The sequence below is a fragment of the Polyodon spathula genome, chromosome 3 (genome assembly GCF_017654505.1).
Source record: "Polyodon spathula isolate WHYD16114869_AA chromosome 3, ASM1765450v1, whole genome shotgun sequence".
Lineage (NCBI taxonomy): Eukaryota > Metazoa > Chordata > Actinopteri > Acipenseriformes > Polyodontidae > Polyodon > Polyodon spathula.
Genome location: NC_054536.1, coordinates 76,665,873 through 76,810,051, shown reverse-complemented (window position 1 = coordinate 76,810,051; position 144,179 = coordinate 76,665,873). Strand labels below are relative to the sequence as shown.

Genomic DNA, 144,179 nt, shown 5'->3' with positions numbered 1-144,179 from the left:
GAAAGAGAATATTGATTCACACCAGAATGATTAATTTGCAGACTGCATATTTTCAGTAAATTGTGTGGCTTCCATTCATTTCATATCCTTCCTTTTCAAACCAGTTTAACGCATTCAGTTAGTCAGAAATATATTATTGTGTTTGCTATTTATTTATTTATTTACTTATGTTTACATGTAATGCATGTCAGAATCCACAGTATCTTAACTAAATGTAACGCACAATAAGGACGTTTATTAAAATACATTCTCATCGTAGGGGATAGCGTGCAGCCACAGTCCATTGTTATTCACAGTCTTTTAAGCAGTTACACATAAGCAGATTTGTGTTCTCCAAAAATTGACTTCTACAGTTGCTGAAGGAAGCTTTGTGAAGAATAATCTGTTATGTGTGTGATTGTTAATTTTATAAATATAACCAACCCATAGAACACATGACCCTGTTTCCCCTAATACACAGGAAACACATGAATGATAAGGTTTTTTTTTATGACAGTATCATTTATTTTACAGTCTACAAAATCAATTTTGTTATTCATATGTACCAGTATATAGTCTAATTTTACATCATCCAGAAATAGTTTTAAAATACCATCCAGATGCTGCTGTGCTGCTTTCTGCAGTGTAATGGCTGTGCTTAGTTAAAAAAATTGCTAGCTCAACATTAAATTTATGGTACCAGTACAGTATATTCCAGTTTATATAATTTCAGAAGGCTCATGCAAAATTAAATCAGTGAACAAGAGTCTAAATTGTCACTGTAGCTGACTTAATTATCAATTCATGATAAGCTTACATTTTACCTATTTTACCATCTAATGTAAGCAATGAGTAATATTTAGTTCTGCGTGACCAGTTACCATCCCACACACACAGAATGACCACTAGCTTTGTTAGCTGTGATCTTGACTTCCAGACAAACCCCTTTCTTTGAGAGAGAACCAGCCACCAATAAAACGTATCATGAAGCAGAATTAACTGAGTGAAATCAGCTGTCTCTGGGCAGGCGGCGCAAGAGAGTGTGTCATTAAGGAAGAATTGGCCCAGTCAAGTCTGTGAGTTAAAGGGTGACGGCGGCAGGCCAAGGGCTGAGCCGATGAGGATAGAGCAGCAGTGTTTGTGCAGTGAGGGCGGACAGGCCAGCGATTAGGGGGAGCTGGGAGACTGTAACTCATTGTGGCTGGACTCGACTGGCCTGGGTGGCGTGGATCGTGAAGCCCTGCACATTCATCAACCTGCCGAGCGGGGCCGCCAGGCTGGAGCCAGGGCCTTTTTTTCCCCCCCTCCTTCTTTTTTACCGTGTCAATGTGATCCAGTCCAACTGTGCTGAGGCAACAGCCCCGAGGAGACAGACTCTGGTCAGTGCAAATAATCACAGCTCAGACGCCTAGGCTTGTTACTTGCAGCTAAATAGACTGCAGAGCTCCGAAATCCCACAGGAAGTCGAGGGCAGAGCATTCCCTATTTGCCTTGTCAAGTTTAATAAGATTAAGTGAAGATGTGGCCTTTTAGTTTAAAAAACTAAGGCCCACATGGATCCATTTAGGGGGTCTGGTGCCAACCCTCAAACCCTAAACTACCTACAATATAAACCTAACCTTAACTCTCACTTTACTTAAACTTAACCAAGTTACCACAGGAACTTAAAGGAATAGACAACCAGATGTTTTTAAGAAGGCTCAGTTAAAAGAAGTTTAATATCTTGCACTCTGTATAAAGCGTTTAATACATCATACATACACACGCACACACACACACACACACACACACACACATTTGCATTCCTATATTTGTGGGGATTTCTCATTGACTCTCACCATATTTGTATTTACTATTTTTAACTCCAGTCAGACAAAATTCCACACAGGATGCAAGTCGACAAAAAACTAAATATTTTGGAACTTTTTTTTTTTTTTTTTTTTTAGGGTCTATTTAGTTCTTTAAAAAGTGTTTTACAAAGTGGGGACGTCCCCACAACATCATTTTTTTCAGGAGTTACTATTTTTGTTGGGACATTTGCTCAAATTTTGTCCGCCCATTGATAGTAATACCTGCCCCCCTCCCTCCACACACACACACACACACACACACACACACGTACATATCTTTGCTTAACCTCAATTCTAACTGTAATGTCCCCACAGACCCAAGCCCTTACCTACTCCAAGCACAAAAAAAAGTTCTGATAAACTGCCTCTTTTATCCTCTTTTGATCTAAATCACAGCACCATTAAGCCCAGAATCCGAAGGGTTTGGCCTAAATTCAAGGATACGGGAAATGTTTTGTTGATACGTACAACTTTATTTAAATGCCATCAGTTCAAAAAAATAATCAGTTTGCCACTTTTTAGAGAGTGTACATTTCCTTCTTAATCATCTTTGGCACCCTTTGTTTAACAACAGTCTGTAGAAAATAAAATACTGTTTGTTTTTCAGATTTGTTATTTCGTCAGATTTAGCATAACAGAGAAAAAAGCGTCTATACCCTTATCTGACATGAATTGCATGGCATTTCTGAGCTCTAGAAACAGAATCACAGTTTCCTGAAATGTAACGTAAGCTTATATATACTTCCTGGGGTAATAGGGAAGCAGTATCATTTCTAAACATATTTCTTTGTAGATTTAATAATTTAGGATTTTCTATCAGAAATACAAGGTTATGAAGTCTAATGAAGTAACACATATATAATCATTTAAACTCTAATTGGTAATTATATATTAATGAAGCATGCATTTTTAAAATGTAGTTATTTAAAATGTATAAAATTGTGAACTCTATGGGGTACAGAAGTTATTCTGCCAATTGTTATTATATTTATACAGACACAAACACTATCTATCTGCTGGTTATTATATCTAGTGTTATATCACACTTGTTCTGTAGTAAATGTTAACAACTGCTAAATCTACAGAATTTTATCATTAAATATCAAAAATCCACTTTTGTTTCAATAAAATGTAACGTAATATTTGAATTGGCTGTTGTCACCAGCATATGCAACTCTGAATGCCTCTAGAAAAGCAAGAGCAACCCATTCAAAGTCTATTATTTCTTAATTTCCCCTTAAATGGAAAATTAAAAACAGTACAGCAAGATATTAATTTTGTAGGACACAGTGGTAGACGCACTGGAGCAGATTTTACACCAAAAAAAAAAAAAAAAAAACGTTAAAGGTATAATTAATAACAAACAATGAAGGCACACTTTTCAAACACTAATTTGACCTTACAAGTATATGTGTTACTTGTTTTGCAAGATTAGCTGTTTTATTCTGCTTAAACCAAAAATATAGAAAACTGTATGATATAAAGATATATGATTAGCCAAGTATAACCTTTAGAGTAAGTTATAATCAAATATATGTAATACACAATAATATATCAGTACAATGTGGAGAAAGTCTGCAGTATACGTATAGGGTCTGACTTCGTGTGGAATCAAGGGTATTGAGGGGGTCCCTCTAGTGGCTGATGCAATGTCCAGGTGCATCAAACATAAGCTGGTATGGCTTCATGTCTTCACCTCAGTAGATTAAGCTCTATTTATTGATGTTGTGGTGGTTTAACCTGGTGGATTCAGTTGCTTGCAACCTCTCACTGCTTTGCCCAGGTTTCAACAGCTACGAAATGAACGTATTATACACAATTGTAGAATCATATTGAATAAAAACTAAAGGAAAACGCAAGGTGCACTGAGGAAAAAGTATGCACGTCTGTGTTACTCGTTTTATGCAAATAGTGTTCTCGATTACCCTAGTACCTTCTTTTTATTTTATTGTTTTCACTGCATAAACTAAAAGCACTTGTTTACATTATTTTGACAAAAGGTATTTAGTGTGTGTCATGTTACATGAAGTGGTTGAAAACCAGAACTTTTTAAAGATTTTAAGCAAATTGTCAGGACAGCGGGATCTTTGATGGAAAACCGGGACTATCCCAGCTAAACCGTGATGTCACCCTAACTGTATATATCCATGACCTCCATTTGCCAGCCAAATAAGTCAGAGGTCAATTTAAAGGTCACCAGCACATATAGCATGCAGTAATTGTAAAACCTTGCAAATATGAAGCCACTACCTCATATGGGGTCTGAGATATGACACTTCTGTCTTATAGCTATGTTTACCCACACCATTTTCTAATAGCTGTTAGCTGTAACTGTGTCTTGTTAACTCAGAGAGGCTATGATGAAGAGAAATATTCAGAAGGAAAACATCACTTGATCTCTAACCCCAGTACTGAGTCACAGTAGAAATTCATTCCTCTGACTGTACAAAACCTCAGTACAGTGATTGGTGCTCATTTTTTTGAAAGCACATTTTATTAAAATAAGAACTTGCGGGTTTTCTACATGGGTAACGGTTTTAAGGGGATTATTATTGCAAATTATTGCACTGAAGTATTGTGATTATTATAAGATCTATGATGCAATATCCATAAAGATAGAGAATGGTAACATTAATTTGGAATATATTGTGAATTATTTGTGGTGAGAAGCTTAGTTAACACTAGAGGAGTGCTTTAAACAGATTAAACATCAATACAGTGTTTAGAACTGCCTAAACATTAACCATCTTTGCATGTCAAATATAGATATTAGCCTTTATGTTTATTCAGAAGGGAGCGCAGGGCAAGGGTACTTATTTCATATTCAATTTAAAGTTGCTGTTTTTTCATATGCACATTAGCAGTAGTTCAATTTAATATATGTTACAAATATGTTAAAACTTTTCAACATGTTTATTCTTAGACATTTTGGAAATTAAATGCTATCTAACAACACCTGTAATTAAGCATTTGAACGTGTTTTTCACATGTTTCATTGTTTGACTCTTCCCTATGTGAAGTGTAGTAAGTAGGGTATTAATACTGCTTGTCTTGTACTAAACTGAGGGGACATTTGATACTTAATATTTTTTCACTGGCGTATACAAGGTATGAATTAGATGTTGTAATACCTACAGAAAATATTGTTTTGTGGTAGATTAATTCTTGGTTGTTTGCAAGTTATAGCAATTGAATTTGGTTGAAACCACCAGCCTGGAGAGCAGTGGAGTGAGCAGGTGTGTAAGTAATAGTTTATGGCTGCCTGTATTAGAAAGACTGGAGCCTGTAGGTTCAAGGGTTGAATTTCTACACCATAAAATGTGATGGATGGGAAAACAGACAGGGTATAAAATTATGCAGTGCTTTCTAATAAATTTTGTATTCTTTTTTTTGGCATGGAATTGGGTACCTCTTTAAACATTATTAAGTGGCCCATTCAAAATACCAGTAAAGAATTTAAAAGGGATAAAAGAAATATAAAGCATCCTAAAGCAGCACTTTCACTCAGACAGGTTATACACATTTGAACACCTTAAAACCCTGGCACGAAATGCCTGAAAAAAACCTGCTAATCTGCCCTTTATAAGGTTATTTGTGACACAGTACCAGTTTAAATGTTATTTAGCAGGTTTCAGTTTTCTTAATTGAATATACTTCTGTCACTTGCAGGTGAAGAATACTAAACCCCACTTTATACCACACAAGGTGGGTAGCTCCCCACAAGGGCACATTAACAGTGATGTGTTGGAATGCTTGCTCTCCCTTTATCCAGTTGTACAGGGTACAATAGAGGATGAATAGAGGACTATTGAACACCTACACATGCACCTTTAATAAAAAAAGAAAAGAAAACGTTTGCAAAAATAAGATCAAACAAAACATGTTAATTCCTAGACAGAAAGTGGTTAACCATACACAGACTGCAACGTGTCTGGTTCTGCATACTTCTCTGATGGGTAACGTTAACAAAGTTTTTTGTATTAGTCATGTAATGCAGAACCTTGTCCTGAGTCTGTGAGAAAGGTTAAACAGCTACATATTTTTGTGAATGTGCGTGCTTACAGTGTCCAGGTTTAAGTGCTTTAAATGAGCTCATTTTTTCCCAGCAAGAGGAAGAGGTCCTGGCAGAAGGAGTAATTGATGCTGTGGTATGATGACTGTTATCTTTAGTTGTCTTGAGTTCTGAGTAAAAGTCCAGCTTAGATCACAGAAAAAGTTCATATGGTAACTCCCTCCAAACAATAAAGAAAGATACAGTAAACCAGCCACATCTATGAACTTAATTTTGAGTAGGATGTGAACTGGAACATTGCTTTGTAGAAGTTTCACTGGCTACTACTTGAACTGTCTTTAGAGAAGACATCTCTTCTTCCTTCTGAACAGCATATGCTGTACATGTCTGTGTGAAAGAAATCCTTCTTATTTAACAGTTTTGTTTGAAAGAGCAATGTGTTGATTTCAAATTGTTTAGCTATTGAAAATTGTATTCACTGGAAAAGCCAATAAGCCACAAACAACTTATTTATAAAGGCATCCCAAACAGAAGGCAGGAGCTAGTTAGTTACATACAAGCACACAGTAAGCACACAGCTTCACAATTCTGTATTATTGTATTCATCACATGCAATCACAAGGCTGGTGCAAGTGACCAAGCAACAATCTCTTAAAAAGAGACACTGCAGATCTGAGTATGGGTAGTTTATTCCAGTCAAAGAGGACAGCAAAAGAAAAAAAAACCTTTCCTTCCAATAGTACTTTGTAAAATATTTAGAGCCACCAATATTTCTTCAGGAAACTCCTTCTGGAAACTCCTTCTATTCTCAGGTGACAAAACGTTTAACTTGAGGAACAAAGTGCAATGGTGTTCTAATGGAGCACATTGAAGAATATATCTACAAATCCAGCTGAACATTGTATCACTTTACTTGTATTCATGTATATCACGTCCCATAATCCAGAGTAGGAAACAGGATTTGTTTAGACAGTCTAAGTCTTGTATTCAAACTTAAACAACAATGCTGACCATGCATCAAGTTTTGCTTCAATTGTGCTACAGCCTTAATGTGTTTTTCAAATTTAAGAAATGTATCAAAATGAACACCATGCTAATTTACACATAAATGTGTAATAAACACCAAGAATGAAAAATAGAGATATTTCTCTAGGAAGGAAAATATCTGCAAGCTGGTTAATGATAAAAATCTACATTGACTTTACAAATAAATGTGCCACAATACTTAGGAAGTAGCACCAGTACGTAGTGGGAGTTAGGGGTTGTTCACTAACACAGAAAGTTACAGCAAGTCTGGAATGTCTTGCATTTATTTTTGCTATAATTGGAGGTAGAAATCTTAGAACCGAGAAATGTCTTTCCAAGTTTGTGTTGACATCAATTATATTCTAAAATAAAAAGAATGATCTATGTTTATTCACCATTTGAAATTATCTTGTCTGGTTATCAGCCTTGAATTACTTCATTCATTTGCATAAATGTTAATCAAGCATTGTGGCAGGCTGGCTTGTGCAGTGACATCAGACTTGGAAGAGAATGGACACTCTCAGACAGCACTGGGGTAAATGAATGCACGACAATGGTTTATTTCAAAGGAACACAAATAAAAAAGTAGAACAAACGAAAACACTTTTACAAAAACAAAAACAGCACGGTGGCCTAAAATAAATAGACAGACAAGAAATAAATAAACAGGTATTGTCCTAGTTTAAACTACCACGTGTAGCAATTGTTTTCTTTCAGTATCTGTTTCTAACTTGTTTATTTTCTCCACTGGACAACCCACCCCGATCAGCCAAAGCTGCAGGTTCATATAGTGGTCACATTCTACATGGGTTTAATAATTCTGCGTGACTGTCAGTTAATTCAGTAGTTACTAGCTGACAGTCGCGCATTCTCACAAGGTATTAAAATAGAAAACAATAACAAACAATGGCGGACGGCACCTCGCTCATCCTGCCAATCTTAATGCCTAATAAAACAACAAATACAAAATACATAATTTGCATTACATAATCAAAAATCCGTTTAGTCTGGGTACTGTAAAAAAAAATAAAAAATGTAAACCAGATGTACTAAACTACACTGTGAGTAGCTTATAATGTATAAAAACAAATACATGATTACATAAAAATAAGATTTATAATTTAAAAGGACATACACTATTGTAAATTAGTACTGTGGTATATATTTCTGCCAAGTACACAAACATTTCACAAAAGAGACTAAACCATGGTAAGGAGCCAGGCATTTGATGATGAGTTCAAAATCCAAAACTGCATGCAGAGCACTCGAGAGGTACTGGTACATGCAGTAGGTTTGAGGCAGTTTGGCCTCCCTTTGCAAATATTGTTTATATCCAAATTAGAGGTGTCTATGCTTCTGGATTAGACATACGAATCTGTTTCAAGGCTGTATTTCTTGTTTGTTTTATTTTGCATATAATTTCATCATAATCTTAAAAATACTAAAACAATTCAGAGGCCCGAAATCATCAGTATGAAACAATAGTACTGTGAACATTTAAATAGATTGTGGTTTCCACTTGAGGTTTTCAGTTTAATATCATGGAGACATGCTATATATTTAACTCTTCAAAGGGATGCCCCCTGTAGACAGATTCTTCTGAAAACTGGAAGGAAGTTACACGCTGTGCCTGTGTTTACCCTTTCTTTCGACTGAGAAACGGATTCAGCGTCCAGAATTACTGGTTCCTCACCTACAATTAATTAACACAAAGCAGGGAATACCCCCATGAAACAGTGGAGGTTAATTTCAGCACAAGTATACTGAAATGGAAGAAATGAAAACAGAGTAGTTAGAAGGTTGTTTAAGAAGAAATCTTGAAATCACACAGACGCTTCTGGAAGAATTGTGGATTTATTAACAACCCTCAATTTTTTGCTTAAATTACCTGAAATGTTTTTACTGTATTGAAGTAGTTGGACTCTGGAACCTGGTCTTGGACCATCCAACAGATGTGTTTAGGCATGTGCTGAGAATTGTGCCTGTACGTCAGTGCTAGCAATAGAATAAACACTGAATGCTTGTGCAACCCATACAAGCTTACAGTGAGCCCTTGTTAGAAGGTGTCTCTTTATTGCGCAAAAGTTAAAAGACAGTGTGGTCTTGGCTCTCATTTTCCCTGTAATGCCATTCAACTTGCATGTGCATTCATGCTTTTAGGCTAAGACAAATAGCACTATGGCACCTGATTGCAGCATTATAAAGCCAGAGGTGGGATCACTGTACTTTATTGTAAGACTGTCCACGTGATTTTTCAAAGAACTAAATGGTAAAAGTTATTTCTGGAAACTGTACAGGGTGGTAAATGGTTCTCATGCCATCACAAAAAAATCAAAAAAGGTTATTGAAGAACCGCAAGTTTTGAGAGTTTATTTATGTTAAGCTACAATCACATTGTAATTATAGTGATCTAAACTTGCAGTTACAATGTAATTTTTTTTTTTTTTGGTTCAGTTAAATAGTAGTCATTTTTCCAATGGGAGAAAACAAAATATATCATAAATGTAGTGTATCTGGGCACTTCACTCAACCTGCTTCTAGAGTTACTTGGTTGTGTTTTGTTAGACATACACTTGTGGCTGTTAAAATAAAGGCTGCATGATGACTTTCCTTTAGTTTCATTTACAGAGCAACTACCCACAAAAGATTATTTCAGGCAATAAGTATGTACTGTGCCTTAAAGTCCTGATATTTTAAGTCATAAGCCATGTAATTTTCTCAGTACTATTCCTGAAGACTTTTGAGTTCTGAAGCTACAGGGATATGCAGAGAAATCTCTACATAGATAACAAAGTATGTTACTTTAACCCAGGCTCTCTGGCTCCAGGGCTTCCTGCCACATGAATTACTGTACTAACGAATGCACATAAAACAAGATTTACATGGGGGAGCGCAAACAGTTTGACTCCAAACAACTGCGGTTGGAAGGGGGTCCATCTCTGTACCTAGTATAGGATGTGTGAAACACACCTGAGAGACAAAAGATAATAGTGCCTTTAAAACAGGTTGCTGGCTGTGCTGGGTACAAATTATAGGCTAGCAAGAGAATCTTAACCTAAATTTTTTTTTTTTTTTTAATGAAAAGCCTGAAAACAGCAAAATTACATTCTAAACCTCTCAGTGGGTTCTAAGTGGCTCAAATTCACAAGCAGGCCATTTCTTTGAAAATAACAAAACCTCCAAAACCGTATAACTACCAAAGAACTGGTATACACATAAAATGAATGGCTTAGATCCATATGGTTGGGGTAATGTCAAAATATGTACATTTCTTCATCTTTTATTGAACATGTATCTCAGATCTCAACAGCTCACAAACAGATCCCCCTATTTGTTTTTAACACCTTTTAATTAATCAATTTAAGTAAGATAAGCACGCCAAGACTGTAAAAAAAAAAAAAAATTGTTTGTAGGCATGAGCCATGTGTTTCCTGATTAAAATTTGTAGAAAATATATGACTGTGTGTTTTCAAATTTTGATAACCTGTTTAATGTGGTTTGCCCATAAATACCAATACAAGTGATCATTTGTAAGAAGGTCAAACTAAGGAAATACCATTTTTACTAGCAAAAAAAAGTTTTTACACTGAAAACATTAAACAGTTCTCCTGTTAGTGTGTTACATGAGCATGCAGACTACTAGCACAGGAGAACCCGAATGACATGAAATAACAAGCGCTATTCACAAAGCTTAGGCTGTTAAAAAATGGTTATTCAACCTCTGTGTTAATGAATTAAATAAAGTTAGATATTAATGGTACAATTGTTAATGGAAGTCCTTCCCATTTTCATAAATATCAAATTGTATTTTATAGATTTAAAGAATTTTGTGAATGAGGGCCAACATATGACCCACTACTATATATATATATTCATTTCATGAATTGTGGAATAACTCTTGGAGTATAAATGGACAATGACATTTACAGTTTTTGGACTGAGATCATGGAGCGATGTGAATGACTGTCTATTTCCAAATGGCATGTTTACTGTCTCAAGCACCCTGGAGTACTGATTTAATCCACCTGCTCATGGAATTAGCTCCATTTAAATGGACACTGCATGCAGAAGAAACTTTGATCTGTTTGAGCACTGGAGGGAGCTGGCCAAAAAGTGAACGTTTCTTCATATGAGGAATCCAGATTTCCGCCAGAAAGGCTAGTAAGACTAATGGTATACTTGAATAAATCCATGTCTTAGTTTACAAAATAGCAGGAGTAGTGATTGAAATCCTAAAGTAGTCTTACACAACCAACACTCAGTAGACACCTGCTTTGGCTGGGGCTGAGCAACATCAACGTTTCCACAAATGGTGAGTGAGGCATTGCTGCTTGACTCTTAACAGTAACAGGTAGCATTATGTCAAAAAAATGGAAAAAAACCTGTAGTATCTTGCAATGGCTCTTTGTAATGTAAAGACTGCTGTGATAAAAAAAAAAAAAGGAAGATGTATTGGTATCTTCATGAGTTTCAGGTTCATTCAGAGAAGACTGGGGTTAGAAAACAGATCAGAAGATTTTTATGCTAGGACTGAAACTCTCAGAGAAAGAAAAGGGAGAAATCACAGAAGGGGAACTCTTTAAGTTTTAGGTAGGCATGTTTTTTTTTAAACAGTATTATTACTTTTATTGTATATTTATATTGTTCTGTAACTGATTTATTAATTGGTAGAGATCATTCCACTGGAATGCACTGAAAAGATCCTCCCTTGAGAAGTGAAACAGAAACAGTAGATAATTCAGAATTTTTTAATAATCAATTTTCTTAAATAATCGATTTTTTCTTTAAGAAATAATACCTTTTCAGGCTCTTAAGGATTTTATTTGAAGACTTACCAGCTGGATAGGAACCGTGGTGTTAGTGAATCAGTTTCACACTTGTAGTCAAAATGGATTCAATCTGCTGCATAACTGCATCAACCAAGCACTAGCATCTGGGAAATGCGTCTACTGAACACAGTTCAGATACCAGGTCAGAAAGAAAGTTCCTGTCACTAGAATTACTAACTCATTTATAAAAGAAGGAATAGTGTTTAGGCTACTGCACATACAATTTCAGTTTAGCTTTAGATTAAAGCAATATGTTACCTTTTCTGTTCCAATGACTGACACAGACGCCTGTAAATCTGTCATGGATGATGCCCATATAATCATTCGATAAATAACATGCAACCTTATTTTATTTTATTTTATTGTTTGTTTGTTTGTTTATTTATCTATGCCAAGACAAACACACACCCCATTTCCATTACTACAAATAGTGGGACACACGTATTGTATAGTTGACAAGAAAAAACTACTTATCATTGCTGTTGTTAAGCATGAATTGATGGTAAAGTTAAACAAAATTATTTTTGTCATAAACATGTTAAAAATGCTTTTAACAGCTATACAAATGTTGTTAATCAAAACTCCTGATCTCTTTGGAGCCAATTGGGTGAGTGACCCATGATTTTTTTGGCAAGCGTGAACCCTGTATAATGTTACAGACACTTCTTTAATTATTCTGTCTTGCCAGCCATCACATACAGTCCCAGTCTCCCCTTTGATCATGATCCAGTTTTTTAACACTTTCTACCAAACTGATTTTAGTGCTCAGATTCGCCCCCCCCCCCAAAAGAGTATAAAAAACAACAAGAACAACCAAAAAATATTAATAATATAAATACTGGGCCATGAATTGAATTACCATATAAGGTGTTATAGAAGCTTTGAGTCCTGCCCAGTCAAGTGGTCAGCACCTGTTGAAAGACTCAGACAGGAGGCTGCCCTCTCTCCCCCAGCTCCCTGGAGAAATTACTAATCTTCTGAGCAGCTCTGCAGGCCTGTGGAGGGTCGGCTCCACCGATCAGCTGGAGACGGTGTTTAGAAGACCACTTCCTGCTGTTTGTGTTGCGTCAGGCCCAGCTCACCAAAGACCTTATACTGTCACCTTTTTGTTTATATACCTCCATGGTATGTGGTAGTGAAGCTCCTGGGAACCAAATCCATTAGAAATTCCTCTGTCCGGTTGCAGCAGCACACAGGCACCACAGTTTTCTGAAATCTGTGAAATATACAGCTGGCTTTTAAAACCAATATGAAGAGATGGGTTTATTTCCATATACAGTATGGTTCAACTCTATGCCTGTGTTTGTTTGTCTTTTTTTATTGGTTTGTTTATTTTGCCTTTTTATGCTGGTCACTGTATTGAAATGCTGTTTAAATCACAAAATCACGGGGGGGGGGGGGGGGGGGGGGGGGGGGGGGGTCTTATATTTATCTAATTATTTAATATTAGTATTAACAATTGTTAGTTCATAAGTAAGCAGTCACATCCTGCTACATAATTAATACGTGAAAATATCAGCACCGCAAATATTTTGTTGCCTTGGTAACTAGTGGCTCTCTATTTTATATATTATTTGTATTTGTTGTTAAAACAATATAAATAATATTTAATTTAATTATATCTGAAATAAATACATTTTTGTGACAGAACATGTGGCACACATCAAGGAGACAGTACTTGTGTTAATTCTGCCCTTTGAACTTTGACCTCCTGATGTAAGCAAAGTCAGTCTGGGTCAGACTGGCTGACTGTGTTTTGGTTCTGGTTCTGATTAAGAACTTGAGGCTTTTATATAGATATTTGCCAGTGTATAGATGTGCCAAAAAGAAAATTGCCATGTTGATACAAATTAGGATTTAATTTCAGGAAGTAAGAAATGTATGACCTAATCAAGCTGATTCAAGGTTTTAACTGCATTTAAAATTAATCCCACCCAACTCATAACATAATTTTGCTGTCAAATACATGTACTTTGATGTTTTGCTTTTGCGACATTGTTGTTTCTGATTGTGCCTCTTAATTATATAATGCCTCTGCAAGGGTTTAAGCAAGATGACACCAATATTATAATAAAAACACATGATTCAAACCTTGGTTTCACATTGAATACCTGTGAAGTAAGCATCTTGCCATAAATCACACAGCTATACATATTAAAACCCTATCTACATTAATTGAACATATATGTAGACACTAATGCTAAATTTGCATGACTAGTTGGTTTCATATAATGGTGGAAATACCTATCCTATGGAAAGCATTCATTTTAAGAGATGTTGGCAAGGACGCTAGAATAGGTGTTTATTTTAACCCCAAAAATAAATTAGATTTAAAAGGCATGTACAGTTATACTGTAGTTGCACTTTTTTATTTAATACATCTTTAGAAGAAGTAAAAATGGTGTGGTTGAAAGGATAACTACATTATGAAACTACATTTGTAAATACAGTGTAGGTACCTACACCTGTCACAGGGTGACATGCTTAACAAATCCCCATAGAGACCCTTAAACAGCGCTATGTAGTTTTGCACATTTGTAGTATGTTTATTCAATTATTTTTGCACATTATTTGATGATATATATATATATATATATATATATATATATATATATATATATATATATATATATATATATCAGATTTGTTTTAATTATTTTACTTACCTTGCACCAAGTTTTGTTTGTAGATAGCATATGGGCCTAATGAGGTCATCAACACACGACAGGAATATTTTTTAATTATTAATTTTCCCCTGATTTTCTCCCAATTTGGAATGCCCAATCACTTTTGTCCTCACCACATGTTCCCCACATGACTCAGGAGACCCAAAGATTCCGTGGGCATCCTCCGAATCCACAACCAAGCCAGCTTCCTTTTTCTACCCTGGAACTCTAAAGCGGATGTCAGCGAGCTTCTGACCTCTGGAGGTTTTCCTCTCTGAGCTCACTGGTTGCCTGGCCAGCATGCTTCGGTGCAGAGTGATGAGGATAAACAGTCCCTGCTGGTTTTCCATCCCTAACACATGGGAGCGCCTGGGCCAATGCAACGCTCCCTTCGGAGTCCCCAGCAAAGACTGGCCTACTTCACACAGCCAGGTCGCAAATTGGGTTATTTTGTGTTGTTTTAAGTGTGAAAGAATACGGTACACCACTTAACCCTGCTGCAACATCCCTGTGATGGTTTTTATCCGAGATTGTGTCTTTGTAGCTGTGGTGGGGTGGCCCACCCCTGTGCATAGTTTTAAGTTTTATGCTGTGTGTATGTATTGGTGCACAGAGTGTGGGTTATATAGCACAGGTGATTTAAAATGTATATTTGTATTTAGGCTCAGGGATTTCACAATCACTTCATGTGCAGATTAAAGTGAGTATTTCTATGGGGGCACGGGGGAGCACAATTAGTTCACGTGCAGACTGTGCCAAGATTCAAGTGAATGACTGATTAGCAATCGAGTCTCGGCACAGCTGCATAAAAGAGTGAGTGCTTCATGCACACAGGGTTGGGTGTTCATATTGTAGAACGGGAGAGAGAGAAGGAGAAAAATAATTAAAACAACAACAATTGCTACTCGTGCTGAAACAGTTCAGTGCGATACTTGTTTGCAGTTTATCCACTGTTTTGTCTGTCTATTTACTTTGGCCCACATGCCGTTTGTTTTGTGTATAAGCGTTTTGTTTTGTTTGTTTAAACCTTTTATTTTGTTCATTTATTAAAAAACGCAAGCAGAGCTTTCATTCACTCACAGTGCTGTGTGTTTCTTCCAGGTCAAGTACTTTTATGTTTTTTTTTTTAATGAAGAGTGCTTAAATATTAGGTTTTAATAAAGTTTTTTCCAAAACTTTTTTGACACTTTTTGGCTGGTAGGAATAATGTTGGAGGTAGAGAGGGAACTCAAAGAATTGTTTTAATTGTTTTTTATTTTGTTTTATTGTGGTCTTAGTTGGACACATGGGGAGAGCCACGGGAGAGGTGCTGGACCAGTCCTGAGACAAAGTGTTGCAGAGGGAGGGGGACGATTGCCCTCCTGTGAACCAGTTGGGATGGTCCTATAAGAAGCAGACTGTTCCACCTTCCCTCTTTTCTCCATACATTTGTAATGTCCACATTAACACAAAGAAATGTACCTACAGACCCTGTCCTACAAAACATTCTTAGAATAACATTTATTTTTTAATTAAAACTGTATTTTTATTTAGTGGTAGTCAGACACTATGGCTTATAACATTTGTAACAAAATACAAATGAAAAAATCAAATGACCCACACATATAGTGCCATCTATTTATATTAATGATTATTTAACCAATAATTATGTAGAAATATTAGGATATATTCAGTGCTACACATTAAATGTTAAGTCTGGCATTTTTGTTTTAAAGATGTATATGATTTAAATCATGTAGGCCTATTTCTTTAAATAAAAATGACTCTTTCTTAGAAAGACGCCTGGAACACCTGTCAGGGGCATGCTCTGGATGTAAAAGCTGGACGTTGTGAAGCATGTCAAAATCACAAGGCCTTTGAAGAGTTGTTGTTTCACAGTCAGATCCACTTCACCTGTCAGCAGCTGCTTTCAAATTACATTGAGAGAGGGACAACAGAAGCCCAGTGCATTGAGAACTAAGAGTGTTTTGGTCTTAGTTTTGGTGAGATATTTTCTTTCATCACCATTTAACAATGTGGAAGCATTTTATGAAGCTTGCACACCCACTTAACTAAAAATGCAGCTTCCAAAATCATAATGATAACCTCCTTGTAAGAGAAATAAGCAAGTCTATTCTTCTTAAAGTTTTTAATAAGTTGTCTTTTTTCCATGTCGGTAGCCTGTTATTACTTATCAACAGTTGTACTAATAATTTAATTCTGAAACTTGTTTTGCCATGACCAATGAGGAAAAGTAGTGTACACATTACAGACCACATTCCAGAGATTCATCAGTCGCATACAGAATGGTCCATTTACACAAAGTGTTTATTGGATTATAATATTTCGATGTGAAAAATTGGAAGCACCTTCAATATGTAGCAGCTTTATATAAACGGACTGTCCCTCATATGAATCATTTAAAGAGTAACAGCATTAGAGGCCAAGTATTATTGCAAATTAGAAGCTCATTTGAACTGTCCTGATGGAAAAGAGTATCGTATGTACTAGTGGTAGATTTTATAATCAAGTGTTCTACATCATATGCAAAGTATCTGGGAATAGTCACTTATTGTCATTTTAAAACCAGCCAACCTGCCACTGGTGCCCCATGCACTCTGTTGACGGTATTATGGTGTTTATAACTTTTTGTCCAACTCCTTTATTTTGTGCATATGTAATGTAACCTTTTAAAAAAGAGATCTATAAAAACAATTCTAATCCTTGGACCCTCTCTCTTGGCACCTGTAAGAAACAAGCCCAAATAAAAGTATGCTTTTTTGGAATCAAAAGTTGTTATGTGGGGCTCCCGAGTGGCGCATCCAGAAAAGGTAAGTGGAGTGCAGGATGTGCCCTATAGCCTGGAGATCGCAGGTTCAAATCCAAACTATGTCATTGCCAACTGTGACATGGGGGTTCCTAGGAGGCGGCGCACAAGGGCCACCTTGGTAGGGAGGGCTTAAGTCAGCAGGGACCACTGTGTCTGATAGGTCTGCAGTGGAGCCATTCAGATCTGTATTGTTCTCTGGCACTACAGGTCTTGTAGCTTCACTGTGGATCCGCATTGAAAAAAATGATGGATTGACAGGAACCCGTTTTGGAGGACATATGTTTCAGCCTCTGTTTCCCAGTCATCGGGGGGTTGCAGCAGTGAACTGGGATAAAAATAATAATTTGGCATTCCAAATTGGGGAGAAAACCAGTGTAAAAACCATTGGCAACGACTAAATAAAATAAAAAAAAACACCTTTTAAGTAAGTGCTACAAGGAGGATTCCATTCCCAGCCTGCAGTGCCAAAAAAAGCAGGGTAATGTTTTTCAAATCAAGCAAGTTTATTTTTGCATAGAAAACAACAATAGAGTCACAGTCTTTCTTTCACAACCAGTGTCATCTTTATGGCATGTAACTGAAATCTTAATTTTCTTAAAGTTTTTTCCATGAGACTAACTAACAGGTCAATTTCATCTTTATGGAAATTTGTTTTCCTTTTCTTTTTGGCCAGTGCCATAGCCATCAAAGTCTGCAGAAGCCACAGCTTGATGCTATATGTGTCTACTACTTCTTTCTGTTCACTATACCTACCACTTATTTATCTTTGCCAGATGGATCTCGACTTTCGCCATTGCGAATATATTTCTAATGTGATGCAAATTCTGATCTTTCCTGTACAATGAGAAGTAATTTATGCTGTTCATAAATTCTTGGTGATAAATAGAGCTGTTTAGTATATCGCACGTAAATATTCTATGAAGGACAGAGGCTACGAATTTGCATTATATACGAATACGTAAGTAATGTACATAGAGCCCAATATGTCCAATTCATCTTGTGACTTTGGTATTTGTGAAGCTTTTCTAGACTATTCTTGGACAAGATCAATCAGTATCAGACTTTATTTAATTAATCATAACAACATACAAATACATTTATGAATAACAGCATATGATTTGCAATTTCTTCCCATTTAAATATGCTTTTGCTCCTTTAAAGCTTGTTTATTTATAAAATGTCAGCAGAAAAAAAAGCCTAATGAGACTTTGCATGAAGAAGGTTAAAAAACAAAGTTTAATGACCATCAGATGATGTGTTGCATAATAACAAATAAAATTACAGAATCAAATCAATTTACTGTAATTGAAAATGGCATGATCATGAGGGCTGTTAATGTAGTCAAAAACAATTATTACAACATGCTCACGAGTCCTTTATTGACTTCAGACTCTGCGGAAGTACTTGTATTCGTCTCTTGTCACCATACAGTTTGCTTCAGGTTGAGTCACATGAAAGTTAATGTATAGTCTTGTGGTTGCAAAGTAAGGTGAAAATAAAGTCTAGAACCTTTTTTCTGGAAAACGTATAGCCTCAGCCACATGCCCTTGCAGCATGCAAAAACATATTGTGGGGGTTAACATGAATTACAGATGTCCCATCCAGGCATTCTGCATTTGTAGTACATTTTAAAACATTTGGGGTACCATTGCATTTGTCGTACATTGTCTAATATTTGCGTTACCACTGCATTTGTGGGCCAGACTTCCCATTAAAAATATTTTGCATGTAATTGAAGAAGGGGTAAATATAAAATACATATTGGGGAATGCCAATGAGCAAGGGTTCTCAATTGGGTAAATTGTACAATACTACCCCAATCAGTCTTTCTGCATGTATTCATTTGTCCCAATACTTGTTGAAAGGTATTGACTATAACAATGTTACTCTCATACAGCCACAAATTCCTGACTTGGTAAATTGGCAGTTAAAAACAACCACTTAAAATATGCAAACATGTTAATATAACTGTGCAGTAGCGGTAGGAAAGCCCTGCTGTTGAATCATTTTGTTTGTTTATTTTTAGAACGAGGCCTCCCCCTCCGCCCCTGTGTTGTTATTTTGTATTTGTTTATTATTTTGTATGACAGCACAGCCGTGCATTTTTGTGTTATTATTTAAAAAATGTATTTGACGGCGAACCGCCGTGCGTTTTTGCTTTGCAGCGTGGATGACGCCCATCCATGCTAATAATTAAAACCCGTGCAGAAGGTGGCCATCTCCCGAATTAATTTATTGCTAATCGGGAGATGGTCACCTGTATAAATACCTGCAGCTCTCTCCATGTTAAGGGGGGTGTTCAGAAGTGGAGAACGGGAGAGCGAGCGGCGAGAAAGATATTTAAAAAAGAAAATAAGGATCAGTGAAGGCAGTTGCTCAGCCTGACCTTAGGGTTTATTTTTTGTGTTCGAGATTTGTTTTATTTCAAACCTTTTATTTTGCTCTGTGAGCAAGTGCTATTTTTTGTTCAAATATTTTGTTTATTTTTGTTCTTTAATAAAACGGCGCACGTGCCACTGCATCGTACCTTCTGTTTTGGTTGTGCTTCTTCTGGTCTGGGTCCCCGCAATGCCATTTTCTGCCACAATAACATTGGGATTTTCCATTTTCTGCTTGCACAATCCTAAGGCTTGTAAGCAGAAACAGTGCAAGTTTGCTGCCAATTAAGAAATTCTTCTGTGCAGATACTTGCATGCTGGGAGTGATTAGGCTGCAACTTCAGTCTGTTTTTTTTTTTTGTTGTTGTTGTTGTGTTTTTTTGCTTGCTTCTAGGTATGCTCAATCAAAGCCCAGGTGGAAACTTTTTCAATGGTATTCAATTCTCTTCTGTTCAGAACTTGAAAAAGACAGTTGTTAAATTTAACATTAAAATAAAGTTTAAAGACTGACTGATTCACACAGTTTAAAATAACTATTTGCAGTCATCATGATTTTTAACAGTACCAACTTAGACAACAATATACACAAACCTTTTCCATTCTACAGTTACAAGTTAGCAACCAGGTAAAACACATATAATGTGTTAATAAAAAAAAATACCACCACTCTGTTTTAAAGGACCTGTTTTAAACAAATCTTGTTAAGAATCCTTGTGTGATACCAAAAACTACAAGTGGCTGAAACTGGATGAGAACTATTGTACAAGCACTAATAAAATCCAGATGTTAAACTAGTGTCATAGAATTCTGTTGAATGAATGGCCCTATTGGGAAACTCAGCAGTCTCGAGGGGCATTCCATTGAAGGCCAAGATGATTGGCTCATATTGAAACAACATGTCCAAGATAAACTGAGATTTGAAAAGAGGGGTCCTGGTTGCTTGGGCCTTAAATAAATCATTAAAGTTAAGAAGGCAGCTTAGCTCATCCTCTAAGGAAAACAGTGGATTTGGTAAGTGACTGACAAACTTGATGACTGAGGCGCCAGGCAACCTACTCGACTGTTGCACAGATGACTGTTGCATAGGAAGTTCACAGTGATGCCTTCGGCTTGCTGTCATCACCAGGTTGCAGTTTGTTTCCCTTTTTTCCCTTCAGTTCATTACAACATTACTTTTCCTCAAGGGTTCACCCTGACTCCAACAAAGCAGCGATGGCCAAATGGTTCATTAACTGAGTCTTAGAGACACTGCTGAAACCAATCACAGATAAGCCTCCCAGTGGTGCAATAGTCTATTGACTTATGTCCCAGTAAACAACAACCTAAGCCTGTGAAAGTAATCTTGTAAACTATGACATTTTCCTCCTCAGTAAAATAAGATTGGATTGTTTTTGTGTTTTAGTTTTTTCTGTTCTTCATAAAAATGTGAACAAATGATCCACAGTAACAGTCACATTTGCTGGCCACACTTTAAAATAAGAGCACGTTCATGAAGCATTAATCATTAACACTTTAAATAGATGTGTTATGAATATATATATACTTTTTTTAATGTACAAGTTCTTTGGTGCTAGCAGCCATCAGTGGTGAAATGTTATTTTGTACATGTAAAATCAGTTAAATTTTAACGGTAACCAGGGCTCCACCTCCTCCTATCCTCTTTTCAAACAATCTAGACTTCCTATTTAAACTCCTCACGGCCTATGCTTTCTCTCTTGTATTTGCTTTTTCTTCCTCCTCTCTCAACCTCCTCTGTTCTTCATATACCACGTGCCTCTGTGTATGTCCCCTCAGGGGGGAGAGTAAGTCTCATTTCACTGACCTGGAGTTGGTAATACGCAAATTCTTTGAATGGTCTTAGAGGAACACCAGCCAAACTATTCTTTCACAGCTCATGTGCTATATCTTGCCTTAAGACAAGAAAGCTCTTTCTCTATCCTCCTGGGACGTGTCCCTCTTACCTTAGTGCTCGAGTCCCACAACTAACAGTCTTCTATGTTTTCAGACTCTTTTCTCTTTTCTTTTAAGGTTCCGAAACCGTTCCATCCTCCGAGGGAAATCCAGTTGCGGGGCAATGCCTATTAACAGCTCTCGAGTACCAAGTTGCGGGGCAAAGCTCATTAACAGCTCTCTCAAGTACCCAGCTGCGGGGCAACGGCTATTATCAGCTCTCGAGAGTCAGACTTTCTGTCATTTCAGGGCCCCAGTAGACCGACGTGTCTGGCCTCAAACCCTTCAAGAAGGCTCTTCGGGTGGGTCCGGGCCCGTCCTTTTCCCTCCTCTTCAGCATCTCTCCCCTACATGTTCCTAAGCACTTTTATCCCTGAAGCCATGCCTCAACCTCAATGCACCAAGCCTCTACCTAACCCTTATGCAGCCCTGGCTACCATCCCATGAATATTTCACAAAATCCTTAGACTGACATAGCAAAATGAATAAAAGAAAAAAAAAACACAATGCAGTCACACTTCCTTTGATGCAGGCACGTTCTTTCTGCATAATCCAGGAATATTAAAAAGGGACATTTTATTGGCTCCACATGTGCTCTCTGTTTTCACACCTACAGGTATGAAAAGCAATTGCAGCTAAATTTCTCTATAAAAATATCCCATTACAGGTCAAACAATGGGATTAGAGAATTAAAAAGTAGATCACCAAAAAGTGGATAACCATGACCTATATCCATTCTATGCATATGAAAACATTAAATGAAATACAAACAGACACCCCCCATATACTCCAGATTATTACATTAAGTAATGGTGTGCCGCTAAATAACATTTAAGAAATGCATTCATGCCAATACATCTCTATTTATTTCATATCTAAATAATAAATCATATATTTTAAAATGTTATATTCTTAAATATAATCAGCAACTAAAATAGCTGTTCGTTGGAACCCATAACATGGGTTTCATACTGTACTTTATCGCCAACAAGAAAAGCTCTGTAATCAGATTCCCTCACACAATTCAGCAGTCCCTCTGCTATTAACCCCTTGAGTAGTAATACTGTTATCTCCTGATAGCATGATATTGTAACACTAGGTTTCTGTAACACATTTTATTGGTCTCTCATGTACCCTCTGCAAGATATTGACTGAATTATGTACAATAAACTGTGTGAGAGACATATGTGAAGAATACTATATTTACCATCAACATCAAGTGACAGACATTTTTTGTTAGAATGTGTTGTTATTGTTGTTCCACCCTATTGTTTATTGTTTATTGTCTATCTGTTATTTTTTAGCCAAAACCTTTCCATATGACAAAATAAAAATATATATTTATTTGTTTTGTTTATTTACGGTAAACAATTATTTGTCTGTATTTTGTCAGTATTCATTACATACATACAAACATATAGCTTCCAGCATGTTTGTATGCTGTACTCGTAATAATCAAGTGCATGCAGAAGACAGAAAAAAACACTCACTCCCGGAGGACCGTCAGTGCATTTAGAACTCACTACTCAAAGGGGTAAAACTGCTATCCAGAACTGGTCATGTTACAAATGATGCAAGCAGTTTCCCAAATGAAAAATACAGCTTATGATAAATCTATCATTTTCTAACCCAAATCATCATGTACAGAAATAAAAAAAATCACTTACCTTGCTTTTTTAAAAAATGTGTTTGGTTGTAGTTCCAATGCCTTTACCAGATTTTCAGCGAATATTTTTTATTTTTTTATTTTTTTTTTATGGATGAACCAGTTCCAAAAGGCATAACACTCATACACTCCAATCTAGAACATGCAAAATGCATACCTGAGTACCAGGCATGTGTGAGTGTGCACTTACATTCATTTCATAACACTTGGATAAGCTGTTCTCCAGCTATATGAAAAAATGTAAGTGTGACTGTGGCAGAGCAAAGCTCTGCCCTTTTAAATTGGCAGGGATGGGGTTAACTTCCCCTGCCTGCCTGGGTTTATTATGTTCAGGTGGCTGGGGTTGATTAGTTGATTAGGTTGATTAACGATCAATCAGCGCCCAGCCACCTGATATAAAAGGAGGCCTCAGCTTCTCATTTGGGGAGAGGGAGCTGAGGAAGCAGGTTGGTTTTTTTGGTTGTGTAGAAAACTTGAATCCAGTGAAGGCATTGCCCAGCCTGGAAACTGTTATTTTTGTGAGTTTTGTTTTTGCTTTATTTGTGTTTGAGTATTTGTTATTTTGCCCGTGTGCACTTTATTTTTTTATTTATAATAAAATAGTTATTTTTTTGAACTGCAGTCTGTCTCTGGGCCTCTATCCACTCGCCAGCCTGCCACAGTGACACTAAGGTGAATGGATGTAGGGACAAACTGTATGGACCTACAACCACCTCCACTATATCCCCCCTTAATATCCCTGCTGGGATATTAAGAAACCTAAGGCTACTTACAAGCTACTAAATTACATTTCTGAACTGTTCTGTTTTTTGATAATATCATGCAGTTGATGATCTGGTGTAAATAACTTTGAGAATCTAGTCCTTCTTTAATACATTAATTTATTAAAGGTGATCTTTTAGATTTAAAATGTGTTTTATGAAACACAATCATAACAAATTATTCTCTAATGCATCAGGCATGTGCACATTCAATAGATTTGGATGCTGACTAGATGACAACAATGTACCCTGAACCTCGGAACTGAGTAACAGCACCTTCCTTCCCTTTCAGCCTTTTTCTTTAAGCATTTGGGGTCAGGCTACAGTAATTAAAGCTTGGCAGACACCCCGCAGCTGTCCCCGTGGCAGAGCATTGTGCCTGGTGCCAGTCTGCGCTGTCACGGCAGCGGCCACAGAGTATGAGATGGGCCCTGCAGGATGCAGGACAATACTGGGAAGGAAGAGGAGGGAATCCTGGACCTTGAGCCGGGGCCCGCCGGCACGCCGTTTAACCTTGTGTCTTGACAAGTCCCAAGAAGTAAATTCTTGGAAGCCCTAGAGGTTACAAGTGAAAATTTTATTTTTTTTATGAAAAAAATGAGGAATGCAGTCAAATCGGAAACACAAACATGGTAGCTTGCAACTTCAACTGAGGATAATAAATATGTGTACACTTGCTTTCTTTTTGGTACGGTACTTGCTGAGTCGTTCATCTTAATTTAGAGGGTACAAGTATCTCAGTGGTTACAGTACTGGGTTTTACTGCCCAGGCTAAATCAGCTCATTACCCTCAGTCACAGCGGCTGTGAATCAAAAGAAACTGTCAACACAAGCATTCTCATCCCGTTAGGCTATAAAGAAAAGCTATAAAGTTATGAAGGGATACATCACAATTGTATCTGTGAGCAGTATAAATCCAGATTCACCAGTTGTTTTAAGTGGTGCTTATTTCCAGCTCCTAGATAATTCTTATAAATCTACTGGTGTTCCCTGAAAGAATCCAAGAGTCTTCATTCTTGTAGCTTTGAAACATAAGTATGAATGTCAATGTGGCCTGTTGCATTCCGTAACAATAACCATGTGTAAATGCTCCATTGCCTTAATATTGTAATTTAATGAAAAATATTGTATATTTAATTCATTTTCATTTGGTTTTGTTCTACAAATTTGTGTAGTCTCTAAATTAAAGGTTTCATGTTATGTGTGGGCTACTTCCTGGAGATTTAGTGGACCAGATTCTAAAAGCCTAATTGTAATTAAATTACAATTCTAGAACTAACAAGAAACAACTGAGGACTATCTTCAAGCTCCTAAATTAAACATACAAATTGTTTATCTCTGCTTTCGTAGCTTTATTGGGTTTTCTTTGTTAAAAAAAAAAAAAAATTAAAAAGTTGTTAGTGAAAGTTTTTTAAGAATCTAGTCCAGTGTTTATAATTACATTTTTTTTTTTTTCCTCTTTAGTGTATGAAATATAGGTGGGGCATCATTACACATCAGAAATGTTTGAAGGTTTGTTTTTTAAATGAATCCAGTTTTCATGCTGGAAATGACATCATATAGGATGTCTGTTAGTGAGATAGCATTTCCTCTTCTGCAACAATAGATTTTTACACATTTAACCCTAACACAAAAAATACTGTTTATTTCAGCTTTGTATGTTAGTATTGTCTTCCGATACAGTGTACTATACTTGCTCTCATCAGTTTCAAATCCTAATACAGGTAAGTCTATATCTTGGGAACTGCTTGTCTAATTTTGATTAAGCTATGTACAGGCCTTTGATATGAAATGTAATAGTTAGCTAAGCTATTAACTGCCACATGTGACCTGCTCCCACAAAATCAGTCGCATGTCGCTAACGTTCCTTTTGCTACAGAAGCGAAAATAGAAAAAATGGCGTCCCCAAACAATTTTTGGTTTTCGTGTTATTTTAATAGTCTGAAGTCTAAAGTATAACTTGGTAACAGCTATTTATGTTAAACAGCTTTAAAATCTTTATTTTTAAGCGTTTTTATAACAAATAGACATTTCAGTCAAGTGCTTTACGTGTGAGAACTCTTTTAATTATGCCTAATTTAAAATGAAGCAGGCATTCAATCAAAGCTGCGTACCACCTCAAGTTATACATCAACTGAAAGATGAGAGTCTGCTCTTTCAACACAGCTCCATCTGCAGGTCAGATTCCACATTACCCACCGACCAGATGACGTTAAGCACACCTTGCTGACGTTCACACTTTCATCCTTCTAACAAACTCAGTGGGGTTAAAAAACATTGAGGAATTCTATTCATGGTAGTTTTATACTTTCGATTTTCATAGTTTTTTATATAGTATTATTATTATTATTATTAATATTATTATTATTATTATTATTATTATTATTATTATTATTATTATTAATCATATTCAGTGATTAGGCTACATTAAATAAGAATATTCTTGCAATCGTGGTCACTAGTTTTTATATTTTCAATGTGTTGTTATTATTATACCATTATCTAGCTACGTAGATATAGTTATTTTTATTTCTTAGCTGACACCCTTACTCAGGGTGACATACACAGTTATTATTTAAGGTGAAGTATTCATTTATAGTTAAAATAATCATATTACTTAAATTTGAATTAAATGAGACTGTCAAATCAGGAGAGTGAAGTTGCTAGCAGTGCGCTTAAATCTTGGAAAGTTACATTTATCTGAAGCTTCATGGAAGTGGTGAGTTGCATTCTCTGAATCTGACTGAGGATAATTTTGTGTCCAAAATTACAATTCGGAGGACACCGTTACCGATTCATTTGTGGTTAGATGAGTCTGATTCAACAGAGGAAGAAAAGGTAATGAAAGGAGTAAACCGAGGGAGAGGTTGTAAACACAGATGAAGTAAGGGAAGTGCTCCAGTCAGTATTAATTTAGAAAAAAAAAGATAATTTAGAAAACTAGGCTCTGGAATACATTATGTAGGCTTATTAATTTCATTTTTTTAAGCAACTTGTTTTATTAAAAAATAGTGTTTTAGTTTTAGTAAACTGTTTAACAAGAAGCTAAAATAAATAAATCTAATGTAGCCCCATATGTGTTTATTGCCTGATTATTTACCCCCCTGACATGGCTTACTCAGTAAAATATTGGGTAATGTATATTCTGAAACACAATTGCTTTGTCAATAAGACCCATGTGAGATATTACATGAGCAAGCCTTATCACACTTGCACCAACAGCCAAACAGCTGCCCTGACCAAATCCCATATAATCCAATCCTATTCTCAACTTCTTTTTTTAAAGGGCCTGTAGGTTGCAAGGTAATAAAATAAAAAAAAATACATAAGTGTCTCACTCTCCAAATTAATGTATTAGACTAGACCAATCTCTTAAAACCTGAATATGCATTGCTAAAGACATAGCAAATGTACTTTGTTGAAAATTGTTGCTTGAAATTCATGAATTTCTCAGAATTAGGATTGCTCTTATGCAAGACTTTAAAATGTTGTAACTTTTCATTTTAAAAGATATTTGAATACATTTGGTGTCATTTGAAATAGTTGAATTTGTACTGTTTTGTGGAATATATAACTCATTTTTTGTCATGGGGTCATATGTGACTGATTTTATGGGAGCAGGTCGCATATCTTAGTGCTATTACTTTGTTGCAAATGTATTGCGTTGTATTACTTTCTATTTATGTCTTAGTGGCAAGCAGGTTTTTAGAGAGCTGTTCTCTACAGACGGAACCACCTTTGATAATATAAACAAACTGAGTTGTCACCAAAGTATGCTGTCTGATAAAGTAGAGTGTACAGGAGAACAAAACAATGTAAGATTGTAATAATGAGAAATTGCAAATTTCCATTGAACCTTAGAGGACTGACTGGAAAATTGAAGACCAATAGCAGAGTGACAGCAGCTTCAATGGGTTACAGTTGAGCTTGTATTGCACTTACATGCTTTATGGTTTTTTATAGGAAAGACATGTGCTTTATTATGGACAGCTGTAAGATTTCAGAAATTTCAATTATATACTGTCATCTAAGTTCTATTCTGACATATATGTTTGTTTGTTTTTTCCTACCAGGTGTCCTGTTTTTCCAAAATGTAGTAATCTGTTCCTTGAAAATATGTTATAAACAGTGTATTACAAAATATACATACACTTGTGATAAAGACATGTACTTATTTCTGTAATAATCCTGTATATACAGGCATTTGCCAAATATTGAAAGTGAAACACTGGAGACATTACCAAACATTAAAAATACCAAGACTCCATTGATACTGCTCTGAGCCTATATATGCCTGACTGTACCCTACAGGACACATTAAACACCCAGAAGCCATCAGTGGCCACCTGGGAGCCTAAATGAACACTATTTGTTCCTTATGTTTTATCAGCATTAGGGTCAGATCAGATAATAAACCTTAAAAAAACATTAATGACTAAAATACTGTATGTTTCTGTAAACCTGTAAAACAAGGAGACACTCATCCAAATTTGTATTACTTAAACATGTAAGTACTGTAGGGGAAATTCACAAAGCCATAATCCAATGTGTTATTGTTTTCTGAAAAAGAAAAGCACCTGTTAATGTAAAGTCATAACAACTCTGGATACCTAAATTCAATGGGTATTCTTCTCCTTTGAGAAGAATAGTGAAAACAATACATTGGAGTAAAGGGCTTTTAATTAATTCCCCCTTTTACATTCTGAACACAAATCCTTTGATTATCCTTTGAATAATAATGAATCTTTTATCCATTTAGTTACAAAGGAGTTCTAAAGATAAAAAAAAAAAAAAAAACTTGCACATTAACCACATGTAGCTGTGGGTTTTAACCAAAACTTATGATGCTCTTGATTACATTTAAGAAGAAAAAAAAGGCATGCACAAAAATTTCCATGTCTCCTGTGGCCTTCTGCTTGCATTGTTCTGGCATGAGCTCATGCGTGTGGCTAGTTTGTGCTTTCTCAGCAGCGTTCCCAGCCTTGCGATGCCGACGTCAATGCTATCCAAACCATCTTCCCAGCTCTCTGCTGTGGCTCTCTCTCTTAACCTTTAAACAGCACTATTTTTAAAGGGGGGGCATGGCATTTCTCAAGACTGTGTGTCTCCAAAATGTTTAGATAATTTCAAGCTCCCATTATAAAAAGGCCTTCATCCACAGCCACAAGGCTCAGTGTGACAGAGTTTCAAGTAATGTTTTACTTCTATTATGCAGTTGGAAAGTAACAAGGGCTAGGGGAAATATTTTACAGTTGTGTCATGTATTCTTATGCAAGGAAAATAAAGTGTTTTTTGACTGCCCTGCAGGCAGCATATACAGTACAGTACAGTTTAGAGCACTGTGTACATCAGCCCCAATAGTTATTAATAGCATAGTTTGATTGCTATTTTCTAAATTAATTTAAGTTAATATACTACCCCATTCTGCCATTTTTAATTACAATTACATTTTTCACAAAAAGTTTAAAAACAATATTTCTCAATATATATATAACGCAAAAAACACAGATTTTAATTTTTTTTCAAACTATCTGGATCTCAGAATCTGCATATCCTAGCAGAATGAAATGGTTCCGGAATGTATGCACACCTCCCAAAAATCCAGTTGTTTGTTTCCTTAACAAATGACCTGATGCACTTGACAAGCGCTGAATAAATGGACCGCTATGGGTTAAGCATCTGTGGCTTACTTATTTTCTGTTGCGATGCAAACCTCTGCTACCCCATTCCCTCCTCTTCTGCAATTCCACTCCATCCATGCATATCACACAATAACACTGCTATTCTCAATATGTATTCAATGAATGTGTATTCACTTTATTGAAACACATTTTCACTAGCAGAGAACACAAAAAACATACCTACACAATGCAGTGGTGCACTCACTGTCTGATTACAAACAACACAGTGTTTCCTGCATCATTGCTCGATCTATGCTGCGTACGTGCCTAATCACGCAAGATGTTTACAAATTCAAAAAGAGCACATTGCACTTGATACAGTACCATAATACATTGTCAGTTTGCCCCAAAATGATTCTTATAAGCGGATTGCTTGATTCTTACAAGCGGATTATTTTAGCATGGTTAGTATAGGAATGATTTGCGGGTGTTTGATCCAAATATGTGGGCTGATATACTTTATCAAGGAATAGTCAAAAAAAACACACACACACACCACCACACACACACACACACATATATATATATATATATAAATATATATATATATATATATATATATATATTGGGAATGTTGGAATACTTGAAACTTTCATGGCTCTTGTGTACTGTATAAGAAGAAGACGTCAGCTACTAAAACAGCACCAGCACTGTGCACCTTGGCCAAGGGTATTTTCTTATCTAGAATAAGCACTTTTGATTTCCCAGAGAATGAAATAACAGCTAACTGCAGACTAACAGAGAATTGATTTTAGATATATTTCAAGAATTACAGAGGATTTACAATGCCAAACTAAAAAAAGCCATGCTGTGTCAGTGGAAACCAAAGTGGCAGCAGCACTCTGATTCTATGCAGCTGGTAACTTGTAAATGGATAGTGGGCAATTTCCTGGTGTGTGTGTGTGTGTATATATATATATATATATATATATATATATATATATATATATATATATATATATATATATATATGTATATATAGTGGTTTGCAGAAGTATTCACCTCTACCAATAATGTCACATTTTGTATAATTACAAATAATCTATGCAGTTTTTCCACCAACCTTTTTTTATTCAAAGCTCTAGTCGTTAAACTGAACACTGTTATATGAGGAGGAGGTTAAATGTCAGCAAAACCTGCAAAGAAAATGTACAAAATGAATTTTGCTGGTTGCATAAGTATTCAGCCCATTAAGTCAATACTTGGTAGAAGCAACTTCTGCAGCAATTTACTGCTGTTAGTCCTTCGGGATAGGTTTACTTTACTAGCTTTGCACAGTAGGATGGTGACATTTTTGCCCATTCTTCATGGGAAAATTGCTCCAGTTCTGATTAGTTTGTTGGGAATCGTCGATGGACTGCAATCTTCAAGTCTCGCCATAATTTTGATTGGATTCAAGTCAGGACTTTGGCTTGGCCACTCAAGAACATTAATTCTCTTCTTGTTCAACCACTGCAATGTGGCTTTGACTTTGTGGTTCAGGTCATTGTCCTGCTGAAATGTGAATTTCCTTCCCAGTTTAGGAGTCTTGGGTTTTCCTCAAGGATTTGCCTATACTTTGCATCATCCATTCTCCCCTCTATCCTGACAAGCTTTCCAGTCCCTGCTGAAGAGACCCATCCCCATAACATGATGCTGCCATCACCATGCTTGACAGTTGGGATGGTGTTGACTGGGGGATGTGCAGTGTTGGGCTTGCCCCAGACATAACATTTGGAATTTAGATCAAAAAGTTCAATTTTTATCTCGTCTGACCACAAAACTTTTTTCCACTTGTCTGCAGTATCATCTACATGCTTTTTCGCAAACTTCATACATGCTTTAAGATGAGGCTGTTTGAGTAATGGCTTCTTTCTTGCCACCCGTCCATACAGGGCAGCTTTGTATAGGGACCGGCTTATTGTTGATGTGTGAACACTGACTCCCACCTCAGACACAGAACTTTGCAGACTGCTCAGTTTGGGATGCTGACCTAATCTGGGTAGTGCCTGGGTGGTATGATACATCTTCCACTTCTTAATGATGGACTTCACTGTACTGAGAGGGATAATCAGTGCTTTTGAAATTTTCTTGTACCCTTCTCTTGCTCTGTGCCTTTCTACCACTTTATCCCTGATGTGTTTCAAAAGCTCCTTGGTCTTCATGGTTGCTTTGTTGGATCACTATGTGAGTTGCAGCTTGAAAGTATTTATCTACAAGTTAAACGACTTTGAGTACACACAGGCTGAAACCATTTCACTAATTTTGTGACCTTTCAAACAAATAATTTGCACCTGAGCTTATTTAGGGTTGCAGTAGCAAAGGGCTTGAATACTTATGCAACTTATGAGATGAATCTGTTTTTCTCTGTAAATCTTAAGAACATAAGAAAGTTTACAAACGAGAGGAGGCCATTCGGCCCATCTTGCTCGTTTGGTTGTTAGTAGCTTATTGATCCCAAAATCTCATCAAGCAGCTTCTGGAAGGATCCCAGGGTGTCAGCTTCAATAACATTACTGGGGAGTTGATTCCAGACCCTCACAATTCTCTGTGTAAAAAAGTGTCTCCTATTTTCTGTTCTGAATGCCCCTTTTTCTAAACTCCATTTGTGACCCCTGGTCCTTGTTTCTTTTTTCAGGCTGAAAAAGTCCCTAAAAATACCTTTTAGAATTTTGAATGCTTGAATTAGGTCGCCACGTAGTCTTCTTTGTTCAAGACTGAACAGATTCAATTCTTTTAGCCTGTCTGCATATGACATGCCTTTTAAGCCCGGAATAATTCTGGTCGCTCTTCTTTGCACTCTTTCTAGAGCAGCAATATCTTTTTTATAGCGAGGTGACCAGAACTGCACACAATATTCAAGATGAGGTCTTACTAGTGCATTGTACAGTTTTAACATTACTTCCCTTGATTTAAATTCAACACTTTTCACAATGTATCCAAGCATCTTGTTAGCCTTTTTTATAGCTTCCCCACATTGTCTAGATGAAGACATTTCTGAGTCAACAAAAACTCCTAGGTCTTTTTCATAGATTCCTTCTCCAATTTCAATATCTCCCATATGATATTTATAATGTACATTTTTATTTCCTGCGTGCAGTACCTTACACTTTTCTCTATTAAATGTCATTTGCCATGTGTCTGCCCAAAATCTTACTTATTTATATTCTATATGCATTTTTTGACTTTATCAATGTGGAGTAGTTTGTGTAGATTCTACATGTAAAGTCTAATTATGCACAAAAATAAAGGAATCTGGGATATGTAGCATTTTGCATTAAAAAGAAAAATATATATTTGTTTTTACTTTTTGAGGTAGATTTGAAATGTTTACATGTTTGTTTTATTGTTCTTACTCACATAACATTAAAAATGAAACAAGCAACAATGCTTGTTTCTAAATATCTAATATATACAGCTCTGGAAAAAATTAAGAGACCACTGCAAAATTATCAGTTTCTCTGGTTTTACTATTTATAGGTATGTGTTTGGGTAAAATGAACATTTTTGTTTTATTCTATAAACTGTGTTGTCAGACCTCAAATAATGCAAAGAAAATAAGTTCAGATTCATTTTTAAACAACACAATACTAATGTTTTAACTTAGGAAGAGTTCAGAAATCAATATTTGGTGGAATAACCCTGATTTTCAAGTACAGCTTTCATACATCTTGGCATGCTCGCCACCAGTCTTTCACATTGATGTTGGGTGACTTTATGCCACTCCTGGCGCAAAAATTCAAGCAGCTCAGCTTTGTTTGATGGCTTGTGACCATCCATCTTCCTCTTGATCACATTCCAGAGGTTTTCATTGGGGTTCAGGTCTGGAGATTGGGTTGGCCATGACAGGGTCTTGATCTGGTGGTCCTCCATCCATACCTTGATTGACCTGGCTGTGTGGCATGGAGCATTGTCCTGCTGGAAAAACCAATCCTCAGAGTTGGGGAACATTGTCCAGAGCAGAAGGAAGCAAGTTTTCTTCCTGGACAACCTTGTACTTGGCTTGATTCATGCGCCCTTAACAAAGACAAATCTGCCCGATTCCAGCCTTGCTGAAGCACCCCCAGATGAGTCCAATTTTCAGCTTTGCCCAACACCTGGTCGTCTAATGGTTAGACAGAGACCTGGAGAGGCCTACAAGCCACAGTGTCTCACACCCACTGTGAAATGTGGTGGAGGATCGGTGATGATCTGGGGGTGCTTCAGCAAGGCTGGAATCGGGCAGCTTTGGCATGAATCAAGCCAAGTACAAGGTTGTCCTGGAAGAAAACTTGCTTCCTTCTGCTCTGACAATGTACAATATATATATATATATATATATAATTAATATATATATATATATAGATATATATATATATTGTTGATTGTTTTATAAATGCATATATTATTTATACTTGGAAACTCAGCACCAAGGTGATTCTTACCTTAAAAAAAGTGATCCATCGACACATTTTTCCAAAGATGTGTCTAACTCATTAACAAACAGTGTTCCAGACTTCCTACAGAAAAATTATATTGGGGACCAACATAAGTCTGATTTTATAATAATTAGCAAACCTTTAAACAACACACCAAAAGCAAACACAGCTATTCAGTTTATAAGGTCAGTTTCAATTGCTCACAACTGTGTCCTTTAAAAATAGTAGCTTCATTAAAAGTAATCAGTATCAAAATGTTGGCTGCATGTTATACATCCAGTTTTCAACTGCTCTGATAATAGGAGGCTACTATAAAATTCCAGCTATATTAGGTACAAATACAAATAATCACCCTAATTAAGCATGCTCCTCACTAGCAGTGCACAAATGGCTTGTTTTAATGAGAGTGGATTGTATAAGCTGTCTGAATAGTTCAACTTGCAAATCGGCACTAAGCCACAAGAACGAATAATTTGATAAATAAATAGCTGAACAAAACTCTGTAGGAAAGTGTCTCCATGCTGCTTGCTAAGGTGCCTAGAAATTAAATTCTAATAATGCAAACATTAGGGACAGAGAAGCCAGAAATAGCTCTTTCCTGCAAGATGTGGAAGAGATTACAGCCGAAAGGGGGAGGAGAAGGTGGGGGTGGGGGTGGGGGCTCAGTGAAAAGGAACTCATAAAAGTCACATTTGTTGGGGATGCATTAGGAAGTGAAGCCAGCTTTGGCACACGTGTCTGCTGTGCTAAATTAGCTGTTAACACAAATAATCAAAGTGCAGGGCCCATTGAGCACTGGCGCCAGTGAAATGAGGGAGAGGCTGGGTCAGAGCTGCCTCCAGAGCCGGCCTAGCAGGTGGAGACCAACCAGGGACTTTCACAGGATGGAAGTGCTTACAAAATACGTTGACCCACTGACAGAGGGAAGCACCACTGCACTCCTGTTTTCCAGCTATTGTGTACGGGTACAGGGGTCGCTCTTTTTATAACTTGCACAAGTCCCAGTCATGAAAGTCTACAGGATGGATGAATTCCTGCATTGCCCTTATTTGGCTTTGGAGGGGAATTAAAAGGCTACTGAACAAAATAATCAATACAGTAATCATACTCATTGTCAGCCTGGGAGAGCAGCCCAGCAGGCTAATTTCAAAAGGGAAAAGGTAGCAGAAAAAAATAGGAAAGGTTGGATGACAAGCTGTGGCTACAGAGCTGTTTCCTGTGTTGAAAAAGCCCTCCAGTTAGTTTGTTAGCAGTCTGTCCAAGAAGGCTCCAAAAACATAGAGATGCAGACAATTTAAACAACACCCTGGCCCTCATAAAGTTAGCAGATACTATTCAAACTCCCAGAGGAGTCTTATTCCAACACAAATGCAATGGATACTTGAGTCAGCCTATTCTTAACCACTCTAGTGGGTGAAATTATCTGCGTAACCCTTGCACTTTATGTACACAAGTTCACTGGATACAATCCCAGTGGATGCAGACATTCCAGCAGGACTGTAACATGTATCTGAAGTTACCCGTTCTTGGCCATACTGGCAACCAAGGATATTGTAGCCTAGGGCAAAGTGAAGCCTTTAGCCCATCACTTGACTCAACTTTTATTAAAGTGGCACCATGCCAGCCCTTACACTGCGGCAGCAGGGACTTCTCTCCGAATCAACACCATATTTGGTGCTGTGTTTTAAAGAAAATATCGAAAGCAGTAGCTAGCTAATGAAGCTAGCTAATGATTTGTTTCACATCGTGTTTCAAGCGATTTAGTACCATTCTGGCTATCAAACTTAACAAGGGACTTTGATGGAGTGTTTTGAGGGTTAGTCATGGGAGCATGCAAGTCAGCAATCTTTCAAAAAGAATCTAGTTGTTAATCAAGCTGGTAATCTTTATACTGAAATTGGTTCTTTCCTTCACAAACAGCCAGCAACCCAAATTAAATGAGAACTTAGCTGTATACTGTCCATGCTCAAACTAGTTGTGTGATTTCATAGTTTTTTCCAGCCTGGTAATATTATACACATTGTGGGGTTTTGCAGAGCCATACAAAACGGAAATTGGATCAAATGAGTACATATACAAAGCCAAACTGACCAAAGTGGTATTAGATGTACTTAAATGGTAATTACATGGTACTTACTGTATCGTAATAAAATTTACCCACCGATTTAGCCATCAGTATATTTTTTTCGCCTAGAAGATATTTCAGTGTATTAAAATACTTGTATATGTGATTTACCCACTAAAGGTCTAGTAGCCTGTGGACTTTTAGGTCATGGGTTTCCTCTCCAGCTGGTATTCAATTAGCTATGCTTAGATGTAGGTCTGCAGTTTCTACTGAGCCCAGAAGTTCACAATGGGGGGGTGGGGGGGGGGGGGTCTAAAGTTAGCTCCTCCCTCCCAGAGCTGTCCTGACTGACACTGCTAGCACTCAGCATGTGGCTTTTCCTTAGGCAGGAAAGGTTGGATGGAGAGTCCCTAGGCTAGGGAAGACAAATACACCTTTGTAGCACAGGAGGACAAATACATCTGTAAACAAGCTTACTGCTCGAATTGAGCCAGCATCAGACAAGGTCAACAGTGGCTTGATTTGTCAAACCACAACTTTAGCTGTACCATGTACCCTGAAACAGCCTGCATATAGCACTGACCCTTATGGAATGAATGTGCATCTATTTTTATTATATGTGTATTATGCTTTCACAATTTATCAAGTTATTCAATTGAAATCTTAATAGAAAAATCATGAGCTAACCAGTACGCAATAACAATCTGCAGTATTTTTCCATGAGATGGAAATACTATAAAATTATGAATTTCATGAGATGTGGCAGTTTGACAGCGAGGTTGCAATATATACTTTGCATACTGTATTACTTATTTGTTTTTACACATGGAGAGTTGGGACCCCTAGATTGATTAAAATAGTCTAACCAGTTACAGTGTAAATCATTTTTACTTTTCTCAGTGAGACTGCTCCATGCTTAGATTTAATAGTGCAGGGATTAAACCCAGAACTGAGCCATGTTTGTATCCCACACACCCACCTTTATAAAAATATATTTAAAAAATAGCGTTGAGTTTCTCATTTTCTGGACCATGAAAAACGAGCCACTTTGAACAGTGACAGAAACATTACATACACTGTCACTCACTGATTGTTCCCTTACATTCAGAATTTACACAGAGCCCTTTGGAACATTAATAATAATATTGCACATTGCACTGCTAAAAGAGGATGGATTAGTCCTGGGTACAATTTGTGGTTTTGGCGGGTATACATATGGGATTTTATTTTATTTATTTTTTTAATTTTTTTTTTTTTAAGAAAGGAGAACCTAAAATCTTTTTCATTTCAGAGCAATTAACTCAGTCCCAGAATCACTGGCTCCAGCAAGCTTCTATGCTTTTTGTTTTATTACCCATTTCCTTTCCCTTGCGCCAGCCCTAGGAATGCATCCTAACACTTTTTACAAAAAAAAGAAAGAAAGAAAGAAACCCACAGCTATGATGCCAGACTTATATAGTAAGCAAGTGCCAGCCAGTGCTTTCTGAACATGCAAAGCTTATAAAAGAAACCCTTGCACTTATAATTGTGTTGTGTTCAAACGTTTATGTGTGTGTAATTAAAAACATCCAGTGGTAATTTAATAGTTCCCGCTAAGCAGAGACATGAAGTCTAGTGACTTTTCACTCTGTGTACATAACCCAAAATGGTCTGAGTACACAGATTATTTGTTCTTTTCTTTTCTTTTTTTTCTGAGTGTTTTTTCAGTCTATGTGTGCCCCCTTTCACACAACACACGTTAGAATTTTTACATTTATTTGTTTCACCTTGTTTAATCTGCTTGAGACTGGTCCAATCCTGTTTGCATTCAAGACAGTTCCTATTGTACACATGCATCAAGCCAAAATAAGAATACCTCATTACAGTAAAAATGTTCTGTATATCTGTAAGGAACCCAGTGCAGAGCATCATATGGTTTCAATCAGTCGCAATATCATGTACATAAATTTGTGTAGTTTATATACTCAAAAGACAACCACTGTCAGTAGTTTTCTAAAAACATGCCACCCACAAACATATACTCATACAGTATATGGGGTAGTAAACACAGAGACCATTTATTAAATATCATTCAATACAATGCCAAGGGTTAATATCTCCATTGAATCTGTAAAGGTTATTTTTGTGCAACCAGCATGACTTTGCTTTGCATTGTGGAAATAAGGCAGTGTACACTGCTTTATTTCCAATAGGGCTTTGGGCCACCACGTGTGGCCAGTAGGGCCTGTATGCGCCATGGCATAGAGTCTACCAGCCTCGAATTCTGCAGGAGGGATGCGGCACCATTCTTCCACAAGAAAGTCAATCATCTCAGACGTCATTCCAGAATATCCCATAAATGCTCAATTGGGGTCAGATCTGGTGACTGAGAAGGCCATGACATATGGATAACATCAGTGTCATGCTCATCAAACCACTGGGCGACCACATGTACTCTGTGGATGGGGGCATTGGCATCCTGGAAGACACCCCCCCTCCCCCCAGCAGGAAAGAAATGCTGCAACATGGGTTGAAGATGATCACTCAGTACCATTAAGTAGCAATTGACCTTGCCTTCTAAGGGAAAGAGTGCACCCAAACCATGCCAGAAAAAAGTGCCCCACAACATTACAGAACCACAAGAACCCTTCACTGTTGGAACCAAGCACTCAGGGTTGGCACCACACGTGCACTCGTCCATTTGTTGAGAACATGGTGAAGGACGATTCATCTGACCATATCACATTTCTCCACTGCTCGGTAGTCCATTGCCCGTGCTCTTTGCACCACTGGACTCGCAAATGTGGATTGCCAGGTGTGATGTAATGCACGGATATCACGATCCTGGAGTATGCGCTTCCTTCCACTGTTGCCCTTTACTGATGATGTCTTTCCCTCTGAGTTCCATGCCGACATCACCTTAGACACCATTGCTCGTGAAACATCAGCAAGTTGAGCTATCTTGGTCACTGAAGCTTCTGCCAAGCGCGCCCCAACAAATACCCTTCTTTCAAAGTCACTGAGGTCTCCTCTTGCAGCCATGCTAGCCATAAGCCCTTGCTTTTAATATACTTGGTGTCCCTCATTTACCCAGGTGTTTCCATTTTTTTGTCTACTACCTGTATGTTATACAGTACTAAGAGTCACCTGAATATTTTTATGAGGCACAAATATGTTTAGAAACATTGCTAAATGTAAAATGGTCTTTATAAAGAAGTCTGTATGGCTTAGTTAATAATGGCTGTATTTAAAAAATATATTACCTTTTTTCAGTGTTTCAACAAAACATTAATTATTATGAAGAATATAATAATAATTATTACAGAGGTAGGCTGTGAACTATGCATTATATGCAGAGTCACTTACAATAGGACATTGATTTAACATCTCATCCACAGGATGGAGCACAAGGAGTTGCTCAGGGTCACACAGAGGTGGGATTTGAACTGGTGACCTTCTAGTTATAAGCCCCTAGACTTTAACCACTGGACCACACTGCCTCCTATGTAAATGTATTTTATTTTACAAGCAAGGACCAGGATTATCCTCTAGAAAGCCAGAAAAATAGCAATAGTTTGATTTTAGGTAGGTTGTTTTACCTCGAAATAACAACCTGCATGGTTACTGTTGGTTTATAAGTGGCAATATAATTACACTGTAATTACGCATGCAGTTATATAGTTACTTTCATTTGCTACAATATATAATTACAATGTAATTTCATTGTAATCAGTGCCGCTTAAAACAAAGTGTTACCCACACCCACATGGTTCTACTAGTGATATGACTATGTGTGTAGGTGCTAGTATTAATATCAAAACTAAGAGCTTGAAGAGCCTTACTTTGATAAGAAAGAATTGAAAATGCCCCAAACTTAGCCAGTTAAAACTGGCTACTGTATGTTTTCTGCTTGGGAAGGTACCTTACTGTTCATGTCTTACTGAAAGTTTGAGGTGCTATGTGTGTGTAGTGTTAATAAACAATGAATTTGTTTATTTACAGCACACCCTGTAAGCAGAAGGCTCTGGCCTGTCACAGACATTCCCTTAAATTCATATTTTGTTTTTTACAGTACGTGTAGAAGGAATACTAGCCCCCATGACCTTCGGGTTCAAAGGTGAACACTCTGTCAGTTTACAAAAAGAGCCGGCTCCACTAGCCAGCCACCAGACTTGCCACATATGTTGTTTGTCACATTCTTTCCCCACTTAGAACACACCCCATCCCAGGCTGTACACAGCCAAGCAGCCATAAAGCACCTGGTGTTAAGAAACCATTTTAAACCCTACACACTATTTTATTACACATTTTACACTGGGCATCACTTTCAGGAGAGTGCCTTCAGGCCTGGCACATGCAGCCCATTTGCTTAATAACGTGTTACTATAAGGGCTGAAGGAAGATTCAAAACACTCTGTGTCTTCTCCATTACCGAATTTGGCATCAAGTAATGTTCACAGCTGTTAGTTAATATTACAAATTACATTTTCAACTCATACTTTCTTAGTATTAGTATGGTGGTAGTTATACAATGGCTCTTGTCTAGCCATTTCTATAGTATTCAACCTTTGATTAAGTAAACAGCTGTTGTTTGAGCCTTTCTAAAGCTGTGCTCTAAAGTTGAATCATTTACCTTTTTTTTTTTTTTAACGTAGGTGTGTTGTACCATGCTTGTTTATGTTTTACTATACCTTGCTATGGTTTTACCCTGGATCTGCTATAAAGTCCATATTCTACATGTCAAACACCACTGAACTACAGAAAGATATTATTTTTACATTCATACGGGTGAATAAAGTTATATACCACCAATATAGTAATGAACCCCTACCTATATCTGCAAATATATTGTAAAATGATGATAAGAATTATGGTGGTTATTAGGACATGAGTTTCTTATGGCAGTCAAATTTAGGCCAAAGCCAGGATTGCAGATTTCACACAGGTAAACATTTCCATTAAATAGAGTTTTATCAGTAGCCAACCCAACTCCAGATTTCATCAGGGAGAGTTTGATAAAAATTTGTATCTTCACCACATCCACACATTTTCCTTTTCATCTAGGACTGTGGAATCTGAATTTTCAACAGGCTTTAAGCACAGTCACAGGCATTGTAATCAGTTACTGTTTTATCTCCTTTCACTGATATGATCGACTTTGAGCTGACAATCAGGGGGTCTGCACAACTGATCACTGTGAACAAGAAATCTAAAGTGTCGGTTTCATGCTATGTGTCTCATCAAGCACTTAGCTTTGGAAAATCAATGGCCCACTCAAGAATTCTTGTGCCTAATAAAATAAGATACTTGTATTTCAGTGTTTACACAAGTAGGACTATTGGCAATATTGCACATTTGTATAAGCGTTATGCGTTTGTCGTAAAAAAAAAAATAACAAAAAAAATAAAGTGGTATGTATTGTTTTAACTTCTGATTGCAGTGCCGAGAAAATTAATGAGAGAAATCAAACTAAATTAATAACGTAATCGAAATTTAATAGTATACATCTCTTTGTGAATCAATGCATGTAACCTATAAACATGTCAAAAAAATGTCTTGGTTCATAAATTAGAGACTGGTAACTGTCAAAGCATATCAAGGAAAGCACAAATGGATTGTGTTCACTTTGCACTAAACGTTTAAATACATTCCCCAGTATGTATCGCAGATAGCCATGTCAGTGCAGTTTAAATAAAGACGCACATGAAGGTGACTTTTATTTGGTTTGTCTTAATCTTTAGCTACTTCATTAACTTTTATTGTCAGCACATTACAAAAAGAAACTTCAGACAATAAATAATTACTTCCAAGTGTCCAAAACGTTGTCTCAGGAAAGCTATGATATGCTAATAAAAAGGGGGGAAACAATTATTGCCCTGGTAGAATGCAACCAGGATTTCCTAGGAAAACTAAATGAACCGTGTCATTCCTTTTCAACTTATAACATAATTATGTTCAGATGGAGCCACAAAGGTAACCAGATCAGCTTTTGTTTTGTGCATATGGTATTCGTATTAAAATAAGTTGCATGAGTAGTGCAATGGCTCTGGAAAATATCAGCAGAACAAAATCTCTATAGACTGCTGCTAAAGTATGGGTACAGTGACATCTAGAGGACACCACCTCAGACCTAATACTGTGGCACCCATCATAATTGCACAGGTAGGCCATTGCTAACCAAATTCCCTTCTTATGAAATTATTATGTAATGAATAATGTACACCCAACTGTGTATAATGACTTAAAAACATATCCTGGGCCTAAAAAAATTTCTGTGGGCGGCTCTGATTAATACTGAACATGGTGACATAACAAATTGTTGAAACGGCAGTGTTTATTTTGAACAACTGAAGAAGTGTTGCGAATAACATTGGAAAAAAAAAAAAAATGTAAAGCAAGTTTCATTTTTAACAATTCATTTTAGTTTTTTTATTAGCTTTTTTTGGGCGAAGGGCACAAGAATTATTAAGAATCAGAGTAGAAAATTTGCTTGGCTTTTTTGGAAGGTGGAATTGGATGATTTCCTCGTCAATCAAGAACCTCTGCTTTTTGAGGGCCATCAGTCTACATTGCCTAACGTCCCATGGAGGACATGTGACTAAAGTAATTTCCTTCTAAATTTATGTCCTTAATTATTTTCTGAGTATTTGCATTATTTTGCTCTTCCACAAATATCTCCCTGTATTCTGTAAAATAAAACCTTAAATCTTCAGGCAATTATTTGTTTTGGTATTGTCAAGTGTTTTGTTGTGTTCATGTACTGGTGGCAGTTTGTTTTTTTAAAACTGAGGTTGGCAATTTTATAATAAACGTTTATATGACAACTATTGTTCACCATGTATTATATAAATATTATATTAACAAATTGATTTAATTTAGCATTGGCTCTGGCAGGGAACTTTTTCTTCTAGATTAAAATCCACTCCTATTTCCAGGACATCATCAGTTAAATGGCTTGTATTTCATTCATCCCCTGATAAACAACACGTCCAATGACAAGCTAGAAAGGGCTTTATATCTTCCCTCAATCCATTCGTTCCCCGCTGTGCACCAGAGTTCGCCTCCTCCTCCCCAGTCTACACCTGTTTTTGTTTTTTGGCCTTGTCTAAGGGGGAGGGCAGCTATCCTGCCCCTCTGCCCATGGCTTCCCTACAGTCAGCCTCTCCAGCATCCGCAAATTCAATTATGGACAGGGGTATCTTAAAGGCCAAGGCCAAAGGCCAAAGATGTAATGAAAATATGCATAACATTGTATTTGTTGTGTAAGCTTTAATAAATATTGGTCTCTGTCGCATGAGTTTTCCTAACTGAATTATTGCACTTTGCACACCAAGGACTTGGTAACTAGTTGAGTAAATGTCTGCTAAGAAATTTCTGGAAAAAAAAAAGCTACATCACATTTTTACATACTTGAACAATACATAAACACAATATAACTTTACTGAGCAACACAGAACATTTATTTCTGTTGAAATACAAATGAAAACCAGACAGATAAAAGCAAGTAAATGTACTCAAAATCCACTTATCGACTAAGTAATTATGGCACAAGAGTCACATGTAGATTGTATAATCAAAATGATTTAAATTTCATGATAATAATCCATGGCATTTATTGTAGACACCTGACCTTGATGCAATAGTAAAGTTGATGAAAGCAGTAATCTCTGTGCAGAATATGAGTATGAAACCTATCTGGTGTGCAGTACATTTATGTATGATATTCACAGATTATGGATAATGAATGACAGAATAAATATATGTGCAAAGGACTTAATTTTTTCATGTCCATTAAAATGTATATTACAGTTAGATTCAAGCCGTAGCCATTTGCATTAAGTGCTACTACTTTTTTGCCAGCTGCAGCATGAATGAAATTGACCTTAAAAACAGTTTGATAGACTTTTCAATTCACAATTAGTTTATCTTTTTTGCTTTTACACCAGTTATAAACTGAATCATTTTTCTAAAAGCCATATGTAAACTTTTATTTCATATGTTTATTTATTTCTATCTTAAATATTGGCCAAATATTTAAGAGTTCAAGTTCCGTAAAAACTTTGTTTTTCTACACCACCTAATTGTGGTGCCCATGAAGACTGACACTTTATTGGTGTCACTGTTATTCCAGTTAATTTCAGTTAAGCACCATGTATGGCAGTATTTCCGGTACAAGAGCTGTTGTAGACCAGGTACATTTCACTTCATGTGTATTGTGTTAATTCAGAGCAAACAAAAGGTGTTGCCGTGGAGTCATGAAGAAAATGTGATTCAACTGAAATATTGTACTGTATTATACACTGCCTTACCACTTCATTAAAAAAAAAAAAAACACTTTAACCATTTCAAGATTATTTTTCTTTACTAAAAACTAAAGCTAATTACTCACAATAGTTTCAGAACAATAGCTTTCTCCTACAATTGTTACAGCTTGAATAATTTAACAGTACTTCTCAGGATTCATTCCTTCCCATGATACAGTGCATGTCTTAGTTTTTATATGACTAAAATACCTAACATATTGGATGCGCTATGACAAACAGATGCGCTATGACAAACAGACGCACTATGACAAACACTTTGGAGGTATATTTAATACGCAGATGGACAGGCACATATACAAAAGTATGACCTCGCTTTTGGTTTATAGACAAGGTTGAGCCAAGATCTAACTGAAACAATAACTGATCTAACACCTTGGTGATATTTAGTTAATCTGGAATGTATTCAAGTCAACAGATTTGGTTTTAAGAAAGTCTTTTGTTGAGGTTTTTTTCTGTTGGCTGTGCTTCACATTTGCTGTGTTTATACAACGAAACAAAAAAATAGGAATATTGCTTACTTTGTGCCTTATTTGTTGAAAAAAATAGCAGCTTGGAAAGGCAATGTTTATGTAAATCTGTGCCGCTGAAAAGTCACCATAAACAAGTGAGGGAAATATAATAAACACATTGTTCCCGAAGGAAATGTTTGTATTTAGTATTGGCCCTGTGCTTGATGAAGAGTTGTTGATATTCCGAATCTGTGCTGCATTTTTTGTAGCAGCGTTGCTGCATATATCAGAAAAGGTCATTTCACCAAAGTAAGCATTTTAGAACTGTAAATCAAAACACAGGGCTAGAGGTTCATTTATGTATTTGACTTGCCTTCTATGGATACAAAGAACTTAAAATGAACAGGTACATTTCTGTCACAAGCTTAATATTCAGAACAGGAGGTTCTGGATCCATGACGGTTTTTCGTCAAGTGGCGTTTTATACAAAAACAAAAACGCACAGGAAAAAGGTTTATGTGAATTATCTTTTAATAGGAATATCCAAAATGTGTCCAAGAATAATGTGTTAAGTAAGATCATTGTGATTTGCAACCCACCTTTGAGATCATTCTTCCTTCCTCTTTCACTACTAAAGTCTCTCATTGCATACAGTATAGCTGTATAGCAATTTAAACAGAATTCACTCTCTTTGCTTCTCTTATAATTGAGTTCACAGTCTGAAATTCAGTTAATGGAACAGACAGGAGAATACAAACCACCACTATATATATTATATATATATATATATATATATATATATATATATATATATATATATATATATATATATATATATAAAAAATTTTTCATTTATAGTTTATCAAAGTCCCGTCTGAGGACTCTAAAGGTCACAATATCAGTCTTAAACGATTAAATTGGTTGGCCAGTAATGTATAGGCTATGGGGCTGTTAGGCATTTTCTGAATACAATAACTACTAATGAGACCCTATATTGGTTCACCAATTTTATCAAATTTGTCACATAAGCCATGTTACTTTATACTGCGTCTTAACCTGTGATGCTTGCATGTTAGCTCTCTAGTGAAGAAGACAGAAAAGTAATTACACTAGTGTCAAACCTGGAAATGCTGTAATACACAACATGGGTCAATTCACACACATCACGTCAAAGACTAAGACAAATCACTGTAAATGCAATGCATAACAATTGAATATTTTCTGTTTTCTCTGTCACATGAACTTGAGCCTTTTCAGAGTAAATCGACAGGTTTTTCAGCCACATTCCCTCAGACGGAGATTACACCACTCTATGTTGTCATTCTCTTTGACAGTTCGTTTATAATGCAGTGTTTTGAGCTATTTCAGACACCATGTTTAACAATAATGTCCAAGAGTAAATAAAATACTTTTTTGAAAGTAGCTGTATATTCAACAGTGAATATCACTATTTGTAAAGTTGCTTCCCGCTGTTATAAATTCATCAATGTTCCTCCCTCCTTACTATGCAGAATAAAATGTGTCTTGCAGAATAATCTTTTCTCTTTCAACGTTTGCATGTACTTAAATCTTTCCCAGCAAGTTACCAAACAACAATGGAAAGCTATCAGACAGGTTCACAGCAGGCAGCAATGTTAAAATGAAGCTGCTGACATGTTCTAGGACAGAGTTCTTGCAGCTGTATACTGAGTATACACTTTAACTGTACTCAATCACTTTTCTTATGATCGCTATTTATTTTGTGGTTACTGAATGATGCACTTTCGTTGTTGTTTAGCATTGGTTAATTTTGTCCAGCCCATCGGGGGACTAACTTTTTGACTGGGGGCATTGAAAATGTTGCACATTACATATGCAGGGTGCCCCAAGTGTCAGGCAATGTCATTTATCATGCTGATTAGGATGTTCTCTGCTGAATTGGGCTGTCACACCCTTTTGGCTGTCTGCAACACACATCAAAATGATCTGAATTTGTTCCTATTTTTAACAACATTTCACACCTGAAAGTATAAGAGAAAACAATCAATATTATCACTGTTATGTAGCACGGGTGATTTAAAATGTATATTTGTATTTAGGCACAGGGATTACACAATCACTTCACATACAGATAAAATGTGTATTAGTAACTGGGCATGGGGATTGCACAAATTAGTTCACTTGCTGGGATTCAAGTGAATAATTAATTATTAATTGAATCCCAACACAGCTGTATATATAGATGCACGAATACCTCACTTGGGGTTGGGTGTTCAGAGTGGAGAACAGGAGCGAGAAGGAGGAGGAGGATAATTAAAAACAAGTTAACAATTGCTACGCATGCTGGTTCTACACCAGCCCGCTACTTGTTATAGTGTTTGTTTGTTTATTAGACAATTACTTTCTTGTGGTCGAGCCACTCTAACATTCAGCAAAGGCCCGGTCCCATTGCCTCTTGTTTTCTGGATTCACTGTAGTCACAAAAAGAGAACACTGCAAGGATTAAGCACAGCTTCCCAGCATTTGGTAATAATGTTCATGCCCAATATTCCCCTTTTGAAACATAAACATTCATCCTTAACTATTACAACCCCACCATTTGTTGCTTTAACTCTCCCAATGGTGAAGTCTCAGAACAAATAACTGGTATAAGGGATTTTACGCCATTCGCAGCATTCAAAATCAACCTCAAAATCAACTCTTTCCCCAGTTTGCAGGGGTCGGCAGTGTATGCATTTCAGTATATAGTGTATGCATTTCAGTACAGAGTGTATGCATTTCAGTATATAGTGTATGTGAATATCAGTGGGTGAATTATGTCCCAAACAGCACCTCCTAGGTTTTGGAATGTAGGAAACAGCAATTTTGTAGTGGTCGCAGGCATTATTATTTATTTTAGCATTGGAACGATACTTCACTGAATCAAATGACAACTGATGCTCACAAACAAACAGGTTGAACACAAAATGACTGGCACTCAAAGACAAGACCACAAATGACAAAAGTGGCCAATCCCAAGGAAACAAGCTTCAGTCTGCCTGCTCCTAATAGGGTCAATTATTATATAAACAGTTACAAGAATGATTTTATATACAGATAAACTATAGTATTTTTTAACATTCATTCCATTTACAATAAACATTCATATATTTTATAATGAACATGTTTCTTCTCCTTTATACGTTTTTGTTTAACCTGCAAGAATACCCTTTGTTTACAAACAGACTATTGATAAACTATTCTATTATCCCATGTTTACTTGTCATCATTATTATCCTTGTCATATTATTCTCTAGTCCCTAACTCTTACCAGTAAAGATTGAACTTTACCCCTTCTCCTGGAAGATTACTATGAGGACCTCACCCTTGCACAGTGCCTAGGTTATTTCATAACAGTTTTGCATATAAACTATTCTTTTTTATATAATATTTTTCTTACAATGTGTAATGCCAGTTTTCCTTACTTGGAAGATCAGAAGGTTTTGTTTGACTAATTTAGAGCACAACAAACAACTGTCTCACCTAGAATTGACTCAAACTAAAAATATTTCTTTCAGACTGATCTAAACCGAGCATGCATACTTGTGCGTGCTTTAGTAAACAAGCTCGCTACTTTGCAAAGAAGATACATTTATTTTGGAACACACAGTACTGACTCTATGCATGTTGCTGGACAGTACAGATTGAAGCCTTCAGTCTTGTCATATTTTATAAACTAAAACCACTTCATCTTCATATGGAGCTCTAGGACATTCTCTTGTCTGGAAGAACAGGACTTAATAGTTACACTTTGTGGTTTTGCTTAAGCTCTATAATGCATCACTGGGAAATTGTTTGCCTCAACAACACAGTCATTATTTTTACCGTTACCAGCTGTTGTGCAGTATCCAATTCTTTTTGTTAAAACATTGCTAGCTCTCCTGCAATTTTATGACTTGGAAAGAAGGAGGCGTAAAATATTAGCCAGGAGAGTCTATGTTAAACATCATGCCAGTAATTGGGCCCTGAAAAATCTTTTGGAATGACTGACACTGAGGTATGGCCCCAGTTCCAGAGAACTGTTTTGCCATGGATCAAACATACAAATTTGTAATCTAACATCGTGTCAACTACCAGCAAAACAATGTTTTGTCTTTTTAAACAGGTGCATTATAAAATAACAACAATGTACTGTTTGTCTATAAACAGGGTGGTTTCTTTAACATCACATCATTTGTTTGCAGGAACGTTTTTACAAAACAGCATGATTTTGAAAGCAATGAAGTCTTTTCAATAGAAGCGAGGAATGGATAAGATTTCCCATCCCAGTACAGCTATAAGACCAATTCACTTTCTCTTAAATCAATGCAACAAAAAACAAATAGTTAGGTTTAATTGTGTTAAAAGACCCTGCTCCATGAACCGGTCTTACATGCTCATTCCCCCGTAATTTAAACCAAGTTTTGTGTTTGGTTATCTTTTTTTTCTTAAGAATTTGATTAGACTCCAAAATTCAAATCTGAAAAATTAGAAAGCAGTAATCATTAAGGAACGATTGTTTGAATTGAATAGATACAGTTTTTACTTTAGAACGGCCGTCCATACATGGCTGTTTAGTTTACTGCAGGTGCTTTTCACATTTGAAGAACATAAACAGGCGGCCATAAAAGTGATCGTACTTTGCCAGCTTTTAGATTTGTAACAAAGTGCTCAACAAATCATAGAGGAAAACCCCTGCACGTGCTAGATTGTGTTCATCCATAAATGTGACACTGATTTTCTTGGTATTCAAGTTCATTTGCATTTATTGTAAACTTCTATTGTTGCTACAAAGATAGACCTTTGAGTTTAGTGTAAATAATTCTAACAAGTGACTTGTATGACTAGCAGTTGGTGCTAAAAAGAAATCTGAAATGAGAAGAGATGTGAGGGCCACCCAGCAAACACGAGACGATATGATACAAGATGCTGGTTTGTTTAAAAAATATGTAAGTAATTGAACAGCTGGCATGCTAGTCATGGCAGGAAGAAAAATGTGCCCAACTGCTGAATGCCATGTGATTTGTGCTAACCTAATGTCGTCAATACAGATTGTTTTGCTTTTTTAAAAAGCCCAAAATGTGCTGTCCAACCAGAAACCTACCTGTAAAAAGGTAGTGCCACCATAAAATCTTATTATTTAGAATAACACAGTGAAAAAGAAACAGGGGGAAACCATCATACATTGTGTATACCCACTTTGCCATTCCTGATCTTAATTTAAGAAAGCACAAAGACATTAAGGGAGAAGAGATTTTTTTTTCTTTTACATAACACAGTGTGTAATTGATGTTTTGATAGAGGGTGAAAGTCCAAGTTAAAGTTAGACCAGCACAATCCATGTACTCTGACTGCACTCCACTCACTCATAGAAACAATACTGCTCCTTTCATAGTGGACCACAGTCACAAAGCACTTTACAAGATACGAGACTAGGGTGTGTGAATTATGCATCAGTTGCAGAGTCACTTACAAGAACGTCTCACCCGAAAGACGGAACACAAGGTTAAGTGAATTGCTCGAGATCACACAATGAGTCATTGACTGAGATGGTATTTGAACCGGGGACCTCCTGGTTAGAAGCCCGTTTCTTGCCTGTCTGATGATGACGGAGATCTGATTTGACTGCTGTCACAAAAAGCATATCAAAGGGAAGCTCAATTGAAGGTTGATAGACATTGTTCTTCAGACCCTTATGATTCACCCTGTATTTCAATAAAAGAAAATAATAATAATTCAGGCTTCAGCCAAAGCCAGTAGTTAACCCGACATACTTCTCAGTGGAGAGATCCCTCTTGTGGTTAAATAGTTATATAAGGGTTCAGTCACAGTAAGGAGATTAAAACTACTGTTCCAAATTCATTACTATAGAAAATATTCCGATTATCTACATGATTTCATTTTGCAGTAAAGTGCAACAATTTTTAAAGTGGGGGTGCTGAAAGCCATTGAACAAAACTATAACCCCTGTATATGATGGAAGCCATGCAAAGTCAGGGGGTGCTGCTGCACCCCTGCACCTCTAGTTCCAGCACCCTTGTCATTTTGTGTTTTTATATAAAGACACTGCAGAAGTGAACTTCCCAAAGGATTCAAACAGTAGCAAATTAACTGTTAGCAAGGCACAGAAACTGATAACTTTCTTAAACCGAGTATGATCTAATTAGATATTTATTTATTTTGTTGCTATACAATTCATCATTAGCTGTAACCTCGTTACACTATCATGGAGATTCAGGGATACCTTTTTAACTGATAGCCATGCTGCTAAAATACCATACTGATAACATTTGGATGCTGGGTTTATCTCCAGCAATGTCTTTATGTTCTCACACTCAGCTTCTGCACATGTGAAAAAATATGCCTTCTTTGCAGGAAATCTAAATGTACAAAGTTACCGTCTGATGCAGATTTAGGGCAGACTTTAGTGCAACATGTATTGCATTGAAGACAATGGGAACTACCAAGGAAATTAAGTGGATTAACTGTACCACCCTTGGGTAAAGGTGTTATTGCTCTACTCCTCCAACGAGCAGTTGATTGGAGAAACTCCTTTCTGATCACGAGCACTATCACGGCTTGTTCATCTCCTGACGCTGACAAGGAAATAAAGAAGGCAGTTTAATTTGGTGTGAACTAGTTTATTTAAATGTTTGCTTGTTATGAATAAAAGTGCAGGAAACCAGACACCTTCTGTAAGAGATACTGAGGTCATTGTAGTCAATGGAAAACTGAACATTTCTACCCGCATGTTTGTCAATTAACCTGTGAATCTCAATGTGTGGCATGCATAAGTGGTGCAATGATGACACCTTGTGGGTATACTTGGAAAGGCAAGGCATTTTCAGGTGCAGTCCCTCCTTGTCTCACTGTGGTTTAAGGTTACATGAGTAAATGTAGTACATGTATATTACTCTGAGATTATGTTATCCACTTATCTCCTTTTAATCACCTACAGTCATCTGATCTACCAACTGAACTATCAAAGGCACATCTAAGGTATTGTATTGTGCTTCAAGACTGACTTGGGTAGATGTAAGGATACGCGCAAAGTGATTTGCGTGTGCAAACCCCGACAATGTGTTCCCTAAATCGTGTTTAGCAGCCATAAAGTTTGATTTCAGCAGACTAAAAATTAGGCGTATGTAAAGAATGGTGCATTCAAATGAAGAAAAGAGAATGAAATTGGGTGGGATCTGGATAATATGTGGGTGCAAACATTATCTTGTGATGTAAGGATTTTGCCTTGCACTGAGGCAATTGCTGACCCTCCAAAAAAACATTGTAGAAGTGAGTAATTAAGAGCTGTATAAAATCACACACCTGCAGAGACCTGTCATTCGCTTCAGGGTGGCTGCTGTGGTTCACCTCCTGATGTGGCCACACTTGGTTCTTGTTGAGGAGAGGCAGGAACATGTTCTGAGGAGAAGGGCAAGATGAAGGAGACCCTGCATATTCAATCCCAGGGTCCCTTTGTTTGGAATGCTAGAGGATGCGGTGCTAAAGCGTTACCGTCTCACTCCACTGTTCATCCTTTACCTCATAGCTGAACTGAGGGATGAGCTAGACCCCAGCGTCAATCGAGGGACCGCTCTGAACTACTTATATCCTCTGGTTCCTTTCAGACAGGCCACAGTTGTAATGTCTGGAGGGATAGCTCAATCCACCTTTTCAGTGCTAGGCAAATATTTGGATGTCATGCTAAAAAGGGCAGGCCAATACAAATAATTTCCTTAGGATTCTAGCATAACTGATGTTGGCTGAGGCTTTTACAACAACTATGTTTCATGCTGAGTGACCTCAGCCATAAGGACTCTCAGTTCCTCAGAAAACTTTTATTTCCTTTTGCTGCCTTTCCCCTGATTTTTTATTTTTCCCCGGCTCCACAAATGTCATACAGCGACTACTGCTCTCTACTCTAACTGCAAGTGCTGCCATTAAACAGAACGACGTGCTTATTGAAACTCATTATCATAATTGGTGATCATTGTTTTTGCGTGTTGAGTAAATTTACATTTCATAGCTTTCATAGAGTGCAATGCAATAAGGATTTTGCATCTGCAATTTTTGCACTTTGCCTGTACTGTACAATACTTACATCTACCCCCGAGTAACTACACTTAGTTATTATTATTAGGCATGGGTGCTTTTCGGCGTTATCATGCTGAAAGTTTAGTTTTAAGACACAAATTGTTCATTGTTTTTTTTTTCCCTCTTATAATTCTAAAGTTTGAAAAATTGTATTTGGAGAATGCGGGCATCGATCCCGCTACCTCTCGCATGCTAAGCGAGCGCTCTACCATTTGAGCTAATTCCCCTTTCTAAAGATGCAGTAATACATGTTGTTATCCACATTAGATCTCAAAATTGCGAAAGGGAAATTGCAAATCTGAAATGACAAACGTATTGACTCAATAATAATAATAACTATTAAACAGCGTTTCACACTAGTGTAGCTTTGGCATGTTTACAAACGCTAAAACGAATAAAATACCCGGTTGCTAACGTAAACTGAAAGTATAACACACTACAACGAATTTGGTAGTAAAATAAGTTTAGCAGAAAATATGTTGTATTTATATTTATATTTATAATAATTAAAAAAAAAAAAAAAAAAAAAAAGTCCTTCGAGCCGGATTTGAACCAGCGACCTAAGGATATCAATGGATTTCCACTACAGTCCTCCGCTCTACCAACTGAGCTATCGAAGGCACACAATATGCACTGAAGATAATGTAGCTACAATGTTATGTGTAACGCAAGTGGAATTTAAAAACAAACGTGCGTTTATTCACTGTTCTTATTTATAAAATGGGTCTTACTATATAACATGTTATATTCCGTAATTACTGCACTGTTTGCAATGTAACTAATGAACAACACAGGCTTCAAACACGCTTTTTTAATGCAGTATTACATTACGAGCAATTCGTTATTATATTTATTGATAAAACGATCCCATTATCTCTCGCATGGTCCCCGAGACACTCTCCTCTCAAGAAATTGAGGAAAGCAGCGTGGCTTCGTCGCAGTGGTGACGCGTTGCCCACGTGACCATGATGTCAGGGGTTTGTGTCGTTCTGGATTCGGCTGGACAAGATGGCGGCCTCCACAGGTTTGAGTTATTTCTGAGTTATTTAAAGAAAAAAAAAAAGCAAACTATTTTTCTTTTCTTTTTTTTGCAGGTTCGACACATGATGTTTAAGCTGCATTTTCTCATTTTATTACGTGTTTCTGCTATAAAATCGAAGAAGAAAAGTCTTTCAATGCACGGTCACTCATCAGGCTGTGAATGAAACCGTGACAGAATCGTATTAAGGAAAGGGTCCAAATGAAATAAGATACGAGTAGACGCTAGAAGTACAAGTCAAAAACTAATTTATTTTATGGTTCCAACTGTTTATTTTTGCTCATAAGACGAGTCTGCTTGTACACCAGTGCGGTGATCGTTTTGTTCAGGAAGTACATTTTTTACTCGGGCCTGGCAATTCAGTCAGACAAGAAAAAAAAAAAAAAAAAAAAAAAAAAAAAACTACGTAATGGCAAAATACAAAATAATCTCAATTATAAGTCTAATACGTTTAATATTTGTGTATTATGTGGCATTTACAAATACCGTATATATTTATACACAACAACAGGCATTACTACAAAATATACGTGTACAGTTTTTATTAAAACGTAACTACCATCTGAAATAGTTTTGCCATTTTGCCTGCGACAGTATTTAAAATCGTAATCGCATCCATCAAAATTGGATTTGATAATAGTATACTTGTCAGGTGTGGGTGTGGTTGCTGTGAAGATGATAGGTAATTATTAAGTACAGGTCTGCACGTCACACTGCATTCCAGACAAATAATATTTGCATTTTGAGTTGTCGGTTGTTGGGTTTGTAATAAGAGGTAATGGAAACCTTTTAGTGTCGTGCTTTTTCAAACTCTATAACACTAACAGTACTACTATATAATATAGTATTAATAATATATAAATGACAATAATACTTCACAATTGTGATAACGTTTACAGTTACATAATCTAATTAGCACTTTGAACATTTATTTAACTTGTTTTTAGCTGTTTCCAACAATTATGTGTTTTAGTAATACTTCAATAAACTAAGGCTCCAGTTACAGTATTGATGCATGTTTTCAGTCTGCATTATAGGAACTTTTTTTCTTTCTGCAGGAATTAAAGTACCTCGTAATTTCCGCTTGTTGGAAGAGCTTGAAGAAGGACAGAAAGGAGTGGGTGATGGTACTGTCAGTTGGGGCCTTGAAGACGATGAAGATATGACACTTACCAGATGGACAGGAATGATCATTGGACCACCAAGGGTAAGCGCAGACACAACCTGCCCTGTAAGGCAGCATTTTTAAGCAGGTAATGTAATCCATGCAATGAAGTAAAATCCAGACAGTCAAGTAACGTCTGCTGAACTTTTTGGACATTACTTGCCACTGCCACAGACCATATTATGATGATGTTCTTGAAATCCAGGAACAATGCAAAATCCAAAATAGGTGTGAAAATGCAAGTTGATTATTATTTCCAGTTTGTTAGGTATAGTGCCATACTTAAGAGCAATTTGAGAGGAACTACATTGTGTTACATGGATTATACACTGCAGCACATGTCTAGAAAATAATTGGAATAATATTGCATTATAAATACAGTGCTACCCCATTGTAATGCAGTTGTTGGGGTCCATAATTAGGAGACCATGTTATCTGTGTTTCACCTTAATGCTTTCATGCCCCTGCCTCCCTGTTGACGTTCCTGCAGAAGCCAAGCAAATAAAGCAAAGTCCAAGTCATTGTCTTTAGCGCAGCGCTTTTTTTTTTTTTTTTCCTAAAGCAGCTCTTGGAGCCAATCTTATCAAGAAAACCTCTTAGTTTTTTTTGGTCTTTTAGCCATCCCCGCAATGTAGATTCTACAACATTTCATTTTTTACTGCAATGCTTTGTACTGTATATCAGGAACACCTAGAAGAATTGATGCTGTTTTGAAGGCAAAGGGTGGTACACCAAATATTGATTTGTTGTAGATTTTTCTTTTGTTCACTCACTTTGCATTTTGTTAATTGATAAATATAATCTATTAACATGTCTATTTTTGAAAGCATTCTTACTTTACAGCATTTTTTCACACCTGCCTAAAACTTTTGCACAGTACTGTATTTTTGATAATGCATACAAGTTTAGCAAACATTTTAAACGTTTCATAATTTTAAAATGGAACACTGTCCAACTTGGTAATGGTGGTCTTTAGAATGAGTGACATGGTACAGCTCATTTGCTCACCAACTGAAGGTATGTTACCAACCATTTGCTGATTACTGGGGTTCAAGGACTAGTGTCTGGCCACCAAACTGGCTCCATTAGAGCATTTGCTAAGTTTAAGTGTGATAACAGCAGTCCAAGTAATTCATATGCTGTTTGGACTGAATTGGCAGCATTGCTATTTGCTGGACGACAAATGCCGTCATGGCTCCACAAACATGCATGTCTGATCTGGAAGCTCCCCGGGAGATGTGCTGATATTAGAAAACATATCTGGTCAGCATTTTCTCTCTGCACATTCTAAAGGTTTGTTTGGATTTTTACTCGCCATGCAGTATATAGTCCCAAAAGGAACACAGCAAATCAAGTAAAATGTAAGTAATAATGCAAAATCTTAAAAACAAAAGGGTAATGTACTTCTACTTTGTTACTATCCACCCCTGTTATCGGCTGTTGGCAATATCAAGAAAGAGCGCGAAGTACCGTGACAGAGATATTAAGAAAGCAGAACCAGGGAGGCAGTTATGAAAGAAGCCATTAGTTGCAGGTTACTTTACTGTTTTGTTTTGTAAATTTCTTTTTTCTAAAAAAGGCTTTGCGTGGAGATGGCTTATAGCAAACCGCATAGCAACACAGTTTTCTTTTTTGTTTTTTAATATGTCATAGTGGATTGTGCAAAAATGAATTCCAACTGTCAGAGCTAATATGTTATAATGTTCTAAACTTAACACTTCGGAATATGCATCCACAGCAGGGGAAGATAATAAGAGAACTAGTATGTGTTCACTAGATTGAAACTGTAACCAATTCATTTATAAACCACTGAGTTCTGATGGCCCAATAGACTGTTGAGTTGTGTTACGTAGCCTCTCTCAACTCTGCTTGTTTGCACCCTTACACAGCAGACCCAGAACTTGTAGTTTCAGCACTTTCATTAAACACAAAACAAAAACCTAAGTTCCACATGGAGTGCTAAACTATTATTTTTTCTGTTCTAAGTATATCGGGCAGCTAAACCATTTACTGATTGCAAAAACACCTCTTAAACGTTAAATCACACACTACGGTTCACACAGCCTTTTGCCTTCGCAGACTTTCCTTTGTTCCAAACTCACTTTAGTCTCTCCTTAATGAAACTTCAAGTGCTTTTTTATACTATATGACTGTTCCCAATTAACACCAGTTATCTCATTTGGGAACAGCCACAGGGATAGGAATTAACCCTGTCCCTGCCAACCACCACCACAATTGCTAAAATAGTCTTGGATTAAACAGACCCAGTTTGTCCTATCTTGTTGCACTTTTAATCACCATTTAGGTTGTATAAAGGTCTGTTTAATGGGACATTTTCAGAGGAACTATATAATGTAACTCTTTATTGTCCTTTTGCAATATGTCAGTATTGTCCTACATAAAATACTTGTATCCAGACCCAACTAAGTTATTGCCACAAATAGGTTTTTTTTTAATGTATATTGAGGTATTTGTCACTGTACTTTTGATTTCAATACAAAACCATAATCTACATGACTGCAGTGCAGCTTAAAATTCAGTATGGCAAGTTACTTTGTCAAATAATTATTTTCTTTTTTCTTTAATAAGTTGTGTGATAAATCAGTTGAAATATTATTCACTATTAACTAACATGTTGTCTCTCTTTTTTTCTAGACTAACTATGAAAACAGAATATACAGTCTCAAAGTAGAGTGTGGACCTAAATATCCAGAAATAGCACCAACTATTAGATTTGTAACAAAAATTAGTATGAATGGAATAAATAATTCCAATGGAATGGTAAGTATTTTTATTTATTTGCTTTTTTTTTTTTAATCTTCAGTGGTACTTAAATAGTCAGCTTGACAGAGGTGCTCACTAAGAAAAGGCTGAGATCTGTATGTTTGATAGGGGTGCACTGATTTTTTTGGTAGGCTGATTCTAAAGAAAATCTGCAGATACTGATTCTGATAATAAATTGAATTTAACAAAACATCTGTAAGTTACATGTCAAGTTCCATATTCACAGTATAAATTGTATTGTTATATAATCTTATATGCCTTCAAATTTAAGACACTGCCCAAATTCCCCACCTCATTTTGAGAAAAAAGTAAACCTCAAGAAAAGATGAATTTTCAAAGATGCAACCTTAAGTAAGCATATAAGAGCCAGTTGTACAGAGGAATACTCAATTTTGTACAATGAAATGCTACAAACACATCTATTAGGCATATTGGTAAAGCATGAATTACTATTGCATTATAAATAGATTTGCAATGCCGGAAATAAGATCCCTCTGGCAAAGATAAATGAGTGGTATAGTGAACAGAAATTAGTAGTATGCAAATATAATACGATCGAACTATAGCTTCAGCAGAAATGGGGGGAAAAATCAATAAATATTATATAATACTTTGCAGGGACAAAATACATTAAGAAAAGAAATAGAAGAAATAACTAACAAATTGAATTCACTGGGACACTAAGCAACAGGAACTTGACATTAATGAGGATTATAAAAAAGAAAGCAGCAGAAAATAAAAAACAAACAGGAGAAACCGAATGGGATGTGTTAAACATAGCACAGACCCTGAGCACAGGAAAAGCAAATTCATACAATACTAGTGCGACTGAATCAGTAGTACACAACAAGCATCAATATCAAAGCTGAACATTAATTTCAATAAAAAAACACTTTTTTAATCAAAACACATATTGTAGCCTACTTCACTAAAGTGAAAACTGGCTTCTGTTATTTTTAAATACCACTGCTTCAGATTATACTACTGCTTAATAACAGGAACAACATTTTATTTAGGGTTGGTGTTGAACTTAAATGTGTTCATGCCTGCCTGTACCCCTACCGCCACGCAGGGACACTGCCTGCTAACTTCCCCTATGCAAAAAATATATAAGAACAATAACAGCAGCCTGGCGCTCTCTTGCCTTTTTCTTTTTCTTCAGTGAATACATTTATTTAATAGAGACTAAAAACAAACCAAGTTAACAACTATCTAGCCTAAATAGAATTCCTTTTTTTGGGGCAATCTTTTCTGTTGCCTTCACAATGCTCAGAATGTTAGAACTAGATATTACTACAGTGCAGACCATGGGTCAAACCAGTGTTTGTGTAGGGTGCGATGTATCTTTTTTTATTTTTTATTTATATCAATATCGGGCTTCTGAAGGCCTTTACACTTTCTATTTCATTTTAAAATGTTTACATGCCAAACCATTACAAAACCTAGAATAATAGTGCGTTTACACAGAGCAAAAAAAGTGGATGGGCAATATACATATTATCCCTCTGCCCTACGGGTTATGTGCCTGTGTGTATAGGCATATTGCTTTTTTTTTGTCTTGCATTTTCCTTTTAGTTTATTTTTCTGCACATACTATTCCTTTACATATGATGTAGAATACATTATTATAAAATCTAACACTAGTATGTACAATACTTTTTCAAATAAACGTATGATTTTGAATGTGCGCTTCTTAAGAACTGTATTATTGTCATTGCTTGCGCAACGGCACCTCTTTCTTTACAAATTAAGCACTGGTTTCAGTTGTCTGTGCACTACCTAATTTAACTACTGAGAAAAGATTTCAATTTGTGTTTAATTAAAGAACTCTGCATTGATTTGTTTATATTCCATTATTAATGTGAAGTTTAAAATAAATCACCTTTTAAAATATAAAAGAACCATACACACCAGAAGCAACACAGATCTAATAATTAATAATTGCTTAGGGCTGCAACAAAGGGTACATTTTGACCTTCGAAGGTTCAGAATACATTACCAAAGGAAGGTTCAAACCTTCGATGGTACTAATTTGCATCATTTATGGTGACGTCGCTATAGCTACTTGTTTATATTGGATGGAAAATCCTATTATTTTATTTTCACATGTAGTTTAAAAATGTTATATAGAACAGTAATCATGTTTTTATAATTTAAATAAAAACGCATTATTTACACGTAATTGGTGCTGCTTACTATATATACAGTGAGCTTGCATTTCAGCAGCACCAACTGCAGCAGACTTAGGAAAAAGAGTGCCTTATTTAACAGTCACCGTTCCAAGCAGGTTATCAGTCAGTCACATTTTACTACTACTAAAAATGTTAATAATAATAATAATAATAATAATAATAATAATAATAATAATAATAATAATATGAAGTTATGCTTGTCAAGTGACCCTGGAGATTGCATGTGCCTCCATAATACAACTACAGATGCTTGCACAGTTTGAATTCAACTTTTGGTAGTCTGGGCATTTCACAAAAAAAAATCCCAAGCAGCAGAGGGGTTTTGAGACATTTCTTTCAAAACAGCTTATGCTATACGATGCTTTGCTGTCGAGCTGGCGAATGAAGAAATTAAAGGTTTGTCTCTGGATAACACGAGCTGGAGGAGGGAGGGCCAGATGGTGCTCAGTTTTCAAAATTAAAGTGATTAAACTTAGCATATATTTTGTATATTTCAGATGTATTCTACCATAGCAGTTCTCTTACACTGTCTTGTACACTAGGTACTCTAGTACATATTTTACTAAAGCAATACAACTGCTATAGGTACCCCCCATGTTTTGGCATAATATACCCTGCCTCATACACAGCAGCGGCAACATATATAGTTGCTACAATACGTATAACGATTTGGTAGTGGATTTTAATACAAAACTTTTGTTTAATTAATATCCATCATACAAATCAAAAGATCGCATTTTGCATGTGGGTGACATTTAATTTGTGATTGATAGTATTCACCCATTGTCAAAGGGTTTGACATCTGATGAACCTTTGAAGGTTTAAAACAGTCTTCAAATTCCTGGCTAGCGAACAAACTTGTTTTAACAAAACAAAGCACAACTCCTTCAACCTTGCAGATTACTAATATGCAAATTAGTTGACATGCAATTGTTATGCTCAGAAGTTTCCATTAACTGAAAGCGAGAGCTATGAGAATCCTAATTTAATTTCAGCATACGTTTAATGTAAATAATATATAAAATGTTGAAGTGTAGTTTTTTTTTTTGTTTTGTTTTTTTTAAATTGTGCTTGCGTTTATTCAATGGGATCAATCATATAACCTGAATGGAGAAACAGATTTGCCAGTTTACAATTACAGCTGATTAGAAACTAGATGCAAGTTTACTTTATACCATGGCTGTTTTCAGGCATTTTTCTTATTGTCCCACATTTTAATAAAAAGCAGGGCATTTTTAGTATGATTGCAGATTATTAACAATAACAATGATTCCCAGCTCCATCTGACCCTGGAGCATAGGTTTTTGCCAGTGGGTTTGTCTGCCGCTGCCAAGGTTAATTCACAGGGTTGGATTAGTATGTTTTCTCATTGAGGTGATGGTACGTTTGATTAAATTGGCAGTCTAATTTCTAACGTAGCCAAGAAAAGAAAACAAGCATTTTGACTTCAATGTTTGTTTCACATTGAATTGTGTTGTTTTTTTTTTTTTGTTTGTTTTTTATTACAGGTGGATTCACGTAGCATACCAGTTCTTGCTAAATGGCAAAACTCCTATAGCATTAAAGTTGTACTTCAAGAGCTAAGGCGCCTAATGATGTCCAAAGAGAATATGAAGCTTCCGCAGCCACCTGAAGGACAGGCCTACAGCAGTTAATTATAATAGATTGTTATAACCCTCTGTCTTAAAATGTTATTCTCCTAAAATGTCATGTCAATTTTCACAGTGCTTACCATCAACACATAAAGAATTTAATCAGCAGGTGCAAGAGTGAGACATTTGTAATGGTAAAATAAAATATTTGCCCATTATGTGAGTCATAGCTTAAAATAAAAAAATTAGAACGGCACAATTTTATTATTTTTCTTTAAGGCACTGTTTGTGGAACATAAACTTAAAGGTATGTTATATGTGAAAACTTAAAAGTTGAGCTTTTACTAGGAGGGAAGAAAAACATGAGATGAAAGTTCAAGTCATAGCAGAACTGTCGTGTGTGTGTGTGTGTGTGTGTGTGTGTGTGTGTGTGTGTGTGTGTTACAATTACTGGTAAGAAACAGAAATAGGATGTGTATATATAATTGCATGCTTAAAAAAAACATCTAAATAAAAGCTGCAAAATTAAAAATTAGTAAAATCTAGCAGATGCACTGAAATATGTTGCTGATTTTGTTAATGAATATTGTGGGTGTAGACTACTAGTAGTGTCGCAGTGTTTTAAGGGTTTTTTTGATACCTGTATTCATGAAAAACAATTGATTTCTGTAAAGCAGCTTTTGTGTGACATGTAATAGACATTGCAAATATTTGTTTAGAGTTATTAAAACTTGCATTTAACTTGTTGTGACAAACAAATAAGACAATAGGTGTATGGAAATGTAATTTTTCTGAGAAGTATGGACTTCCTTTTTGACACTTCTCATTTAGGTTCAGAGCATTCCTTTTTATACATTTCTGAAAAATACTTTGTTGTTATTGTAATGCATCCAGCATTACAATAAAAAGTTCAGCTGCATGCAATATTGTCATTGAGATGTACTGAAAATGTGGAAGTTGAACCTGCAATTGCCACGTTTCCCCCATTACTGTATAGTGACTCCTAGAGATCAAACATTTAAATGCAATAGTCTGGCTCTTGTAAGATTCTAATGATACACGTTTTATGTTTGTGCCGTTAGGTTTTTTTTTTTTTTTCCCTCGCTCATTTTTATTTTTAATGTTGTGTATTGTAACGAAAATAAAGTTAATTCTGACATGAAAAATGTGTCAAGAAATTGAAAATAAAATTACAATTTAAGGATTGTTATCACATAAAGTGAAAATGGGCATGGGTTAATTCATGTGTTTGTATTTTACTGTCATCCACAAGGAGATCTGTGTGGTAACTGAATTTATAAAATATTACCGTTTTTTTTTTTTTGTTTGTTTGTTAGTTTTTTTGTTCGTTTTTTTTTCCCATGCAGTTGCCCTGATTTTGGGCAGTACAGGAATACTGGCATTTACTTTAGGGTGTTTCCTATAGAGAATCTGTGGGTTTGCTAGAATGTGTCATCTACAATTCCTAAATTGTGTTGTTGAAATTTAGGGTTAAATGGCACGTGATTTCTTTCTTTTTGCTGTGGCTTCTTAAAATTCCAGTCTTTATTTTTGTAAACATTGGCATTTTTGGTTAACTTGAACATCTGCTGCCTTGGATTTATTTTCCAGTTCAAAAAATGATGTGTTCAGTCAATAAATCTGTTAGTAAATCTAGGTGATGTTAAAAAAACAAAAAAAACAAACATAGGAGGCTGCATGCATATCTCACTTTTAGCGAAGGTTATATCCTGCCTAAAGTGGGCTTGCCTGATTTAGATGAGAATGTAAAAAGTTAACAAGAATTTTTTCCAACTGCTATAATTGAGGGGCAGAGTGGCCTGCCTTTCTCTGTCCCGACATTTGATTTGCAAATCTATTTGGCTAAATCTTGGGAACCCCTTTGCTCTTGTGAATTAAACCTTGCTATCATGTTGTACTGTACATACAACAGGTGAAAGAGAAATGTCGTAAATTTTGACAAGAAAGCACATTTTGATGTTCATACTTGTCAGATTAATACTTGTACCAAAAATAATATAAACATGAAAAAAATAAAATGTAACAAAATAAAAGCCTCACGTTTTCCTCGTAGATATTCACCAAACCTGTCATGAACGTGAACACTAAACTAGGAAACTACATGGTGTGAGAGCCTCACACACAAACCAATTAAGCCTTTATGTTCTGTGCAGTGTGGGGTGCCTTTAAAACATTCTTCGCAGTTAAAATACATCATTCATTAAAGTACCTAATGTTATATAAATTCAGTGATATGAAAAACATTTACAAACAAATCGTAGGGAGGTCACACAAGTGTCAAGCTTGTTACTTATCCTAATTATAATGCGTTAAAAAAAAAAGCTTGCAGTTGGTGAATGTGGGCATCGATCCCGCTACCTCACATACGGGAGGGTCTATAACTTCAGTTATTTGCCCCTGCCAGTAATTGTTTAATTCTCTGCTTATCTGAAATTTTGTTATGTAATAGACCATGGAGGTTCTGTAAACTACTTATTGACATCATTTTTATAAATACAATTTATATAGTACTTTACAATACCTTACTCAGTTTTTTCATTGTGTAGTATTGGTGCACAATTTTGATTTATTTATTTAATACATGTATTAGTTTAGAACTTCATGAGTATGTAGTGTATAGGGGAATTAGCTCAAATGGTAGAGCGCTCGCTTAGCATGTGAGAGGTAGCGGGATCGATGCCTGCATTCTCCAGTGTTTTGCTTTGTGTCCCTTTTTTCTAAGGGGGGGAAAATAAAAACCTTCAAGGCTGGCTAGTGTTTTTCTTAAAAAAAATCACTCAATATATTAAGTAATTATGGTAGTTCAAATCTGGCTCAAAGGACGTTTAAAAAAAGACATTTAAATATGTTTGGGTTTTTTATTTTAAATCAACACATTTGGGACATGTACCTAGATATACCATTCTGTTATTCGTTTAAAAATAATAAACACTTGCGCCACCACGACTAAATGAAAGAAAAGCGGCTGTCATTCTTTGAACTTCTGAAGAGTCGGCAGCATGAAGGTGGGTGTAAATGGAGTCCTCAGACTCAAGAACCATCTGCAGTGAATATTTTATTCATGGTAAACATATACTTACAGTATAAATTACAGTAATACACAATTATAACTTATACCAAAAAAATAACAAGCACAATAGTGTGCGTTAGTCATGTGAAGATTATTTTAGTAATAAGAGCATTATGCATTAATTTAGCTTTTCAATGCGGAAGTCACTTGACTCCGCGCAAACCAATTGGATGTCCAGGAATTGTGACGGTGTCATTTTTTGTGCAGGATTCATAGCAGTCCTGCAAGACCTGTAATCATGGCTTCGTGGGAATCCTGCACGAATAATGACAGTTCTGCATGCAGGTATTAATACTCTTTTTTTTTTTTTTTTTTTTTTTAAGGTAGGGTTTATTTTAAAATGTATAGACCTGGGCAATAAAAACAATCAATGAGCAAGAGAGACTTGTAGTATTCATTATTCTTTTAGAAAAAATATTACACTGAAAGGGTATTGTCAGGGTTAGTAGGCTACTATTAGTATACTATTTTGTCCCAAGTAAAATACTTTTTTGTAGCATGTAAATGAAATCTTGAAGCATCCACATATAAATAATGAAAAGAGTTAATAAAAGTGAGGTGCAGTTTCCCCTTTACATAGTCTGTAATACATGTTTTCAGTTGTGATGCTTTAACCACTATAACATTTATATTGTGTATTGCATTAAGCTGAACTTAATACAAAGATTAAAAAAAAAATTATAATGACAATGTTTTATTCGCAAAAGGTTTTATTCACACAATTAAAATACATAAATAAGCAGAAAGTACAAAACTTTACAAACGTAAACTTTGCAGTACTTTTTTGCAATTGATGAAACATATACATCCTAAAAATCATGACATTTTTAATATGTAAATACAAAGAATGTAATGTTCAGGTGAAAATGAGTGAGTACTGTGCACAAAAGCTCAAAGTTGAAGTCATTGATAGATATGATTGAAGTATTGTACACTGAGCCCATGGAGGGAAAAAATACAATATTACAGTTTTAATTGTAAACATATAGTAATACTATAATAAGTATAAAATCTTTACTATAAAAATAAATTACAGAAATGATGGTAAAACTATTTTAGATACAAATCATTATAAAAAGACTTGTTGTAAAAAGCCCATTTGCTTTACAGTTTAGAAGCTAAATGTTTTCCATGTTGAAGTGAAACCAGAAAGGTTCTTTAGTTTCTCCTAACAAAGTTTATTACTAACACAACAATAATGACAAGGCCCTGTTTATTTTAATTTTATTTAGTTTGTTTTTTTGCAGTGCAGTTTTAAGTGAGAATTACTTTTAGAATAGCTTTAATTACATTAGTAAACTGTAACTATAAATGCTGAAAAACTGTAAAACTGTAACACAAATAGTTGCTCTCAATAATAGAAATACTATTACAGCAACTTTCTTAAAGTAATTGAATGTGGGGCTCTTGTAATATTTGTAGGTGGTTTTATAGCAAGAGTCTGATTGTTAAGGATATCTGTTTTGTTGCCTATATATCAAACTTCATAATGATCCTAGCTGTCAAACCACAAAGTAAATATTTGGTGACAGGTGCCTAAATGAATGCAGTGCATGTAATCAAAGGCAAACCCACAAATCATATTGAAATATGCTAAAAGCATTAGTGATGATGGACCTTTTCCACCAAACAGTGCAACATAATGTCATGAGTGTTGAATTATGTGTTCATAATTCAGGTTACAGGATACACTCTTGCATAACCATTTCATTTTTCTTGGACTACTTCACCTTCATGACAGCATCAGTTACAATCACTTGTGAGGGACATGGTTAGGTCAAATCAAACACAGATATTAGTATGTAAATTAATTATTGTATTGTAAAAAAACATTTTTGAACTTTTACAATTTAATGTAAATAAATTCAATTGGAATAGAAAGATTGACTTAATTCAATATACCTTTTATGTTCATGTTATATTTATTTTTTAATATATTACAAACAATATTACATTTTAGAGTAAAGATGCTATATAAGTGCTTAATTAACATAAAAAATAAAATCAGACAAATCAGTTTAAAAGTAGAATAACTTTCATTTATTTAACGGTTACAAAATGAGGTATAGGATTTCAAAATAGCTAGTATCAAACTTATTTTAAAAAGTATTAACCATAATGATTTCCATTACATGAGAGTACATATTAAGACTTCATGCTGATTTGAACTCAGCTGTCGCCAAGATAAGCACCAACTAAGACATAGCTTTACAGTAAAGTAATGTGATCCGTCTGCATCTCCATCCATTTGTGTTTCTTTCCATCTGATGATGTAACTATCCTTCTGCCTGGTGATGATGGTTGAAGTGTAATGCTGGCTCCAGGGATCAGCTTATTTTGTCTCCCCAGCGCATCAGCACACACAACACCTGCGATGCTGACTCCGGAGATTAACCACAGTGCGGTCTCCCCAGCGCATCAGCATGACAACTGTCTGGATTGAGCTAAATTGGGTACATCTCTGGGGTCTTCAAGTTGGCACCTTCCGTTCTCTGTGTTTCGTCGACTAGCCCACGCCACGTCAAGAGGGCTCGACGGGGATTCTGGCATCCCAGCATCACTCCCCTCCACCCCCCACTCAACTCATCCCAGCTTACTTACCCATACATCAGCATTGCTTTCTTTCTATTGTGCTGTAGATCCCCAGCCAGAATCTTTCCGTCTCAACCACAGCCAGCTGCTGCTCCTTTCTGCTGCTTCAGATAAGTTCTTCACTGTATGATGTAACTCTTGCCCACTGAACCCGACATCTCTGAGAAACCAGGTTGTAGAGTGTGCTACAAATCCTTGACAACCAATCTCCACTGGGTAAACCTGGAATGTCCATCCTATTGTGTTCCACTTATGCAGCTAGTTGAGCATACCGAAGTTTCTTCCTCTCATTCGCCTCATCCACAGCATCCTCCAATGGCACTGTCAACACTACCAGATGAACAAGGCGTGCTGATCCAGACCACAAGACATGTATGGTCCAATGTATGGTCGAAGGTTAATGGTGGCAATCTCAGATGGAATAATAAGACATCAACCAACATCTGACAGCATTTTCCAGTCTCTAGCAGCTTCCAGTTGTCCTGGGTGAAGCTTGGTTTTATCCTCACCCACCCAGAGGTTTAGGTTCTGTGGTGATGGAAGAACATCATATGTTGATCTGAGGAAACTGATCCTACTGTTCCATTGTCCGTAGGTGATGCCAGCTGATCTTGCGTTGTTCCACACTCTCCCATTTCATCCATTCTCCCTGTTTGGCTTGGTAAACAGCCTTTACACATCTGATCCTCTCCTCCTGCTTTTGCACCTTGTTGACTACCAGCTTCCTCCGTTGAGCTGGGGTTGACTTGTGCCATGTAGGAACTGAACTGAGACCAAGACCCCCTCTTCCATGCTGAACTTGCCCCATAATATCACCGATTCGAAGGGCAGCCTTAGCATCTTCCACAGCTTTCTTTGCCGCCCACTTTCTTCCATGCCTTCCTTACGCATTTGTCTCATGAATCTACTAATGTTATTTCTGGGCGTGGAACTCCCAGCCATTTCCCGATGTATGAACTGGTTAAAGCTTCCAGATTCTCAACTGTTGTCAAGGAAACCTCGTACTAGTCAGTGGCCACAGCAGTCTTGGCAGTGGACCAAACTGAAGTTTCAGTTTGCCTGGTAAAGCGCTGCTGTCTATGCTCTTTAACCGTTCCACTGCTTGTTGTCTAACTTCTCCCACACGAACTGTGTCCTTTAGATCCCCGTCGTACCGTCTCCCTAGACTTTTCACTGGCTTCTCGGACACTGTTGGTATTGCCTCACCATTAATGTAGAACCTTTTACCTACTACTTTACCTTTAATTATAGAGATGCTCCTTGATTTAGTGGGCTTGAATTGCATTCGTGCCCATTCAATGTTATTGGTTAATTTGCCCAATAACCGATATATTTAATTAGACTTAGAATTCTAAAATATTCAAAACATTAAAAAATGTATTAATGATCTATCGGGCTTCCAATTCTAGATATATTCAAAACATTCAAAGAATTCAAAATATTTCAAGCAATGATTAATATCACATTTCAACATACACAATTTAAACAAATTAATCATATAATTTCTATGCACCATGGGAATTCATGTATCTTATATTAACAATTGTTTTATTTTGTGAATAGTGAAGTAGTCTTGATAAAAAATAATTCAGATGAAGAAATTCCTGCATTGAAAATTCTTTTTGTTTAATACTTGGAACAAAGGATAAAGATGGCATCTCTTCATGGTAAAAACTGTGTTCAGGAAGTTGAAATTGGAGATTCAAAATGGCACCCAGCAACGTGCTCGTGAAAGAAACAAAATGGTTTCCAGAAGTAGCAACCGAATAAACAAAATGGCACCAAGCCTTGTGGTTCGTAGCACAAGGTTAGTTCTGAGCCTCATTTCAGACATGAGATGTACACATAGTTCAGAAGACAATGTTTTATTTATAGAAACTTTTAAAGAACTGTATCTTTAAATAGGTACAGTATTAGTTTCACAGCAATGTAGGTTAGATGAAGCAGTTTTTAGGTTTTTGCAAAAACGCTAACATACTCATTAAGCATATTTTTACTTTGAGTAGTTCAACTCAATTTCTTTAAGACTTAGATTACTGTTTTTTAGTGTGATTGTACCAAAACACCATTTGCAATTACTATGATCTCAACTAAAATAAAAATTAAGAGTTTTAAAGATTACAGTTGTTCATTTCATTCTTTCTTAAATAAAAGTGTTTCCTTTGCCTTGTGATTTCCTCAAAGAAATTGATTTCTTGTCCCATGTCCTTAACTTAATTCTGAAGTTACATTGAACAGGATACAAGCAGGAGTTTCTTATAGGCCGCATTGTTTTTGATGATGAGATGGTTTCTAGATGATACACTGGAGGATCGAAGATGTTATTTTTGTAGTGTGTGTGTGTGTGTGTGTGTTGTGTTTCAGTATTTATATCCTCAGAAAAAGAGTCCTCCCATTTTCATTACACAAAAACATTTCAAAACTTAATAAGTTGTGAATTGCAATAAGTCTTTCTCAATTATTTATATTTCATTGGGAATTTTTGTTGTGCTCTCCTGAAGTCATTCCACACACTGCCATTTTTCTGTAAATTCATTTCAAAATGTTTAGTTAATGGTTTTACAATTTTTTATTATCTTAGTCAGATTTTGTACATTTTTGGTGATTCCTGTAGTCTTTTTGTACTAAATTTACCAAGTTCACAATTTTAAGAATTCCCAGGAAAATCCTTAATTTCAGAAAGTGAAAAAAGTAAGTGTTATTTCCTAATTGCTTATGCCTCAAAAGTATAGAAAATGGCTATTATTCCCCACAAACTTTGCTTTTGTGACCAGGACAGTGATATTTCAAAATATCACTGTTTCCAATGGGCAAATGGGCAAATGTGTGTCTTTTCGTTCACATAAAGTCAGAAAAAAACAACATATGAATCCAAATTAACATGTATTTATACTAAAGTAATACAAAGATGACTACAACAGATTTAGAAGTGAGTAGTTTTTCAAGATTTACAGTTATACTGTAAATCTGAGGCATAAGCAATTAGGAAATAACACTTACTACCCATGAACAAAAATTGTGTTACATAGTGTTATCATTGAGAGTATCTAACAACACTACCTTTATAATCCACAAGAGGGCGATGCTACTCTATATTTCAGGTAGTTAACCTCATAAATTCCTCTGGTGCGTTTTGGTCTACCAGACCCAGATTAACTGGTCAACATCGGAATTTTAATGGACATCTGCTTGCTTTATCAGTCGTTTTTTATTATCCCAGGTGCAAATATAAGTATTTTGAAGCTCATGACATCAGTGGGGGGTGTATAAACAAACTGCCCTTTTTATACCAGTAAACATTGTGTTTTGAAAATAAGGGCACTTTTGTAAACTGAAATGTTATTGGATAAAGCATACAATTACTCCATTCCACTTTATTACTTGGCAGAATGGTAGACTGTGATACGGTGCTTTTTTTAATATTTGATTTGTTTAGATAACGGGACGTTAAATAACGGTAATATTACTCCTGTTACAAATCGAACCTGTCGTATTACCTTGTTATTGACAAAAGTAACATTATTACATTAACCTGTCACCCACAACTATGATGCTAGGTGCTTTAATAAATGACTAACTATTGATGATGATTAAATTTGGGATGAACCACCAAATACCTTAGAAAAACAACAAAAAAATTAGATCTCAAGAAACTATAAACCAGACACACTGGGTTAATTACAAAAAAAAAAAAAAAAGACCCTTTACTAACAAAAAGGGGTGGGGGCGAATGGAGGACGATGACACAGGTATGGTATGCAAAAGGCCACCAAATAGTTATTCCCTGCATTCTGTGACATCATTTGTTCATTTTAAACATATTTCTTTAACCAATTAAGCAAATCTGTTCTTGCTTCTTCGATGTAAGGTTTATCTTTGGGGTTGATCTCCTCCCTCTTGCGGTGGACAAAGCCGTGTGTTTGGCCGGGGAAGATTTTGACATTAAAATCAACTGAACAGCTTTCTTCCAGTTTCTTCTGAAGGGTGGTCACCTAAAAAAACAAGGCGCGATGGAGAAAAGGTTTAAAGGCTATATATATATAAAAACACGGCAGGGAGGGGGTTAATATCTTCCCTGCCAAAAAAATGTGCGCATGCATGTTTGTGTTTATTATTGAATGTGTGAATTGTTCATTTTCCGCGTTCAGGGTATTTAAGAGGTGCAGTCAGTCTGCACTAGATGGCCGAGTAGAAGGAGGTGTACCTTAATGCCGAGCTGTCAGACGCTACATGCTATGTAAACCTGTGTGGTTTATTTTGTATGCCAGGTAAAAGGCTTAGCCGTCCTGCAAGCTAGTCGAGGACCTGCATGAACGTTTAATAAGCACTCTGAAGGAGCTAGGAGTTTGTTTTGTTTTTATTTATTTTTGTAATTAAAAGTGCGCCTCAGCGCTATTTTCGTGCATTATAACCGAGGGCCTTAGCGAGGGACCACTATATATGGGTCAAAATCATTCCTATACTAACCATGCTAAAATAATCCGCTTGTACGAATCAAGCAATCCGCTTATAAGATAAATGTAAATGATCAGACTGGAGACCCGATTTACAGTTTAAAGCCGGTGTTGGTTTTATTTTTCTTAGTGTGGTAGGGAATCAACCACTAACAAAACAAAATAAACTCTCTCTCTCAGTTGGCGCACAGACTGAACAATACATTGTGTGGTCCCTGTGCATTTGCTTTCATATATTAGCTCAAAGAGCCAGCTGCCCAACGTTTCGATATGTTGTACATATCTTTCGTAAGGAGCATGTGTTTGAATTAAAATATTGGAGGCATTTATAGATTTTTGACAGCATGACAACGACTTGTTATTGTTCATATTCAAATCCATGATTTATTCTTACATGATGTAATGGTGTTCTATATATTGTGACAATTTTTACTTCTATCTTTAAATCTGCATGAATTCTAATTAACATTAGTTTATGTAAACTATTATTTATATTATCATGCAATGTTGGCTCTGAGGATCAGCCTTGATTTGGTCTCCACAGCATATCAGCATAAATAACTTTTGAATGAATTTTGTTTATTTATTAATTTATTTAAATGTTATATATTTATTAGAATTCATTAGTTAATTATTTTCTGTCGAGTCCCTCTGGCATAATTGTGTTCAGTCTATTTATCCTTTTACTTTCTTTTATTCTTCTATATGCCGCATTGTCCAATTTTAGCTGTTCTAAATCTTTACATAATTTATGTCATGTCCTTGACTGGTGAAGTGCTGTACTTTGGTTTTCTTATTTCTAATTAATGAAAGGTGGTTCAGAATTATTTTAATTATTTATGTATATACGGTGAAAGTGCTGACTACAGTCTCTCCAATATATATATTATATATCTCACATTTTATATATAAAATATGGTCAACTACAATCCGTTGATGTAGGCGTGACATATGTACAAAGGTTGCTACAGTCCGCACGTCATACACGATGAAACTAGATGGTCTGCGGGAGTAAGTCATTCAGACACTTAGTTGTGTCAACGACACTGTGAGTCGTTTAGCAAGGTAAATCCACACAAGTTCACGTGCCTGTAACTCTATATATATATAATATATATATAGATAATACTATAGAGATATATATAGATATATATATATATATATACCATATATATGAGTATGCGACTGGTGACGGTCGGGCGACTGCTTCCTTTAACTAGGGACCAATGTGTGCTGGTTTATTTTTGCACACTTAGGTGTGTATCATTTCCGTTATTCAAAAATAACAGCATGTCGACACTTCAGCAAAATCACAGGTAGAGGCTCACATAGAGAGCAAAGCAGTCAACGGACATGAACGTATTGAATATTGACGAGGGCAATTAATGAGACGGAATTGTAATGAAAATTACATTCACCACCTAGTGGCGAATTATACAAGTACAAATAAAATGGTTTAGCACGCCCCAGTATGTAGAGTAGCATCAATAAATGTCCCTCATCATTTTTCACAGTTCCCCTGAAAAATCTAAGATGGAAAACCATCTATAAATGAAAAACTCCCACCCATGTAATACAAATAAGTAATTGGGGAAGGACTGGATGAGTCCTGTATGTATGTATTCAGTATATACAACTTTTACTATCACAAAATATTGTGTTGATTGTAAACAGCTTGTGTTTATGGCTACCTCACTCGAACTTTGTAAATCTTAATGTGACATAATTGCCATTTAATACGAAGAAATTTGAGATATATTCATTCATATAACTATTTTATTACTATAATTGTTTAAGCATCAATAATTAAAATAGGCTATTCCTTGTGATGTTTATCTTTTTGTGTACATTTTATACAAATATATTTTTGTTATTTACAGTTTTACGCTTGCTGTGGATGCCACCATCTGTTCCATTGACTTGTCAACAGCCGTCATTCTTCAGATCGATATCAGGGTCGACTATACATTATGTAATGGAACACATTTATGTAAGCACTGCTAAGGTAAAATGTATATTGTTCTAGGTGCATCTAAAACTAAATAGTAAAAAAGATGTCTACCAACCTGATCAAGTGGAATGATAGCATCATTTTCACCAAAAATAAATAATGTTGGGCTGTTCAAATTATATCGGTATTCACTGTCACGAATTATTCCTGTAAATAAATTAAACAAGTGTTAGTATTGTTTTTGTTTTTTATGAAGAAATTAAATAGCTTGACGGATCACCGTGACAAGACTCACCATAAACAGAAACTCCAGCTTTCAGTTCCGGGTAGTGCAGAATCAAGTGATGAGTGGCCACTCCTCCCCAGCAGAAGCCAATCACAGCGATCCTTGTGACATTGCATTGCTCTTTCAGATACTTCAGGACAACATCAGCTTCTCTGGAAAAATGAATAGAAGACATTATTATAGTAAGCACTTTTGACACAGAAGCACTGGTTTTGACATAGAAAGAACAAATGCACTCTTGTTCTGAAGTGCCATCTTAAAACTTCTAGAAAAAGACAACTTCATGACAAAATGAACTAAATGAGTAATACAGGTGGCAACACTAACTGACATCTTGGTTTTCTAAAGTAAAACACAGACCAATGCGCTCATTGAGACCCTCATTATCATGATTGCAGATCATTATTTGTGCGTGTTGAGTAATTTGCATTGCTCTTAAGCTTACATAGGACGCACTGCAAAATAATTGCCAGGCCGCAATGCAATTAGAATTTTGCATCCGCAATTATTTGCACTGCACCTACACTTACATCTACTCCTTTATGTCACTGTTATCAATTAACACAATATCATAAAATTGCAATTTTTTACATGCTTTTTTTCACCCCTCTTGGGGTGCCAAAATGTTTGAGTCGTGGTTTTATAACAGCACACTGTTCCATCTGTTGGGTTTCATTATGGAAGGATTGTGGAAGCAACTGTAATCATTTTTACTATTTATCTTAATCCATGCTGACAACAGTGATTAAATTCAATCAAACTTATTTCTTGTACTTACATTATTCAGTCTGCCATGTATACAATCTTGATAAGACTTGTTTTAGCCAGACCAGTGGATTATTATTGTGAACCTCCATAACCCTCATTTTAAACATACAGTTTAACCCTTCGCTGTTAGCACTTTCAAATGTTCTTATAAATCCTGGCTCTTGTCCCTGAACTTACTTGTTTATTTCAGTTGGTTGCTTGTCTTTAAGCCATTCTTGAAATGTTAAACAGTCATTAGTGGGGTTCCAAGGATCCTTCCCAACAAAAAAGTCAGGACAGATGGCCCTTTAATCAGACACAGAACAATTCAACTAATAGTACAAAGTTGGGTGAATGAGTCAAATGAAGTGCAGGAACAGTTTTACAGTAAAATAGCCACATAAATAATCATAGATATTTAGTGTTTATTAAAGTTATGCTCTACAAGATACGCATTACGGTACTATGTTCAAAAAAAGGTAAAATCATTTAAAGCGATTACATGTATCCATTTTGTGCAAGCATGTCGGTCATGTATCTTGTGTTCGGAAGTCGCCATCCAAAAATATCTTGTATCACAATGACTGCTTTATCAGTTTTGACTGATGGTTTTGTTAGATATGCATTGATGTGTTCAATTTGTACTTCATTTCCTCTTCCTCCATAGTCCATCTTGTCTCCAATGTCACAGGGGCAAGGTGCAGCCTCATTTGCCATCTTTAAAACAAAACAGGACAAAGTATAGTTATAACGTTACACAGCCTGCGTATGGGAATTGTCTGTTTATTTATATATGTGCCTGGCAATTTATATATCCTTGGCAGTTCCAATATTTATACAAACATTGGCTCACCATATCAGTATCAAATCAGGATTGATCACACCTCCTTAAAGCCTTTAAAGCCTTAAAGCTTACAGACATAAATGACTTTAACAATAACACTTTTTAACATGACATACCGTGAAATTAATTAATATAATGCTGTATTTTTTGTTTTTATGTAGTATCATTTAGCCCAATCATAGTAGTTATGAAGGTTGGCAAATCGCAGCTCCCCCTTGCATGCACACACACACACCTTCCCCATATCTAGGTGGCATTGTCTGAACTCTAACAATATACAAAACACCAAAGCACAGGACACACAAAAAGGACATACAACCAGGACAACACAAAAGTCCAACAAGGTCCCCTTCAGTTGGCCAGGCCGCTACACTGTGTATTACACGTTTTGTATGACAATCAAATTAGCTTATTGTTATTGTGGGTTTAAAACAAGCATGCATGCAAACAAAATAATGGGACGTTTCACCTGCAGTGCTACTCACCCCTGCTGCATTATTATTTACTGAACCCTAACCACAATAACAGTTAGCACAGCTCTTTTAAACAAGTACCATAGAAAAATGCATTGCAAACTTAATGCTGCATGTTGAAGCACTGAGGTATGGTACAGCATATTAAAAACATGGTAAATGCACAGGATAACTATTGGAAAACTGCAAAATCACTGTGCAAATGTACAGTGTAACTTAGTTTAAGGGAACCTACATAAGCAGCCTACTTGCTTACAGTTACAGTATGATCGGAACAACATTTTTTTAAACAAAAAAGTAAATGTTTGTCAAGGAGTGATAAGGAGTGATTCAACCACACAATTATAAATTATAAAAAAATATGTTTTTTAAATATTATATATATAGAGCTAACAACATTTCATTAACCCTCATAAGGTCAGTTTATTATCAGTTTTGTCCACTTTTACACTATGCAAAGGATAAATGTAGTCCAGGTAGCCTGGTTGAATTTCACAAATTGTTTTAGGTTTGGGGTCCGTATAGACCCCAGGCGTAGTGTATCGGCAGGCCCGACCTTCTTGCATGAATATCTCAGGCACCATAAGGCACAGCTAGCTTCCTGGTTCAAGGCTTGTTTGAAAGTACAGATTTGGAGCTTTCCAGTGATGAACCGTAGGTACCAAAAACACGTTCATAAACAAAACTACTCCTTGCTAGGAGAGCTGTGCGCATTGGGCGTCTTATCCATTTTACATAGCATAAACAACACATTACACCAAACGATGGTTAGAAGTAAAGGAAAAGCAAAATAAAGTGTTCATATACACATTTTCATTCACTCATTTACTCCAGTTGTTAGTTATATGTTGTTTATTGCTGGGTCCATTTGGAACCCAGGTTACCAGCAAAGTCATTTTTTCCTGACATGTACTTATGAGGGTTAAATACTGAAATGCAGCCATTTGTTAAACAATGGAGGGGGGGACATATTTCAATGGTGTGATCAACCTCCTGAAGATAAAAATTAAATACGAATTTACATTAACCTATATAGATAAGATGCCAAATGTCACTTTTTTCTTTTTTTTTTTTTTGAATCGGCAATTATTTTTATTGTTTTCTCTCCAATATTTAACCTTTTTGTTTGAAGCAATGCACTATCCGCAACCTTTTTCGTGTTTGATTGCTGCCTGAGGCTAAATACCGCAGGATTGTAGTTTGACATATGTAAGCCAATGAAACAAGGAGAATGCAACATTATTGTACGGGGTAAAAGTGCACAAAATAGACAGTTTTCACGGTGAAGAATGAATTTCATGGTCCATGACACGCTTTTCATGACACGTTTTGGTTGCGATGTGAGCAGTAAGTCAATTAATAATAAATTCACATATATGAATGAAAGTGCTATTATACATGTTCAATTATACATATTCAATGATTGGTCCTATTTGTGTGTTTCCAGTAGATGACCCTATTAGGAGATAGCCTTGAACGCAAGTGTGTTGGTGCTTAGCTGAAGACAGACCTGCAGTAAACAAACATTGTCATACAAAATCTTTACAAAACATCAAAAGCATAAGGGCCTATTTTCTGATAAATACATTTTTTTTGTGTGTGTTTGTGGATCAGATGCACGAGACCAGAGCTGTTTAGGGTTATGTTGCCCTGGTGCCACATGATCAGGGTACCAGGGACGAATAATTTCAATGTTTGTTGTTTTTTTTTGTTTGTTTTCGTTTGCACATTCTCTCTCTCTCTCTCTCTCTCTCTCTCTCTCTCTCTCTCTCTCTCTCTCTCTATCTATATATATATATATATATTGCTTGCATTTGGTCCCTTTTGTATACATGGCCATAATTCCATTCTTTTTTAACTAATTTGTTCAACAACAACAAAACAAATGTCCATGTTCCCTACATGTTGAAGTTTCATTGTGCACTGTCAGATTTGAGCTGGCCATGCTACAATATTTTTTACAAAGCATCTCTCCTTTTCTATGGTTTTTGATATCTGTATTGAACTGGGTGAGTTTCAGACTATTTCAGTTTTATTATGAAAGCCTAGTGTGTGCACATTCATTTCAAGTATGACATGTACCTGTAACCTTTGTAGCTAAAGAGCTATAGCCACAAATCTAACAACAATAAAAAAACAAAACAAAAAAAAAACACTACATCTGGCTTTACTGACACAACTTAGTCATACTGACATGGTTAAATAAAAACAGAAGATCACTGGTGAACCATATCAAATGCTATTATATAACAAAATGCATGGGTATGAAACAGGCCTGCATGTTTTACTGAAACTTACTGTTTGTCAGCACTTCCAAACCTTCATGTAAACCCTACCTCTCATTCCTCAACTTGTTTAGTAAAATTACATTACAGTAAATCCAGTAACTGCACCTTACAGTACGTTTTATATAATGTAATTAAATGGGGACAAGTTAATGTTTAATTTTGTCCTGTTAACATTTACCATGCCTGCCTGCTTTGTTGACACAGTTGAAGATTTTTGCTTAGTCACAGTGACTTGGTTAAATAATAATAATAATAATAATAATAATAATAATAATAATAATAATAATAAACACTTTCCTTATGATACTGTGCATGCACATTGACTATAATGAGTTCTATACACTGCTTTATTTAAGAATGCTCCCCCTCTTGCCGTTTTTCTGCATTATCTATACTATTTGTGTGTGTGTGTGTGTGTGTGTGTGTGTACACACACACACACACACACACACACACACACACACACACACACACACACACACACACACACACACACACACACACACACACACACACACACACACACACACACACACACACCTCCAGGGAAATGTCGTCTTACCTTGAATGTATTTGTTCGTTTAATTTCTTCTCTGGAATACTGCCCCGCCTCTAGTATATGCTTTAGTTTTCTGAATAAGTTACTCCGCCTCTTCTCGCGACAAATTTGAACAAGCGCGGTAGTTTTGCAACGTCATCATTCATGCAGTTATCGATAGAAATCACAGCATTTCTCTCAGTGTTAAGCTAATTTGGTAAATAAATAAAGAAATACAGTACACATACCAACCCAACGACTCCAACTCCACAGCATCTTGCAGCTTACTGCGTTAAAGGGTTTAATAAGTATTGACGTTTTAAGAACGTTTCGTATTTATAATATATCATCTATTATATATTATATAACATATATTATTTAATTAATATATTATATATTATAAATTATATTTACAATAACATGATAAATAAAATGTCAGCATTATTTAATAACACAAATCTAAATTATAATTTTACAGATCCAAGAAACAGATAGCCATTAGAGATAGAATATATTAGTATGTGTGGTTTCTTGCAGACGCCCTATTTTGGAACACGCACGCACGCACGCACGCACACACACACATACACTTTTCAACCGCATTAATATCAAATATAACATGGTTTGAAGTCCCGTTTAGTAATTTTGAATAAAGTTATAAAATGACCAAGTATCATTAAAAAATATAAACAATGTACTGTATTTATTTTTACAGTCAAGTGTGCAAAATAGTCTATTATTAAAATCACAATTTTAAATGCCTCAGTATAACTGTTTAATTATAATATGTATGTTAAAATAACATACAACAACAAGTAAAAGGCACCGCTGGGATTCGAACCCAGGATCTCCTGTTTACTAGACAGGCGCTTTAACCAACTAAGCCACGGCGCCGTGCTGGGTGTCAGCCTCTTCATTTGGAATTGAAAATAGAAAATTAAAGTTCATGAATGTGGTGATAAAGAAGGACTCGACTCGCGATATCTCGCCGTGGGCCTTTATTTTACATAGATTATTATCTAAGCGTCCCTTTACAACATAACGTGATACTTGACGTGTCTTGCACGCACAAGTCAATGCCTTTCTTTAATACTTCATACAGTTAAACTTGCCCGATCAGCAGTAGCACTGGGGTATCATTCATCCAGTGCGCTTGTCCTATACATTAAGCTGTAAACTGTAGATTCAGAGGCTACGAAGATCTGGAGGATTGGCGATTTATGTTGCTATTATTATTATTATTATTATTATTATTATTATTATTATTATTATTATTATTAGTAGTATTAGTAGTAGTAGTAGTAGTAGTAGTAGTAGTAGTAGTAGTAGTATTTACAAATTCCTCCAGAAAACGACGGTATTAGTTTAAACACAGGCCACGTCAGTTTTGAATAGTTGGTTATGGAAAAATGGCCTATTCTGAGTCACTCAAATATGTAACGCGGAATTGAGTTTGCCACATGTAAATTTTTTTTTAAGTGCAATACTGTGTATTTACAATAAAACATGAAATCGAAATAAGTGTACACGTAGAAGCTGTCGGGTATTGCGTCCCTGATCCAGCGCCTACACAGCTCTTAGGTTTGAGTTTGTCTTCAGTGCAATTTCAGTTTGACTCCTTTTCTGTTGTTATTCAAAATGTACAAATCTAAAGATCACCCATTTACTAAACCTTGTTATTGCATTGGGTTCCTTTCCAGTTAGAAATCCAGTTAATCTAGGCATATTCCAAAATAGTTTATTTTCATCTGCTGAGAACAATGCAACACCGCAATATGGCAAAATGAACAGTTACATTGCTTTGTTCATGCATGCATTTAAAAAAAAATGCATTGTATTGTTTATTCTACCGTGGTTATGTAATACTTTCAACCACCTACAAGGCTTTTTTGAGACAGTTTCAAATAATCCGATGTGAAAATGGTAGACAAGGTATTTAGTCAGTTTAATCGTGACATCGCTTTTGCAGAGGCGCCTCTACGAACTGAGCGCCCTCAACCACTAGCGACTGATTTCACAAACCCCAATTAGCACAAATCCTGGACTACTTAACGATAGCTTTGGTGCCTGTGAAACCATCCATAAATATAAAAAATCCACAATATATTCATGTTTTTTTTTTCTTTCAGTTATTTTGTTGTAGCTAAGCGATGACGGACTTCTGATCCATTTTACCATGGCAACAAAAGAACACATTTTGCTACAAACAGAGAACAGTTGTCGTGTGCGTTACGTAACTCGATATGGCTTGTCGTAAAGGCAGCACGTCTGTTTGATATCGCTGTGTAGAATCTTTCAGAGAGAAAATTAATTTCTTGTTGAATAATTAAGTGTTTATCCCCGTGTCTCAGGGGATCAAGACAGACAGACAGAGCTGCCAGGTCTTTAACAGTAGTTGGTATAGGGGTTGGTTTGCAGACTGTGGTTCAATTCCTGAATAAATGTTTGTTCGCTGGTCTTTTTCTGACGGTGTGTAATGTGTTGACTGAAAGTGCAACCGAGGGCAGTGCGTCACTGTACAAGATGGACACCGCCGAGGAAGGTAATGCAACACAATGCAATATTGTAAACATACAATAACTAAACAGGCAGGAGTTGATACATGTCAGAGGAGGGAGGATTGAGCTGATTTACGTATATTATGAAGCAATGCAATCCCACATAAAAATATGTGTATGGTCTGACAGCTGTAGTATATCGGAAATCTTAGCGGGGGTTGCTGAAAGTTACAGCGAGTATTTTTTTTATATATATGATCTTACCAAATCTTCATTAATTATTATATATACTCTAGCAGGTGTTGCTGAAGTTAGTCCGATATATTATATATATATATATATATATATATATATCTATATATTATATAATATATATATATATATATATATATATATATATATATATATACTAATATATATAGTCATACTTTTTTTTCCAGCAAGTTGTCAATTAGTTTTTAATTTTTTTATTTCTTACTGTGTTTTGTACAGTGTATAAATAATTAATTATTGGAAAAGGTGGTCAAGTCCGTGTATAGAACTCAGCAGATATGAATGTGACTTAGATTTCAAAGGTTTATTTACTGTAGTCAGCCCCTAGGAACTTTATTACTTTAATCCTGTAGGTGTGCCACAAATAGCATCAATCACAGTTAATAATATTTATCTTTGTTTTTGCAGCTGACATATGCCGTGTCTGCAGGTCAGAAGGTACCCCGGACAAACCTCTCTATCACCCTTGTGTGTGCACCGGCAGTATTAAATTCATACACCAGGAGTGGTATGTTCATGTCCTCTAAACATATAGTCCTTCTATTTAAGCCATCTTTTGTAATTTTGTAATTTGTTTTAAATACTTTGCATCATATATTAAAAGCAGACAGTACCCCCAAACTGGGCAAGATCACTGGTAAAAATTGTGAAAAAGTTAGGAGTCTGTTACCCCATTTACACTATACACTTTTAAGCCGGCTTTGAGGCTGGTTTGGTCTTAGGTTTTTTTGTAGTGTAAACACAGCCATCCAAGTGGCCTGCTCCAGAGAGTGTTCTGCAATGGCATTGGTCTGTTGTTTGCTCTACTGTAAACGCAGATGGTTCACGTTTGAAGGTAGACCATTGTCAACATTAAACTGGCACATATAACATTAAGAGAAAGTTGGGATTGTTACTCTTGCAACAGAACCGACAAATATTTTTGACAGAATATAATGCTGAGAGAGGCAAGGCAGAGGATTCTAAAATACCCTTATGTTTGTGCTGTAATGTGAAAAGACATTTAAATGAATATTATCAATGTGGAATAAATGTGATACAGTTATACAAGACGAAATTATTGTGACAGTAGTAAAATATTATTTTTCACACCTTATTTTCACATCTACAAACGTAACCTTTGGTCGCATTTTAACACAAATCAGTATGAGGAAATTTTCGGTTTTGTGGGTACAGTACTCTCCAGCTAAGAGAACAAGTGAAGTGGGAAGCAAGCCAAGTAGGCACAATATGAATCAATAAATACATACATATGTGTTACTTGTCATGACGCATGTGCATCAACATATGAAACAAGCTGAATAAGTAAAAGCAAAACAATAGGAAAGTGTGTGTTAATAAACTATAATAATAAAATAACATACAGACTAACGTTAATAAAACTAAAGCAAAACAACATAGTCAAAAAGCTTAACTCGCTCTGTACTATGAAATTAGCTGGTGGGTGTGTTTCCGTCTATTACAATGGCAGAGGCAAAAATAATGGTTGTTACGTAGGGTAAACTTAGTGCTAATAAACTGACTGTCAAACTAAATTAATACAGCACCCCAGCACACTTTACAAAATGCAGCAGCAATATACAAGACATGCACATTATTTAGCAGAATGGTGAAGAAACCCGCCAGAACAGAATCACTAAATTGCTCAGCGACTTGTGTCTGATTCAGGTTTTTTTCAAGCGTTCGAACAGTTTCCAACTTTGTGTAGCAAGAGAAATGGCTGTGAATTTTTGCCTTTTGTTTACATGCCATTTTGTAGTGATGAGGTGCACTCGTGTAAATCAGAATACAAAACAATTCAGTGATGCAATGGCAGGTCTGGAAAGATTTAATAAACCGTTCAGTGTCTTTCAGGACACTCTCATGGTGACAAGTTGCTTTTTTACAAAACAGTACTGTATCCGTTGTGAATGAATCGCTATCAGTGTCAAGAAGGTGTTATTTTAAGTGAAGTTCCTGTTCCTTTAGCCAGAGTATTTACAATGTGAAAATATGTGTTTCACCACAAAGGTGTTCCCTTAGGCAAAGTGTTCTCTTAGGAGGTGTTTCTATACATGGAGACTACTGTACCTATATCTAGAATGAAACTAATTACAGTAAAGCTGCTAAGAACATGAAAGGTTTCCTTCGCAAAAAGTAACATGCTTTTAGACCTGCACGTAGCGCTTGTTTAATTGTATGCATTGTGGCACTAACAATTATACAATTTGAAAAATAAAGCCGCAAGCATGTGGAAGTTTAATCATTTTAAATGTAGAGGCTTTATTTTTCAAAGTGTATCACTGTAAGTGCTGTGATATCAATATATGTATAAGTAATCCTCACGGAAATCAGCTCTAAAATGTCCTAAAATTTGCAGCGAGAACAATATATTTTCTGCAAATAATTTGTCCAATTCTGCTGCAATGATTTTTCAATAAAAATAGTGTTAATGAATATTAATAAATAAAGTCACAGTTAAATAATAGTAACCCACGGTCGGGTGTGCAGGAAGATAGAGGCCTATCTGGCACACAACCAGGGCAAAGATATGTCTTGGTACACACCCTGGAGTGAGTTATTGTGCTTCTAAAATGTTTATTTTACAAAAAGAAAACAAAAACTATTTTAAACATTGTTGTATGTAACGTATCCTTCTGCCACTGTGTCTTCCTCTTATACTTTGTCTTTAGAAGCTGCAGATGTACTGGAAATTAATGCTGAGTACATTTTTCATTATTATTTCTTGGTTTTTTTTTTATTTATTTATTTTTTTAGTGCAGTTTGAAAATATAATTTCTACATTTTGGTAAATAAAGTTATTGCCTGAAATTACTGTTTCTCTAGTACAATAATCACTTGTGCACCTTTTATTTATTCCTCCAAACACCCTGCCTACATCTTTTCTCAACACTAGTTTTACGTCTCCAGAATCTCCTAGGCATTAATTATAGAATGTCACACTGATGTCTGCGATTACCTTAATGTATGTAACTTTTTATACCAAATTCTTGAAACTAGGAACCTTCTCTTTTGATTTATTATATTAATGATAGTACTGTGATTGTTAGTATAAGGTGAGTAAACTTGTGTTTTGGGGGAGATCGTACATGATTGAAAGTTGCAGATGTTTATTTTTTCACTGTTAAACAAATTAGTTAACCTTTGTTGAATAGTAAAAGTATGTCAAGAGTTGTCAGATTGATGTGTAAATGTATACAATACAGTCAGCACTCATATACATCCCTATAAAATTTTAACTTCAGTGACGGTCAAACGAGTGTGACGCGTATGGTGTAACCTGCCCCCTACCACCCAAATCGCTCCTGCCCTGTTCGCACGCACACACATGCACGCACGCGCACGCACACACACACACACACATTTGGTACGGGTTTGTGGAACTGTATAGGGAGACATTGATTCTGTCATTGAAATTTGTAAGCCACCTGTTGGGGGAATAACACAGCAGTCTCTTTTTTTCAGGGAACACAAAAAAGATACAATGTCAAAAAATATAGCTGAAAGGACCATGTTCTAAAATAAGTAGGCTTCCATTTAGATGTACTGTAGTTATACTATATTTTCAACAGAAGTAGTATTTCAATTCAGAACGATATGATTCTGCAAAATGTCACTTGCCAAAAGACAACCTGTGGACTGTATTGATAATACAATTCCCAGTTAATGACCCAACAGCAAAATTAAATCAAAATGTTACCCATGCACAGAACTGCTTCAAAAGTAAAATGCAATTTAGTAAAAGATTAAAAAAAAAAAAAAAAAAAAAAAACACCAGTTTCCAGAATTAAAACAGTATCCAAAGTCAGTATTCCAAATTGCAGAATATAGTGCTTGATAAGGCCCTAATGTCACAGTGCACAAAAGCAACTAAAAAATCTGTGATCCTTTTTTAAATGCGTCACAGTATGTAAAACTTTAATGATTAACTTTTACATTACTGTGCCTACTCATTCGCTTTGTTTTTGGAGGAAGCGATGTGTAACTACAGTGCACAATAAAGAGAGAGGCAAGGTCTGGCTTTCTATGTAGCCTTCCTGATATTTTTTTCTTTTTTTTTTTTTTTTTTTTACTGCTCTTCAGTGTAATTTAGTGTCCATTGCATGATCTTAGGAGCAGTACCTAGCTGGGATCTGTAGCCATGTCAGAACATGCAAATGGATACAAAAAGTAGAGGCAAAATTAATTTTAATTGCAGCTTTAGGAGACTTCCTATTAAAACAACAAGTGCAACAAAATAGCAAAACTTTTTTTGTGAAAGAGGAAGTAATCTTTACAAATAGCAGGTGTTTCAAACTGGTTGTGCTCAAACTTGATTTACAGTAAAGACTGAAAAATCAGAATGAGCTTGGAGGGTTTTTTAGAATCTAAAAGGTTCAGCCAGTAAGAAGTTCTGACTGAGCTAACCAAACTCTTAGACAGTGTTAAAAGCCAACCTCAGATCCACTCTCCGTGCAGGTTTAACAGTGTGGTCAACACCGAGTATTAGTTTAATACAATGTTAAATCAGTAGTACATCATTATTATTTCTTACCAATGAGTCAACATGTTTCCGCTTTTCCAAAGATACAACTTCAATTACACTGTTGTATCTTATAAAACTGACATGAAACAGTGTTGTTGCAGATTAACCACAGAGCTTCTTTATTGTGCTGCACACTGTATAATACTTAGGATGGCGTCTCTCTCATACACACACACCACTCACTTACGGCATCACACATCCTGGCAGCAGCAAGCACGACACAACACTCGGGCAACATGTAACCCAGCACCCACAACAGCATTGAATGTTGCTTGGCATGTCGAAAAATACAGGGTCTGATCGGCATTTCCGATCTGTCCAAACTGGTACTGTTTGTTAGAAATCCTGAAATTGTAAACCTTTTCTCTTGGAATTCCTCAGGAAGCTTGGTTTGTTTTTTTCTCAGCAGTGTCACGGTGCTGCTTGTGTATTCGGGCAGACGCCTTTGTTGTCTTTTCTCGGCAGTCAGTCACATTGCTGTTTGTGTACTCGGGTAGTCACGTCTTTTATTGTTGATTTTAATGCACACACCTCTACACTGTACTCGAATTTAAGACGCAGGCTGTTTTTGAGAAGCAAAACATGGTTAAAAAAAAGGGTGTCTCAAATTCTAAGGAATACGGTATGTGAAATATTTAATTTGATCAGTGATGGCAACTGTTTTAAAATTAACAGCATCAAAAAAATGTTTGTTACGCCTCAGGCCCTATTATTCGCCAGCCAATCCCAAAACTAAAGGCCTACTATGTTGTTATATTGGTTAAGTAATGCAACTCGGGTTATTTCTGCGAGTGTTATTGGTCATATAGTCAATTTATTTTCATCCAGACAGGCAACTGGGAATCAGTATGGTTAGGTATTCCAAGATTAGTGCTAATTAAAATATTGTGAAACCAGACATATATTTGTTTACATTTATAAGCTCAAGAACACAAATTGCAAGGTCAAACTTGTGATCTAACTCGTCATACTTATGATTGGGACTGGTCTTGGCCTGCCTAATGTAAAGTAGTCCAAGGTCAATGCTAGTCTGGGTCTGTGAAACCAGCAGTAAAACTTTGATTTGGTTATTTGTCACGACACTAATTCATGAACCTTTTTGTTCTTCAGCTTGGTTCAGTGGCTGAAACACAGCAGGAAGGAGTACTGTGAACTATGCAAGCATAGATTTGCCTTCACACCAAGTAAGTCGCCTTATTACGGGTTTATGATTTCTGCTGATGTTTCTGTCATTGTTGCCTTATGCAGAGAATGCTTTTTAGACTTGCAGCATGGTTTAGGAGTTAGTTAATGGAGGAAGATATGTGTAGGTCATAGTGTATTTAAACATCCTAAAAGTCCCGAAGTGATAAAAATGATATTTGAAGGAAAGCGTTCAACGTCTCTCAGGGTTAATTCAACATGGATGTTTAAAAAAAAAAAAAAAAAAAAAAAAAAAACACTTTTGCTGTATCTGGTGTTTTGTTTGCCATGTACATATTGCTGCTTTTGTCTTGTCTGTTTTTACCTGTTTTTGTTACGCTATTAACGTGTTTATTTGAATTCAATACTGTAAACTAACTTGTGGAAGGAATTGCTTTTTGTTCACTTGCTGTTCCCCCTTTTTTAAATGTATGTACCAGTATTTACATTTATTTATTTATTTATTTATTTTTTTTTTATATAAAGTTTATTCTCCAGATATGCCTTCACGGCTTCCTATCCAGGACATATTTGCAGGACTGGTAACAAGTATCGGCACAGCAATACGATACTGGTTTCATTACACGCTTGTGGCCTTTGCGTGGTTGGGAGTCGTACCTCTCACAGCATGTAAGTAGCACATGTTTATAGTACTTCTTTCTTTACACTGTTACTGCTGTGCAGTTGGAATTGATCAAAACATTGTTACAAATAGATTTTTTAAATTATTTAAAATATTTAATCGCTGCCCGGAGAGCATTTTTGTGAAGATTTTTGGACAACTAAAAGTGTTGTCTGGTAGTGGCTGTTTCGTCACAAGTGAAGAATAATGTTGGAATATAGGGCCTTATTCACAAAGCATGACTTATTTTTGAACATCTTATAGTCTTGAATGACACTGTTTTTAAAGAAGCCAGCAACAGCCAAAGACAGTTCCATGTCAATCTGTACTAAATAACTCCTGAGCGAAAGCTTTGGAAGTACGTGTAGGTTGGAAGTACCCTTATTTTCAATAACTGAATTTGGGGGGGGTATCACAAAATGGGAAGTAAGCATTAGGAAGCCAGATGAAAATATGAACTAAGTTGTGAATTTAATTTAATTGGGTCATGTTGTGCTTTGGTCTCCTCCTGCAAAAAATACTAATCTATTTCATGAAGTTATACTAAGAGTTCCTTGCCTATCAGTACTGCATTTAATGTATTAACTTGTAGTTACTGTCTTTTCCAACAGGTCGTATCTACAAGTGTTTGTTTACTGGCTCTGTGAGCTCCTTACTGACACTGCCATTAGACATGTTATCAACGTAAGTTTCATTGTCTCTTAGGCCTGACTAATTTATTAAATATGTATTACGAAATAGATTTTTTGTTTTGTGTCCCTATTTTATTCAAAAATGAGGGAACAGTAACTGGTTTCTGTTACTTTTCCAACTGTGGTAGAAATTGTGTGTGTTTATGTATATATATTTCATGGCAAGATTCCCTGCACTCTGATTGGCTGAGCTAGAGGTATATAATCGTTGGTATATACCCTTAGAATGTTTGTATCTGCATCACAAAACGAAATCCAATAATATTACTCTGATAGTTTTATTTGTAGCAAAATTATTTTAATCTTATTAATAACATGTTAATTGAAGAATGGGTAACTCAAAACCTTCCTGGAAAATAGTATGAGCACCTCAGAGATGTCTACCGATGCTGTAAAAACGAAAGTAGTACTGTCGGACAAACTGAAAAAACTACTACTACTAGCCAAGTGGTCAAATGTATTTTTAGATTTACACAGAAAAAAAAATATCTAAATTGATTTTGTCAATCAATTTGAACCCAACTTAATGATGTCTGAAACAACAACTTAAAATTTTTTTAAAAAAATTATCATCTCATTATTTAACCAGAAGTCCATCTTAAATTTAATGTGCACGCTGAACTAGTTTAAAGTTTCAGTAGTTTAAAATGGCAAATCGTTGACTTGGTTGTACAGTACCAACCATAGTGAGCGATAAAACGTGGCAGAATAGCTTATAGACAACGTTGTTATAATTGAGGACTGTATTTTGTGGAAAGTTAATTTCAGAGTGCTTACGTAGAAGGATCCGTTAAAATAAATAACTCTAATTGTGCTGCAACATTGAAGTATAAAAGCAATAAGACCCTCCACATCAGGCATTACCAGGCATGGACCATTTGGTTGTAATAAAGGTCCATAATAAATGGTAATGCCCCATATGTCTGGCCCCTTCTAGCTATATATATATATATATATATATATATATATATATATATATATATATATATATAGAGAGAGAGAGAGAGAGAGAGAGAGAGAGAGAGAGAGAGAGAGAGAGAGAGAACATAAGAACATAAGAACATAAGAAAGTTTACAAACGAGAGGAGGCCATTCGGCCCATCTTGCTCGTTTGGTTGTTAGTAGCTTATTGATCCCAAAATCTCATCAAGCAGCTTCTTGAAGGATCCCAGGGTGTCAGCTTCAACAACATTACTGGGGAGTTGATTCCAGACCCTCACAATTCTCTGTGTAAAAAAGTGTCTCCTATTTTCTGTTCTGAATGCCCCTTTTTCTAAACTCCATTTGTGACCCCTGGTCCTTGTTTCTTTTTTCAGGCTGAAAAAGTCCCTTGCGTCGACACTGTCAATACCTTTTAGAATTTTGAATGCTTGAATTAGGTCGCCACGTAGTCTTCTTTGTTCAAGACTGAACAGATTCAATTCTTTTAGCCTGTCTGCATATGACATGCCTTTTAAGCCCGGAATAATTCTGGTCGCTCTTCTTTGCACTCTTTCTAGAGCAGCAATATCTTTTTTATAGCGAGGTGACCAGAACTGCACACAATATTCAAGATGAGGTCTTACAAGTGCATTGTACAGTTTTAACATTACTTCCCTTGATTTAAATTCAACACTTTTCACAATGTATCCGAGCATCTTGTTAGCCTTTTTTATAGCTTCCCCACATTGTCTAGATGAAGACATTTCTGAGTCAACAAAAACTCCTAGGTCTTTTTCATAGATTCCTTCTCCAATTTCAATATCTCCCATATGATATTTATAATGTACATTTTTATTTCCTGCGTGCAGTACCTTACACTTTTCTCTATTAAATGTCATTTGCCATGTATCTGCCCAGTTCTGAATCTTGTCTAGATCATTTTGAATGACCTTTGCTGCTGCAACAGTGTTTGCCACTCCTCCTACTTTTGTGTCGTCTGCAAATTTAACAAGTTTGCTTACTATACCAGAATCTAAATCATTAATGTAGATTAGGAATAGCAGAGGACCTAATACTGATCCCTGTGGTACACCGCTGGTTACCACACTCCATTCTGAGGTTTTTCCTCTAATCAGTACTTTCTGTTTTCTACATGTTAACCACTCCCTAATCCATGTACATGTGTTTCCTTGAATCCCAACTGCGTTCAGTTTGAGAATTAATCTTTTGTGCGGGACTTTGTCAAAAGCTTTCTGGAAATCTAAATAAACCATGTCATATGCTTTGCAATTATCCATTATCGATGTTGCATCCTCAAAAAAATCAAGCAAGTTAGTTAGGCACGATCTCCCTTTCCTAAAACCATGTTGACTGTCTCCCAGTACTCTGTTACCATATAGGTAATTTTCCATTTTGGCTCTTATTATAGTTTCCATAAGTTTGCATATAATAGAAGTCAGGCTTACTGGTCTGTAGTTACCTGGTTCAGTTTTGTTTCCCTTTTTGTGGATCGGTATTACGTTTGCAATTTTCCAGTCTGTCGGTACCACCCCTGTGTCAAGAGACTGCTGCATGATCTTGGTTAGCGGTTTGTAAATTACTTCTTTCATTTCTTTGAGTACTACTGGGAGGATCTCATCCGGCCCAGGGGATTTGTTTATTTTAAGAGCTCCTAGTCCCTTTAACACTTCTGCCTCAGTTATGCTAAAGTTATTTAAAACTGGATAGGAACTGGATGACATGTGGGGCATGTTGTCAGTATCTTCCTTTGTAAAAACTTGTGAAAAGTAATCATTTAACATATTTGCTATTTTTTTTTTTTTTTTCTTCCTCTACGATTTTGCCATTTGTATCTCTTAAACATTTAATCTCCTCTTTGAATGTTCTCTTGCTGTTGTAATATTGGAAAAACATTTTGGAATTGGTTTTAGCTCCCTTAGCAATGTTCATTTCTATTTCTCTCTTGGCCTTTCTAACTTCCTTTTTGACTTGCATTTGCAGTTCTGTGTACTCTTTCTGTGTACTTTCTTTTTGGTCCTTTTTTAATGCTCTGTAAAGTGCCTTTTTTCGCTGAATATTTTTTTTAATTGATCTATTAAACCATTTTGGCAATTTAGTTTTACATTTAGATTTGTCTACTTTAGGGATATAATTGTTTTGCGCCTCTAGTACTACGTTTTTGAAGAACAACCATCCTTCTTCTGTGGGTGTTTTCTCTATTTTACTCCAATCTACTTCTGTTAGTCTCTGTTTCATACCTTCATAGTTTGCTTTTCTAAAATTGTAAACCTTAGCTTTAGTCTTTACTTTTGAGGATTTAAAAAACACTTCAAATGAGACCATGTTGTGGTCTGAGTTTGCCAGTGGTTCTCTGACCTCTGTTTTAGTTATTCTATCTTCGTTATTTGAAAAGACTAAATCAAGGCATGCCTCCCCTCTAGTGGGTGCCTTCACAAATTGTGTTAGGAAGCAGTCATTTGTCATTTCCACCATTTCTATTTCATCCTTCGCGCTACCCACCGGGTTTTCCCATTTTATTTGGGGGAAGTTGAAATCCCCCATTAGTATGGCTTCTCCTTTGCTACACACATTTCTAATGTCATTGTATAACAGATTATTGTGCTCACCGTCTGAATCTGGCGGTCTATAGCATGCTCCTATTATTATGCCTTTTGAATTTTTGTCTGTTATTCTGACCCATATTGATTCGGTTTTATTTTCTTTGTCCAGGTTTAACACCTGGGCTTCAAGACTGTTTCTTATGTATAGCGCTACCCCTCCTCCTCTTCTGTCCTGCCTGTCTTTCCTATACAGTGTATACCCACAAATATTATATTCGTCCCCATCACTCTCAGATAACCACGTTTCTGTAACACCTATCACATCATAGTTACCTGTTAGTGCAGTAGCTTCAAGTTCTAGAATTTTGTTTCTGATACTTCTAGCATTTAGATAAATACATTTAATGGTTGTCTTACCTGAGTTGTTGTTCTTGTTTTGATGCGGTCTCCCTTCTGTTTTTTTGTTGATTTCTCCCCCCTTCCTTTCTAGTTTAAATGCTTCCGAACCTGCTCGAGGATCTTTTCTCCGAGTAGACTAGTTCCCTTGTTATTTAAATGCAGTCCATCCCGTCTATACAGATAGTCCTCGTTGTAGAAAGTGGTCCAATGATCAAGATAGGTGAAGCCTTCCCGTGTGCACCACGTCTTCAACCATTGGTTTTGATTTATTATTTCCAGCTGTCCATATGGTCCTTTGCAAGGTGCGGGTAGTATACCAGAAAATACCACAGTTTTGGTTTTCTCTTTTAATTTCCTTCCTAGCTCTCTGAATTTGTTTTGCAGGGATTTTGGTCTGTCTCTTCCAATGTTGTTTGTACCGATGTGGACGACTACTACCGGGTCGTCTCCTGTTCGTTCTAGGAGCCTGTCCACGTTTTCAGTGATGTGCTTGACCGAGGCTCCCGGAAGGCAGCACACTGTTGTAGTAAGGGGGTCCAAACTGCGAACTGAACTTGCTGTGTTTCTCAATATGGAGTCCCCAACAATCATGACCTCCCTTCTTTTTGCTGTCTGGTCACCACTGTCAATGGGGTCCTGGATGTTGTTCCTTTCATTCTCTTGTTGTTGGTTCTGCTCATCACAATTCTGAAGTGACTCAAATCTGTTGGTTGTTTTGATTTCTGGTGGTTGTGTTTGACGAAGTTTCTTTTTTTCCCTGCTTCTGCCTACCTGAACCCAGCTGTTCTGACCTTCTATCTCCCTGGTGGCTTTCAGTCTGTTAGGGGTGATGCAGACTTCCATGAATTGTGGGTGTGCCAGTTCCTCAAGATCTTGTTGCTGTCTCACTTCTTCCAGCTCCATTTCTAGCATACTTACTAGTTTATGCAAATCCTGGATCGCGCGGCACTTTACGCACACTTGGTTTAGCTCCGCTGGGTTTTCTCGGATTTCCCACATCAAGCAGGTGTCACAGATTACTGGCTTGAAGACCATGTTGAGGGTTTTTTTTTTTTTTTTGAAGTTTAGTTTCTTCTGCAGCCGTCAACCTGCTTTCAAACTGCTTCGAAACTGCTCTGTACTTTTCCACGCTGTCGCTTCCACTCGCTGTCGCTGGGAAGACTGCCTCGTTTAACTGCGTTGTTCTGCTGTGCTGTCGGCTCCTCCCCTCGCCCGTGTCTCAAAACGGCGCTGAATTTGAATCAGCTGCTCCGAGTTTCAGCTTGTTTGTTATCAGAAAAACACACGCGGCTGTGTTTCCCCAATGTCCTCTGTTTTCTGATTAAAGCAATTCAAGATGCAATTTCTCCTTTCTGCTTCGAAACTGCTCTGTACTTTTCCACGCTGTACTTCTCCCACTCGCTGTCGCTTCCACTCGCTGTCGCTGGGAAGACTGCCTCGTTTAACTGCTGAGAGAGAGAGAGAGAGAGCTGCTACATCCTAATTATGAGAACATTCTGTTAAATTAGCGGGAAAGAACAACACAACACGAAACGGACACGTTGCAAGCTACCTAGTTCCCAGGCAAGTGTGAGAATGAAATGCAAGTTAAAGTAGCATCTGGGGGCAGTGATTAATGGCATTGCTTGCTCATTTGTCCGAATAATGAAGAAGGTGAAACAGACATCAAGGTAAAAAGAAACAACTTTGTTTAGTAATTAGCAGTTTAATTAAGATATTGAATCGTCCCAAAACACGGTCACGTGAACAAAGATATAAACCTGAAACTTTTCCGTTTCCGTTTCAAAATGCTGTATCTGCGTCTTTCTAGTGCCTAATGGTTCAGCAGTTTTTCTGGCACTTAATGTCGTTATAGAAGTTTAATAACTTTAATTCTGTCATCTAGGGAGGACCTTTTGTTTCTTCACGTTTTCTCTCTTCCTTTACAAGAAAGTGCTGTAGTTTTGTTGACTATGGATAAAACACAGTTAAAACTGTTACCGTATTCTGTTGAATTTAGGATGTACCATTTAAAACCATATTTTTCTTATAACAATAGCTCTGTGTAAGGATGCTTAATACAGGTTTGAGTCCATTGCTTGTTAACAGAATTATGGTCGCTGGTCGCATTAGACAGGTGGTCACTTAATACAGTTAATTAAATACACAAATAGTCCAGCCTCCAACATGCCGATTGCACGAAAGCGTTGCTCTCTTGTCAGACGTGGCATATTGTTTTGTTTTTTTTTCTGTGATTTTCTTTATTGCTTTTCTTCAAGCTTGCAATTCAACAGCTCCATATTCAGTGTCCAATCTGTTGTAATATATGTACACATATACACACACACACAATTTCACAAACATGATTTTGTGTTTTGTTTCAGGGAAAATGTGTTGGCAGACTGCTTACAAGGCTGTTTTGTGGTGACATGTACGCTCTGTGCATTTATAAGTTTGGTCTGGCTACGAGAGCAGATTGTTCATGGCGGTGCCCCCCTGTGGCTAGACCAGAATCAGCAGCATCCTGCCAATGGAGCTGGTCTGCCAAACGAGGTAAGTGCAGGAACAAACCAAACGGAGAGGAGGATTCTGAAAAGCAAATAATGAGCACTTACAAATAAAACCATAAGTTTACTTTCCTCAGGCAGTTGTCAAGTTCTTGTTGGCAGGAATGTAATGAAAACTGAGTTTGTGTACTTTTATATTTGAGAAAAATAGAAGCTGCTATTTTTTTTTTTTTTTTTGACAAACTACAGTATTGCATCCTCTATTTTTGAAACAGGCCCCTGGTGCAGGGAATGGGGCTGCAGAGAATGTGCCAGCGCCACCACCCCCTAACCCCCCTGCGGAAAATGCAGTGGTGGCAGAGATTCCAGATATCCAGGTGGACCCTGCCGAGGACATGGAGGCCGATAACGATGACGAAGATGACCCAGCGGCTGAGGATGCCGCTGATGCAAACAATGGCGCACAAGGTCCTGACCGTTTTTAAACTGTTAAATGTTCAAATATTTTAAAACCAAAACAAATAGCCACAACATTTCTTCCAAAAACGTATTTGTCAGGGAGTGTTCTTTAATAAAATGTCTGGACATTGACTGAAAGTGAAGTCCTGAATTTTAACAGAGAGTTTCAAAGACCCTGATTAGCACTGAGCACTAAAACTCACAAGGTCACTGTTGTTAATTTAAATTTTAACTTGTCTAAGAACAAATCTAAATGCTATTTTATGTCTTCTTTGGCCTTGTCTAACAATTAACCTATTTTCCAGTTCTAGGTACTAAATTTAGACTTGGCACCTCTCAAATAAATATTTTTGGGGCTTCCCAACCAGTAATTGAATTCAAAGTAAACATTTTAAAGAAAAATGATCTTACAACCACAGTGAATTTAAGATTACGTAATAATGTTACAAAATAGCAGCAAATATTTTAACTTTATCAAAAAAAAGCCCAGCAGTGTAACACAGATTATGTGTAAAACCATGTAAGCCTCCATCAAATCTGACGCAAATTCACAGCTAATGTTACCAAAATAAGACATATCTATTTAACTTTCCTCCTGTTAGATGATATGAACTGGAATGCACTGGAATGGGACCGGGCTGCTGAGGAGCTTACATGGGAGCGCGTAAGTGTGTGAAATTTTTTTTTTTTTCCTTTTGTAATGTAAACCTCGGACTATCAAAAGTAGTTCTATTTGTACAGGGTTAGAAACTAGCACAATTTTAGTACTAGTTCTAAGGACTAGTCCTTATGTAAACTTGCTAGTCTTTATGTGAAGTTCCTGAGTCAGAATAAACATCTGTTTGGGGTGCCTTCCCCCGCATTCCAAACCCCAATAAAGTCTGTGTGGACAACACCATTGACAGCATACTTCACATGGCATATCGCTGCCTCAGTAATGGAACTATCTGTAGAACCGACCAAGAGAACCAACAAATATTTAACAGTTGCCATTCTGATTAACAGGGTTGGAATGTGGGTCCTCACAATAGTGTGTATTCACTCCTGTGTCTGTTTAGAATTTCTTTAGATTTCCCCCACGTTTAATTATTTTGCCTCATCCAGGTCACTCGTCCATTCAAAATCAGAATACGGTTGTGCATGATTTGCATGGGCATGAGCTGTTCTAAAAAGCACTTCTAGCTTTAAAATCACAGAGGTGTTTATGGTGTGTAGTAATTGTTACGCTTTTGTTGTGCCTTCATCTTTGCCTTCATCAGTTTCACAGTTATAATGATTACATGACTTTTCATGTGCTTTAAAATCGACTATCTTAAAGGTAGACGACCCAGTCACAAATGTGCCACTCTGGCTTTTGTCATACTGGACACACACCTTGCAGTACATCTTATTTTCTGAAGGTGTAGGCTAACTGCAGCGAGTCAAATTGTGAAGCCAGGTTACTGAAGAGTGCGCTGTCTCTTTTCTCTATCGTGTTCCTTGTGTTTGTGAATCATCTTTTTTTTTTTTTTTTTCTTTTGGGGTGGGGGTTTGCAACCTGGTATAAATCTCTACTTTTGTAAAATTTCTTCACACTTACTTCAAAGATGCAATATGCTATTCATTTTATTCATCGCCATGGTTTAAATGTGACATTTCAGTATCATAAACTAAATCTTTTTTATATGTCAAAAACCATATAAAAATAGCTCAAGTGAATAGCCATTTCCTCACATTACGTTTCTTTGAAACGGACCATATGAAATTGCTGTTCTAGTATTTTACACTAAATCTTGTAATACGAATACATTAGTAATAAGACATAGTTAAGCAAGCATCCCTTAAATCTATACATTTCAATACCTGAATATTTTACACTGATTAAAGATCGACCTACCAAATAAGTGTGTTGTGTTCAAGCAATTGGGCTTTTTCAAAAAAGAAATACATAATTGAAAAGTGAAACGTAATGTGAGGAAATGGCCATTTTTATACTGTGTTGATGTCTAAAAATTACTTTTTGTTTATATCGAACTTCACAGTTAAACCACAGCGATGAATGAATAGCGTAAGTCATCACACGGACAAAATTCAATGAAACGCTGATGCATTCGCATATCTCAAAGTAATGCAAAATCCGGCATGACAAGTGGAGATGAAGGGAGGTTTCAGTTTTGAGTGACTGTTTACTATGTAACACAATTTTTGTTCCTGGGTAGTAAGTGTTATTTCCTAATTGCTTATGCCTCAGAAGTATAGAAAATGGCTGTTATTCCCCACAAACTTTGCTTTTGTGACCAGGACAGTGATATTTAGAAATTTACCTATTTCCAATGAGAAAACGGGCGAATTTGTGTCTTTTCGTTTACATAAAGTCAGAAAAAAAAGCATATGAATCCAAATTAACATGTATTTATACTAAAGTAATACAAAAATGACTACAAAAGATTTAGAAGTGAGTAATTTTTCAAGATTTACGATTATACTGTAAATCACTTTCACGAATCAGCCCCCAAATGTAGTCTCCCATCATGTTCTCGTTATACTGTCCTTGGTAGCGGCGTTCAAAGTACACTATATCCTGGTGGAAGCGCTCGCCTTGCTCCTCTGAGTACGCTCCCATGTTCTCCTTGAATTTATCAAGATGAGCATCAAGGATATGGACTTTGAGGGACATCCTACAGCCCATTGTGCCGTAGTTCTTCACCAGAGTCTCAACCAGCTCCACATAGTTTTCGGCCTTGTGATTGCCCAGGAAGCCCCGAACCACTGTGACAAAGCTGTTCCAAGCCGCTTTCTCCTTACTAGTGAGCTTCTTGGGGAATTCATTGCATTCCAGGTTCTTCTTTATCTGTGGTCCTACGAAGACACCGGCTTTGACCTTTGCCTCAGACAGCTTAGAGAAGAAGTCTCGAAGGTACTTGAAGGCTGCAGACTCCTTATCTAGAGCTCTGACAAATTGTTTCATAAGGCCCAATTTGATGTGCAGTGGTGGCATCGGCACCTTCCGGGGGTCCACCAGTGGCTTCCACTTGACGTTGTTCCTCCCCACAGGGAACTCGGTCCGCTGTGGCCAGTCCCGCCTGTGGTAGTGCGCCTTGGTGTCCCTGCTGTCCCAAAGGCAAAGATAGCAGGGGAACTTGGTAAAACCGCCTTGGAGACCCATCAGGAATGCCACCATTTTGAAGTCTCCTATGACCTCCCAGCCGTACTCATCATACTTCAAGGTGTCCAGCAAGGTCTTGATGCTGTTGTAATCCTCTTTGAGGTGCACCGAGTGAGCCAGGGGAAGAGACGGGTACTTGTTACCATTATGGAGCAGCACGGCTTTGAGGCTCCTGGATGAGCTGTCAGTGAAGAGGCGCCACTCATTCTGGTTACAGGCGATTCCGATTGCCTCGAACAGACTGGTCACATTGTGGCAGAAGCAGAGCCCATCTTGACGGGTGAAGAAGCTGGAAAAAGGTTGGTGACGCTTCCTCTGATCTGCGACTTGCACACTTTCATCCAGCAAGTTCCACTGCTTGAGCCTAGACGTCAAAAGCTCGGCATTGGACTTGGTGAGACCAAGATCTCTAATCAAGTCGTTGAGGTCTTTTTGGTTGGGGTAGTATGGGTTTCTCTCCTCAGCTCCACCTCTGAAAGTGTCATCTGGATCTACAACGTCTTCCTCGCTCTCTGACTTGCTGCTCTCTTCTAAAGACGGCTGCTCTCTCTCCAGTGGAGTGGGTACGAGGAGCTCGTGGCAGTGTGGCAAGGGGCGATGGATGAAGGAAGGTCCGGATACGTGATAGTAGGTGCATTCTTGCCAGTCAGACGTTTGGAAGCATCCACCATGCAGAGGTAGCAGTTTCTTGAGTGGTCAGTGGGTTCCTGCCAAATTCTTGGGCTAGCGAACTTCATGGCTCTCTTTTCCCCTCTGTACCATCCTACAAAAATACATTTATTTCACCCATGACTAATGTGTAAGAGATTCTCGCAACATTTTTCATATATAATATATTTTTTCAATAACATTGAAAATTGTAAAACATTTTAAAATTAAAAACTTTTACAATTTTAAAAATTTTAACAAATTTTATAACATTAAATTCCGAGCAACAATTGTCCCTCTTACCTTCCAGAGTTTTTTTTGCAGTGCTCGCAGGTGAAATGAGGTGCCCAGGGTTTGTCTTGATCCCCGACAGGCATGCCGAAATATGCCTTGTAGACCTCTTGATGCCATCTCAGAGAAATGCAGATATGTATCCACTTAGGCAGCTGGAACTAAACTGAACTGGTGGGCTTAAGGCCCCTGTATTTATACTACTATTTATATTACTGGAAAGTTCTAGAAAGTTCTAGAAGTTACTCCAAGTTTACTCAGCATTGAATCTATCTGGAATGTTCTGGAAAATAGGTAAATTTCAAAATATCATTGTCCTGGTCACAAAAGCAAAGTTTGTGGGGAATAATAGCCATTTTCTATACTTTTGAGGCATAAGCAATTAGGAAATAACACTTACTACCCAGGAACCAAAAAAAAAAAAAAATTGTTACACGGTGTTATCAATGTTTGTTCACTACTTTTTTAAAAGAAGCATGTGAACGCGAGAGTATATCTGTACACTTGTGTTAAGCACTCGCCCACAGGACTACTGAGACGCAGACGTCAACTAGTCCTCATCAGTTTTAATTCACCTCATTTGTATATTACAATCTTTTTTTTTTCTCTTTTAGATGCTTGGGCTGGATGGTTCCTTGGTTTTTCTGGTATGGAAAAGAGCAAATTAAAACTTGTTTTGAAAGGCTTTAAATAATACAAACTGTATTTTTGCTGTGTTCACATTTAGGTTTTTTGAAGTGTAAAACTTGACACAGTGAAGCTTCCTTAAAGGCTCAGTAGACAGCTGCTCCATATCTTTGTACATTCCTGTATACCATTGAATCCACTAAAGATGTTTGTGCATGTTAGACACATACAAGTATAGTGTGTCTTATCAATAACATTCAGCATTTAAATTGATTTCCAGGTTTATTAATGATGATGATGATGACAATTCATTCTTTTAATAAATGTTACTGCAAGTATTGTATTCTTTTTCTTTTTTTTAGGAACATGTTTTCTGGGTTGTTTCATTAAATACACTCTTCATTCTTGTGTTTGGTATGTATATTTCATATTGCTGATTAAAGCTTAGGTCTGAGATGACAGTGCCTAATGCAGCTAAAGTTAAATTTGCCATATTGGGTCTGCATTTAGTTTTGATTTCCTGACAAAGGCATTTATTTTATATTTTAACACAGTGTGGATCGATTTTGTTCTTAGTGTAATTTATTATAAAGATCCACAAAAAAAAATTATATGAAAAGATAATTTGTTAATGTTGATAAATAGCACACAGTTTATATGATTAATTCAAAAACCCAGCAGCAAATTCATTATCAGCATTAAGAAGTACTATTAGTGCAGTTAACTCATTGTTTGAATAATGTTCTTGTGTATTTCAGCATTTTGTCCCTATCACATTGGTCACTTCTCTGTGGTTGGACTTGGCTTTGAAGAATATGTAAGTAATAGCATAGGGCAGTACACTTCTGTACTTTTTTTACAATTATTAAGCATTGCCTATAGCGGGTTCAGTTAGCTATCTCCCACTGTCACATTGTCACATTTTAGAAACCTGATGTGATACAGACTTCCTGTTTTGAAGGGTTTTATAAACTTATTAATGAGAATTGGCTGGCAGCTCTCTCCACTTGACTAATACAACTGTCCTATTAAGTAAAGGTTTTTTTTCAAATGTAAAAGACCAAGCATTTTTAGATTGTTTATGTTGCATACCTTGTGTTGAATAACTTTTTAATGTTAAATTCAGACAAAACAGAAGTGATGATACTGGGACCTCAGAAAAAAAAAAAAAAACCCAGTTGGTTGGTGCTTTATTTGATCGACTCTGTACAGATTTTAGGGCAGAAATAAAAAACGTAGGTGTTATATTTAATACAGACCTCTCTTTCGAAACACACATAAAAAATGTTACAAAAATTTCCTTTTTTTCATTTAAGAAATATTGCAAGACAGAGGTATTCTTTCCAGGCAGGTTTCGGAGAGATTAATGCATGCTTTTATATCATATAGGATTGAATGTTGCAGTGGTCTTTTCATTGGGACTAACCACAACATTATTTCTTACCTCCAACTTGTACAAAATGCTGTTGCTAGAATTTTAACTCGGGTCAAGAGGTGAGAGCATGACACCCTTGTATTGGCGTCTTTGTATTGGCTGCCGGTTAGTTTTAAAATAGATTTTAAGGTGTTGCTTACTCCTCCATACCTTAAAATATCTTTTGGAACTCTATGTCCCTAATTGTCCACTCTGATCACTGGATGCTGGGTTACTGTCGGTACCTATTGTTCAGAAAAAAAGGAGGTAGATCTTTTAGTTATGTGGCACCTAACACAGTGGAACAACTTGCCTATCACAATTAGAGAAGCCCCTTCAGCTGAGGCATTCAAATCTAGATAAAAACGAATTTTTATAGCCTGGCATTCTCAACTGGATGTGCCGATATTCTCTTGTTTCCATATTGTTCCCATTGTTGCTGTTTTTAAAACGATTAAAAACACATTTTTATAATATAGCTTATAATGTAAAACAAGAAAATTTCACGAGCAAGAAATGTTTGCTAATTTCACGTTTATTAAAAGTCTGCAAAATGAATGTGCCGTGAAATATTATTCATACGTGTGCCGTACATTAAAAGAAAATTATTGCAATTATTATTGCAGTTATTGCAACAAAAATGAACCTTGGAGGCCATTAGCGAAATTAAGTTGCCGCAAAGAAAATCCTGTTTTACAGTATATCCTAATTTTTCTATCTTTTTTTTTTTTTTTTTACATATTTAACTTTTTTGGTTTTATTCAGTTTTTTTTTTTTTTTTTTACTGCTTGTTGTTTTTGTAATATGTATTTTTATCCTTTATCCTGTCGTAAAAGACACTATATACAAAATAAAATTGATTGATTGTTAACAATGTTCAGAAACAGAAGTGTTCTGGAGAATGGGGAAAAAATCACCCTCCGTGCCCTGGAGGTTTATAGAACTAAATGAAAGACCAGGAAATTTAACCCAGATTCATGTATTTTTCCTTTTACTGAGCGAGGATTTCACTTTGAGACCATTCATATATATATATATATATATATATATATATATATATATATATATATATATATATATATATTATTTTTTTATTATTATTATATACATACATACATACATTTATTTATTTATTTTTTTGGGGTAATGATTACAAAAAAAAAAAAAAAACACATATCGTTAGTATTCACCCCTCTTGCACGTTTTCACAGTGTTGTGTTACAACCTGAAATCTTGATGCATTTAAGTGGGATTTTTTTTTTTTCAATTGATTTACACAACCTACTGAATAATTTGAAGAGGCAAGAAACTTTTTAGTTTGAAACAACAGTTAATGAAAGAAAAAAAAAACTGAAATGTCGTGGTTAGATAAGTATTCACCACCCTGAGTCACTACTTGGTAGAACCACCTTTGGCAGCAATTACAGCTATGAGTCTTTTGGGGTAAGTCTCTACCAGGTTTGCAAATCCAGATCATGCAATATTTGCCCATTCTTTTTGCCAAAATTGTTCAAGCTCTGTCAAGTTGGATGGGGTTTGTTGGTGAACAGCAATCTTCAAGTCTGGGCTTTGACTGGGCCACTCTAGGACATTCACTTTCTTGTTTTTAAGCCACTCCAGTGTCGCTTTGGCTGTGTGCTTGGGGTCATTGTCCTACTGAAAGGTGAAACTCTGTCCCAGTCTTAGATCTTATGCAGACTGAAGCAGGTTTTCCTCAAGGATTTGCCTGTATTTAGCTACATCCATTCTGCCCTCTACCCTGATAAGAATCTTTTGCCACATATTTTCAGAGTCTCCCACATGCCTTTTTGTAAATTCCAAACAGGATTTTACATGGGCTTTTTTCAGAAATGGCTTCCTTTTTGCCAATCTTCTATACAGGCCAGATTTGTGGTGTACCTCCGCTATTGTTGACACATGGACAGTTTCTCCCATCTCAGCCATGGAACGCTGTAGGTTTTTCATTGGCCTCTTGGTGGTTTCTTTGACCAATGCCCTTCTTACCCGGCTGCTCAGGTTGGAGGACAGCCTGCTCTAAACAGATTCTGGGTGGTGCCGTATACCTTCCACTTCTTAATGATCGACTTGACTGTGCTCCAAGGGCTATTCAATGCCTTTTGAAATCGTTTTATACCCCCTCCCCTGATCTGCCTTTCCACAACTTTATCCCAGAGTTGTTTTGAAAGCTACTTGGTCTTCATGGTAATGGCTTTGAATGCACTACCCAACTGTGGGACCTTACAGAGACAGGTGTATTTAATCTGAAATCATGTGAACCACTTTTATTGCACACAAATGGACTCTATTTAACTTGTTGTGTGAATTCTGAAGGTAATTGGTTGCACCTGAGCTTATTTAGGAGTGTCATAGCAAAGGGGGTGAATACTTATCTAATGAAAACGTTTCAGGTATTTACCCATTTTTTCACACATTGAAAGTGTTGAGTAGGTTGTGTAAATCAAAGGAAAAAAATCAAATTTAAATGCATCAGGATTTCAGGTTGTAACACAACAAACTGTGAAAACGTCCAAGGGGGTGAATACTTCCTATAGGCACTAAGTGCATGATGCATATTTAAATACTATGTAGTACACATACATTTAGTCTATGCAGATAGGTAGATTTTTGTAACCTATTTCAGTACTGGAAACATTGAAATAATAATAACACAAAAAAGAATCTCTCTTTAAAAACAGTTATTAATGTTAAATGCACATCATGCTGCGGGATTCTTTGCGTCCATGAATTGGCCATATTCCGGTGTTGTTGTTGTTGTTGTTAACATGGCTGTTCAGTTTTAAAACTAATGCAGTAGTACAGCACCGCTATTACATTATGGTATTATCGTAAATTGATCCAGCTGGGTTTTGACTGCAGTCGCAAAAGTGTCTTTACTGGATGCGCCACTTGAGAGCCCCTTAGATAGATTGATTGATTATTGCACTTTTGAGTTGCTTCCCCTGGTTGTGATGTGTTCCTGTGTCATGCTGATAAAGCTGTGGTGAAACTTGATATGGCATGCCTTCGCACAGTTTGAGGGTATCATGCTCTAGCTTCTAATTGGCTAATTATTGCTGTGTCATTTAGTGAGTCTTTTCCACATAATCAGAGAGAATTTGTTTATCACGGTACTGACACCAATTGACAAAGCTATTGAAAGCTCTATCTTGAGGACTGTGTCTCTGTTATTCATTTTGTTGTGTTACATAGTATGGCTGAAGATTCATAGTCACCTTTTCCATTATTCTGACACCTGTAATGTAGTAACCTTGTATGTATATTACTGATCTACTTTGTTTTCTTCTTTCTGCTAGGTCCAAGCTTCTCACTTCGAAGGCCTGATAACAACGATTGTCGGCTACGTCCTCTTGGCTGTAACTTTAATTGTATGTCACGTATCCTTTTTACTGAATGCGGAGTCTTCTGCTTTGACATTTAGTTGATTTAGAGTGCAAGGCTGGATGTGCATTATAAAGTTCTTGCAACTTCACTTTAGTAACCACCTAATACAGTATGTCTAATTTACAGTTTTCAACCCAAACATTATTTTCTAGCATAAGAGACGGGGTCAGCAGTTGTAATTAATCCTTAAAGTCAAGTATAAAAAAACCTGTGGGGTTGTCGTTAACTGCAGTTCCACTGCCCAAACCCCATATTCTGATAACAATTCTCAGCGAGCATACAGATTTTGTTGTTGTCCTCTCCCATCTCTCTGTAAGCAGGTTGTAGTAAAAGATGGTTAAGCAGTTTTCAGAGGTCATGAGAACATTGGTGTTAGTTTCTTATTAAATACAGGTCTGTGTCTTACTGCAGATGGAAACAGGAAAAAGTCTAAGCTGGTTGGTACTGGGACATGTTAGGGTTCTTAATTTGGTGCTTACTTCCTCTAATTTTAATCTGCAACATTATTTTCTACAAAAGCATTTTAAACAGTCCCCAAATGATCTAAGTCATTTTAATCAACCTACATACTGCATGTAAATCTTTAAATTAAACATGATTGCTTGAAGCTATAGAAATGTGTCCGATTTCTGTATAACACATTATTCCTTAATTAGATTGAACAGGGACTAGCAGCAGTAGTGAAATTCCAAAGATCCCGACGTTTATTGGGAGTTTGCTATATCGTTGTCAAGGTAACTTTTAACTTACAGGAATTTTTTAAGCTGAAATCTGTAATGGCCTAGCTCAGAGAATTAATGAACCTACGACTATGAGACCTGTGCTAATTAGTTCATGGTTGCTCAGTGTGGCACATGGTAAAGTGTTGCAGTAATGAGAAGGGTATGCTGGGCCATATTTCATCTGGTGATATAAAATGTAATGGCCTAGTAGTCAGATTGTTGTTTTCCTCTAGAATATTGAGATCAAACTTTCAATTGAATGTACCATGAGATATACAATTGTAGTTATTCTTTCTTCAAGGTTTCATTGCTGGTTGTTGTGGAAATCGGTGTGTTTCCTCTCATTTGTGGTTGGTGGCTTGATATTTGCTCCTTGGTAAGTGAATTGCAAAAAATGATTTCATAACTGCTTTTTTTTTTTTTTTTCCATTGTTGTAATATTTTAAACCGCTTAGGCGTTTGCCCAGTTAAATGTGTTTTATTGTTGTGAAAAAAGAATGTGTTGATGTTGCAAGTAAACTAAGAAGTTGATCTACATATACCGTGCTGAGGTGAGCCACAAGGAATCACTGTGGATTGGAGCAATCGCCCTTTTGTTGTTTTTTTTTTTGTTTTGTTTTTTTGAATAACCAAGACAAGGTGGTTAATGATTTCCCAGTGCTGTAAAATTGCTCTATAAAAAAATACAGCTGTGGCTTAGCCCAGTGGCGTACAGGTTGATCACATGTAACAAAATAGCTTTAATACAGAAAACATGATATATATAGAGAGAGAGAGAGAGAGAGAGAGAGAGAGAGAGAGAGAGATGTTTGCAGAAGTGTTCACCTTCCTGCAAAGTTTTCACATTTTGTTGGCACCTGAGCGTACTCCACGACACTTTCAAATTAGACTTTACATGTAGAATCTACACAAAATACTCCATGTTGATAAAGTTAAAAAATGCTTATAGAATATAAATAAGTAAGATTTACAGAGGAAAACAGATTAATCTCAGTTGCATAAGTGTTCAATCCCTTTGCTACTGCAGCCCTAAATCAGCTCAGTTGCAAATTATTTGTTTAAAAGGTTACAGAATTAGTGAAATGGTTTCAGCCTGTGTGTACTCAAAGTAGTTTAACTTGTAGTTAATTTCCCACAGATATATAAAGACTTTCTAGCTGCAACGCACATAGTGATCCAACAAAGCAACCTTTAAGAACAAGGAGCTTTCGAAACAAGTCAGGGATAAAGTGGTAGAGATGCACAGAGCAGGAGAAGTGTACAAGAAAATTTTAAAGGTGCTGATTATCCCTCTCAGCACAGTGAAGTCCATCATTAAGAAGTGGAAGATGCATCCTACCACCCAGACCATACCCAGATCAGGTTGTCCTCCCAAACTGAGCTGCTGGGCAAGCAGGAAACTGGTTCGGGATGTCACTGAAGCCAACAGTGACCTTGAGAGATCTGCAAAGTTCTGTGTCTGAGGTGGGAGTCAGTGTTCACACATCAACAATAAGCTGGTCCCAACACAAATCTGGCCTGTATGAACGGATGGCAAGAAAGAAGCCATTACTCATAAAGGCTCAACCTTAAGCACGTATGGAGTTTGCGAAAAAGCATGTAGATGATACTGCAGACATGTGGGAAAAGGTTTTGTGGTCAGACGAGACAAAGATACAACTTTTCGGTCAAAATTCTAAACGTTACGTCTGTGGCAAGCCCAACACTGCAAATCACCCAGTCAACACCATCCCAACTTTCAAGCATGGTGGTGGCAACATCATGTTATGGGGATGCTTCTTTTCAGCAGGGACTGGGAAGCTTGCTAGGATAGAGGGGAGAATGGATGGTGCAAAGTACAGGTGAATCCTCGAGGAAAACCTGTTTGAGTCACCAAAGACTGGGGAGGAAATTCACATTTCAGCAGGTCAATGACCCGAGGCACAAAGCCAAAGCCACACTGGAGTGGATGAACAAGAAGAGAATTAATGTTCTTGAGTGGACCAGTCAGAGTCCTGACTTGAATCCAATCGAAAATTTATGACGAGAGTTGAAGATTGCAGTCCATGAACAATATATATATATATATATATATATATATATATATATATATATATATATATATATATATATATATATATATATATATATACACACACACACAGTACTGTGCAAAAGTTTTAGGCAGGTGTGAAAAAATGCTGTAAAGTAAGAATGCTTTCAAAAATAGACATGTTAATAGTTTATATTTATCAATTAACAAAATGCAAAGTGAGTGAACAGAAGAAAAATCTACATCAAATCAATATTTGGTGTGACCGCCCTTTGCCTTCAAAACAGCATCAATTCTTCTAGGTACACTTGCACACAGTTTTTGAAGGAACTTGGCAGGTAGGTTTGCCCAAACATCTTAGAGAATTAACCACAGTTCTTCTGTGGATTTAGGCAGCCTCAGTTGCTTCTCTCTTCATGTAATCCCAGACAGACTCGATGATGTTGAGATCAGGGCTCTGTGGAGGCCATACCATCACTTCCAGGACTCCTTGTTGTTCTTTACGCTGAAGATAGTTCTTAATGACTTTCGCTGTATGTTTGAGGTCTGTCATGCTGCAGAATAAGTTGGGGCCAATCAGATGCCTCCCCTGATGGTATTGCATGATGGATAAGCCTGTACTTCTCAGCATTGAGGAGACCATTAATTCTGACCAAATCCCCAACTCCATTTGCAGAAACTTGGAAGGAACCTCCACCATGCTTCACTGTTGCCTGCAGACACTCATTCATTTACCGCTCTCCAGCCCTTCGGCAAACAAACTGCCTTCTGCTACAGCCAAATATTTCCAATTTTGACTCATCAGTCCAGAGCACCTGCTGCCATTTTTCTGCACCCCAGTTCCTGTGTTTTCGTGTATAGTTGAGTCGCTTGGCCTTGTTTCCATGTCAGCGGTGTGGCTTTTTGGCCGCGAGTCTTCCATGAAGGCCACTTCTGACCAGACTTCTCCAGACAGTAGATGGGTATTCCAAGGTCCCGCTGTTTTCTGCCAGTTCTGAGCTGATGACACTGCTGGAATCTTCTGATTGCAAAGGGAAGTAAGCATGATGTATCTTTCATCTGCTGCAGTAAGTTTCTTTGGCCGACCACTGCGTCTACGGTCCTCAACGTTGCCTGTTTCTTTGTGCTTCTTCAAAAGAACTTGGACAGCACATCTGGAAACCCCTGTCTGCCTTGAAATTTCTGCCTGGGAGAGACAATGCTGATGCAGTATAACTACCTTGTGTCTTGTTGCTGTGCTCAGTCTTGCCATGGTGTATGACTTTTGACAGTAAACTGTCTTCAGCAACCTCACCTTGTTAGCTGAGTTTGGCTGTTCCTCACCCAGTTTTATTCCTCCTACACAGCTGTTTCTGTTTCAGTTAATGATTGTGTTTCAACCTACATATTGAATTGATGATAATTAGCACCTGTTTAATTAAACAATTATACCATACACCTGACTATATGCCTACAAAATCCCTGACTTTGTGCAAGTGTACCTAGAAGAATTGATGCTTCTTCTGTTCACTCACTTTGCATTTAGCTAATTGATAAATATAATCTATTAACATGTCTATTTTTGAAAGCATTCTTACTTTACAGCATTTTTTCACGCCTGCCTAAAACTTTTGCACAGTACTGTATCTGTGTGTGTGTGTATATATATATATGTGTGTGTGTGTGTTTGTGTGTATATATTTTGTTTGTAACACTAATAGGCAGAGTTGTTGTTGGGTCCGCAGGAAATGTTTGATGCTTCATTGAAGGACCGAGAAGTGAGTTTCCAATCAGCACCAGGCACTACTATGTTCCTGCATTGGCTAGTAGGAATGGTCTATGTGTTCTACTTTGCATCTTTCATTCTCTTACTTCGAGAGGTGAGTAAATTATACTATGTTCAGCTGGCTTCTGTATAATTTAGTCATTGGTCTCTTCAATATATGTAGTGAATTTTTGGAGTTTATTTTAATAGGGACAAAATCGGTAAAAAAATTGGTAAAAATCAGAGGGGGGGGGGGGGGGGGGGGGGAAGAATCTCAGAAAAAAAAAAAAAAAAAAAAAAAAAAAAAACAAAAAAAACACTTTAGATGTGGAATAGCAGTTCTGGTCTTTGATTAATAATGTCCCTGGCATGTATGATGAAGCAGAATCTGTGCAAGTCGAAGCCACATTTTACTAAGTTAGGTGGTACTCTGACAGAAATAGTATCTACAGAAGGTATGAATGTGACATTAGCACAAAACAAGCCAGGTTTATTCGCCTTGAAATCATAAAAAAAAAAGAAAATGGACAACTAAATCATCACCATTTTCTGTGATATATTTACGGTTGATTGTCGCCGTTAGGCTGTGTTTTACTACGGACAGTACTGTTACACGAAGTCACCAATACATACCTCTCAGCAATAAACAGTGGCTGTCCAGCAAAGCACAGCGCTCTGACAAACTCATTAACACAGTCATTCTGCGCTTTCTTTTTATTAAAGCATGTGTAAAAGCCGGATAAATGGATTGCTTGTCTCTCAGTTCACTTGTTTTAGTTTAATGTGTTGCTTATTTTTCAGTATGTTCTTTCATTGTCAACGCGAACATGTACCTCAGTGCAGTAGTATTTGCAACGATATGCCTCCTCTGCCCCATTCCTGCTATTTTTGCTTTTTGTATAGTTAGAAAGCTTTGTTTTCTTTCGAATATTCATAAACTGACTTACATTTTCTCCCCATTCGTCATCCACTAAAATTTTTATATTTTCATGTAGTTATTTCAATTTAGTTTTTGATCAAGCTAGTTGTTACTATGACAAGCAATTGCCACAATAATCAGACTTTGATTGGCCAACATAATCAGGTGATAATATGTTTGTGAAGTGACTGAGAACCACATCAAAGTAAAACAGCATTTTAATCAAAATATTGTGTTTTTCCTAGAAAATAGTACCAGGAAAATATTGATTAATAAACAAAAATCCAGTGTAAATCAGTAAAAACTGGCGTCCAATTAAAAAAAATCCTATAATTTTTTTGGTAAAATTCGGACTAAACTGAAAACACAGAAGACTAAATATTTGCTATAGACATACCAGTTTTATGTTGTAAGTCAACTAACGCTTGTTAAAAAAAAAAAAAATAAAACACGCACTTGGGTGATGTTGAGCTGCAGTATGCTCAAATGCAGTAAGCGCATTAGTAATAAATTAATGTGAACATTGACTGTAACATTACAGGTGCTGAGACCGGGAGTGCTATGGTTTCTGAGAAACCTGAATGACCCAGATTTTAATCCAGTCCAAGAAATGATTCACCTGCCTATATACAGACATCTTCGAAGATTTATTTTATCAGTGGTAAGAACTTAAGTTTTCCCTTGTGTTTTAAATTATTTCCCAAATGTGTTTTTTTCTGTATCAAATACTAATAGGTGTTGGTTATTTTGTATTTATTTTTATTCAGGTCGTGTTTGGGTCAATTGTCCTCTTAATGCTTTGGCTGCCAATCCGCATAATCAAACAGATTCTACCTGATTTCCTGCCTTATAATGTGATGCTGTACAGGTAATTCTTCATCCCTGTCTGTCTGGGGAACATTTTCTATGGCAGATGTTGTACTTGGATGTATGTAAAAAACAATATTGATGTAATTGTGCACTCTCAGACTTGTGTAATGGACATGCTTTTGGCACACTTGCTATGATTATGAGAGACTGTCTCTGAACTTTGCAGCTAAACGTAGTATTCTCTTGACCCCCAGAAAACGTATCTTTTTTTGGTAATTGGTGGCTGTTTTTTTTTTTTTTTACTGTCCATTGCCTTGGAGTTCAGCCAGATTTTGTGATGATTTTGAAATGTGATACAGTTAACTTTTCATTCATCCTTTTCTTATTTTTTGGTGGCATTGTGCCACTGCGTTAACCATTCATCATCTTCATTGTATCCAGTCATGGTTTGATGGCTGTGTTTTGGGGGGAGGTGGCCCTCCGCGGCACTAAACTACATGATGTCATCGTGTAGTCGCTAGTCAGCCAACATTGTGGATAGCTGTTAGCACCCATGGACAAGGTCTCTGGCCAAATTCATTGTCATCATTAATTCATCTGTTCAATTGCAATTTAAATCATCCACGTTACGGGTTCAATTTCCGTGAACACAAGCAGTAGAATGAGCACAGATTAGAAAGCAGTCCATTTACGCGAATGCTAGATGTAATTTGTTTTTTTTAATATGCTGTAATTTTGAGAAGACAAATGTGCCATCGTAATGTGTAAGTTTTTATTGTATTTGTTTCACATTAGAATGCTGTTTCAGTTAATGGTGGATTTGAAGGTGATGCTTGTTATTGCATCAAAGGGAGCTGTAATATACAGTCTACAGTATTAATTTATAAACACGCCCGTAATAAAACAAAACGGATAAAAACATCGTGTAACTGGATTTTAGTTGTTTGCGGACCACCTGGCGTTTACTCACGGACCAGCATGTTAATCTCCATGTTGGAGTTACTATGTATTTGAGAACAGTGCAGTTTTACAAAGTTGTTGGCTCAGTTAGCAGTATTCTGTAAAGTTGAAGCACTGTGTGGTTTTATAATCTCTTGTTTGCTTCTCCCAGTGATGCCCCAGTGAGTGAGCTGTCTCTGGAGCTGCTTCTGCTTCAGGTGGTGCTTCCAGCTCTTCTGGAGCAAGGACACACCAGGCAGTGGCTGAAGGGTCTGGTCAGGGCATGGACTGTAACGGCAGGCTATCTGCTGTAAGTACATGTCCAATATACACTACAGTGTAGCATTCCATTTCTTTTTAGAAGTACAGTTTTTGAGGTACTTTTTATTTCTGGTCATACAGAGACCTTCATTCTTACCTGTTGGGAGACCAGGAGGAAAACGATAACAATGCCAACCAGCAGGCCAACAATAACCAGCAAGCTCGCAATAACAATGCCATTCCAGTGGTGGGAGAGGGGCTCCATGCCGCTCACCAGGCTATTCTACAGCAGGGAGGGCCAGTGGGCTTTCAGCCTTACCGTAGGCCTATGAGATTCCCTTTCAGGGTAGGTGTTTAAGTTACTGAGAATGCCTTGTATACTTAGCAGTCACGGCTAATAAAATAGGTCCATAAATCTTTGTGAGAATAGAAAAAATCAACACCAGCATGGATATATTTATTTTTATCGTTTTTGTTGTTGTTTTGAGTTAAGGGTATGTGATTGCATTATTTTGCAATTAATCCACTGAAATGCTTCACAGAAAATAGTTTTGATAGTTAATTATTGCTTTTTAATAGAAACATACTCTTTAACCCTTTGCAGTCCATTTATTCAGCGCTTGTCGGGCGTGTCCGGTCTAATTTATTTTCACACGCGCTGCTTAATTTTTAATTTTTTTTTTCAGAGTAAAACAGGTTTGAAATGCATTGAATCGCAAAAGATCTCCAAAAAGCTCTGCAAATGTCTGTGATATTCTTTGAGCGCTGGATGCAGAAGAAGCTACCTCCTTTGTTATCTCTGTAGTGGATGGGGTGCTTTTTTTTAGATTTCATTCTGCTCCTATCACTCTCACTCAGCCACTGAAAGGTTTTCTCTGCTTTTTCCGGAGAAAAAACGACTAGAGACCTGTGCTTCATGTCTTTTTGATGATTTTGGACAGGGTCCGACATTGGATTGGAAAGGGAAAATTGTAACATCGGACCTGGTCCGACATAGGACTGCAAAGTGTTAAACTTGTTTCCTTTCCCTTGTTTTTTTTTGCTGTAGTTGTATTGATGGAATGTTCTATATTTTTTATAATTAAGCTAGTTCCATTACAGAATATACAATGGTGTATGGTGAGATTATGTGCTAAACATAATAAGCAATAACGTAATGATCTGTAATAATGAAAACAATGTTATGGTAATGGACTTAATGGTTTTTTTGTTTTTGTTTTGTTTTTTTCAGATCGTGCTGTTAATAGGTTTCATGTGTGCAACATTACTGATTGCCAGTCTCATTTGTCTCACATTACCAGGTGTGTTATTTGATTGTTATTATTGGTATATATTTTTTTTTTTAAATCATTTTTGAAATTCATCATGAAATGATTAAGCAGTTCTATATCATTTCATCTTAAAATGTATGAGTCAGTTTGTGTGGATATTTTTTTTTCTTTTAACTTAATTTTTTAGAATGTTTCATGCTTGATACATTTATGAAAGTCTGCAGAGTTTTTAGTTACATTCAACATTAAATTACTGGTGTCTGTAACTTTTTTTTTTTTTTTTTTTTGGGGGGGGGTCAGTATTCACTGGCCGCTGGTTAATGTCTTTTTGGACGGGCAGTGCCAAGATCCACGAGTTGTACACAGCAGCCTGTGGGCTGTATGTGTGCTGGCTATCCATCCGAGCTATCACTGTCCTCCTTGCCTGGATGCCGCAGGGACGTCGGGTTATTGCACTTAAAGTGCAGGAGTGGTCTCTTATGGTAATCACTTGATTTATCATAAAATTAAATTTGGTCATTTTACCCATTACTTTGTCCATGCAAGTCGTTGATACTATTTATTGTTTGTCTCTCTAGCAGCTATCAGCAGGTATCTTGTTGGTTTTGCAGATAGTGAAGACCTTGATTGTGGCTGTGCTGCTGGCTGGGGTTGTCCCCTTGTTGCTGGGCCTCTTGTTTGAGCTGGTTATAGTAGCCCCTCTGAGGGTACCTTTGGATCAGACACCACTATTTTATCCGTGGCAGGTATGTATGTTTTGTTGCACGTTGCAGCTGTATCTACATAGATTGATGATTGATTTTATATATATATATATATATATATATATATATATATATATATATATATATATATATATATATATATATATATATATATACATACACACACACACACACACACACACACACACACACACACACATATATATATATATATATATATATATATACACACACATACAGTACTGTGCAAAAGTTTTAGGCAGGTGTGAAAAAATGCTGTAAAGTAAGAATGCTTTCAAAAATAGACATATTAATAGTTTATATTTATCAATTAACAAAATGCAAAGTGAGTGAACAGAAGAAAAATCTACATCAAATCAATATTTGGTGTGACCACCCTTTGCCTTCAAAACAGCATCAATTCTTCTAGGTACACTTGCACACAGTTTTTGAAGGAACTCGGCAGGTAGGTTGGCCCAAACATCTTAGAGAACTAACCACAGTTCTTCTGTGGATTTAGGCAGCCTCAGTTGCTTCTCTCTCTTCATGTAATCCCAGACAGACTCGATGATGTTGAGATCAGAGCTCTGTGAGGGCCATACCATCACATCCAGGCCTCCTTGTTCTTCTTTATGCTGAAGACAGTTCTTAATGACTTTCACTCTATGTTTGGGGTCGTTGTCATGCTGCAGAATAAATTTGGGGCCAATCGGATGCCTCCCTGATGGTATTGCATGATGGATAAGTATCTGCCTATACTTCTCAGTATGGAGGAGACCATTAATTCTGACCAAATCCCCAACTCCATTTGCAGAAATGCAGCCCTAAACTTGCAAGGAACCTCCACCATGCTTCACTGTTGCCTGCAGACACTCATTCGTGTACCGCTCTCCAGCCCTTCGGCGAACAAATTGCCTTCTGCTACAGCCAAATTTTTTGAGCCAAACATTCAGTTTTTTAATAGCTTGCCAAGAGTTTCAGTAACGACAGTCATAGTCACACTCTAACCATTTTTCTTCTGCAGAAGGATTCGATACTTGACTCCTGCTTATTTTAGTCATCAAAAAAAACTATTTAAAAATAAACGTGACTAAGACAGATTAGTGTCGAAATGCGTTTTGTCTGTTTTATGACCATGTTTTTAAACATTTAAAGGTATTTTTTGATGAATACAAATGAGCAGCAGTCAAGTATCGAATCTGTCTGTAGAAGAAAAATGGTAAGTGTGACTATGAATGTCGCTACTGAAACTCTTGGCAAGCCATTAAAACTGAATGTTTGGCTCAAAGACTATCTTTTGTGTTACCGTAGAGACTCTACCTTCACTATATATATATATATATATATATATATATATATATATATATATATATATATAATATGTGTGTGTGTGTGTATTTGTTTATTATTGATTTATATATTTACTTCACCTCTGAATCCTACCTTTTCAATGTGTGTGCATAATAAATGTATTGGCCTCATTTCATTTGGTGGATTTAACAAGTTGTGGATCTGGTTAATATGTTCACACAATTCAATTCACAAAATAAATTGGTATTCTAGGACTGGGCTCTTGGAGTTCTACATGCCAAAATTATTGCTGCTATTACTCTGATGGGACCCCAGTGGTGGCTGAAGACTGTGATTGAGCAGGTTGGTTTGAGAATTCCTTGGTGTGCACTTTTAAGGGACAGTACTAACAGTAAGCCTGCATATTGGTGCATTCCACGCACAGTCATTCCTATAGCTTGCACAGATTTAGGCACCCCATTAATAGTTCTTTACAGTTTATTCCTCTGCATATTTCACATAGTATCAAGCAGTATCATGTTGACCACTAACAATAGTGAAAGAAAAAACAGATTGTTCAAAGTTTGTAACACACTGTGGAGTGTCCAACTAATCCTACTAATCAGTAATGCACTTAGATTTTTTGATTTTGTTCAGTGAAATGTTTAAAAAATATTTAGCTTAAAACAAGCTCCTAGAAGTGAATAGTAAATGCAAGATCATGTCATCACCCTGCACAGGAAACATTAAATGCCACTTACGGTTTAAACTATAACGTGAATATTCAGCACAAGCGTTTAGTTCAGTCCTCAACAGTAAAAGCGGCTACAAGTCTGTAAAATGACAAGTTTATAATTTTATAAATTTTAGGATGTTCAGGTATTCATAATTGGTGCTTTTTCGATTACTAAAATAGGCCTACGTGTGTGTGTTTGTTTGTTTTCTTGATACAAAGCTTGATAAGTAACACATTAGTCATTATTTCTAGAAGTGTGCTTTACAATCAATCTTTTTTTTTTTTTTTTTTTAAAGGTTTATGCAAATGGTATCCGCAACATTGACCTCCATTTTATAATCCAGAAACTAGCAGCACCTGTCATTGCTGTCTTACTCCTCTCTCTCTGTGTGCCCTATGTCATTGCTGTTGGCATTGTACCTGTAATAGGTAGGTTTTTAAGGTCATTCATATTAAATGCACTCAGTACATTGCACCTGCACTTTGTGTTCATTCCAGCACCTACCAGGTGTAAACACTTTCAACTCTGAAATAACATGGCACATTTCCAAAATCCAAGGAACTCTGCTTTAGTGATGAGAAAAGATGTTGTGTGAATCCTAACAAGCCAGTGCCGTCAGTGCAGGCTATCTGCAAGTCTGTGACATTGTATGTTAGCAGATCTGGTTTCTCTTGAAGATGCTCACTCATAGTTTCTTATAGGTTTTTCCTTGGAATCTATGTGATACAATGTGGACTAAATTATTGACAGATCGTTTTTCTTAAACTGTCCCCGTTCTGCTTGATTCATATAGAGTTGGGCTGACAGCACACACCTATGGCACATACACACTGAACATGTAAGACAAGTGCTGTTGTATGATTTAACCGTTACTCACTGTAGAAAACGTATCTGTTTTTATGGTATGACACTCAGTCCTGGAATAGACAAACTGTGGCATAAGAAAGTTTCCTCTGTTAATTCATAGTTCATAAATGTACATTATATTAGTTTATCTAGTTTCCCTTCATTTCATACCTTTTATACAACAACAAAAATTAACTTGTTACCAATTTTTGTATTAATTTAGAAAAAAACAATGGAACCAATATTGTTTGTTTTCTGCAGGTGTAGCTGACGAGATGCAGAACTTGGTTCAGCGCCGGATTTATCCTTTTCTTCTAATGGTGGTGATGTTGATAGGAATCCTGTCCTTTCAGATTCGCCAGTTTAAGCGCCTTTATGAACACATTAAAAATGACAAGTAGGTGCTTATTTAATAAGTCGTAATGTTTGTGTTCTAGAAAAAAAACTCCCATCCTTCTTTACATAATGGTGGTGTGCTCTCTGGCTTTTTACTTCAAAGTTGCACGTGAAGCTGCCATTGAAGCACAAAATAGTGTTGTTGGGTTGCATGGTCTTTATCATTGGGTAATGCTGTATTTTTTTTTCATGACTTACGTGAAATTTACCCATTGCTGAGTAATATGTAGTTCCCTGTGAAAATTCCCATTTCTGAAAGAATATTGTGTGTATAGATAGACTGATCCATCCATCTATCAAACATTTGACAAGCCACTACCTGTTTCACTGCATTTAGGAACCTGGCAGACGGTTTAGTTTGCTTCCACTAAATGATTGAACACACTGCATAGAGCTGCATGCTTTCTTTAAAATGCCATCAATGAAAGAGACATCAGCTCCATCAGATTAGAAATATTTCCGCTAAAGATCATGCTGTCCATTACAAGAATGGGTCATTTCACATGTCTGTTATTGTTAAATTTATTTATGTTTTTTTTTGTTTGATAATTTGCTGATAGTGAAAGTAGAATGTCTTTTAAAAGGTGGATATAAAAAAAAAAAAAAAAAAAAAAAAAATTCTACAATTAAGATATGTTATGATATGTATGTTTTTTCAAGTAGGCATTTAAATATTTAGGAACATTTGGTGTATAACAACTAGATAAAGTTATCACTTTTGAACGTCACAACACAGTTTTATTTTCTGCTTTAATAGTCTGCTTAATCATGAAATACTTACTTTTAGAGTAAAATAAGAGAAGCCCTAATTGAGTCCTGGAGCTCCATGTGTGCTCTGTGTTAGCCTCCCCGTTGGGGCATTAAAACAACAAAGCAACATTCCTGCAGACTATTGGTAACAGAAATATAGTTTCTTATAAATTCAATGTAGTGTGCCACATATGTGTTCTAGTTAGTTTTTCACCAATTTTTTTCAAATAATTTTGAAATGCTTTGTGTTTGTATCCAGGTATCTTGTTGGTCAGCGACTTGTGAACTACGAACGCAAAACAGGCAGAGTTAGCTCAACACCACCAACCATCTCTCCTCCAGAGTAGTGGTAGCTCCTTTAAGATGTCAGGCACGCTCTGAACTCCTCATCACAGACCTTTTTCTCCCTAGCCCAAAGTTAGCTACCTTTTGGTCCACCTTGTCCTTATATTGTCTTGCCTTCTGTTATCCTGTGCTGCCTGAAATTTGTACATGTGTAAATAGAACAAAATGCTGACCCTAAAGACAAACTTGGATAAAAATAAGAATGTGCTTTGTACATCGTAAATATGTATTTTAATTTATTAAATCTAGTTGTCACTTTATTTTGGACTCTTGTTGTTCAGTCTAAATGACACTATGCTGCCAACCAGTGCTCCAGATAAGGTTTTGGGTCTGGGTGTAACTTACCCTATAATTTTAACACAGAGGGTAAAATGTATTTTCAGGGGGCAAAATGCAACATTACCTTGAAGTCACGAGTAATCTTGATTTTAAATACTGTACAGTCTTTAATGGTAATGGAGTAGGTATTAAAAAACAGCCTTCCATGTTAACTGCAATGTTTCTTTGAACTACTCTACAACCACGCTTGTGTTCTACAAGGTTCTTTATCAGCTCAGCACATTTTTTCCAAGCATCACACTGACTGCAAATTTAAGTATGTTACTTATATTTTAACATTCGTTACACTCATTAAACATGTTAAAACTTCAATATAAAGCTATACAGATAAATAAAATAAGGAACTGCATTAATAAGTTATAAAACGATTTGTTATAGTGTAGGCACCTTTTTCGAGCGGTTGCCTCAGATGATGGTTTCAGTTGGATTTGTAGCTGGACTGGGGTGTTTACACTTAAATTTTTTCTTATTCTTGCTGTGATTGGCTGCAAAGACAACAGGGCTAGCCAGAGATTTGATAATGTGGTTGGTTTTTCTTGTGTACAATTTCCTAGTAACTGAAGACATTGTATTCTGGGAGATGTCGTTGCTAGTGGAAGATTTAGGGGAGGCGGGAGCAGAGTAAGACAAGCTGTGCAGCAAATTTGCTATGCATCTTTGTACGCATTAAATGAAAATTATGCATATTTTGGATCTGTAATGCATAAAAACAGCTTATCTAACTTATCTAACTTATCAACTAATGAGTGAGGAAGCATGACATTTTATTTTTAGCCTACCTGCAAATCTTCATGGGACCATTTCTCTCTAAAGGATAAGTATTGTGAAAACGCCAGTAGTTATCTTTTCCAACAGATACGGGGAGGTGGTTTAGGAGAGATTGGGGAAGGTTAATCTTTATTCTTTGATCTAGACTGGGAACTCAGTAACACAAAACTGAGAATCATGGGGATTTTTTTCTGTCTACTAGTAAAACAGACACCATTCAAATGTGGTTTGATAAACAAACTGGATTATCCGATATGTCATTTGACACACCTAATCCTAACTAAAAACAACTAACTCTCCAAACAAAATCTGTGATAGAGAATTATCTACTGCTCAGTCAGCCAGGTACTTAATCAATATTACATGTGATACATCATCAGCAGGGATCCTAGGGTTCAGCAATAAAAAAAGGAAATTCTCAGATTTAAAGTCTGCGTTATTCCGCAATTCAAATAAAAAGCTACAAATGGAGTCGTTTGTCCGTTCCCGTCACATAAGATACACAAGCAGTACTACTGCAGGAAGTGTTTATTGGTGCACTTTAAAATTACAAGCTCACCAGTGCCATCAATCAATAAACTTACCATTTTACTACAAACATTACAAATACCTCTGTAGTAATAATAAAAATAGTATTCATATTATTTATCTCCGAGTTAGTCTGTCGTCTGGATGGCAGTTTCCAAACTCATTGACCCGATCTTTAGGGGCGATTTTTATTTATTATTTTTTTCATCGTTTTCGGCATCTTTAAGCAGTTTGTTCAGTGGTAACAATGCACTGGATGCTGAAGTTAACTGCAGTTATGTTTCAGCGTGAATGTGACAGTGCACCTTGTTCAACCTTAAGAAGGCAGCACAAAGGAATATCCACTAGAAACTGTCTTCAGGGCTTCAGATGATTCTTAATTGTTAGGTAGTGGGTTAAGGTTAAGTTCTAGGGCTGGGGTTGCTTAAGGTTAGAGTTAGGGTTAGGGTCAGTGTGGGCTGATGTCGTAGAGTTGCCAAGCTCAGGAAGTGAAAAGTGGGAGTGCCTGACACATGCCCTAGAATCATCTGATGCCCCAAGGACAGTTTCTAGTGGATACTCCTTTCCACTGCCACTTCGTTTTATTGACAAGTATGTTTACGTAAATTTAATTCCTTGTTATTCCTTGTTATAAAAAGGATCATTAGAATGCTGCATGCTGATTGGTCCATCAGAGTTCCAAGGCGTTACCATATCCACTACTGACAGAAATGACTCGTCATTAATTAACTGGATATTTTATATATTTTTCGACAGTATTTACATTACTACAATGTCTTAAGTTACCACCTGACTCACCTTCACTCTCTCTCCTTTACTACCGCGCACTCAACTCTACAGGTATAAAAATGTAACACTGATGTGCTAGAAAAAAAAAAAATGAAATTAATACCACGAACAAACAAATTGGGCTGTTAAATGCTTAAATGACTGGTTTCCTTAAAAAAAAAAGTAAAGAAAGTAATACAATGACTTTATGTGCACCACTTGGTATATGTTAGAGCTAATGGGAGTGAATTACCCAGCAACATCTGTTATGTAGAATATGTAGAAAGGGCTCACAGATATACAAATAAGCAAGTTTTTTTTTTTTTTTTTAGTTCTTGAACATCAGAACAATGAACTGAAACAGATCTAAGCAAGGTTTTTATAGTTATTTAAAGTCTATTTTTAAAAAATTGCTTTTACTGAAACAAAAAAAAAAAAATGTTTTACTTGAATATTATTTTTAGTTCTCAGGACTTTTTTCTGTTGTGGATGGTTATACCGCAATGTTAATACATCTTTAAAAACTATATGCATTTTTCTTTTCTTTTTTATAAAACGTTTATAAAATCAGTTTTATAAAAGCAATGAGGCTTTTGAGGGCATTGGGTTTGCTGGATATTGTCACTTCTTGTTTGGTTGCAGGCACTCGACTGCATCTCGTGCCTAACAACACACCAAGAAGTGACACTATCCAGCACAACCCATGTTCTGTCATGCCTTACTGCTTAATTGAAAATGTGTAAAGCGAAAATAGTTTTAAAATGTCAACAAACAAAAAGTTAATAAATATATTTCATGAATATCTGCTTTTAATGTTATGACTGTCCTGAAATTCCTGATAACTTACTTTTCTTTCCATGTATGATTTCTGGTTGCTGGAATGAGGGGAGAGTTATGTACCCCTATAACTCAGGAGACTGTGATTGGAAGAAACCTTTATAAGCAACACTGTGCCTCTTGTGAGTTGCAAGGTGACTTAAGAATTTCATGGAACTTTAATGTGTTTTTTTTTTTTTTTTTTTAAAGGCAGCATGGTTCTTTTATAATTAAAGTTTGAGGCATTCATATTGAACGGGTTTATTTAGAGATTTTTAGTCCTTTAAATAGAATACACATTATTTTAATCCTGTGGTTATGCAAGTGACCTTATGCCCCACTACAAAACAATTGACAAAGCAAGGTTATGTTTTGCTTTTAGCTTTAAAGGTGTCGCCATTTTAAGCAAAATGTGTTTTATTTTTGTATGTATCTTTTAAAGGTGCATGGCTGTTTTAAGCGAGTAAAACTTTTCAGGAAGCACAATAATTTTGGTTGGTTATCTTCGTAGCTTAAGTACCTGAATTGTATTTCTTTATACAATGAATATGCTTTAGCATAGCTGTCATTTTTTGATAAGCATGCCCTTACAAACAGAAATAAAAATAATCATGTGAAATACGCAGATGTAAATGCTAAAACTCTAGAACTGTTTTGAAGTTGTAGTTTTCCTTCCTAGTTGGTTTGTGAAAGTAGTTGGATGTAGAAATTGAAAAATGCACTGCTGGGTAAGTCAGATGCAAATGTGAATACTTTTTTATTTTAAGTGTATTAAATAATTAAGGCATGTGTGTTCTGCTTATTTTTCCTTTTTATTGGGGGGGGGGGGGGGGGGGGGGGGGGGGGTAACTATTTTAGCTAAAAATATTTTTTATAACCAAGTGGCTGTCTCTTTGTATTTATTTCTTTAACTCTTTGACCACTTCACTCAAATTTCCAGCTGTGTCCTCTGAGCCTGGTCTTTGCGAAGCACTTGATAGTGACAAGGATTGACTTTGTTGTCTCTCAAGTGACATTGATCTTTGTCTGTAATAAGCTACTGGGGATCTTGTAGTAATGTAACACCCTTAATTTAAACTTTAAAAAAATAAAATAAATTATATATATATATATATATATTAATTAGAGGTCAGCACGGGTACCCATCAGGTTTTAAATTACCCGACCATTATCTTATCATATCATAACTTATCATAATTGGATAAGTCTCCCCTCTCTTGGCGGAAGCACCTTTAGCAGCAATAACAGCTGTGAGTCTGTTGGGATAGGTCTCTACCAACTTTGCACACCTAGATTTGGCAATATTTGACCATTATTCTTTACAAAACTGTTCAAGCTCTCAAATTCCTTGGGGAGCGTTAAGGGACAGCAATCTTCAAGTCATGCCACAAATTTTCGATTGGATTTTAGTCGGGGCTCTGACTGGGCCACTCAAGGACATTTACCTTTTTGTTCCTTAGCCACTCCAGTGTAGCTTTGGCTGTGTGCTTTGGGTCGTTATGCTGAAAGGTGAACTTCCGTCCCAGTTTCAGCTTTCTTGCAGAGGGCAGCAGGTCTTCAAGGACTTCTCTGTACTTTGCTCCATTCATTTTCCCTTCTATCCTGACAAGTGCCCCAGTTCCTGCCAATAAGAAACATCCCCATAACATGATCCTGCCACTACCATCCTTCACTGTACGGACGGCGTTCTTTGGGTGATGTGCTGTGTTTGGTTTGCGGCAAACAACGCTTTGCATTTAGGCCAAAATGTTCCATTTTAGTTTCGTCAGACCACAAAACTTTTTGCCACATGGCTACAGAATCTCTTGAGTGTTTTTTTGCATACTTCAAACGGGATTCATAGTGGGTTTTCTTGAGTAATGGCTTCTTTCTTGCCACCCTACCATACAGGCCAGATTTGTGGAGTGTTTGGGATATTGTTGTCCCATGCACACTTTGACCAGTCTTAGCCAAAAAGCCTGTAGTTCTTGCAAAGTTGCCATTGGCCTCTTGGTAGCCTCTCTGATTAGTCTCCTTCTTGCTCGTCATCCACCTCTTAATCATCTTGACCGTGCTCCAAGGCATATTCAAGGCCTTTGATATTTTTTTTTATACCCATCCCCTGATCTGTGCCTTTCAACAACTTTGTTCCAGAGTTCTTTTGAAAGCACCTTGGTACTCATGGTTGAATTTTTGCTTTGAAATGCACTACCCAGCAGAGGGAACCTACAGGAACTGCTGAATTGATCCTGAAATCATGTGAATCACTACAGTTTAACACAGGTGGAGGCCACTTGGTGTGTGATTTTGAAGGCGATTGGTTACACCTGAGCTAATTTAGGATTGCTATTGGGGTGGACACTTATCGAACCAAGCTATTTCAGTTTTTATTTTTAATTCATTTTCTACAAATGTATAGAATATTTTTTTTCACTTGGAAGTTGTGGGGTAGGATGTGTAGATAAATGAAAAAAAAAAAATATATATTTTAATGCATTTTAATTCCAGGTTTTAAGGCAAAAGGTGAACATTTTTAAAGGGGGTACAGACTTTCTATAGGCAGTGTATATAACACAGAATCAACATAGCAAGCTCGAGCCTCTATTGAAGCTTTAGACAGCAAAAAGTAAATAGATTATGCGTGCGCACCCTTAGTGATCTCTATGGAAAGCCACCTGGGTTGTGTTGTTGTGCTCCTTTAGAGTGAGCCAGAATCTCATGGGACTAAAATGCCTCACTTAACAGTACCCAGCTTCCTGAAAATGTGTAGTGATTTTTATGAAAAATAAATAAATGAAATTTATAGCCACTATTTACTGTGAAGAACCGGCAATGGCAAGGAATGACAAAAAAGTACAAAAATAAATAAAATGTGGTGTCAACTTTATGCACTATTTATTTCTGGAATAAACAAAACTGTTTTTAACTAACTGCTATTTGGCATTATTTTGTAGTTAAATTCACTGGGGTAAAGCAAGGCCTACACAACATATTCTTTACTCCTGTGGAATTTTTTTTTTTTTTTTTTTTTTACTGTGTTTGAATGTGTTACATATTGTATCGTCTTGCTGTAAAATAAAGGCGCACACACGGGCCACGCCTCCCTACCTGCTGTCTCTGACTCTGCCTGCATTCTGAGCAATATAATGGCTTGTATTACTTTTTGAAAATAAACTAGTATCTGAACAAATACTTAAAATTATGAGCAACTATCCAAACATGAACATCCTGTGTTTGTCCCAGCACTAAAATAAATATAAAAATATATAATATATATATATATATATATATATATATATTTTTTTTTAGTGCTGGTAGATTTCTGTCATCTCAAACCACCCCTTAACCCTTTGCGGTACAATTTGCCCTTTCCTGTACAACAATCAAAAAGTAAAGCACAGGCCTCTAGTCTTTTTTTCTCCGGAAAAAGCCGAGAAAACCTTACAATGGCAGAGTGAGACCGATAGGAGTTGAATAAAACCGAAAAAAAGTGGTGTATCTCATAGACCCATACATTACAGAGATAACACGGACATAAAGGAAATAGCTGCTTTTGCATCCCGCGCCTATAGAATATCACAGACATTTACAGAGGTTTTATTTGATGTTACAGTAATACAATAATTACTTGGATCGCATTATTGAGGAGTTTGGTAATAAAATGAGTGCTCAAGAGAGGATTTATCAGTATGCACGTCTACAAAGAGGTATGTGAAAAATACAGCGAAGACGGGGTGGGGCTTGGCTGTAGATACAGTACTGAGTGTCCTTTTCAATGCCTTTTAAACCTGTTTTACTCTGAATTTTGTATTTATTTTTTTAAAAACAGTGCGTGTAAAATAAACTGTGTGAAAATAAATTGGGCCTGACGCACCTGACAAGCGCTGAATAAATGGACTGCAAAGAGTTAAACACCTTGTTGAGCAGGTACTGTAGATGCTAATATAGGATAGATGGTGGGACTATGTCCACATCTTTGGGAACCAGGGGGCACAAAAGCTCTATTCCAAACCTCTCCTTTAGAATATCTGAGATTTCTGTGTTTGATAGCTCCATGATGGTCTGTGTCCGAGTCCCTTCACCCAGGAGATGGGTGGTTATCAGCTTGTGCCCTATGTAGGTAATCCTTCCGCTGGGCAAGTGAAGGGAACACAGTGATTTGCAGTAAAAGAGTGAACTGGGTGAGGTCTGGTGATAGGTGAACATTTCCTTGAAATCTTCCAGACAACATGCTTCCAATGTAAATTTATAAAGTTCCTTCCAACCTTTTTGTCCCTTATCTAGCATCATCTCCCTCACTCCCTTACTCTCCTCTCCTTTAATCTCCTGCTCTTTACCTCCACCTTGTGGCAACTGTTCCTCTCTCTCAGTGGTCTCAAGGATTAAGGTTTCTCCCCGCCAGTGAATCCGGAAGACTCCATTTTCCTGGCATTGTGGTAAATCTGTTTCCAGAGAGAGTGGTGTCCGAAATCCAGCTCCAAAGCCAACGTCACAAAGCCACCTTTGTCCTTCCTGATTCACCAGGAGAACGAGGTGGTCCTGGGGAGGTCCATAAACCCCTGTGTATGCATTCCGCACCTGAGCAGACAAAAGCTTAACTTCAAAACCCAGCTGGGACAAGAGCCAGCCAAAAAGGCTGTTATTCTCGTAGCAGAACCCTCCACGACGCTGCACAACAATTTTCTCAAAAATATGGGGTAGTTCCAGCCGGATAGTCTCTCCGCAATGAATTGACAGATTCTCGAAGGGTACAGTCAGCAGGTGGCAACGATGGACCTGCTTCAGGGTCTCCAGAGTGGCTGCCATGGGGCTGGTACAGCCAATCCTGTACAGATAATGCCCTGCGTCCATCATCCTGTGGCACAAATAAAAATAAAAAAAAAACATCAGTTGTTCCTCTGCTCACTGTTTCACCTGGCAGTATCCGTCCAATATGACATCATGTGATGTGTATCATTAATGGCAGGAAATCCCATGTCACCCATGTTTGGGAAGCCTATCACTGAGGACACCTTAGAGACTGAAAAATGTTTTAAATTTATTTATTTTTTTAAAAGCTGCCCACTAAACCAACTGTTTTTCAATGTAAACCAAAAAAAAAAAAATACTAAAATTTGTGTTAGGGTTCAATACTGCAGTACCTCAAACATTGTACATTTATCCAAATGCCTATTTACATTAACACTCTTCATCACCCCAACAATACTGTACTTTCCAAACACTGTTTCTTTATATTTTATTTAGCATAACATCTAACCACCTCATAATGTAGAAAACATGTTGCCTATCATTTGTAATTGTTGATCTTTAAAAACTACCAAAATCAGAACTGAACAAACACAGTGTTTCATGGGATAGTACCGAGGGCCTATTGGTAGTGTGAGAGGCTGTGTGGTCCAGTGGTTAAAGAAACGGGATTATAACCAGGAGTTCAAATCCCAGCCCAGCCACTGACTCGCTGTGTGTCCCCGAGCAACGTCCTTGTGCTCCATCTTTCGGGTGAGGCGTTGTTGTAAGTGCAGCTGATGCATTCACACTGGGTCTGTTTCATTTCATTTGAAACAATCTATCACTATGCTTGCTGTTCACACATATCTGCCATCATAGGGACTGAGTTTGTTTGGATGTGAACTAAAGTTAGTTTTTTTGGTCCTTTTACATTTTTTTTCAGAACTGAGTCTGTTTATGTTCACAATGCAATTTTTGGTTTGATTATACGGCGTGTGAAGTAGATGTTTACAATATCCTGCACGGCATATTGGTGTACTTCTCCTGTTTTTAATATGTTTTATATTCTTGCATATTGTTGTGGGAGAAAGCACTGGGGGACCACTTCGGCATTCTCCTACCGTCGCCATTAAACAACGTAATTTAAGAAAAGATTACATGTATTTTACGATTTTTGTCCAGTTCGGCTTGGATTTTGCCATCTGAACATGTTTCTCACTGTTTAGATTTCCACAGTGAAAAATGGACGTTTTTTTTTTCTTCAATTCACGGACGCCGTGTCAACTCTGAATCTGTAAAAAAACCCAGTATATATCAGAAAAACATCGGGTGAATTTATTGCTGATCATAACAACTCACTTTCTTGATGTTAAATGTACAAAAAGACAGATTTTAAAAAATTGATCAGCTATTAGCATTTAAACATATGGTATACACATAATCCATATACCGGTAATTGTTTATTTTATTTCTGAATGGCACCAACACAATTATATATATTAATGTTAAACCCATTTCCCTCTCTTTCCATTTCTGGCACAGAGAGGATCATATACCTGAGTCAGTAACCATAAGTTATAGTGTTATGAAATTGTGTGTGTGTGTATATTTTATATATGTTTTCTACTTATCTTTTTTTATTCAGTGTACGAATTACAGTGAGTAAATGTTACAGCGTTTAGATCGATCTGAAACCTAGCACATACAATTTATTCAAGAAACGAAGGACCATATGGACAGCTGGAAATAATTAATCAAAACGAATGGCTGAAGACGTGGTGCACACGGGAAGGCTTCACCTATCTTGATCATTGGACCACATTCTACAACGAGGACTATCTGTATAGACGGGATGGACTGCATTTAAATAACAAGGGAACTAGTCTACTCGGAGAAAAGATCCTCGAGCAGGTTCGGAAGCATTTAAACTAGAAAGGAAAGGGGGAGAAATCAACAAAAAAACAGAAGGGAGACCGCATCAAAACAAGAACAACAACTCAGGTAAGACAACCATTAAATGTATTTATCTAAATGCTAGAAGTATCAGAAACAAAATTCTAGAACTTGAAGCTACTGCACTAACAGGTAACTATGATGTGATAGGTGTTACAGAAACGTGGTTATCTGAGAGTGATGGGGACGAATATAATATTTGTGGGTATACACTGTATAGGAAAGACAGGCAGGACAGAAGAGGAGGAGGGGTAGCGCTATACATAAGAAACAGTCTTGAAGCCCAGGTGTTAAACCTGGACAAAGAAAATAAAACCGAATCAATATGGGTCAGAATAACAGACAAAAATTCAAAAGGCATAATAATAGGAGCATGCTATAGACCGCCAGATTCAGACGGTGAGCAAAATAATCTGTTATACAATGACATTAGAAATGTGTGTAGCAAAGGAGAAGCCATACTAATGGGGGATTTCAACTTCCCCCAAATAAAATGGGAAAACCCGGTGGGTAGCGCGAAGGATGAAATAGAAATGGTGGAAATGACAAATGACTGCTTCCTAACACAATTTGTGAAGGCACCCACTAGAGGGGAGGCATGCCTTGATTTAGTCTTTTCAAATAACGAAGATAGAATAACTAAAACAGAGGTCAGAGAACCACTGGCAAACTCAGACCACAACATGGTCTCATTTGAAGTGTTTTTTAAATCCCCAAAAGTAAAGACTAAAGCTAAGGTTTACAATTTTAGAAAAGCAAACTATGAAGGCATGAAACAGAGACTAACAGAAGTAGATTGGAGTAAAATAGAGAAAACACCCACAGAAGAAGGATGGTTGTTCTTCAAAAATGTAGTACTAGAGGCGCAAAACAATTATATCCCTAAAGTAGACAAATCTAAATGTAAAACTAAATTGCCAAAATGGTTTAATAGATCAATTAAAAAAAATATTCAGCGAAAAAAGGCACTTTACAGAGCATTAAAAAAGGACCAAAAAGAAAGTACGCAGAAAGAGTACACAGAACTGCAAACGCAAGTCAAAAAGGAAGTTAGAAAGGCCAAGAGAGAAATAGAAATGAACATTGCTAAGGGAGCTAAAACCAATTCCAAAATGTTTTTCCAATATTACAACAGCAAGAGAACATTCAAAGAGGAGATTAAATGTTTAAGAGATACAAATGGCAAAATCGTAGAGGAAGAAAAAAAAATAGCAAATATGTTAAATGATTACTTTTCACAAGTTTTTACAAAGGAAGATACTGACAACATGCCCCACATGTCATCCAGTTCCTATCCAGTTTTAAATAACTTTAGCATAACTGAGGCAGAAGTGTTAAAGGGACTAGGAGCTCTTAAAATAAACAAATCCCCTGGGCCGGATGAGATCCTCCCAGTAGTACTCAAAGAAATGAAAGAAGTAATTTACAAACCGCTAACCAAGATCATGCAGCAGTCTCTTGACACAGGGGTGGTACCGACAGACTGGAAAATTGCAAACGTAATACCGATCCACAAAAAGGGAAACAAAACTGAACCAGGTAACTACAGACCAGTAAGCCTGACTTCTATTATATGCAAACTTATGGAAACTATAATAAGATCCAAAATGGAAAATTACCTATATGGTAACAGGGTACTGGGAGACAGTCAACATGGTTTTAGGAAAGGGAGATCGTGCCTAACTAACTTGCTTGATTTTTTTGAGGATGCAACATCCATAATGGATAATTGCAAAGCATATGACATGGTTTATTTAGATTTCCAGAAAGCTTTTGACAAAGTCCCGCACAAAAGATTAATTCTCAAACTGAACGCAGTTGGGATTCAAGGAAACGCATGTACATGGATTAGGGAGTGGTTAACATGTAGAAAACAGAAAGTACTGATTAGAGGAAAAACCTCAGAATGGAGTGTGGTAACCAGCGGTGTACCACAGGGATCAGTATTAGGTCCTCTGCTATTCCTAATCTACATTAATGATTTAGATTCTGGTATAGTAAGCAAACTTGTTAAATTTGCAGACGACACAAAAGTAGGAGGAGTGGCAAACACTGTTGCAGCAGCAAAGGTCATTCAAAATGATCTAGACAAGATTCAGAACTGGGCAGACACATGGCAAATGACATTTAATAGAGAAAAGTGTAAGGTACTGCACGCAGGAAATAAAAATGTACATTATAAATATCATATGGGAGATATTGAAATTGGAGAAGGAATCTATGAAAAAGACCTAGGAGTTTTTGTTGACTCAGAAATGTCTTCATCTAGGCAATGTGGGGAAGCTATAAAAAAGGCTAACAAGATGCTCGGATACATTGTGAAAAGTGTTGAATTTAAATCAAGGGAAGTAATGTTAAAACTGTACAATGCACTAGTAAGACCTCATCTTGAATATTGTGTTCAGTTCTGGTCACCTCGCTATAAAAAAGATTGCTGCTCTAGAAAGAGTGCAAAGAAGAGCGACCAGAATTATTCCGGGCTTAAAAGGCATGGCATATGCAGACAGGCTAAAAGAATTGAATCTGTTCAGTCTTGAACAAAGAAGACTACGTGGCGACCTAATTCAAGCATTCAAAATTCTAAAAGGTATTGACAGTGTCGACCCAAGGGACTTTTTCAGCCTGAAAAAAGAAACAAGTACCAGGGGTCACAAATGGAGTTTAGAAAAAGGGGCATTCAGAACAGAAAATAGGAGACACTTTTTTACACAGAGAATTGTGAGGGTCTGGAATCAACTCCCCAGTAATGTTGTTGAAGCTGACACCCTGGGATCCTTCAAGAAGCTGCTTGATGAGATTTTGGGATCAATAAGCTACTAACAACCAAACGAGCAAGATGGGCCGAATGGCCTCCTCTCGTTTGTAAACTTTCTTATGTTCTTATGATATTCACATTGCACAATTAATGACAATTATTTTGTTTGTATGCTTTATTTTGCCGATTCAGTCTTTATTATACATAAAATCAAGATGTACCGGTCAGATCTTTTGCTGCATAATCAGTTGCTGTAAAAGTGTGGTTTAGTAATATTATTGACTGTTTACACAGAACGTGCATGCAAATAAAACGTACAGCCACACACACAAGTACGCACGTACAATGAACACATACTGGGATTATCTACCTAAGTTTTAAATAGGCACGGTACTAAAGATAATTAAAGACAAATGTTCTTGATTTTAGTAGACAGTCTAAACTCCCTTTTTAAGAAGTTCAAGTCAAATGGAAATTAATGTTCAAACTTATGTACAGTACAAATCTCCTCTTCATGTCATACTTCCCATGTCTGACCAAAACACAGCCATATTTTCTTTGTATTAGGTAACAGTGGGAAGAGGGAGGGTATTTGCACGCTAAATGGAATGCTATAAAGTTTTTTTTTTTGTTGTTTTTTTTTTTTTTACCCGGGAAAGGGACGCTTGGGTCTACTATAGATGTGTTGGTGTGGCACGGTCTACAGTGCATCAAAAAAAAAAAGCTAGGCGACGCGCTGGTATGTCCAGGCAAGCAAAGGGAGGGTGGTTAGCGCCTCTACGTTATCAACCGGTAAGACTGGGTAGTATTTTATGGGAAATTGAATGCAAGTTTTCAAGAAGACAGGAGAGCGGAAGGAGCAGCCCAATTTGAGAGGGTACTGGAGTTTTTGGAAGGACACGCAGGACTGTGGTGAAGGCATAGAGGAGAGACACAAGGCCAGGGTAACTCTCAGATAAAAACAAATAAATAAAACAAAAAACACAAATATAATTATCCTATTTAAGGGTAATTCGGAAGTTTAAATGGAGACAGTGGTGGAACAGGGGGGTCCCACATAGGAAAAGGGGTAGGAAAGATGAAGCGAGCGAAGAAGGTAATATTAATAAAGGTGCAGTAGAGTCATCTAAGTTAGAAGATTTTGTTATAATCTTTAAAGCAGCAGAGGAAGGGAAAATGTTGGGTGATAATAACCCACTTAAATTGGCAGGATGTATTATTTATACTAACTTTGCCCAATATAAAGTGAATGACTGTTTCCAAAGAGATTACCAAATACTTGTCTTTTTAATTCTGCGCATCCATACACTTGTAATTAAAAGTTTTAACAATTAAACCTACTGTTTGTTATTCTGAATAAACGACTACAGATATATGCTATTTGAAAGAAAAAAGTATACCACTACAGAAAGCCAATTCTTACATTCGTGCATAACATGACAATTAATACAAAGTAATAACCCACAGTTTGTTATATTAGTACAGCAAAATTCATTACATTTTAACAAAGTGTGTGGAAAGCAGATCTCTAGCTCACTTGACTGACCGCATTGTTTAAAATGCCTGCAAGCTTTTCCACTCGTGTGACAGGACCATTCAAAATGCACGAGACTATGCGGTTCCCTCTCAAACACCGGGCCTGAGTCACACCTCACCCTTTCATTAAAAACGTTTTCACAAAAACGGAGTAAATAAGGAAGAAAACGGGAGATGCAACGCCTCAGTGTGCGCTTTATGTGGTTTTGTGGTGAACTGTTCCTTTAATTTTAACTTTCTTTAATAACATAGCATAACCAGGTTTTGTAAACCATCCTATAAATAAATACAAATAAATATTTTACCTTAAAAGGTACACCAAAAAATGCGTAGTCCCTTTTTTCTGTTGTAAACACAGCATAGTGTCCATTGGTATTTTTATTTAGTATTTTTTTTAAGAATGTTTTTATATGCACGAACAAAACAACCAGTTCGTTAATATTTACAAATTATGGAAAAGTTAGCATAATGACCTAAACCGTTCCTAATCTGTAACTGTTTAGGAGGTATTTTGTTTAAAGTATATTACGACTGTCAAATAAGGTGCATCCAACATAGTATAGATAATTCAATACAGCATTTGCTGCTCCACAGCAAAATTTGCATTAACATTCAAAATAAAGCATTTCCAGTGAGAAATTTAAAATGCAAGTACCCTGTTAAACAAAAAGTGCAAACTTTTACTGGGGCGAAATAACTTGTACTAGTAAATTGTATTAGGGTCCAAAACTTCACACTCAAAAACGCTTCATACAACTTTTGTTGAATAACACAACTTACCGTTTACTTCGACGATGGAGAGGATTTATTTATTTTTCTTTTTGACGCAGCTTTTAAACAATAAACTGTTATAGTTTGAGAAGCCAAAGGGCACCTTCCTTCAATCCTCAATCCTCCCCCCTCCCCTTCAAAGCATCGCTGTTGCCACCTTTTGGTAGGAGGTAAGTATATTTCTTCTGAAATCAAATTTTGTAAGTTGGATTTTTTTTTTTTTTTTTTAAGTAGTCTACTCTATTTCTGCCCTGTTTAAAACTAACACATTATGCACAAAAAAAAAAAAAAAAAAAAAACATAAATGATGTACAGTAAACAAATGCTATGGTATTTCCTTTGGCGGTTTACCAGTACTAATCTAACAATAAAAATAACTCCCAATACTCAACAGTAGATCATTCTAGTGTAAAACAAATTAAGTCAAGCCGACAAAGTTGTTAGACTTCAGACCAAGTATATTCTGATCTAGGTCCTTATTGTGACCTCGGTGGCGAAAGTAAAAAATCACGTGACCCTAGAAGCTTGAGCAGTTGCTTGGAGTTGCGTTGCACAACACCACTGTTGCTAAGATACTGCACGCACTACGATCCCGGTGTACAGTCTTGTCACTGGTGAAAAGAGCAACAGCAGAGCGGCTTATAACAACAAACTTTAAAATAAAATAAAAAACCTTTAAGGTTAGTATTACAACCTTGAGCCTTATGCTGCAGATCATGTCAGGTAACCATGTCATAGATATAATAATACGAACATTTTAGCGATTGATTTGTTTACAAACATGACAGAGCACATGAGAAAACTTTGAAAGTCATATTTCGAGTCTGTTTAGTTTTCAGTTCCTGTTTGGAGATTGTTCGCTGCAGCGTGCTCTTTGTAATTTAAGGTTTTGATTTTAGAGATGTATATTTGATACAGAACTTGACATATATTTTAATGCAATATTTATTTATTTGTTTATTTTCAGAATCGTTGAATTGTAATCATACATTTTCAGTCGGAAGAAGCTTAGAACTGTATTACCATGAGTGATGTTGTTACCGTGTACTGGACTATTACGTATTTTTTTTGTTTGTTGATGTCATTAGATTTGTAAAGATGTTAATCGTTTTGCCCACCTTTCCCTTTCAGGAGCCATGGCCAATCCTGATACCATGTTCCGTGCCCAATAGATCAACATACCTACAGAACTGCCTGACATTCTGAGACAGTTTACGAAAGCTGCCATCAGAACCCAACCTCATGAGGTACTTCAGTGGTCGGCCGCGTAAGTGAAGCGATGTTTAGGCTTGCAAGCGAAATACTTTTGTCAAGTTGTTAAAATAGGAGCCTGTATAGCAGTTCACCATCTCAACCAGCCAGACTAACACTTGTATCCTCTTTTAAGTTTCAGACTATATGGCATTAATAATACCACCAATGTTAAGTTTGAAAAATACAAATAAATGGGATATCTTCAATCTGCCGTGATTGTTTACAGATATATTTCACCTTTGTCTTCTGGAGAAATCCTTCCTGTTAAGCAGCTCGAAATGCCAGTAGCTACACAGAAGACAAACACTGGGCTTACACCTGGCCTTTTGAAGATTTTGCATAAAGAAGTAGAACCCATTTTTCTTTTCCTTCTGGAATGGCATAACCCTACTGGGGGGTATAGTGAAGACTGTGTTGCTGTATGTCATTTTAGAGTTTGAAAAAAAAAAAAGAAAACTGTGCAATTGTAATGAAACTAGCTAACTAACGACATCATTCATAACGTTTTTTTTTTTAAATACAATCAAAAGTATCAGAATCAAGGGGTATATGAAGGCACCCAGTTTCTCTGTCTGCATGTCAGACTTGCATCTTCATGTGCTAAATTCAGTGGATATTCAGAACATAGTGATCAACTTTGTCATGTTCTTGATGGCCCTAATTTTGAATGTATCAGAATGGTGGGGGACGAATGTTGCTGATATATGCATGTTATTATTGGGACTCACAGGTAGAGGCCAATAGTAAGGTAATTGTGTCCTCGTTAGGGCAATTTCTTTCATCGGTGCAAACTGGGAGCTTCCACAGCACAGGGGTTGAATACTGCAAGAGAATCTGCTTCAGTCCACTAAAAAACTGAAGCTTGGGAGGAAATTCACCTTTCAGCAGGACAATGATCCCAAGCACAAGGCCAAAGCAACGTTGGAGTGGCTCAAGAACAAAAAGGTGAATGTCCTACAGTGGCCCAGTCAAAGTCCTGATCTCAAGCCCATTGAGAATCTGTGGCACTATTTGAAAATTGTGGTCCACAAGTGTCGTCCAACCAACCTGAACAACCTGGAGCAAATCTGCCAAGAAGAATGGGCCAAAATCACTCTGACACTGTGTGCAAAGCTGGTACATACTTACCCCAAAAGACTTAAAGCTGTTATTGCAGCGAAAGGTGGCTCTACCAAATATTAGTGTGTGGGGGTTGAATACTTATGCAAGCAAGATATTTTTTATTTTTATTAAAAATATTTCCCAACATAAAACCAGTGTCACCTTACAATAATTGATTCTGAGTTTCAGTGTTTAAAAATAAAATATCAAGCAGAACGAAATTTCAATGTACCATTTGTAATTCAGTAATATGAGAGAATTGGTCAGGGGTCTGAATACTTTAATATAATCACAGTTTTAAACATAAGAAAATAAGAAAAAGTGATGCAATATAAAAGTTACATTAAAACCCACTAAGACAAGAAAGCCATTTTATAAAAGTACATTTTCAGTCTTGACTGAACTGTATTTGGTCCCAGCTTCTGACAGATGCAGGTAGAGCACTCCACAATTTAGGATCTTTACAAGAAAAAGTACAGAAGATACAGGTTCAGTAACTCCTGCAAATAACTGGGTGCTAATCCATTCAGGGCTTTATAAGTTAACAACTAAATCTTAAAATCAGTTCCATACTCCACAGAGCGCCAGTGCAGGGGTGATGTGTTCACTTTTCCTGATTTTGGCTGTATTCTGAACAAGCTGTAAGGGAGAAACCACATGTTTTGGGAAACCAGAGAAAAGTGCAAGAAACCAATTCATGAAAGAAATTAAGATTAATACAGTTTAAATTAACAAGACAGGATAAGGTAATACAATAATATTTTGAATCACATGTTCACAGAACAGATGTTTGTCCGTTATTCAGATTTTAGACTGCAGATTGGTTTAATGGTGCAGTCAGAAACGTGACAGACAGAAATTATAGAGAGCAATATCTTATGTAAGTAAAAACACAACAGAATGCTCTACTTCAATAAATTGTGTTCAAGTTCAGTTTGTTGAAATACTGAACAAGATCACAGAGGATCTTTCTCTCTATGTACCACCTAGTGGCTATTATATATATATATATATATATATATATATATATATATATATATATATATATATATATATATATATATATATATATAAACTGGCCCCTTTGTGTTGAGACTTATTTTCTTTAAGATATGCACATGTTATAGATAAATTGCTCCATCCTTGTACCATACCTGTACTGTAGGTCACATGGCCTGGTTGCAGCAAGACCATTGGACATTTGAACAACAACACATGAAGTATTAGGTATCAGGAAGCAGCAACAACTTTTCATCTGTAGTGTGGGCTTTTGATATATTTTCCAAATTCCAATATAAAATACATGCACATAAGCAGAATACATTTAACAGAAGAAAAGGGGGACCAGTTATAATATAGCTAATATTATAAGATGTAAGCATTGGGTGCCACACCTTTTAAAAGACTGTTTCCTCAAATGTCTTGTATCATCTTAAAAAAACGAGTTTGTTAATACATAAGGGCTTTGAAACATTAAGACAGAATTTAAGAAGCAGGAAGACGGCGAAAAGAAGCAAAAAAGATGTTACGTTTTCAGACAGTTTAGTTCTGATTAGTGAGAAAGCAGGAGCAAAAATGTAAAAATGACTTCCATGACATAAGTTGATTTTATGTGTTCTTATTGTTATTAAGAAAATGTGCTGCTCAACTACTGCAGGAATAATTCCCACATGTTCTTGTTATTTTTTTGTTTCTTTCTTTTTTCCAGGAAGCAGCAGTTTGGAATGGTGCAGACATTAAACTTCACAGGACTGAACAGACCCAAACTCCCTAACTAACAGAAAGTTATTTTACCTGCTATCATGTTGCTGGGGTTCATTAAATTATTTAAACTGGTGGATCCTAGTAACGGCATCCAAAAATTCAAGACTTGTATAAGAATATCTTTAGCTTGTCATTTCCTCATGGAGTGGCAATATAAATGAACTTCAGTCAGCCTCTCAATGGAAAAAAAAATGACCTTACTTTCTAAATTAAAAAGATCAAAAATTCCTTTTCAAGGGGCATCAGAATCAAGTTATAAAAAATAAGTCACTGGTTTGGTCGAGAAATATAGTTGCTGTTTTGCTTATCTTAGAAAGTGAATGAGCTCAACTCTGAAATCGTATACTGTTGTCAGATCTATTGGGGCCTCAAAGAGTTTCAAAGCAGTTTTTATATTTCCCTACTGCGTTTTGATGCTCTGGTATTGACTTGCTGCAATTTTTCTTGAAATCTGCCTTTACCTGGCTTTGAACTTGTCTGAGGACACTTCATCTGCCATTCAATTCATGCAATGTAACATGACCGTCTACTCTTACTGTCTATTTTAATTAGGTGAGGCTGTCCAGTTCCAGAATTTGGGATACTCAAAGTTCAAAGTCAGTTCAAAGCCAGGTAAAGGCAGATTTAGAGAAAAATGTTTACTCGCTCCACAGAATGATGGCCTACAATATAAAATAGTAAGGGGATTTTTAAGTCACATAAGCTACTTACTATTTAAATAAACAATAATGTTATAGAAAGATTTACAAATATTTTATGCTGGGTGCATTTTTATGCTGATTGAAAGGGGGTTTTAGGTATCCACTGACAGAAGGGAGAGAAACAGGAAAGCTGACGTTATAATGCCACACAGACGCCCGATATTTATTTACAGTATTTACAAGGCAGGATGCAATTGCAGGTCGCCACCAGCAATGGGAACCCCCAGGAGGGGGTCGGGCAGACAAGAAGATGGGACTGTACCAGCAATGGTACAGTGCACAGGCACATCTACACAAAGTAGATTGTAAACAAAATAAAACACAGCTACAAAATAAAAGTTGTCTACAGTCGACTTAGTGCTGCTCCCACTAAAAGGGAGGTCCCGCTGCAGGAACCATCACTCACAAACACACCCTCTGTATACTTTCAGTGGGATTTCAAATCCCCTAAGCTAGTTCTTATACTTAAGTTATTACAGCCCCGCTTGTACACACGGTGGGCACATATTGAGTAGTACAATGCTTGCTTTCTGGAAATTTCTGTTACCAAGACTACCCCACTGGGATATACCCACCAGCCAGTCAGGGATCGGCATCCAGCCAATCCCTGGCTGCCGTTCCATGTAAACAAGCAGCTATCTGGCTGAGCGTTTAGCTCTTTCCTGCAGATACACGCATGCACCTGAGAAACCTGACACCATGTTGAATCTGTTACAGGCCTTAATAACAAAGTTTTACTAATGAATTTGGACACGTGTAAAATATTGAAAAGTATCTTAAAAATGTGAGCTTGATTAATAACATATTAGAACTATATTTTAAAACAGTCTGTAACAGTTTAGTGAATATTAAAATGTATTTTATTCATAAAAACAGACTTTGAAAAAAACATTATTTTATGCTTATGCTCCAAAGTGGGTGCAGGTAAAAGCCCTAAAATTAACACTCTGCAAATTGAGGCAATGACTTAGCTTAGATATTTGTCTGGGGCCTGTCAGCTGTTGCTATTAGTAAGCATAAGCCTATTGCATTCAGTGGTGCTGAGCCTGTGTGCCACAGAAGGGTATCAGAAATAAGGGAGTGAGAAATATTTCAATATCTTGTCTAAAGTAGTTTGGAAGTAAAGCTGATCTAAACTATTGAATAAGAGACAAAAGCTTATGAAGTATTAGAATTTCAGACAACTAATTAATTGGATTTTATTTTCACAGCTGCTCTAGTTGCAGTGAGTTTGATTAAGGTCATGAGATTGAAGGGGAGAATCAGGAGTAGAAGATACTTTAAACAAGATGCTTTTGAAGCAATTATGAAATGGAATTTACAGTTTCCTTTTCACTTGAATTAACCTACACTTTCTTCAATTTCCTGTTGAAATCATCACAATATTGTAGACTGCTGTTTCGTGCTGAGCTGTAGAAAACACATTTACTCATTCAAGCTTTATTATCAGACAGCACAAAAAGTCAATGGTATTGAATACAAAAGCAGTACAATATGAAAACACTGATATATATATAAGAACACATATTACTCTTTTGTAGATTGCTGTTTTTGGGTCACTAGTATACAATACTTTAAGACAAGAGCAATTGAAACCAACTAAATAGTCAGTCTCTTATATTAACCCCTAACTCCTCCAATGAGTGCTTAGCTAAACAATCCTTAAACTATAACCAGACAGCTACGCTGTTTACCGGTAACCAAAATCCAGTACAATTTACACATGTTACACATAAGTATTTAAACACAGTACCTTTCAAGGTCTGAACACAGGTCTTTCCCCAGGCATTAGCCAGGCAGAAACCAAAAAATATTGCCTTCTTATATACACCTGCTTTAATTATTATCTAACTACATTTTTAATTGGTAAAGCAGCTGCAAAACACATTCCCCACTGTGGACTTGTTCCTAGCCTGCCATGAGCGCCTCCTGCTGGTGAACCTGTAAGCTGTCTCACAATTTATATAGTAGAAGATCGCCATAGAATTGTTTTTTACAAAGAAATTTGAGTGAAATAGCTTGCATGACTCTATTTTCAAGGTGTGGTATCCGAAGCATAATCCTACAAGAAACATCATCTGTAATTGACAAACACAGGACTGGAAGACCCAAAAAGCTGCCTAACAAGGATGCGTAATACTTTAAGATAATATCCTTAAGGAGTAGAAAGGAGACAAGCATTGAATTGACAACAGAACTGGCAGAAGGCACAGGTGGTGTTGTCGATCCATCAACAGTACAAAGGTCATTTTTGAAATTGGGATTTAAAGGATGTGTTGCAGTAAGAAAACCTCTTAAAGGGGAACAAGGCTAAAATATGCACAAGAACACATAAATTCGACTATAGAACAATGGTGCTTTGGACAGAAGTCAAAGTTTCAGCTATTTTGATCTAATCAAGACGGTATGTGAGACGAACTGAAACTCACAAAGAGCCTTGCTTGAAGATAACAATTAAGCATGAAGGAGGTTCAAGTAAAGTTTGGGGGTGCATATCCTCAAGTGGTGTTAGAAAATTGATGGTACAATGACTGCAACAAGGTACAAATTCATCCACCATGCTAACCCCAGTGGTGCAAGACTTATTGGTCCAAATTTCATCTTGCAGCAAGATAATGATCCAAATAATGGAATAATTAAAACGTATTTTCAAAAGAAAGGAAGCTGGAGTCCTTGAACACATGGAATGTGTTATTTTGAGATATCATTTGGAAAATGTGCATTACATGGGAGCATTATACCTTTCAGTTTGTCAGCAACAAGACCCTGATGTTTTCTTTCTGGAATTCATTAACTTAATCCTTGTATAATACCACAAAGGCTTATTGTCCATGGTTTATATCTCTGCTTTAAGCAGCCTTCACCATATGGTGTGGATTCAGTCACAACTATATTTCAAAATGGTCAGAGTGGGACGTGTAGTGTAATAAGGGGAGTTTAAAATAACCGGATCACAACAAAGAGGGTGACTATACCATAGTAGGTGTTGTAGCAGCACTTGCTGTGCTTAAAAATAATTGCTCCTCTCAGTTTTATTGAGATAAGAAAATAGTGCTCTATTCAGTGATAATGTATCAACCATTTCAATAACAGGTATGTGATATCTGTGAGAGTGCATTGCCCATACAAATATTTACTCTTCGCTGAAGTTTAAAGAAAATAATTAAGCATTTTATTATTATTATTATTATTATTATTATTATTATTATTATTATTATTAGTAGTAGTAGTAGTAGTAGTAGTAGTAGTAGTATTTATTTATTTATTTGTTTGTTTGTTTGTTTTCAATTATTCTGTATTTAATATAAGGAATATATCATTGATCCAGAGCAGCTCACCTAGTAATTTCACAACCATGGGGTGTACAGAGTAAGTCATGCATTTATTTTTCAAATCTGTCAAGGGGGATTAACAGATGACTGCATCTGGTTCCTCTATGAGATAATGTTGAGTTACAAACACATGCTGAGAGAGCAGGGAGTCCCTATCCCTCGTTTACCCTGAATGACAATAAAATCATAATTTTCTAGTTACGTAAAAAGTAATTGAAAAGGCATAGCACATAAGTACTACTTGTCTAATCATAAGAAAACCTTCTGGACCCCAGTAATGGAAGCATAGAAAAAAAAAACCCAACAGTGCTGGGGCAGTAATGTAGATAGTGTAGATACTGCAGATACTAATCCAGTTACTGCATGCCTTCTCTTTATTCTTCAACTTTTCCAACTAATGTGTCACGTGATAACTCATAAACGAGTTGATAAAATGTAAGGTGCTTACATGTGAGCAGGGGGTGTTTTAAACACCTGTCAGTGGGTGTGGTAGCCTCAAGAGAAAGGTCAAGAGGAGGTTGTATGTTGATGCAGCTTATTATCAATATTAGGCACACGCTGGTGTCAAGATGACCCTCTACTCACTCACATGAGATCTGTTTGATTGCTGTGACAGCAAGAATGTCAACAGTCAAGGGGGAAAACTGGAAGAATGGGTAGATGGTTTTTTTGTTCACAAAAACATGTTTTCTGGTTAAGGTTAAAGTTTATAGATTGAGCTGGAGAGATGCTTGTCTGGTGCTATTCTGTCTCAGCAAGCAAAGCTTTTTACTTATTGAGTTTCCAGCTTCATCAGATCTGCATTTAACATGCCCTAGGGGACTTTGATGGTTTCCAGATTATTTATTTGTGATTTGTTTTCCTGGTCATCAAGTTTGCAATCAGAACAAATAGAGCTTTTTTTTTTTTTTTTTTTTTTTTTTTAAGCCTGGTTGCCTCATTGCTCGGAGTTACAATTGTCTTACGAGCCATTGAGTCCCTGCTCTGATTCCAGATTGAGCCAAGGGATTCAGCTAATCTGTAGACGCCTGTCCTCCAGTTTACTTTCCTGGACTCTAGTGTCCCATTAATTTTCATGAGTTCACATTAAATGCCTGCACATATAGAACAAGCATCTAGCTGCTATTATTTGCTGCAGTAGCTGCTTCAGGCAGAGGCACAATGAACCAAACAGTGTCAACCAGTCTTAAAGTGCCTCAGGAGGATGCACGTATGAAGAATCCAATCATTTGAAAAGGTTAGGCATAATATAATGTTTTAATGTTAACAAGCTTTTCAATGAATAGTTTTCATAGCATCTGAGCACAGTACAAAACACATTTTTTCTATCTTCACCCACCTGCCATTATGCCCTAAGCAAATCCAGATATCTGTTTTTTTCTGATTTGTTCATTGTAAAAAAAAAATACATAACTCGCTTGAAGACCCTGCCTTGAGTAAAAAAGAATTGTGTCATTAACTGAAGTCGATTTTTTGGAGTCCATCCCAGCCTGTACTGTATCGTCAGTTTGAAGCCTTGGAAGATGACTGGCTCTTTATACCATAAGAGACCTTTCCAACTTCTATCAGACATCATGACCAGGATGTTCTAAGTACTACTATACCTGTAGATGGTGGCTCAACTTTTTACTAGCGATTAATACATGAGTGTGCTAAAAGTATATACAGTATATACTGTACCCTACACTGTAAGGCCAACAGCATGGGTCACGCACCATATATATATATATATATATATATATATATATATATATATATATATATATATATGTGTGTGTGTGTGTGTGTGTGTGTGGTGTGTGTGTGTGTGTGTTTTTCTTTTTTTTAAATATCTGCAGGGATTTCATTTAGCAAGACTGGTGACTAATAAACCCCCCTGTTAAAAATTAAGCCTGCTCTTGTTTGACAAACAACTTTTAACCGATAACTGTTGTTGACACAACCAATTTTGCCCCATATATCCCCAGACACTAAATTGCTTATAAGTTGTAATGTTGTGTGTAGAGTGTCTCTTATTGTATACAAGGTGCCATTTAATGCTGTGTGGACTGAATTCTGGCTGAGATGTGTCTTATAATTACTCTGATTCTGGTGTGTGTTCCATGTTCCCGGTCGTGATTTCCAACATGTGATTTATAATACCATGTCTTATCACAACTGGATCAGCAGTTATAGATCTATATAAAAAGAAATATATGCAGGACATATA

The 144,179-nt window shown here is 36.6% G+C and overlaps 4 protein-coding genes, 3 non-coding genes and 1 pseudogene across 9 annotated transcripts; 3 read left to right on the top strand and 5 right to left on the bottom strand.

The window, feature by feature from the left end:
- Positions 1–53,063: 53,063 nt before the first annotated feature.
- trnaa-agc lies at positions 53,064–53,136 on the bottom strand. The gene has a single exon. It is a non-coding gene; the product is annotated as a tRNA-Ala (tRNA).
- Positions 53,137–53,441: 305 nt separating this feature from the next.
- Positions 53,442–53,529, bottom strand: trnay-gua. Its single transcript is given in 2 exon segments — positions 53,442–53,477; positions 53,493–53,529. It is a non-coding gene; the product is annotated as a tRNA-Tyr (tRNA).
- Positions 53,530–53,856: 327 nt separating this feature from the next.
- Positions 53,857–64,241, top strand: LOC121313427 (ubiquitin-conjugating enzyme E2 variant 2-like). Its single transcript, XM_041245952.1, has 4 exons — positions 53,857–53,933; positions 55,007–55,155; positions 57,769–57,894; positions 61,598–64,241. Exons 1-4 carry the CDS (start codon positions 53,918–53,920, stop codon positions 61,742–61,744), a joined length of 438 nt encoding a protein of 145 aa, XP_041101886.1. The 5' UTR covers positions 53,857–53,917; the 3' UTR covers positions 61,745–64,241.
- Positions 64,242–70,337: 6,096 nt separating this feature from the next.
- On the bottom strand, positions 70,338–79,076 carry cmbl (carboxymethylenebutenolidase homolog (Pseudomonas)). The gene is made up of 6 exons (XM_041245950.1): positions 78,970–79,076; positions 75,305–75,519; positions 75,001–75,108; positions 74,065–74,207; positions 73,885–73,976; positions 70,338–71,356 (listed from the first exon to the last, which is right to left on the bottom strand). The coding sequence occupies exons 2-6, from the start codon at positions 75,517–75,519 to the stop codon at positions 71,177–71,179; spliced, it is 738 nt and encodes a 245-aa protein (XP_041101884.1). The 5' UTR covers positions 78,970–79,076; the 3' UTR covers positions 70,338–71,176.
- A 689-nt stretch (positions 79,077–79,765) lies between these two features.
- trnat-agu lies at positions 79,766–79,839 on the bottom strand. The gene has a single exon. It is a non-coding gene; the product is annotated as a tRNA-Thr (tRNA).
- Positions 79,840–81,201: 1,362 nt separating this feature from the next.
- On the top strand, positions 81,202–119,368 carry LOC121313425 (E3 ubiquitin-protein ligase MARCHF6). 3 transcript variants are annotated; one of them, XM_041245949.1, is made up of 26 exons: positions 81,202–81,487; positions 82,125–82,224; positions 87,352–87,425; positions 87,910–88,053; positions 88,657–88,729; positions 94,982–95,150; positions 95,380–95,572; positions 96,166–96,227; positions 100,262–100,294; positions 100,637–100,688; positions 101,033–101,091; positions 105,003–105,083; positions 105,756–105,824; positions 106,114–106,188; positions 109,569–109,703; positions 111,049–111,168; positions 111,275–111,375; positions 112,429–112,566; positions 112,659–112,863; positions 113,749–113,818; positions 114,089–114,270; positions 114,400–114,534; positions 116,077–116,166; positions 116,836–116,968; positions 117,648–117,783; positions 118,792–119,368. In XM_041245949.1, the coding sequence occupies exons 1-26, from the start codon at positions 81,469–81,471 to the stop codon at positions 118,877–118,879; spliced, it is 2,736 nt and encodes a 911-aa protein (XP_041101883.1). In that variant the 5' UTR covers positions 81,202–81,468; the 3' UTR covers positions 118,880–119,368. The 3 variants fall into 3 exon arrangements, with proteins under 3 accessions (XP_041101883.1, XP_041101882.1, XP_041101881.1); XM_041245948.1 differs by having other exon boundaries at positions 114,370–114,534; XM_041245947.1 differs by having other exon boundaries at positions 114,367–114,534.
- A 6,546-nt stretch (positions 119,369–125,914) lies between these two features.
- On the bottom strand, positions 125,915–134,298 carry LOC121313422 (arylamine N-acetyltransferase, pineal gland isozyme NAT-10-like). The gene is made up of 2 exons (XM_041245946.1): positions 133,828–134,298; positions 125,915–126,930 (listed from the first exon to the last, which is right to left on the bottom strand). Exon 2 carries the CDS (start codon positions 126,927–126,929, stop codon positions 126,015–126,017), a length of 915 nt encoding a protein of 304 aa, XP_041101880.1. The 5' UTR covers position 126,930; positions 133,828–134,298; the 3' UTR covers positions 125,915–126,014.
- Positions 134,299–134,954: 656 nt separating this feature from the next.
- LOC121313423 lies at positions 134,955–135,889 on the top strand (annotated as a pseudogene).
- The last annotated feature ends 8,290 nt before the right edge of the window (positions 135,890–144,179 follow it).

What these genes read in the sequence shown, in the direction of transcription:
- LOC121313427 (XM_041245952.1), top strand. An exon ending in TGATCATTGGACCACCAAGG is followed by an intron (nt 55,156 to 57,768) that starts GTAAGCGCAGAC and finishes CTTTTTTTCTAG; the next exon opens with ACTAACTATGAAAACAGAAT. An exon ending in TAAATAATTCCAATGGAATG is followed by an intron (nt 57,895 to 61,597) that starts GTAAGTATTTTT and finishes TTTTTATTACAG; the next exon opens with GTGGATTCACGTAGCATACC.
- cmbl (XM_041245950.1), bottom strand. Translation starts at nt 75,519, where the DNA reads ATGGCAAATGAGGCTGCACCTTGCCCCTGTGACATTGGAGACAAGATG. An exon ending in CTTGCACAAAATGGATACAT is followed by an intron (nt 75,109 to 75,304) that starts GTAATCGCTTTA and finishes GTCTGATTAAAG; the next exon opens with GGCCATCTGTCCTGACTTTT. An exon ending in CTATCATTCCACTTGATCAG is followed by an intron (nt 71,357 to 73,884) that starts GTTGGTAGACAT and finishes TTGTTTTTTTAG; the next exon opens with GTGACCACCCTTCAGAAGAA.
- LOC121313425 (XM_041245947.1), top strand. An exon ending in GAAGATTTATTTTATCAGTG is followed by an intron (nt 111,169 to 111,274) that starts GTAAGAACTTAA and finishes ATTTTTATTCAG; the next exon opens with GTCGTGTTTGGGTCAATTGT. An exon ending in CATTTGTCTCACATTACCAG is followed by an intron (nt 113,819 to 114,088) that starts GTGTGTTATTTG and finishes GGGGGGGGTCAG; the next exon opens with TATTCACTGGCCGCTGGTTA.
- LOC121313422 (XM_041245946.1), bottom strand. Translation starts at nt 126,929, where the DNA reads ATGATGGACGCAGGGCATTATCTGTACAGGATTGGCTGTACCAGCCCC.